Source organism: Rhinolophus hipposideros (genome assembly GCF_964194185.1).
Source record: "Rhinolophus hipposideros genome assembly, chromosome: 9".
Taxonomy (NCBI): Eukaryota; Metazoa; Chordata; class Mammalia; order Chiroptera; family Rhinolophidae; genus Rhinolophus; species Rhinolophus hipposideros.
The window spans coordinates 27,287,040-27,431,218 of record NC_138055.1 but is presented as its reverse complement, the minus strand read 5'-3'; the positions used below and the strand labels follow the sequence as shown (position 1 = coordinate 27,431,218).

The 144,179-nt window shown below is 40.2% G+C and overlaps 3 protein-coding genes across 7 annotated transcripts in view; 2 read left to right on the top strand and 1 right to left on the bottom strand.

Annotated features, from left to right (window-relative positions):
- The window catches only part of DUSP16 (dual specificity phosphatase 16), a 94,749-nt gene extending 50,119 nt beyond the window's left edge, over positions 1 to 44,630 (top strand). For all 4 annotated transcript variants that reach the window (XM_081059830.1, XM_081059828.1, XM_081059831.1 and 1 more), the window contains 6 exons: positions 3,347 to 3,940; positions 4,915 to 5,053; positions 20,966 to 21,129; positions 33,201 to 33,360; positions 38,718 to 38,841; positions 40,702 to 44,630. In XM_081059830.1, the coding sequence (XP_080915956.1) occupies positions 3,713 to 3,940; positions 4,915 to 5,053; positions 20,966 to 21,129; positions 33,201 to 33,360; positions 38,718 to 38,841; positions 40,702 to 41,878 (1,992 nt within the window). In that variant the 5' untranslated portion in view covers positions 3,347 to 3,712 and the 3' untranslated portion in view covers positions 41,879 to 44,630. The remainder of the gene's footprint in view (positions 1 to 3,346; positions 3,941 to 4,914; positions 5,054 to 20,965; positions 21,130 to 33,200; positions 33,361 to 38,717; positions 38,842 to 40,701) is intronic.
- A 5,621-nt stretch (positions 44,631 to 50,251) lies between these two features.
- On the bottom strand, positions 50,252 to 121,011 carry BORCS5 (BLOC-1 related complex subunit 5). Of its 2 annotated transcripts, none has more exons than XM_081059833.1 (4): positions 120,917 to 121,011; positions 118,841 to 118,984; positions 74,833 to 74,990; positions 50,252 to 50,955 (listed from the first exon to the last, which is right to left on the bottom strand). In XM_081059833.1, coding segments are annotated over exons 1-4 (534 nt in total). In that variant the 5' UTR covers positions 120,918 to 121,011; the 3' UTR covers positions 50,252 to 50,724. The 2 variants fall into 2 exon arrangements, with proteins under 2 accessions (XP_080915959.1, XP_080915958.1); XM_081059832.1 differs by having other exon boundaries at positions 120,542 to 120,918.
- A 4,022-nt stretch (positions 121,012 to 125,033) lies between these two features.
- On the top strand, positions 125,034 to 141,365 carry MANSC1 (MANSC domain containing 1). Its single transcript, XM_081059827.1, has 4 exons — positions 125,034 to 125,625; positions 129,480 to 129,806; positions 133,919 to 134,059; positions 139,963 to 141,365. Exons 2-4 carry the CDS (start codon positions 129,584 to 129,586, stop codon positions 140,898 to 140,900), a joined length of 1,302 nt encoding a protein of 433 aa, XP_080915953.1. The 5' UTR covers positions 125,034 to 125,625; positions 129,480 to 129,583; the 3' UTR covers positions 140,901 to 141,365.
- The last annotated feature ends 2,814 nt before the right edge of the window (positions 141,366 to 144,179 follow it).

The following is a 144,179-nucleotide window of genomic DNA, read 5'->3' as shown; positions in this document are numbered from 1 at the left end:
GACCAGCTGCCGTGGAGAATATAGTGGTGTGACTCCCCTACCTATGGCTCCGTGGGTGTTCCTTTTTGGCCTCACCATGTCCTGTGTTCTTATGTGGGGAGTGGGAGCTGAGTCCCTGCATGACAGGGGAGTTATCTTTTAAAGGTTAAGTGTTTCTACAAGTTTTATTTAGATTTCTAATAATGCATGTATGGAAGACCCAGAGATACACAGATTGTATCACATTCTAATTAAATATGGAAAATAATCACATTAGAGTATTAAAGTGAAGGAAAAGGCAAGATACACAACACTATATACTGTGTAGCCAGTTGAAAAAAGAAGGAAAATAATATACATTTATGTTTTATGCTGTTTTCATTTTAAAAAAAGTCTGGAAGAAATTAGAAGAAACTATTCACAGAGGTTACCAGTTAGGGCCAAGGGAGGACGAGAGTGGGAGAAGGATTTTCAGTATATTCATTTCATTCATTTACGTATATTTGTTGGAGTTTCCATATCATGGCAGTTTTTAACAGCTTTATTGAAGTACAACACACAATGAACTATATGTATTCATAGTACGTATATATTGTATACCTTTCTTTGAACCATGTGAATATATTACCTATTAAAAGTGGAAAGATTTTAATTAAAACTTTAAAAATCGGCTAAGTAAATAGGTAAATAGCAAAGCAGGCTTGCCCTGGGTTTTATCGTGTGCACCTGGACCTTTATGGTTCAGTCTAAGATTTTTTGTTTGTTTCGACTTATTGCAAAAATTTGGGTGAGGTCTAGCTTGTTGGTTGTGCCAACAGTATAATATTCTTTTTAAAATCCTACCTCATGGAAAAGATTATGAAAACGAAACTGTCACGTACGTGTCCCTGATGTCAGGCTATTGACATCCTTTGGAATGAACAGTGAATGCGGAGACATTTCTAAATTAAGATGAGGACTTAACCAAAATTCTCGAGCTGTAAATAAACGAGGTTTAGGGCCATTGTTACCCATCCTCCACGCCCCCTTGGCAGGGCTCTGCCTCTCACATAATCGATTTGGGACTCCAGAAAATCAGACGTTGGGCATAAAGGAGGAATAGGAGGGCTCCAGCTGGCCTCGGACAAGGTAAAAGAGTGTAACTTGATCCTTGTTTCACTTCCACTCCTTTGCTTCAGTTACATCCTCATATTAGGGTCACTTTGACCAGACCTTTCCTTGGTTAGGGAAAGCGTTGTTTTGTATCTGAAACTACTGACTGGTTCTCTGGGTAAGAATGACCATCTTCTGCCCAGTAAAACTGTTTGCCGTAACCTATGTTTGCTTTCAGTGATTTGGGCTTATGAGATTTGGCTGAAGGGAAGCAAAGATGAGAACTTTCTAATTCCACTTTTGCATGTTTGCTGTCTTCCTCCCATTGTCCCTCGATCTGCTAACCCAGATAACTGCTTTGTCCCATCCAGATTTTATCATTTCGAGGAGCCAATCAGACTCAGAGACTCAGTGCCATTGTTAGAGCCATCTTGCTTTCGTTCTCGGATTTCCACTTTCTGTGCCACCCGGGCACCCTCATGGACAAGTCGCGTCATTCTTTCTCAGTCCAGTTTCATTATGGGAATGGGTAACTTAGGGAAAACAGGGTAACCCAGTAGTAGGAGCCCTGGTTTGGGAATCAGACAGTCTGAGTACCGGACCTTACATTGCTGTGAACTGTGTCACCCAGTAGTCAGGACTTGATTCAGGGCCGTGTCCTTGGCAGGTGCTTTGCAAATGTGGTAGTTGATTGACTGACGTGAATTTTCTGCTGTAGTTTCTTCAGTTGAAGACAGAGACAACTTTTGTACGACATTGCCATTAAGCTATACTAAAAATAAATACAATTAATATAATGAAGACAAGAAATGGGCGAGTAATGTATTCTGTGGAGCTGATCTGTAAAATGTGGAGGTGGGTGAGGTGATGTACTCAGGTGCCTTCGAGGTCTGTGTGTGTGTCTGGCTCCATATAAAGGATGGAGCTCGGCTGCAGTGGGACTGGAGGATGGAACTGCTGCTGTTTTTATATGCTGAGTGGTGACTTAGATTCCAGATGCAGGGCTCTGGTCACCACTTCCCCTCCTTTCTGTGTATCATGTGTAGTTGCTTTTTTACTTACTCACTTTAGAGAACTTAGATAATTTTGTCCTCAAACTTTGTGAGGAGACAAGGCCAATTTTATGGAGACAAGGCCAATTTTATATCTACATTTTATAGATGAGGAAACTGGTTCAGAGAGGTTATACCATTTGTCCAAAGTTACATAATATGTAAATGGCAAGGCCACTTCTCTTTATATCCTGCTACCTCTTCTCTGTACTTCAGTTTCTAATTTGTAAGTTTGAAATTAGGAAATAAGACCCAGTGATGTTTGAGGGCTCTACGCTCCTGATCTGAAATCAGTTAATCAAATATTTATTCAGTATCTTACATTGTTTTGGAACAAGAAGGATTTTAATTATAACAGTGTAAATTGAGTATGTTATGTGCAAAGCACTGTGGAGGTAAGAAATATAAAACCTCTGCCATTAAAGAGTTTATTCTCTAGAAGTTGAGTGCCACATACTCCTATGTGAAGGGTCAGGGAACTCCAAGGGGGTGATGGTTTGGGGAGACTGGCCAGTCACGGCTGAAACTCCCTGGATGGAACTGGGGACATTACAGGCCCCATCAATGAGCTCAGCATTAGTATGACAAGAATAGCAGCCATTTTTGTCCTTTCTTCCTTAAAAGGCAGCTGAAATTTATAGAACCTTCTGTTTTCCCTGCCTCTTCTCTCCTCCCGGTGGATAGTTTAAAGGGGTGTGTGCTGTTTATCTTGATGTGTGTTCGTGTGCGCATACACAGGCACACCAGTATAGTAATTCTCAAGCCGTCAGAAAAGATTTTTTTTTCTTGGTCCCGATAATTGGGCATTGCTACCCTGGTCTTAGGCTATTGTTCTTTTGTGCTATTTTAAAGAAATAAGCAAAGAAAATGGAGGAAACCCATTTGGAATAATAATTCTTCAAGCAGCTTTTTATAGCTCTTTTAATTTCATGCTATAACTCATTTAGTTCTGGGCCCCCGGCAATTACAATTCATGACTATGTCTTGTTGTTTTGTTTTCTTTGAGTTTTTATATTTTGAGGTAAAACTGCAGTATTATTAGATGCTTTCCTGAAGCCATACCTAATTGTCCCTTTTGTTTGTTTGTTCAAATGAAACAGTGCATCAAGTATGGAATTAGATTAATGGGGTAAATATTATGAATCATATACTCTCCCTAATCAGATGCTCTTTCTTTTTTTGACCCCGTTTTGTTTTCTGTCTGTCTTTTTCTCTTCGTGTAGGCTTTTCAGTCCAGTGTCAAGCTGTTGGAGCGAGGGAGCAAAGGTAAAGAATGATGTAATGCACTGGCCGCCCCAAAGCATCTTTTGTTGTGGAATGGTTATTCCAGTCATCTCTTTATGAATCAAATGTGAGGGGCTGCTTTGTGGAAGGAGTCCTTTGCAAGAGCACATCAACAGGAAAGAGAAAGAGACATTCACTTGGAGGGCTCTTGCTGAAAATGGGTTTAACTCTCCTTTTGCCCGTCACCACCAGCCTGACCTCATACATTTTCAGTACAATGGAGGAGCTGAGCCTTTGAGCATACCACCATTACATCATCGTGGCAAATTAAAGAAGGAGGTGGGAAAACGGGACTGATTGTTGTCATGGCCCATGAGATGATTGGAACTCAAATGGTTACTGAGAGGTTGGTGGCTCTGCTGGAAAGTGGAACGGAAAAAGTGCTACTAATTGATAGCCGGCCTTTTGTGGAGTACAATACATCCCACATTTTGGAAGCCATTAATATCAACTGCTCCAAGCTTATGAAGCGGAGATTGCAACAGGACAAAGTGTTAATTACAGAACTCATCCAGCATTCAGCGAAACATAAGGTAAATACTTTCTTTTTTTTCCCCCCTTTTTAAAATATATAGACACACTGAATGGGAATAATTTTAAATGAAGCCTCATTTTTTAAGGGGAGAAAATAATTTGAGAAAGTTTGTTTGCTTTCAAACTTGGGTGTAACTTATGATACCTTAAAATAATTTACTCACCATATTGTCACATTAAAGAATATTTTTAAACTATACAGAGGGGTTAACTTGTTTTAAGTTGGTCATGTGCTGTTTTCCCATTAATGGCTTGCTAAAATTGTTCTATTAACTTAAACACTAATAAAAAGTTATAATTAATACACTATAATAATAATTATTAGCAATTATGTACTAGTATATGTATTGTTGACAATATATTAATGTATTATTTTGTATTATTTATATACTTACTGAAAGGAAATTATTCATTTCAGTGGCCTAAGAAAGAAAGTAGAAACTATATTAGAAGTGCTTTTGAGTTGTGGGAAGATAAGATAATATTGGTCAAGACTTAAGGATATTATCTTCAAGGAGTTATTCCTAGCAAAGCAAAATGTCATCTTTGGTAGATAAGGCTATTTCTTTTCTTCAGGAATGAAAATGAGTTCATGTTTTACTTTTATTAAACAACTGATTTCTTTGTTGTTATGTGGAAACCATTTTTTAAATGTTTCTTTTGTTCAAGTATCATTATGTTTATTTTGCCTATTATTTTGTTTTACATGGTTTACCATTTTATAGTGTTAAGGATTTAAAACCAAGGAGCTTTGAGCATCTCTACACAGAAATAGCATCAAATTGCCTTTTAAAAGTTGATTTTTACCAGCATTTAAACCATTTGTATGCTGTTTTTATCCAGTAGGTTGACTATCTCATTTTTATTCAAATTATTAATTGAAAACCGGAAGCAGTCGTTTGCTTCTGCACCAGTATTTTATGGGATTGTTTTTCTCACCTTCCTTCCTAATAACCTCACGCTTGCATTTTAGGTTGACGTTGATTGCAGCCAGAAGGTTGTAGTTTATGACCAGAGCTCCCAGGATGTGGCCTCTCTGTCTTCAGACTGTTTTCTCACTGTACTTCTGGGTAAACTGGAGAAGAGCTTCAGCTCTGTTCACCTGCTTGCAGGTAAGGCTCGTGTTGGAATTGAAAGGACTCAGAATCGCATTGAGCTCTATGAGTAAGCAGTATTTTACAGGGAGCTCAAAGTACAGTAGATCATCACAAGTATGACGTTATTGTGTACAATGATTAGTTTGTAGCTTTTTATTGACATAACTGTTCTGTTGAACTCGAATTCTGTCATCCTTCCCCAATGGCCAAAGTATTCTTGACTTAGCTCAAATGCCTCTACCCTTGGTATTAGCTAGAAGTGCACATAGATTTGTGTGCCTGAATAGATAGCTCAAAGCCAGCTGCTTCTGTCCAGGATTTTTCCATTCATCTGTGTTGCAAGAACACAAGACGCTCTACATCTCAGCTCCTGCTCTTAGTTCCCTACCCCTGTGGAAAGAAGCAGACCTGTATTCTGGTGTCAAACTCTTATTAAACATTTATATTTAAAGTGGACTCCAGTGATAAGATCATGATTCTTGGACATTGTGAAGAATGAGGAAGGAAGAGAATGTGTGTAGACTATTCTCATAATTAGGGAGAACATTTTAAAACTTATTTACTTGTATATTTTTGTTTGTTTTCACAACTGAAAAAAAGTCTCAACTTTCAAATGCTGAGCTACCAGATGAGTTTATAAAGTACATGGGAAGACTGAATAATATTTCACATCTGCCCTAAAAGGAGATGTGGGAGTTCCATCTCATCACATTTCAAAGCAGACTGTTGGCCCTTTGCTTCCCCTGTTTTGCAGACATTACTAAAGACCTTTTCACTCACACGGGCTCCCAGAGTTGGGAGTACAGTTTGACAATGCACAGGAACCCTGACCGCAGAGCTGCTTGTCCGGCAGACTCTACCACAGTGATAGGCAAGGGTGCTTTTAAAAATGTGACCTAAGAAAAATACTGATAGTTTCATTTTTACACCTTTAGTCTTTCGTTGTAAGGAGGGTACCGTGAGCTTAATGTTATTAGCAATTATTAGTATATGTATAAACATTTCAGTTTTAAGAGAGTAAGGTTAGTCAGTTGTTGGTGTGTGAACACTGTTAAGCTCAGTGCAGGTTTAGGTAAGTTTTCCATGTCTCCAGTTCTCTCTCATCAGTCAGCCTTTGCTTCAGTTCCCAAAGAACAAGGGTCGTTTCCTGTCTCAGATCATCCATTGCTACATCTTTAGTTTATGCCGTGATTCTGTCTGATTTCTCTATTAGTATCCTTGAACGAAGCCAGTTTACCTTAGAATGTTTTTCAGAATTCTGTAACTGAGAATGATAGTGTTAGATTCTGGCTCTTATTGATAGGTACGTTCCTTCACTGGGAGTATTAATGTGTTAAGTATGACAACTGTTATTAGAGTTCCAGTAAACTAGGTTGGTGAGTTGAGGAACTCATTTCATGTTTCTTGTAGCTACCGTGAGGGACTTTGCTTGGGAATCCTAGTAATGGGACTAGAATTTTTCCTGAAGAGGGTACAGCAAGACGTGCTTCATGGCCAAGGGATTATCCCACCTCCGACCTCACTCTCTATTGTGACACTGTTCCCTGTGGGGTGGCCTGACTTGACACTTGGCCAAGCTGACATTCCCGTGGCGGAATGAGCTCATGTTGAGTTTCTAGCTCAGGTGTTTGAGTTACTTATATACCCCTTTTTCCCCTTTACCAAAGAGCACACCTTTGTTACCTGGGAAGGTTCTTACCAGTCTCGTGCCCCTTTGGGAGGGGCACTCATTGGGCAAAGAAGAAAAAGGACTCAGTCTGATCACCTGGGTCAACCCTAGGGACACATGGAATGACATGCTGAGTCACAGCACCCCGACATTCCCCCTTCATGCAGGAAGTGTGTCCTAGGCCTAAACAGAAGTCCACTGAGGCAGCACCAAGAACCACAGTGAATATATCGATAGCACCATGTCATCACCCACACCCTAGAATCCTGTATTTCTTTTAGTTTCGGAGGTAGGTAGCTTCAGGAACCAGATTACCTGTTTGAGGAGTTTCTGAGCAGCCAGATGTCTTATGATACCTCAGACAGGGTTCTGGATGGTTAAAACCTCGCCAACCATCCGAAAGCCTCTGACCAGTTAGATGACAGTTCCCTTGGTTAGTGAGTCTGCTTCACAGAGGAGACAGAAAAGTGGGGTAAGTGGGAGAGGACTCTGGGAGAGGTATGGCCATCCATTCTTGGCAGACTATTTTTTTGCTAACATCCAGTTGGCGAGGATGTTCCAGGGATGTGAGAAAGGACAGATCCACACATGTTTCTTAAATATGTTGCTTTGTGGGCGTTGGGGGAATAACCGTTGAAAAGCATGCTAGCTTCTCACAGGTGCAACAGGAAATCACAAGGTCACTGGAGACAGTTTTCACTACAAACTACCCCTGTTGCTTTCAGCAGTTAGAGATGCTTGTCGGCCTCATGTGGATGTGATAATAGACAAAGTGGTTTCTTGGAGTAATTTTTCCATCAGTTTAGAGCTTTTAGCTACTCTGAGATTTTTCAGGAAGAGAACATCAGATATGTGATATGGTTTTTATGGTCATTATATGTGGAAGCGAAGAATTGTGACCCAAAGTCCACTCACATTCTCAGGGCTCCCTTACCCAGAGAAAAAAGACTGGAGAAGGAGAACAAGAGGACTTCCCCCAAGAAACTGATACAGGAAACATTATAATGATCTCTTGCCCTCACACATGAGGAGGCCCAAACTTACCTATGGGACATAGTGACATAGACATAAAAAAATGAAGGCTTATTGAAGGAAGGGGGCATTAGGTTAGGGCAGATTGTACTGAAATGCAGTGGGCTGAATTCATTAATATGGACCAGGCTTTGGGTATGGGGCTAGCCTCGTAAACTTCAGCTTCTACCCTGCAGGTGAAAGGGCTTCTTTTAAGCCATTTTGACAGCCGATTACCAATGAGACTGGATTCCCAAGCCTTCTAATCCTGAAACTTAGAACCTGGTTCTGCAATGAACTTTGCCTATACTGGCCACATCTGTGGGCCTACTCAGCCAGGACCTCGACCCCTGCCTGGCCAACTGTGCCTTTTTCTAAGCCCAGTCAGTATTCTGAACAAATGATTAATTGTATAGCCGTATACTATCCTGTGATGTCTTTCATTTTTATCTTAAAAATCTTATTTAACCTTATATTGTCACCCTTTTCATTTGTTAGTTTAACTCCCCTACTGGATTCTCTTTTTCAAGCTGAGGACTGTGTCTTGTTCCTCTTTGTGTTCCCCACGAAGCCTAGCACTTCCTATGTTTTAATAATTATTGGACATATAAGTTAGCTTACATGTAGGTTTATACCATTTATATTTCATAAGATTCATTTTATTAGTCTAGAATATAAATGATTGTGTTAAACAGTAATGAAACTAATCTGGAAGTGTAGCAAAGCTTGAGATTGTTTTGAAATAAACGATTTCCAAAGTGTATTTATTCAGTTCAGGTAGAGCAAACATATAACTGCTATGGTAAAAGTGTCTAAAATGAAAAGGTTTCCATGTGTTTAAGTAGATTTAAACACGATTTTAAGATTTAATAACTGCTGCAATTAAACAATGCTGAACTTTGTTAAAGAGTTTTTAGTTCTAGAAACCTAGCTCCACTCATAGAATATACAAGTTCTTAAATCCATATGAATTGAGAATGGCTGAAATAATGTGTGTGTGTGTGTGTGTGTGTATAAAACTGATTGTTGTATTTGGGCATCAGTCTCCCAATAACCAAGCCAGACCAAACCATAGCATTGTTTCACACCCCCCGCAACCCCAGGATTAAAAGGTTTAATCATCAGTAGCAGCCTCATTTTAGCCAAAAAGAATGAATTTGGATCCCTTTGGAAAGTTCCCCATCATCATTGATGGATAGGTAATGGCAAAACCATTTTTTCCCCACTTTTTTCTTCAATTTCAAAGTCAATTATAGTAAGCACAGTTAAAGATGTGTCTCATAATCATCTTTAAAACGAGTCTTAAGAATTCGAATTAATGGAATGACAGAATGGTGTGACATTAGGAAGATCATATTAGATAATGTATGTGAAATCTCTATATTAAGTCTTTTTTTTGTAAAAAAATTATTATGAGGTAGAAAACAAAATAAAGAGTTGCCAGCACTGACTTATTGATAACTTTTTTGGTTTTGTTAAACTTCAGAAAACTAGTTCTCTTTGTTTCTTGGCCTTTACTTATTCACTGTGTATCACTTTATTCTGCTTGCCTTTGTCTGTTATATTTCTAAGGGTGCCAGATTGCAAATAAATATAGAAGAAGAAAGAAAAACTACTAAATTTGGACTTTTGTGCTAACAGCGAAAGGAGAATAAATGTTAATTTAGGAAAAATAAAGACCGACCTACAGATGAACAGTACTGTTGTATTATTTCCCCCTCTTTCCCTACTATTACCTTGGAGTACCAGCAGAAGGGACCCACAGCAGTTGTTTTAATCCCACAGCACTCATTTCTATCCTGTGATGAGGCATAGGGTGACCCTACAGCAAAAAACCGTAAATGAATCACAGACTTCAGCCCTCTCATTTACAAATGAGGAAAATTACAGAGTCCTTGAGTGATTCTCCCACAGTTCTCACTGTGTGCCCAAGGCCCATAATCCACAATAATTTCACAGTCTTCTGGAATTTCATCAGAGGCTGGACTAGGGAATCAAGGGTGCCCGTTTCAGATCAGGCTTATCCTGAAAGGCTCTTTTTGTAGTAGCTCTCTTTCAGCCTCTGTGGATGTCAGGGTCATATTCTTACTTCACATTTTATGGAATGAGCCATGTATAAAAATATTCTGTATATAAAAAAATTTTAAAGCATTAAGTTATTTTAGCCAGAGGGGATCATCAAATAAAAATCTGACTACTCTGCGCTATGCTGAAGTCCAGCTCTGAATAATGAGAAGATACCATTTATTATGCACTTACTATTAGGTACAGTGCTAAGGGCTTTTATAAACATTTAGTCTCTGAACATAGCTAAGGTCTTAGATTAACGTTTGTTATAGTTAAAGGCCAAATATACATTTCTTTGTTTTGAGTTAGATTTGCTAGTGTAGTCAGAGCTAGGAGTGAATAAAAATGTATTTCGCTCTCTCCACATTTTCAGTTTAACAGGGATCTGGATTCAGTCAGCAGTTCTGTGTAATAAATGTATAGCTTTAGTGTAATGGCACCAATTACTGGCCTTCCTAGTGGAAGTATAGTAAAGCCTGATCTTTCTGGTTATAGATTTTGCCGTACGTGCTGTTGTTATCATCAGTTCTGTTACTAGTTTGGCATCTTTTGTCTTTTCGTCTAGAAAAGGGAACTCTTTAATCATTCCATTCCAAATCCTGGAGTGGTTGGTAAAAGAGAGTGATATTAATGAATTTCCGTAAAAGTACTACAGTTATTCAGGAATTGGCTGTTTTTGTGTTTAAAAGCCATAGTGATGGAGAACCACTGAAAACAGACTAAAAACAGGTGCTGTTGTGCTCACTGGTTGCCATGTATTTGCTGGCTCTGCTCTGAGCTTCCGTTTGCATGAGGCTGTCTGCATTGGATCATCTTGTTTCCAATTGCTACCTGCCAGTGTGTGGTAAGCCAGTTTATGTCACTTCCCAGCTACCAGTGGTTAAGACATAATGCCTGAGGCTGTGTCTTTTTAAAACATGGGACTGCACACCAGACTAAAGATAGTTCCTCAGTTCCTCATCCTGTTATTTTGCACAAGTCAGACAAAAGCTCCCTAGATGACAGCAGTGACATCAGCTTTCTCTTGCCCCAGTCGTGTCATCTGTGTGCTCTGAAGCAACACCAGGTCCAGACCTTTTCATTCAGTCAGCCTCTTCTCCCTGTGTTTGATAGGCATTTTGTGGTGGGGCCCAGGGCTGGGCTCTGCGGGGCGGGTACCGAAATGAGCAGGCCTGCCCTACTCAGTCCCCAGGTCTTTCTTCTGCCCCGTCTGCTTTTCTCCTCCTCTTCTGCTACCAACTAGGTATTGACTTGTCAATATCATCCCTCCCTCAGATTGCCCCTTTACAGGGTCTTCTCACATCCTCTGTCTTGCCACTTTCCAATCCCTTACACTATAGCCAAAGTTATATTTTTATTTTATATTTTTAATGTAATCCTGATTATATCACTCCAGTTTAGTATGCATCAGTGCTCTTAGGATAGATTCTAAAATCCTTAACAGACTCACAAGGCCCTGTAGTGGCTGGCTCCTGCCTACCTCTGTTACTCCATCTCAGACATCTTAAGCCCTCAGTTTGTTTTTCGTGTGTTCATTCTAGCGCTTTAGGCCTTAGCTGGGTGGTGCTAAGCCTGCCGCGTCAATCTGTCTGGGCCTGCACAGAGGGTCTCTTCTTTCTCCCCAACTCACTGAGGTGTCTCCTGCTGGATTCATTGAGGTTGGCAAGCCTCCAGGCAAAGTTAGTTTCCTCTGTTATATGTGCTCCTTCAGCTACCTGCCATAATTAGTTAATTATTCATCTAATTATTTGGTAAAAGTTTGTCCCACTAACCTGTCAATTCCGGTGAGGCCCTCTGTCTTGGTCACCACCGTCCCCATCACCTAGTGCTGTTCCAGCTCACAGTAGGTGCTCATTAAATGTCTCTTTGAACTTAGGTGTGTATCCCTGTGGTCTCTAGTGTAGTTCGGTTGACTGGACAGGTGTCAGTCAACCTCCTCACTGCTCTGTGACGTCTCCAGGACAGCTGTGCAGTAGGCCAAAAAGGAGCACTGTTGACAGAGCAGAACACACAAAGGTCCTCTGGGAGAGCCTGCTGCAGGGTAGATCAGAGAGCTTTGAGCGTCACACAGAAAGGCCTGAGAAATGACTTGTGTGGTGATTCATGGACAGTTTACAAGTCAGTCACATTTGATTCTTAAGAGTCATTCTCCAGAGATGAGACTCATATTCCTTTTTCCTCTTGACTCATAGCATTCTCTCTTCGATTGACAACCGCATTTCGTTGTGCCCTTTGATGATCACTGTACACATAACCAGCAGCCACTTCCTCCTCATCTGGGCTGTGATAATTGGTTGGCTTGGTTTCTTAAGGACTGTGCCCCTGAGTCCCTGAGCCATGGAGGTGTTGGTACACTCTCCAAACCGCTGTGGAGTCCTGAGCCACTTAGAGACATCAGAGAGTTTTCCCTCTTCGCCTTTCATGTGAAGTTCCTTGGATATGGCAGGAGCACACTGAGGAAAATGCATTGTTGCTTTTGGATGATCAAAGCAGCATTCACCAATTCTCTCTTGTTTCCTTTTGTAGGAGAAAAATGTTTTTCTTGCCCTGTGCCGCCTCTGTACCCTGAGAATCTAATAGGGCACTGTGGTCTAGGAATAGGAAGCAGATTCTGGGCCCTCACCCATGCCAACATAGCTTTCGGCTTTCAGTGGAATCAGGAAATCCTTCTGAACACCAAAAATATACAAGACTTGTGTCCATCAACAGCTATTCATTGTAACAAGGAAGGATTCAGTGAACGTTTATTGAATTCTGATTGTGTGCCAAGCGCTGTACTAAATGCTGAGGTGATGTACAAAGGAGTGTAAGTCATAATTCTTAGCCACAAGCAGTTCTCAGTGTATTATAGCTGGAGAAATAAGAGGTTAAACACACACACACAGTTAATTCACAGTTATCTGGTCATTGGTAAGCACTTATTGTCAGTTGATTGCTAAACATTTTTTCGAAGTTCTAAGTTGGCAAGACCATATCTACATACATTGGCCAGGGAAGGTTTTTGTTTGTTTGTTTTGTTTTAATGTAACAAAATAAAGTGGAAACTATCAGAGAGCAACTCACATAGTAAGGGAAGATTGTATCGGGAAACTTGTTTCAATGGTGAGTGGTCAGCAGGTTTTAATGTAAAATGTATTTTATTTGTCATGGTAAAAATGTTTGGAATATACTGCTGTAGGAAAGGTGTGACTTATGCTTGCCTGCAGTTTGGAAGGAAATGTAAAATGGATTGGAAGTACTGAATTGCCAAAGGCAGGAGAAAATTAGGTGGGACGATAGATTGGGATTAGACTATAAAGGGTTTTGAATGACTAGCTAAGAATTTTGGGGTTTATTCTATTTGGGAGCAGAAAACACCAGTTTAGTTTGGGATTCTTAATCTGGCAGCAAGTGGAAACAAGTTAGAAAAAGGACAAGTGGATCAGAGAGAGCTGTTACTGAATTTATCTAAGAATGAGATGCAAAAGTCATGGACTAGGGTGGTGGCAGGAAAATGGAAAGGCAGGACAGTTATAATAGAATGACATTATGAAGGCACATCACTGCGTTGGTGTACCACCTGAATATCGCTGAGATGACCCGGAGAATGGGGCTGATGGGAATGGGGCTGCAGAACAAAAGAGAGGCAGGTAATGGCTTTGAATTTATTTAAAGAGTGTCACTAAGTCCTTTGAATGAAAATGACCAAAGGGGGTTGAAAACGTTAGATTGGAGTTTGGGACATGAAGCTCAAAAACTCAAACTTGGAAATGTTTGGTGTTCAGGTGAAAATGAGCAAATAGGATCTCCTTAATGACCGCGCCTCACATGCCAGTGGAAGTAGAGGCCTTCTAAATCCCTCCTCCTCAGGAGGTCCGAGGATACTTTTCACTTGGCTGTTGTCTTCATATCGTAAAGCTACTAGAGGACCACTCAGGGTTGCCTCTGTGAATCTGGCTCTCCTATGTACTTACAGCACTTGTTGATTTTATTAGCCAAGTGGTGGGTTCTGGCCATATTCCTTTGGATTGGTTATTTTGGTTACATTCTTCAGACCAATCTTTGAGGGCATTTGTTAAGAGTCCTACATGTGTGGTTGTGTGTGTGTGTGTGTGGGGGGGGTGTATGTGTGTTTTAAGAGAAGGAATTTCTGTGCATAGTTTTCTATTGCCAATTTTGAAAGTCAGTAAAAGTGTAAAAATCTCACTCTGTATCTTCTGAATACTACTAAACAACACTTAAGGATTTTGCCAGTTGAATTGATCTAGGTAACATTATCTTGACTAATAAGATCTAGATATTATGAATCACAAAAAAATTATAAGTTGCATTATTTTAGTATTTAGTGATCTTTTTTATGCTGGTGCTTTGAAATTTTTAAATTAATGTATTATATCTATGGTAACTGTTATACCAAAAATTAGACTAGATATTAGTCTAGGATTTCCCATTCCCCAACTGTGCCGGGCGATAGAGTTGTTTAATATAGAGTGAGCTTCTTTTGAAGTGTCATTTATGCAACAAGTTTTATGAGATGTATAGCTACTTGTCGTGCTTCCTGGAAAGTCACTACAGATATGCTTATCTGTCCACTTTTCTCTCAGGTGGATAGAGTAAGAGTTTAAAATTAATGCTCTATGTCATTTGGGATCTTTGTCTTCAGTGCTGCTTATTGAGTCACTGCTGCTCAATGGAGAGTGGAGCAGCTAGGACATAGATGGGACGATGCTAATGTTATGAAGAAAAACATGCCATGCTTCTACCGTTCTGATTTATCAAACGTGTGTGGCTTGGCTTACCCAGACCAACCTATATGCTTTGGAATATCACAGTTACATATTTTTGTTTGCTTTCTTTGGGGGTACAAAATTATGTTGCCTTTATTTTTGTTTTCATTTTATTTAATTAGTTTCAACTCTCCATGTATACACTCTGCTGACCCTGAAAGACTTATAATCGTACTTGAGCCTGCTTTTAAGTTGCTGGAGAACAAAGTTGCCTAAATCAGTCACTTCAGATTAAAACGGAAAAATAATTACTGTTAATAGCAATTGAAACACTATTGTGAAATATACATTTATTGTGAAATATACATTTCAACATTTCATTTTAATATTAGGGTTGTCTCCTTTGTGCAATAGCAAAGCAGCAGATTTTATTTTTAGTCTAAAGACGACTGTACTTTTCTCTACAGGTACAGGTATACCCCCCATAAATCCTTCACATACATTCTAGAATAAGTAAATGAGTGGGTTATATTTATGTCACAAAAAGGGAGTCTTTGTTTTATGAATGGCTTAAACTACATGAGAGCTATATTTAAAAACTATGAAACTATATAAATTATGTCAAAATGGTTTAATATACAAAAATTAAGTTTGCATGTGACTTTTTAGAAAAATGTCTTTCATAAAGGAGAGCTTTGTGTAAATTCTGTTTGTGTACATAGCCATGGAACCCATTCACAGAATGGGAGGAAGTTTCCTTTAATTCTTCCTTCCCACTTTGGCCAGCGCTGCACACTTATTTGATCTGAAAAATAAGTGGAGAAGTTCTGGTTCTCCCTGTCGGGAACCATCTCTAAAGTAATGGAATTAACATTTATCTCTTGCTTGATGAAAAGCATAGGGATCCATTTTTAGAATTTGGGACTTAGAAATATTTTTTTAAGGTCGCTAAACTGTAGTAAAGGGCTACTTTTATTTATTATGTAAGCATTCTTGCATTTTAAGAAGAAACTGATTTGTAACTGATTGCAAGGGTCAGAGGGAAGAGAAAAGAGTGTCTAATTGGAATTGTGCACTAGAGTCACATGTATTTTACTTGGCAGATTTTTTCCCCCCTCTGAAAATTGAATGGTGGTTCACATTGGCTTTTACAGAAAATGGTATTTATGAATGGAATTGTGAAGGAGGTGACTTAAGGGAAGGAGTTTTTCTTGGCTGAATTAGAATAAAGTGATATATAAATTGCAAATGCCTTTAAGCTATACCAAATGTTTTCTCTGTCCAAAATAATATATATGTTTTTATTTATAAACATGCATGAACACTGGTTGGATTTGTGAAAGACTAACACGCAGAAATGTGAATGTTAGCAGTTCATATGCCTGTCTGTCCAAGTCTGTAGAGGCCGAATGTCCATCTGTCTGCCAGTCTCCAGTTCCCATGTCTTTCTACAGGCCAGGGGTGTCTGCAAATGTGTCTTTTTTCCTTGTACAGACAAATACTCTGAGTACAGGGTGGGTGGCAGCCACAGCCGTACCTAAAGTCAGGTCTATCTCTGGGGAGCACATACGGGTTATACGCTTTTTATTTTCTATATTCCCAGATGATACACTGTGTAACATCTAGGGACAGGAGAAACTTGACACGACTGGATGGCGAGTCAAATCCTTGAACAACTTTAAAAATATTTTAAAACTTTTCTCAAGAAGCTTTTCAGTTTTTCAGTGCTGCTTTTCACAGTAAACAAAGGAACATAATGAACTGATGTTAGGTGTTCATGTAATGTAATCTAACTTGGAGTCTGTGGGTAAGCCCAGAGCTATGACAAGGATGGATGAGATGACTCTTTATTTTGTGTGTCAGCCATTTGTAACAAAAAGTTTACATAAATGAATTATATTTTTCTTATTAGGTTTAATTTGTAAGAGGAAGGGAACATTTTAGACATATTTCAAAACTGAGTTGCTGATGAGGCCACAGATAGTTTTTCAAGGGTTCGGGGAAATCAGGCAGTGTCTCATCTGTTGTTAATTAATGAAATGAAACTGGGGTCACTGGAGTACAACAATGAATGAAAGGTCAGTGAATGGAAAAAACTGTCAATGAAGGAGGATGTCAGCAGAGTGGAAGATTGTCATAGATAAAGATCAGGGAAAATGTGCCCTTTGGCCGAGGTACTGTTTTCTGCAAGTGACTAGGAGCCTTGGTTTGGGACATTTCAAGCCAGACTGCACACTAAATGACTGCTCTGCTGTCAGTGAAATCTGTTAAATATTTTAAGGCTATTCGGGTTTGTGCTAGAGATTAGTTGAAAAAACTTATTAAAAAAACTGTGTGTATATATATATATATATATATATATATATTTTTTTTTTTTAACAATGTACTGCTGTTGTGTTTTTGCCTTTTAGGTTTTGTTTTGAGGATGAATACCGCTTCCCCCTCCCCCCCTCTCATTTATTTCTGTTCTCCATCTGAGAATTTTCTAGAACCACACTCACTTTTGAGGTCCACGGAAGTTAAAGTGATTTAGGATCACTGTACTAATGAATGATGGAGCTGGACCTGGAACAGCCCAGCCCAGGCTAGCCAACTCTCAGTTTACAATTGCTGCAGGATCCCCTTGAGATGTTCTGTAGAGGGTGGCCTAAAACTCATCAAGACATAGCTTCAGCTTCATTACCGGTTTGCAGCTGATCATGAACAAACCAGTGACTATAAATTTCAACTAGTTCATCATGCAGAGTACATTTAAAGAGTCTCTGTCTCTGCTCCTTTTTCTTCTTTCATTGAAACTTTTGAACCACATGGCTTTGGGGCAGCAAGGCTCTTCTGTCAGATTGGAAGAGGCCCATGGCCATTTTTAGCTTGGTATTGAGACCTGGCAGGTGAGGGGAGGGACCCATAGATATCAGCAAGGCTGTTCCCACATCCTAGAGAGTTCGTCCCGTAGTATTTAGAGAAGTGATACCACAGCGATTGAGGGTACAGTCTCAAGACAGACTGCTGGGGCCCATATTCAGGCTCTGCCAGTTAGTGCTTTGTCTTTCTGAACCTCTACTTTTTAAATCTGTAAAATGGGAATGATAATAGCATCTACCTTCATAGGGGAGTTGTAAAGATGAAATAAATACTTGTGAAGTGCTTAGAGCAGTGCTTTTCACATGGTTAATATTTGGCAATTCTCTGATTACTTGTGTTATTTATAAGTATGATTACTTATAAATTTAAAATGGAATTCAAGCAGTTTCCTTGGATTGGTTTCTTTTTTCTCTGAGAACATTTACTGGAATATTGTTTTGTTGGATTTAAATGAGACTGTCCCTTGAACTGTTTGGAGCCAGAATAGAAAACATATGAAAGCAGTTCTTTGGAGAAACACCAGAACCACAGAAGTTAATAGAAGTTAAAATTTAAACTCATGCAGTTAAATGATTATTAAAATAGTGCTTTTCAGTTATTTTGTTGGGTAGGTATAAGATAGGCAAAAAATGATGAGACTCTTTAACATTTGTTGTTACAAGAACTACTTTGGGGGGGAAAAAACCTCACCTTAAATAACTGTATTATGCAATTAGGGAGGCTGAAAAGGAACAAAACAGTAACAGAAACAAAGCTAGAAATCCTAAACAGTGACACTCATATACAGACACATATGCCAGTATTGGCTGGCCCCTTTTTTGAGATTGTCTGTGGGTTGGTTATACTTGTAGGTGTAGGAATTCTAATTCATTTCATTTTAGTGGTTGCCATGGCCCTAGTATAGCATTTCCTTAAGTGTGAGTTCCACTAGCTACTTAGAGATTTGGGGGAAATAGGAAGGGGAATTCCATGGTCAAATAAGTTTGGGAAACTTACTGAGCTCAGTGAAATTAAATTAGTTTCCTTGGAGATATTTTTTGGAGTCTTTAATATGCGTTATAACGTGTGCTGTGACTCTCCCAGGAGATATATGCTATATTTCTCTTACTTTTTGGATCAGTATCTCGTCTGTCAGCTTCCTGCAGGCCACCAGTGCCCTGGAGCACATTTTGGGAAATGTAACCTTAGAAGCATTGCTTTTTTCACTCTGTGTCAGGCAAATCCTAACGAAGTGTAGCTGAACAACTAGCCGCAGATCAGGGTGGAGGAAGGCCTCACAGATGAGCCTGGGTCCCAGATGTATGATCACCTTATTGAAAGAGCCATCACTGATACCTATCGAGTGCTTTCTATGTGCCAGATGAGGAAACTAGTAGCCAGAGGGCTTAAATAACTTGCCCAAATCAGACAACTAGAAAGTAGTGAAGCTGTTAGCGGACGGCACGGTGTCCAGGTCCTTAGCGTCTCGAGCAAAGAAATAAAGTGATGAAAGAGGAGTTTGTTGGAAGAGATAGCACACTTCAAAGAAATAGAAGTGGACCCAAGCAGTAAAGAATGGCTCAAGGGCCCAAGGTGGCACTATTAGGAGAAAAGTACACTCCAAAGGGTTTGGAGCAGGCCTCTGAGCAAAAGCGAGGCTCAAGAGACTCAAAGGGGCCCAGACTGGCAAGGACTTTATCCTTTTTTTCTCTAGAACGGGCTGTTCCTTTCCAGGTTTGAGACCATTTGATTGACACCTGTGATTGACAAGAGGCTATTACCTCATCTTTTTAAACTGCGCAGGTGTGAGTGGCCGGTTTAATCTAGTTGGGTATTTTGTACCTATTTGTTCCTTATAGGAGTAGATAATTACAATGGAAAAGGGGAAGTTTTGGGCAGAAAAGCGATGTCTCTTGGGCGGTTGAATACTATGGGTTATGCAGGAATGCAGAGACCCAGATGCCTATCTCTAAATGTCTGCCTTGTTTTCCCCTTGAGAAATGTGATCCCCATAAAATCTCTATGGGAAGTTGAGGGACCAGAAGGTCTGTTTTTCCTGTATCTGCTTCCTGCTGGGCAGGGGAATAAGCCTTGGCACCCTCCCCCTCTCAACTCCCTGCACATCTGCGTTTCTTTAAGGGCATATTTTGTGTGTTTCTGGAAGTGGGCTGAACACCGATAGAATGTAAATCAATGAGATAGATTTATGGATCTCATAAATATTATTGAGACTTTTAGGGTCTTGTTTAAAGCTTGACTAAACAGGTAAAACGGGGGCTGTCCTGTCTACTAGTAAGACAGTATGTTAATTGTTTTTAAATTAAATAGTATTTAAAATATATAAAGATTCTCTGTGATCCAAATCTCTTCAGTTCCTGAGTTTGAACTAAGTAGGGAGGCTTTGAGGCCTTGGCTAACAAGGGAATCAACTCAGTTCCTGGGTTTGGATAGCAAGGAATATTTATTTATTTTAAAACTTTCAAAAAAATTTTATTTAAGTGTGTTTTTCCAGGACCCATCAGCTCCAAGTCAAGTAGTTGTTTCAGTCTAGTTGTAGAGGGCGCAGCTCACAGTGGCCCATGTCGGGATAGAACCGGCAACCTTGTTGTTAAGAGCACGGCTCTCTAACCAACTGAGTCACCCTACAAGGAATATTTAGAGTGGAAAACCCAGTGAAAGCCTTATTCATTTGTTTCTCTTCCCAGAGGAGGTGAGAGTACCTCCTATGGCTAGATAGATTTCTCTTCATTAAGAAGTGGCAAGATTGTGACCTACTGAAGGTCGTGGAGCAGATCATTATAAGGATAGGACTAGAAAAAAAATTCTTCTGAGTCCAGGAATCTTGCCGCAAGGCTGTCATGTACCCTAACCAACTAGGGTCTGTCAGCACTTCTTGATAGTGTTCAGTGAAAGGAATGGACGACCCCAGCAATCACTGGTAATTATGGAAACCTTACGGAATCCCAAGGACTTGACATAGTGAATATTTGCAAGAGCAGAACTGAGTATGTTTCTGATAACTTTGCAATAAAAAAGCCTGTACAGTAGGAAGATTTAAACTTAATTCCAGAAAGAATTTTTAATTTGATCAATTTTACTTGGAAGAAATACCATGTTGGCCTCAGTTCATATTTTTTTTTCTTTTTTCTTTTTTTTTAAATTAGTTTCAAGTGTACAAAACAATGCACTTAGTTAGACATTTCACCCCTCACAAAGTGATAACCCCCCTCCTCCAATTTCTTATGTCCTCATTTTGTTTATGTGAATAATTGTCTTACCGTGGTCACTGGCTACTTACCTTAAATCCTCTTTACATTCCTCAAAAAAGCATTCACATGGGGGATGGCCAGTGGGGAGCAAATGTTGCAGGATAAGTGAAGATGAAGAGGGTGTGGAAGAGAGGCAGCATCTTAAGTGCCCTCAGGGCTTGGTATCCCTATTGTGGCCCCACAAGCCAAGCAGGGTTACCTGTCAGACCTAGCAGTCAGCACCTGTAGACAGGAATACGTGTGCAGTATTCCCACTTGCATCTATGGGATTTGATTTTTCTTTTCAAACAGTTTTATATGAGTAGTTCATAGAGGCTGATTTTTATCTTTGTGCATGGCATAATTTTATACTATTTATTCTTAGGTGGGTTTGCTGAGTTTTCCCGTTGTTTCCCTGGCCTCTGTGAAGGAAAATCCACGCTAGTCCCTACCTGCATTTCTCAGCCTTGCTTACCTGTTGCCAACATTGGGCCAACCCGAATTCTTCCCAATCTTTATCTTGGCTGCCAGCGAGATGTCCTCAACAAGGTGGGTGCTTTGAAAATATCCTTCATTGCAGGGTTTATTGTTAGCAGCTGGAGAAACAGCGCTTGCCCTTTACTGTCATGTCAGACACACCTGGCTCCCAGAGGCATGGCTCTGACTCCCCTTGTGAGCAGTGGCATCGTCCTTCAGAGTGCTGTTCTGTGTGATGTTAATGATTGCCATAGGAAACCTACACTGGTGTCATATTTTGTTCCTCATAGGTCCATGAGATCTGGATAGGACAGGATTCTTCAGAAGTTTAGCCTTATTTTCTTAGGGTATTCATTGTTCTATTATAATGATTGGGCACACTCGAGAATACTTCCTAACTTCACATTTAGAAATGTGTTTATTGACTACAGCACAGTAAGAAGGGACTCTGGGTGGGCTTGGATTGAGGAAGGATGACCGCTGGCTGGAGAGGTGGGAGGAGGTGGTGTCATGCAGGGTCTCAGCTCCTGCTTCCGGCACAAGAACGCAGGATATGGTGAGGCCAAAAAGGAACTCCCACGGAGCCATGGATGGGGTTTCATTCCACTATATACTTGATGGCGGCTGGTCGAGACACAAAAACAAACATCTGCCAGTACCCCAATGAAGGGTCTTCGCTGGCAGCCAGGCGAGACACAGGAAGTAGGATCCACACGCTCCGCAATCTGCCATCTGCTTCTCTGCCAACCAACCAACCCCGTTGCCAGTCTAGCCACGGCAGTTATATTAGTGGCTAATGGCTAACCAGTAACAGCTGATGGCCATCTGATTACAGCTGATGGCCACCTACTACCCGAGCCAGCACCTTTCCACGCCGAGAGCCTGGGAACTGCTCTCTGGGGCTCCGTCCCCACAGTGGTAAATGACAGGGAGGACCGCGCGGTAAGAGTGTGCCCTGCAGGCTGCACTGTCTGAGGCTGTGGAGCAATTTGATTGAGGAAGAAGAAGAGCATGGATTCTTGCTGGAAAGGACCTTGGCTGTACTGAACAAGCTGTGCCCATAGGAACCTTTGTTGACTGAGACATTTGTTATAGTGGTACAAGCATAACAACACAAGTACAACTAAAATGTGTCTGCCTCCACAGCTTATGTGCTTTTAACCAGAAGTGCTTGAAAACAGTGCTCTCACTGCCAACAGAAGTGACTTTTCTCTAAAACCTCTTATTTACACCACCTCTAATTGAAAAAGCAATCAAAGATACTAATTCAGCTGTTGGTGATTTACAAGTGCGGCTTTCCTATACGAAGGCAGTACCTTACCATTTTCTCCTTGAGTAACTGAAAGAATTGAGCGAGCTGAGTGTAAAATAAGCTTCCAGATCGGCTTGCTTTAGCAAGAGGAAAGCCAGGCTTTCCAGGAGGAAAACAATACCCTATCATTGGGAAGCAATGAGGCATTCATTTTTTTTTCTTTTTTGTTCTGAAAACCCCCACCTCTTCAAAATTATACCTCAACATTGTTGTTGATACATCAGTCAGCTCTTACTGTGAGATTTGCCTGTTTGAAATTTGATAGCTTGTGCTTCTTCTGAGCCTTTCTGGTGAGGTCACAATGCTTTTGAGCATGTGATGATGATTAATTCTCTTTTAGAGATAAGCGAACTATGTCACAGAAAGCAAAATTAATTTCCTAAAGTCACATGCCTCCCTGGGGCAAAGCTGGAGATACTTTATTTAATCCTCAGATCAGAAAATAAAATAAAATTCATAGATAGGGATCCTCTCCACAATTACCTCAGTAAAATACAACCAGTCAGCCAGCAAGTAATTTCACAAATAATTGTGTTACAGATCATTTTAGTTACTTTTGACATGAAATTAAATGACACACTCATTTTGCTAGCACATGACCTTTTCTGGGTTTAATAGATGTGTCAGTGAACAATTATGTGAGTGCCCGCAAGGTGAGAGCAGTTGACCTGGAACCTGGAGTTGAGGACAGCGGAACAGTTTTCTCATTTTAACTGGCTTCTAAATGTATACGAAACTGAATGCATATGCTTACATAGATGCACTGAGGAAATGGTTGTGGAGAGAAGAATGAGTTTGTGGGGGTTCGTGGGTAAAACAGCTTGGGCGTTAAGGAAGACTATCATAAAGTGTCTTTAAAGTGTAGACTAGGGGATGGTGAGAAATAAGAACGCGCTGATGGGCTGGAAACTTCGAAAGTGGTGATGAGAAATTTATACTTAACCTCCAGAGTCGTTGGGAAGAGTCTAGTGCTGAAGGGGATTTCAGAGATCATTTAGTCTTCCTCCTCCATTCGATACATGAGGACATCGATAGCAGCATGTCAGATGAAAGCCCCACCACCACCCCCAGACGGTGCGTTTAGAAGTAGATTTGCCCCTTCCACAGACAGCACAAGCTCATCTTTGTGCTCAACTCTCTGATTTAAACTTTCCGGGAGAAGTAATACGCTGCTTTTCTTCTTGAAGTTCTCTAGCAATGAAGATTTTATCGTCTTGCCAAACAGTTCATTCCTTTTGATTAAAATTTAGAAGCTGAAGTCTTTAAAAGAGTCATCCACAAGGCTACTAGTTTTATTAGTCTGTTTTAAAAAAATAAAGTGACACCAAAAAATGTTAAAAGCATGACACACCGGTTTTTTTAGGAGGATCATAATTATCGTTTAAAGTGCTGTGCTCTTCACATCATCGCATTTAACCCCCATCATAGCATTAGGAGGAGAGTGGCCCCGAGTTTTTAAGTCACGTACCCAGGATTTTCTCGCTAGGAAGTCATTGGCTTCAGAGCTGGTCAGTGGCAGAGATCAAACTGAAGCCCAGGCTCCTCTGGCTTTAAGTCCTCTGTTTATGTAACACCAGAAATACCCGTCTTCCAGAAAATGGAACTCTGTGTAGTAGGCGGTTATCAAGGACTGACAAATCTTAACAGTCTAGTGAATCACAACTGAGATTTTCTTTCCCTGCTTTTTCTATATCATATTCTATACCAGCTCTGTCCAACAGAAATATAATGCAAGCCACACACATGATGTCAAATTTTCCAGTAATTTATTTAAAAAGTAAAAAGAAACAGGCAAAATTAATAACATTTATCACAACATATCTAGAATATCATTTCAACAATACATATTGAGATAACATTTTTTTGTACTAAGTCTTGGGAATCTGGTGTGTACTCTGTAGTTACTGAGCATCTCCATGTGGACCATCCACGTTTCAGGTGCTTAGGAGCCACACGTGGCTGGTGCCTAAGCACCCTGCACAGTGCCGGTCAATCCTTTCAACAAATATAGTACTTTTTACTTATGCTGCAAAGGCTGTTCTGCAAAAGATCATAAGAAGACACTGGTAGCAAAAAGAATCCTTTTATTTTCCTTTTCCCTTACAACTATACTCTTGTGTCTCACAATCTGTCTTTATCCTCTAGGCTTTGGACTGGAGTTGGAACAGAAACAGCTTATTACACTAAGAGTAGTTTGCTGATGCCCCAGTCCACATCCGAAATGAGTGGGGTTTGAGCGAAAATCTCTAGTTATTATGTGAAAGACAAAAGTTCTTGATCGCTTTTCTCCCTTATCACTTAAAATTTTAAATAGGGACTTTTGTTTCACACTTAAGTACATGGACTGTATGACGGAATTTACCTGTTATGTTAAGAGGAGTTGCTAAGTCAGAGCTTTATCTGCCATGAATCACTTCAGCCTCTTCACCAAAGTTGTTCTGCTGTCCCCTCTTCCCGCATTTTGAACAGAAGGCTGCCAGCATTCTTTGTGTCGCTTCTGATTTCAGTCTTTTACTGCAGGACTGGCTTTGCTGTACGGCCTTACTGTTCTGCCTGCCATGCGCAGTACTGCTGCTTTCTGTTTTCTTGTGAGTTAGGCAATCACCTAGACACAGTATAGCCAAATACTGCTTTCAGGGGGTTCCCATATGACCTAGAAAGACAAAGGTCATCAAAATTATCAGTAAAAATGCAGCATGTATTCAGTGTCCACTATGTGTAGAACACCATGCAGAGTGCAAGTTGATTAGACAAGACGTATTCGCTAAATAATAATTCACAAGACAAAGTGATTGACAGTGTAACTGCTGATAATGAGGCAGCATGGCATATGGCTGGCAGCCAGCTTTGGAGGTGGGTGCTTTTGCATGCCAGGTCTCCACCTTATCAGCCATATTACGTTAGCTAAGTTACTGAACCTCGGTTTCTTCACCTATAAACTGGAATGATTCCTGCCTCCTGGTGATTTACAGGGACACTCAGTATTGTCATCAAGAGGGGGATTACACAAGTGGTAGATACAGTGGGTGTGGCTAATTGAGGAAGACTAGTTGGAGGGAATAGGACGTAAAGTCAACTTTGAAGGCAAAAGGAGTGGCAGATGCAAAGTTAGTCATTGAAGTGACTTCAGAAAGAGAAAGTAGAATTCCATTATCTAGAACCTCAGTGCCCATGGGATGATTGAACGAGATCGCTGTTTTCAGCCTAGCTGAACATGGGAAACTTGACCAAATAGAGCAATTTTATTAAGGCTGTATATTAATCTGTATTCTATATATTATTCCAAAGTCTACACCAACAGATCATAGAACCCATATTTAGAAATTAATCCAACTGCAGGCGAAAGTTTACTTCACGGTTTAGGAGAAACTTTTAAAAGGAAAATATAGTGAATGAAAATCATAATATAAAATTAAGGTTTATTTTTGACTCACAAATATTAGTTTTGAAAGCTTTCTTAATTGTGTATTGAAACTAGAATCCACTTTTTAAAATTCTTAGGGACGAATCTCTTCTACTTTGTCACATAAACCCTTTTTTATATCCAGCCTGGTACATTCAGTGTAATTTCCCTACTTAAGGCCAAGTAGGGTAAAGGACAGTTGGAATTAGTGAAAAATATACATTACAGGCTGTTTTTGGGGGGGTGGGGTGGCGTAAACAGCTTTATTTTGGAGAAGGGGCAAAAGGTTTGAGAGAAAATTCATATACTATATGATTTATGAGCTTTTTTATTACAATATGATTGACATATAACATTGTATTAGTTTTAGGTATACAACATAATGATTATATATTTGTATGTATTGTGAAATACCACCACAATAAGTCTAGTTAACATCCATTACGTAATTTTTTTTCTTGTGATGAGAAGTTTTAAGATCTGCTCAGCCACTTTCAAATATACGATATAGTATTGTTAACGCTAGTCACCATGGTGTACGTTATTTATTTTATAACTAGACATTTGTACCTTTTGGCCACCTTCATCCATCTGGCAGCCACCAATCTGTTCTCTGTATCTGTGAGTTCAATTTGTTTGTTCATTTTTTAGATTCCACATATAAGTGAGATCATATGGTATTTGTCTTTGTCTGTTTGACTTATTTCACTTAGCATAATGCCCTCTAGGTCCATCCATGTTATTGCAAGTGGCAAGATTTCTTCTTTTCTATGGCTGGTACTATTGCATTGTGTGTATATATATATATATATATATATATATATATGCACCACACTTTCTTTATCCATCCATTCATCGATGGACACTTAGATTGTTTCCATGTCCTAGCGTTTGTGAATAATGAATGAACATGGGGGTGTAGATATTTCTTAAAGATCCTAATTTCGCATCCTTCAATTATATGTCCACTAGTGTGATTGCCGGAGCGTTTGGTAGTTCTGTTTTTAATTTTTTGAGGAATTTCCATATTGTTCCCCATGATGGCTGCACCAATTTATATTCCCCTGAGCTATTCTTAAGATAAAGTAAGGGCACTGACATTAACAAAACTCATATTATGTGCCAGTTAGTTTATCCTCATAATAGCTTTATAAAATGCACACCATTAGCCCTATTTACAGGAGAGGAAACTAAAGCTGAGGGAGGTAAAGTAATCTACCCAAGACCATTCAGTAACGTGCTAAGCTGTGCTCTGGTTTTTCTGGGGCCAGCACCCACCTACTTTTCATTATTCCATGCCACGCTGAGTTCATCCGTAGCAACAGGAGGGAAAGGAGAGAATGTCAATGCATGTGCTCGTAGAAGTTTATCAAACTTTGCTCTGATTGTTCGTTTTTCAGTGTAGTAGGAAATAAGACCATCCATCAGCTGAGAGGGAAGATGGAAAGGGGACATACAGAGAGTTTGAAGAAAAAGGGAAATGGGTGGGATGGCATCTAGGAAAAAGGGAGAGTGAACAGACTAGGGAAATAGAATGAGTGCTGAGGAGCAATGAACTGAACGTGAGATACAGTAGCGTTGTTGTTTGTCTCTAGCTACGTTCAGCTGCATGGATGCAGATGCAGACCAGGTAGAGAATTAGATTTAACCAGAGTTGTAATTTTGCCAAGTGAATGAAGAAGCAATAGTGGGACAAGGGAATTGAGGGTGAAAGCAACAGAATGATTATAATGATTGACCACAGAATTTAAATTGGACAAGAAAGGAATATGGACATCATGAAGATGAAGGATAGAGAAAAGGGGTTAGGACCAACAGATAGTAGGTCCTGGGGGGATTGAAGGGTTCCAGGAGTAGTGGGGTAAGATAGAGCAAGCTGGAAGGACAGGAGTCCCAAAGCAGGTGTCTGAGGTGGGTTGGGGGGGGGGCGTTGTGGTCACTGGTAATGTCAGAGACCAGACTAGGTCTCATGGGCATGATTGGGTAAGGTGAGGAGTTCAAAGAACTAAGAGGCCACAGTGTTGGAAGTATATTTGAAGGCCAGAGAAGAAAGATTATTTTATTAGTAGAAAGCATGTATTAGCAGACTTAGCACAAAGTTGAGCTAAATATTAAATAGTCTGAGATGACTGCTCTCTGGAAGCTTAAAGATTATTATGTTTAACCATGGAACAGAGTAATACCCAGCTGTGTATGTTTCACACAACATATTGAAACAAAACTGAATGAATAACAGAAATATCTTAATAATTTAGCAAGGAGTCATTGACGTCCATCTTGAATAAGAGCAGTCATTCTTCTTAAAACAGAGCCATTCTTCATAATTGTAGTTCGATCACAGTTCCATTGACAGAAGATGCTCTTAGCCACTTGTATGTACATTCATAAAAATAAACAGGAAAGCAGGTTAATAGGATAGTTACAGGAAACTTCAGCCGAAACTGAACTGACTTCAGAGATGCACTGACATCTCTACCCCGACGCTCTCAGCCAAGTGAAACCTGCCTCGTACTGAGCAGTAGGCTCTTCATGTAGCACGTCTACTCCCACCACTACCAGGAGGCAGTTGTGTTGTTTCTGAAACCTGTTTAGACCAGTGTACTTGTTATTATAATTATGTACATTAATTAAAATATTACGTACGCCAATGAAATATGAATGAGGCGGAGAGTCGTTTTCTTGTGACCTAAGTTAAATATTTTCAAAAGATTCAGGAAAGACAAATTGCTTTATATATTTTTTTTTTCTGTCTGAATAAAGTGGGAGGAAGGAAACTGTAAAATACTTAGGGGACACTCATAATCTAGAAGAATTCTGATACTGTTTTCCAAGTTCTTGCCCTTTAAAGAAATGGAAACTATAGATGGTGAAAGCATTTGGTTGTCATTTGCTTAAGAACTCCAGTCAGCAAACCTATAAAAATAAAAGCCATGGTCCTGCATCAGGTCTGTTTTGAGTTGAAATAAGATGTTTCAAGTATGTATGTATCGTTTTTTAATGATTTCCTCTTTGACCTTTTTCACTGATTTTAGTAATTATCAGTCCAGATGAGAGGGTATTTATTTATGGTATTGAATTTAATAGCCAAATTATATTTAAATTTTACATGGTGACATTTTAGGATTTCTGTTTGCTTTTTTTTTTTTAATCGACCATGTTTTATTTATCAAGTCCCATCTTATTAAAAAAAAGAATTTCAATGGGAGGGGTATTGGGGGTTGGGGGAGAAGGTGAAGGGATTAGAAAGTACAAATTGATAGTCACAAAATAGTCATGAGGATGTGAGATACAGTATGGGGAATATAGTTAATAATGTAGTACAGATTATGTGGGGTGCCAGATCGGTGCTGGACTTACCAGGGGAATCAGCTCATAGACTGTGTGATGTCTGACCGCGGTGCTGTGCTCCTAAAGCTGATGTAGAATAATATTGAATGTCAACTATAATTAAATGTATTTATGTAGTCACGGGATGGGGAGTACACTATGGGGACTATAGTCAGTGGTGTTGCAACAGCTATATACGATGTCAGAGGGGTAGTAGATTGGGGGGTTATCACTTTGTGAGCTATGTAAATGTCTAGTCATTATGTTTTATGCACCTGAAATGAATATAAAGTTCTTTAAAAAAATAAAAAAATAAAAAATGTTAAGTACCAACTGGATAATCAATTTAATAGATGTTTTAAGTAAAATTTTTATAAAATCCAGTTATACCATTTCTATATATTCTATTTTTTTCACATTTTGTGTTTAAATTATTTTCTTATCTCTCAGTTTCAATACATTAATGTCTTTTTCTCCTCCGCCTTTTGCCAGTTATCCAAAATAAAGCTACTATATAAATGCATCCTTTTTTTTTTTTTTTTTTAAGATTTTATTGGGGAAAGGGAACAGGACTTTTTTGGGAAACTGTACTTTTTCCCAGGACCCATCAACTCCAAGTCAAGTTGCTGTCCTTTCAATCTTAGCTGTGGAGGGCGCACGCAGCTCAGCTCCAAGTCCAGTTGCCATTTTCAATTGTTGAGAGCACGTGCTCTAACCAACTGAGCCATCAGGCCACCTGGGAGCTCAGCGGCAGCTCATTGTCTTCACTCTACTTGTGGAGGGCGCAGCTCACCGGCCCACGTGGGAATCAAACGGGCAACCCTGTTGTTCAGAGTTCGTGCTCTAACCAGCCACCCCTAAATGCATCTTTTATGGCATATTTTTTTATAAGTGCAGAGTACTTTGCGATATAACAGCATTGTAAGCTTGGATTGCTGATGTTGCTTACAGGAGGTCAGAACTGCCCTTTTTCCTGTTTGCTCTCTGTGCAGCCATAGGAGTGCCGCTGCACTCTGGCTGGCAGCAGTCAGGTGAGGGCAGTGAACATGCCCACAGGTACCTAGTCCTCCACCTTCAGCAGCAGGCAGTGTAAACATGGCAGAAAGACCAGCACTTTGATGCCTAGGACTGCCCCTGAGGTGCCAACAGGGATAAAGAGGGCAAGCAACACTTGGCTAAGTCTCCTCAAATACGGAGCCATCTGTCATTCGGAAAGTCTTCTCAAAGAAGTCTTCAACCAGAGTGGTGCTCCTATACTTTCTAAGTTGTTATAGTTAAAAAGGGTGAAAAAGAAGAAGTTAAAACTTCTAATATTTCATTTAGTTTAAAAAAAAGTCTGTGTAGGCTAGTGACTTTACTGCATCTAATTTGCTTTAAAAAAAAAACACTTCAGTACAGTATGGCAATTAAGAGGACAGATTCTGGAAGTAAATATACTTGGATTTGAATTTTGACTGTACCACCTGATCGCTGTGTAACTTTGGGAACATTATATAACCTTAGCCTCGGTTTCCTCATTTCTAAAATGAGGATAATAATAGTACCCACATCCAAGGGCAGTTTTGAGGATTAAATGGGGTTAATTTAAATGCTAAGCACTGTATGTGGCACATAGTAGTCATTCATTAAATGTTAGAAATTGATATATTAGTATGTACTATGTGCCATAATGATATATTATTAATAGGCCTCTACCAAAGGTGCCCCAACAAATATATTTTTTATTGAAGTTAGGTTTATTAAGTGGGTTTGTAGGTTTATCATCCCTACAAACTGTAGGTTATTAGGCTACTTGTCAGAAGTGTACATTGTTGTTCTTTCTATGGGGAAATCAAATTTGGACAGTCATTGATGTGTAACGTTTTATCCTCAGAGTTGTCTTTTGATTGTGTGTACCAGCTGGTAACTCTGGTAGTGTCGGCCCCTTTTCTTCGAAGCTTTTAGGTCTTCATTATTGGGTTGAGTGGAAAATGATGTTACTGCTTCCTTTTAATTTAGTAAATCTTTGTCACATGGTTGGAGGAAAGGAGGAAGGTATATAAAATGCTTCCTTTCTTTAAGGATCATTGGTGAGAAACGGCCTGAAAGGCCTTTAACTCCTGACTGACCCACTGCCGTTCTTCTATGGGAGATACTGTTGTTGATCAGACGGTAGTAGGTGATCTCAGCGTAGGAAAACACATGTGACCTTTGCTACACGTACAGAAGTTTAAAAGCTGTGGTAGTAAACACCAGTAAGATCTCCACAGCCTGATTATTAACCTTAACAGAAGCATATGAGACCATCAGGAGACTGGCACGCAGCTGAAGGCTGGTCACTCTGAGAAGCTTGCCTAGTTCCAAAAGTGTTTTCTGACATAGTTGTCTCGCAGTTGATCTGGATTTATTAAGTCTACCTTTTATATGAAATAAAATACGTTTATTGTGCTAAATGTGGTAAATGAAGGGATTACGGAATTGGATTATTTCAGAGGGGTGAAATAGGAAGAAAATTACCAACTTTCTTTAAGGTAGTTGGAAAAGACTTGTGGAGGAGGTAGCATTCCAAGAAAAGGAAGAAGTGACCAGAGTTGCTTAGAAGAGAATTACCGTGTTTCCGCGAAAATAACACCTAACTGGAAAATAAGCTCTAGCATGATTTTTCAGGATGACATCCCTTGAACATAAGCCCTAATGCGTCTTTTGGAGTAAAAATTAATATAAGACCTGGTCTTATTTTGGGGAAACGCGGTACTTCAGGCTTAGAACATTTTCTGAGAGATGACAATGGATGACTAAATGAAGCGAGGTTGTATAGGCTGGTCTGGAAAATGGCAGACGGGGTGTCATTTGAACAAATGCTTGTTGAATGAAGCTATGAAGGTAGAAAAACAAGCAAGAATCAGTCCAAGATCTCATGACTTTACTAGTTAGTAGGAGAGACAGAATTTTCTCCTGACTATAACACAGTGTACTAGGTGCTTTACTAACAATATGAACAAAGAAAGTACTTTGGAAGGTCATGGTGATTATGCATCAGTGGGAATGTTAATTTAAACAAAGTAGGACGAGTAGGACGGGGCCTGGTAAGCACAGAACCGTGGGCATACATGATGTTGGGGGATTTGGAGGTTGTATGCGACAGGTGCAGGCGGTGAGATGTGATGAAATTAAAAGGGGATTAAAGCACTTATCCCATGCTAATTACAAGAAAGATTACTAGTTTTTGTTCAGTCTATGGTTTGGAGAGGAAAACACTGCAAACTTCACGAGCTCCCTGGTGGTGGTGGTGGTGGCTTTTATGTTGTCCTGAGGGCTGACCACTGAACAGCAATGGTTGGGAATAGAAAGAAGAGGATAAATGGGAAAGGTGATACCAAAAGGATTTGGCAACTATTTGTATGTGGGGGTCGTGAGAAATGTAACAGTCCTGTTTTCTAGCTCAAGTGTCTGGGTGGATGTCATTACCATGAAGCAATTTTGCATTGCAGAGAGGAAACAGGAATTTAGGGCAGAGTCGGAGAGAGATACCCGTAATGTGTTGAGCCTCTGACATTTTGAGTTTGAAAGGCCTGTGGAACATGCATAGAGACCCAGGAGGTAGCTGAAAATTTGGGTTAGAAATCGAAGAGGATATATATATAATTTAATCATCAGGATATAGAGTTGATAATTGAAGCCTTGGAAATAGACTCAGCCTTTAAAAACAGAAGAGTGTGAAGACTGCCTAGAACTGTATCTTAGAGAACAACCAGCATGTTCAGTTTGGGAAGAAAATATTCTTGTCGTGTGTACATATGTTCTAAAGTCATAGAAACTGTCGTTTTATTTTTTATTCTTTGTTCCACTTCTCTCTCTGGTAGTGAAGTTAATAGAGGGTTGACTATAGTAATGATATGTGATCTTCAAGCATACTATCTCAAACAGCCTTTTTTGCCCTTGAAAATTTCTATTTTTAACTTGTCTCTAAATGTCATTGTGCTAGGTTTTTGGATTTCAGTATTTGAACAAACTGATTATTTCAAGGAAACTAGTAATTTTTATCATTACATTAAACTTGACTCTTTCAAATGATTGTGCTAGTATGTTATTAGTCATTTTAATTGCTCTTTCCCTCCACAGGAGCTGATGCAACAGAATGGGATTGGTTATGTGTTAAACGCCAGCAATACCTGCCCAAAGCCAGACTTCATCCCCGAGTCGCACTTCCTGCGAGTACCTGTGAATGATAGCTTCTGTGAGAAAATTTTGCCGTGGTTGGACAAATCTGTAGATTTCATTGGTAAGTAGCTCAAGTCCTATTCCAAGTCCTTTGGGTTATAGTCTCATGTATAGGTATACCCCCTCCGTCTGTCCCCTTTCTGTTTCTTTAGAGAAAAGGAGCCTACTTCAGAGATTCCAAACATCTGAAAACAACACATGATGCTGTTTATCTCATTTAGTAGCCAAGGTGATGTATGTGTGCCTCGCTTTCCCTAAGGGACTGGCCTTGTGACAGTCTAGCTAACTTGACACTACCAAGGTTAAGCCTGATGGGATCTGTGATTATGTATTTGCAAGCATTTGAAAATCAGTTAAACTTTTGGGGTTAAATTTCTTACCTACTTTTTCAAATCCTGTGAAAGACTTGGAAACTTTGGTGACATTCCTTAAACTGTTTTTGCCTTGCTGGTTTTCCCCAGAGAAAAGTCAAATCCTGTGAAAACAAATCCCATTATATACATTTAAAGTCTTTGTGTCACAAGATTTCTAAGCCTCCGTCCATGTGCCAATCATTTCAAATAGTATTGGATCTAATAAAATTCCAACACACACACATACTCTTGCTCCTTTCCTTGGCCTTGGTTGTGACAGGATCTGATCGGTACCAGAATATCAGTCCTATGCCCCCCATGCCCCGACCCGACTCCTGGCTTCAGGGGCTGCTGTGCCATTCTGGTGCCGCAGGATCAGGTCTGCTGGTAGTGAGTGGGCGACAGAATTTGCAATGTGCTTCCAGTGGAGAGCGGTGAACAGAAGAGCAACACGGCTACTGGCTCCTGAGCCGCATCACAAGTTGACTGTTGATGTTCCATAGCAGTTTTTGTTGTTGTTTTTTCCCCTCAAAGACACATAAATTTGAGCAACTCTAATCCATAATGAAATACTCTGAATTGGTTACTGTAATTTATAAAAAGGAACTGGTTCCTTTTAAAAAGGGAAATTATGTAAATTAAGCCTCACTATATATACCTTCATCTATGAGAGAAATTTTTGAGATAATGCTTTGGGAACTTTGGGTAATTCTGAAAACAGTTCTTTTTTTTTAAGATTCTAGATTGCCAAGAGTTGTCATCTTTTATTAGGATTCATCTGTGAAGCGTCTGAACCTAAATGGCTTAATTTGCATTAAAATAATCACAAGCAAAACTCCCCAAATTAATCCCACCCATTGTACTTCGAGGAAATATTCAGCATATTATTTAGTTTTTGCCTCTTTAAAAGATAATAATTATAATTAATGATCTCATTTCTTGTCACATCAATTCAGAGACAGTTTGGCTCTAATTTCAGCTAAAAGTGCAACTTGAGAATTTATTTAAAGGAAATTGATTTCAACAAGTCATGACAATGTCTAAGCTTTTGGAGGGTTAATAGAACAGAGAGAATATGAATACCTTTGCCCCCAACTTATTTTCTTTCACGGGAGATATTGGGACCATCCTTCAATTCACTCCAAAGGAACTTTACTGTGTTCCAAGTTTAAGTACACATACACAAACACATTATCATAATTTATTTGTAATATCTGAAAATATTTTTACTTACAGTATTTCACTAGCTTGGCCCTATTTACTAGGGTTACCATCCTCGTCCCATCCAGTAATTCAGGGCAAAGTCTCCAGCCCACCTTTGGGATGCAGCCCTGTTCGCTATAGTTGCTAGCCTTCTCTTCCCGGGGCATTTTCAGCCATGGCCAATCACGGCGAAGTATGTAATTTGCAGGCGCACCCTCATACCAGGACTTAGGAACTTACAGGGTATCTTTTCTTTTTTATTATTTTGATTAAATTTCAGTAAGCTTCTCAGTTCATTGAGAACACTCAAGTTTTCATGGAGTTTGATCTTTATTTTTGGTTAATGTAGGCAGCAGTAAGGACGCTTTGCCTGCTGTGCTATGGGACTCTCATGAGGTGCCCCCAGTCCCAGCTGGCTGCTTATACGGGCTCCTGCCCCACCTCACCCGCCCCAAGCTCATAGGCAGTACAGGGAGGGAGGGAATTAAGAGCATCTATTCAGAGTTAAGCTGTATTTGAGTCCAGCCTCTCTTGGTTTATTAGTTAGGTGATTTGGGGTTAAGGTACTTAAAACGTCTTTGTTCCTCATTTTCTTGATCTGGAAACTGAAGAATGTATCTACCTCATAGGAATATTGTAAGGATTGAAATCGATAATGTATGTAGGATATCTTGCCAAGTGCCTGGCTCATAATTAGCTCTTAATAAATAGTAGCTGTTTAAAAAATTATTATCCGAGAAGTTTGGTTTTTTTCTCCTTCTTAAAACTGTATTCTGTAAACTCAGTAAACTCAGTTATTACCTCCTCTTTTTTAGCCTTTGGAAGTTCTCATCCTCACTGGCTTCTCCTAACCCTTTACATCTGTTATTCTCTCACCTTTTTTTTTTTTTTTTAAGATTTTATTGGGGAAGGGGAACAGGACTTTATTGGGGAACAGTGTGTACTTCCAGCACTTTTTCCAAGTCAAGTTGTTGTCCTTTCAGTCTTAGTTGTGGAGGGCGCAGCTCAGCTCCAGGTCCAGTTGCCGTTGCTAGTTGCAGGGGGTGCAGCCCACCATCCCTTGCGGGAGTCGAACCAGCAACCTTGTGGTTGAGAGCCTGTGCTCCAACCAACTGAGCTATTCGGGAGGCAGCTCAGCTCAAGGTGCCATGTTCAATTTTAGTTGCAGGGGGCGCAGCCCACCATCCCCTCTGGGACTTGAGATGTTGAACTGGCAACCTTGTGGTTGAGAGCCCACTGGCCCATGTGGGAATCGAACCGGTAGCCTTCGGAGTTAGGAGGACGGAGCTCCAACCTCCTGAGCCACTGGGCCGGCCCTTCTCACCCTTTTAAAACCTAGATTTTATCCCTGGATTACTGTGGTGGTAACCTGCTTCATTTTTTATTTCCAGTTTTCACCATCAGTGCTTTCTTGCCCCTTACTCAGGAAACTGCAGAGGCTCCTTAATTGCCTACGAGTCCTCAGCATAAAATGCCCAGACCCTCTGGCACCTGCTCCCCACCTATGGGTTACTTCTCTCCGGTTACTTCCTGCACAGTGCATGAGCGCCAGCCAAGGCAGACTATGTTCTGAGCACTTCGTCACCAGAGTTTTCTTGCACACATTTCCTTTCTCTCTGTCAGGTCTGTGTGTATTACTTCCTTTGCTTTAAGACTCAGTTTAATACTCATTTCTGCCAAGAAATATGTTCTAATGAACCCCACTCCAGTATAATCACTTTTTAATTAGATTTTTAAAATACATCATCAAAAGAGCCAAAATTGGAAGAACAGTGTAAGTAAAATGCAGAAAATTGGGAAAACAGTGAAAAGGAACCTTATAACCTCAACATCCTAACACATCTGTTATCATCGCTTTTTATTTCCTTCCACCCCTTTCTAAATGTTTTTATAAAAAAGATTGCTTTTTAAAATATGTATCAGCCAGCCAGCCAGTATTTACTAGATGCATACTGTGTGACCAGGGTTAAACCCTGTAAGGGGAATGTTAGAAGCAAGACCCTTCTAGGTCCTTACAGTCTCATTTTGTGATAATTTTTTCAATTAATGAGAGAATATTGTCAGTACTAAAAAAATTTTAAACACAGCCTACTTTTAATAAGAATTTGAAGCTTACAGTAAGATATTGAGATCAAAAGTACATGTATTCACACACATACACATTAAAATGGGACAAAAGGACCAAGTAAGAGGCTAGGCAAGGTACAATAAAATCTGAATTACAGTTACTTATTGAAATTGAGTGAAATGTTTAGCTTTGAGCTTCTTAGCAGCCAAGGTGAAAAGGGAAGTACTTAGTAGTATAGGCTAAAGACAGTGTACCTGAGAGACTGTGTAGGCCCAGGAAGGCATGGGGCTTTATGAATGTGGGTTTATATAACATTATGTATAGTACTTACTTGTTTCAGTGCTGCTTTGTATTCGTTTGCTTTATTGCATTTGATTTCTATATCTAAAGGGAAGCTGCCTGATTGTTCATATACTATCCAAAAGCTTTTGGTGGTTAGTACATAATGAATAATTAATCATATACATTAGAAATTTGTAATATTTATAACAGATGGTGAAATTGGAGTAGCCTTGTATTATTCAGCTGCCAAACTCAGATGCCCTGGATATCTGTTAATTATAAGAATATTAATATAAGGTTTGGTAAACTTTTGGTAGTGTCAGCCAAAACAAGAAGGAAAAGGGAAGACTTTAGCTCCGTGGTAGGAGCTCATGGTAAGCACACATGTAATCGTTTAGAACTGAGGTAGTCAAAGTATTGGTGATTTTAGTTGCTTCCAGGCTGTGTGGGATGGCTTCTTCCACTCCCACAAGAAAGCTTTTAAAGCTCCGCGACAGTGGGAGATGATGGCAGTGCTGTTTGTTGAATTTCCTTGGTTCTGGTTCTAACAGAGTGTCCATAAATCCTTCTACCATGTTATGGGGAATTAATAGGCTGTAATCAGAGGGTAACTCCTGCATATCAAGGAAGGGATAACATTCCCTTGGTCCTCACTAAAGAGACCTGCTAAACCTCATTTATAGTTTATACATGGTTTTCTTCTTAAATTGAGCAAATAAAGTTGAGTCACTTTATGACATACAGAAAAGTCTACAGAAAAACAGGGAAACTGTAGGTTCTGTGAGTCGACATGTTACAAGTAGTTTGGCCTGGCCACTTGTGATGTGATGTGATGTGATGTGATACCCTTGTGATTAAGTCTCTCCCCCTCCCTGCCTCTCTGCTGTGTAAATAGTAAAGTATGTCACATATGTTTGAAATGAAAAAAATTTTTAAATTTAATTATCTCACATATATCAAATTATTATGTGGTGCAACTAAAAGTAATACAGTGTTATGTCAGTTATATCTCAAAATTGGAAAAAAATTTAATATTGCTTATAGAATTAGAAAAAAGTTGAAGTGTCAGATAACATGGGTAAACAAAATGTTAGCTAAATCATAAGATTTTGGATATTTTCTATATACATTTCTGCATTTCTGAAATTTTCTACATTAAACAAGTAGAATCATGTGATGATCATGTAGGATTTATACTCAGGGAATGTTATTAAAATAATAAATAATGTGAAAAAGACATGGTGAAAAGTCCTTGAGTAAGAGTCAGGCATCCTGAGTTAGGGACAGATGGCTTATTAACACGTTTGGACCTTCATTGTCCTATAGGTAAATGGTGGGGAAATGATCTTCCCTTACTTCCTTAAAAGAATATTGAAAGGAACTACCTGTAAGTAGATGAGATGTATTACTTTGAGTTGTCAGATGAAAGACACTGAGTAGATAAATGCAAGCAAGGTGTCGTTGCTGAACAAAGCTGTTATCCGTGACCCTCCTTGAATTTGATTCCTGCAGAGAAAGCGAAGGCCTCCAACGGCTGTGTCCTGGTGCACTGTCTGGCCGGAATCTCTCGCTCTGCCACCATCGCGATTGCCTACATCATGAAGAGGATGGACATGTCCTTAGATGAAGCTTACAGGTGAGGACAAGGACGTGTCCTGTCTGATTGGCTTTTCATTTGACCCGGAACATGAAGAGTTCGGAGGGTGGGTAACCAAATTGAAGCAGATCATGATTATGTTAGTTACATTCTTTACAGTTGACTGGATTTTTAAATGGTCTTTCAAAGACTGGAGGAGAATGCATTTTTGTAATTCAGCATTAATTCTACCTTAACATGTGTCAGATTCATCGTCAGCTGTACTTTAGTTTAAGGAACAGCAAATCCAAACAGATCTCTCTCCTGTTACATGAATCTGTATCTTTCTCTAATTGAGGAAGTTATCACTTGTTCTAATTTACATGTAAGAAAAAGAGCTCCAAGAGAATACTCATAGAATTTCTATTCTGCTTCAAACTTTGTGTCTCTTTCACTGTGAGTAAAAAGCCTAATACGTGCAAGTATAAAACCTAATAATTATTTATTAAGTAAAATTTCCTATATTGTAGAGTTGCACAGATTTTGCAGTGTTTAATTTTGACTAGACCCTCCCACCCCAAACCAGAGGACAGACAAGTGACAAGAGCATAGCACTAAGGACTGGGGGTTTTGTTTAGTGATTAGAGAATCTGAGTCCTCTGTGTCTTGTTGGATAGAGGTGGGTAGTTTTCATGTGATTAGGAAATCGGTAACTATAGGTGCATGGAGCCAGCCTGGTTTTGGGCTTTTTTTTTCCAAATTAGAAAATTTGGAAAAAAGAAACGAGCTGCCTGAACAGCTTCCATTTGAAGAAGGAGACGGAGCAGATGGGTCCTCCGTTTGTACTATCTCCCTCATCCTCCATTCAGGCTTTTCTCCTTAAGGTCCTCGTGTGCCGTGTAAAAACCAGAAGAAAAGGTACCCATATATCATGTACGAAGTCTTATGAGCACCCTATGTTTATACTTGTTACAGTTGAGCCAAGTGTTTCTGGCTTTGTTAATTTACTTTAGGCTACTCGATTTCCAAGGAGTTTTTTTTCTTTTCTTATTAAAATATAATCTTTCAGCGTAGTTTTCTCATGCCTGCATCTCCTCTGAGGAGTGTCCATGAGGGGTTGGGGCCTCTAAAGAATTTATCTGCTCTCTCTTAAGAGTCTTTATTGCCACAATGAAACATAAAAGCTATTTATTACTAGTTTTGATCCCTTGATGAATCTTCGTTAACATGGTGGTGACAATAATGAACCTGAGATCTGGTTTTGCATCCCATCGCCATCACGTAGTGGCTGTGTGATTTTGGGCAAGTCCCTCAAGGACTTCATGTACTTGTATGATGGGGATCATTACACCCACATGACGTAGCACGGTTCTGAGGACTGAACCGAGATAATACTCGGTTAACTCGATTTAACGTGTTCGCATGTTCTAGGCACACAGAGCCCACTGTGTATGTAGGTGGTTATGCTATCGTGAGAGTACAAAGACAGGGCACTCAGAAGAGTGGGCTTTGATGTTCAGGCTGATACCCTCTCTTCTGGTTCATTAACGAAAACTGAACTGTCTTGAGGAAGTGATGTAGGGGACGTTGAGAGGCATGATATTGGGACCAGCGGGGGAGTCCCTGGTGGTGAGGAAGGAACCATCTCTTATCAGTTGCATTAGAAGCTTTGGGTCCTTGAAAATAAGGAGGCTAAAACTGGAGCTTTTGGGGACCTGGTACCCACCCCCCCTTCCTAGCATGCACCAAGTACACGCTATAAAGCAGAGGCCTTTCTGATCTCTACCTTAAGATGTCGCCTGATTAAAACAATTATCTTCCAAAGCTATTTGGGAGGGCGTGTCTAATCCCTGTCTCATTTATTTACTTAAGATAAACTGTAGTTGTAAAATTCAAGTTCCCCCCCCCCTCTCTTTATAGATTTGTGAAAGAAAAAAGACCTACTATATCCCCAAACTTCAATTTTCTGGGCCAACTCCTGGACTATGAGAAGAAGATTAAGAACCAGACTGGAGCATCAGGGCCAAAGAGCAAACTCAAGCTGCTGCACCTGGAGAAGCCAAACGAACCTGCCCCTGCAGTCTCAGAGGGTGGACAGAAAAGCGACGTGTCCCTCAGTCCACCCTGTGCCAACTCTGCTACCTCAGAAGCAGCAGGGCAGAGGCCTGTGTACCCTGCCAGTGTGCCCAGCGTACAGCCATCACTGTTAGAGGACAGTCCCCTGGAACAGGCACTCAACGGGCTCCACCTGTCCTCAGACAAGCTGGAAGACAGCAATAAGCTCAAGCGTTCCTTCTCCCTGGACATCAAGTCCGTTTCGTACTCAGCCAGTATGGCCGCATCTTTGCATGGTTTCTCCTCATCAGAAGAGGCCCTGGATTACTACAAACCTTCCACGACTCTGGATGGGCCCAATAAGCTATGCCAGTTCTCTCCAGTTGAGGAAGTATCGGAGCAGACTCCCGAAACCAGCCCAGACCAGGAGGAAGCCAATATCCCTAAGAAGCCTCAGGCTCCTCGGCCCACAGACAGCCAGAGCAAGCGGTTCCATCCAGGAAGAAGCAGCACCAGTGGTGCCAGCCAGAGGTCCCTCTTGTCGCCCCTGCATCGAAGTGGGAGCATGGAGGACAACTTCCGTACCAACTTCCTTTTTGGCCTTTCTGGCAGCCAGCAGCACCTTGCAAAGTCTGCCGCTGGCCTGGGGCTCAAGGGCTGGCACTCGGACATCTTGGCTCCCCAGACCTCCACCCCTTCCTTGACCAACAGCTGGTACTTTGCCACGGAGTCCTCTCACTTCTATTCCGCCTCAGCCATCTACGGAGGCAATGCCACTTACTCCGCCTACAGCTGCAGCCAGCTGCCCACGTGTAGCGACCAACTCTATTCCGTGCGCAGGCGGCAGAAACCAAGTGACCGAGCTGACTCTCGGCGGAGCTGGCATGAAGAGAGCCCCTTTGAAAAGCAGTTTAAACGCAGAAGCTGCCAGATGGAATTTGGAGAGAGCATCATGTCAGAGAACAGGTCACGGGAAGAACTGGGGAAAGTGGGCAGCCAGTCTAGCTTTTCAGGCAGCATGGAGATCATTGAGGTCTCCTGAGAAGAAAGACACGTGGGACTTCTGTTGACAGTTTTTCTCGTTCACAAAAAAATATTCCCTGTAAATCTGAAATATATATATGTACATACATATATATTTTTGGAAAATGGAGCTATGGTGTAAAAGCAAAAGGTGGATCAACACAATTGTTTTCAACATCTGCATTTGAGAGAGCAGCCAATATGTCTTTCAACAGAAGTGGAAGGGCAGATGCTAGATTTCCCCCTAGACAGCTAAAACAGTTTTATGCAATGAGTTGCACATCCCCTCGTTCTTACTAAATCAAGTTTTATTTGGTGTTGGAGGACAGAAATCCCCTACCGTCCTCATGTTGTGCTACAGCGATCTCCAATGCTAGTCTTCGTCCCGTCCTTCTGTATGCACCTTAGCGCGGAGACTGAGCCAGCCTGTGGGGGGGGTGGGGGGGTAGACCCTACTAGGGATGGAACCTAATGGTAAATCCAAGGGAAATGATCACCTCCAAAGCTGATGCACAAATCCAAGCTCACCGGACAGTCGAGCGATTCAAGCATCATTCTCCTGTTCAGACCATTAGGGGCCTTGCCGAGATCTACTTTAGAGCAAACCTAGTACCTCAGACAGAAAGTCGGGGTTTTACCACTACCACGTCTGGTAGCCCGTTTTCTCAGCATTGTGAATAGGAGGGTAACTAGTCACACTTTTCAGACCAATTCAAACTGTCTATGCACAAATTACCAGTTGCGCCTGGATGGAGGTAGTTGATTGCTTCTTCTCAGATTTATGAAGAAGGGAAACCATCTAGGATTCAGTGTAACAGCCACGAATCTGGCAGCATAATGATTGGGAGGCTAAACAGGTCTAGCCTCTATAAATCAAACAGTTGTTCAAATGGGATTGCTAATCCTTTAAATAAAGATGAACTTGGTTGAAAGCCAGATGTGAGTTTATTTGGGTTGGTAGCAGAGTAGCAGCACCTTCAAGTTCTCAGCCAAAGTAGATGTTTCCCATTTCCGTTTCATTGCAGATATGTTTTGTAAAAGTGTAACAGTAAGGTAGACTTTTATAGGAAACGACCAAGAGAGAGGAAAACTATGACAAGATTAAAGAAGTTTGTAAAATTTCTGAAGAGAAGCAGGAAACTTATTTCTCAGTGGTTTTCCCCCTTAGCATGTGATGAGGGTGGTATTTCTATAATTTCCTAATTACAGACTTTCAGATTTACTAATCAGGCTGAGAGAGGCTTCAGTAAGGAAGGAATGTTCGGAATGAAATAGTATAGGATGGTGAGAAGGGGGTTGGATTTTGTGTCGTCGTGAGCAGAGTGGAAAGCCACAGCCAACCTATGCTTAGAAAATAGCCGCAGCATTTTTTTTTTTTTTTTTTTTTTTTAGTAGAAGGGACATAACAAAACAGCAGGACCAAGGTGGCCTCTCAGTCCTTGACCTACAATCACTGTATGGAATCAGTCCTGGCAGCTGAAAATAGGAGGCGATCAGAACAAATACACAAGTGACAGTACATACCTGCTTCTAAACGTCCTGGCTTGGGTTTTGTCAACCACAGGATGGTCCTCTTTTGAAGCCTTAAATCACAAATTCACATCAGCAGCTTTGGGGGGGAGGAGGGGAGTTATTGTTCTTTACTGTAAGGGTAGCTAGTCGCCAACTCATATCTCAGGTTTTTGTGTTTGAGAAATGAACAGTCCTTTGACTAGGTTGTGACTTACTATTTCCTATGGTGACTGCTAAAACCAGCATGGAATGGCATGATTCAGACCTGACTTGATCAGGACGATTATCAGCTTCATGTAAGAACTGGTTACGCACAGATAACGTGCTATGACATGGGTTTAAGATGAAGGCAGAGAGTAAACTGCATAGGGAATGTGCATTGTTACCGTATGGAAAAAGTTCTGTTAAATGATCTGAATTAGTTTTTCTGTGTACATTGAAGTTTTGGATGTAATCAGACATTCTCAAGGTTTCACACAGTAATTTCTGATGTGTGATGTATACACACACCAAATGTGTGACAGCTCAGTGCTTTCAGAGTTTGGTCACAACTCTTGAACATTTTTAAGAAATGAAAGCAGTAGCGCCAATGTCCAATATGTTTCAGGAGGGTAGGGGGACTTTGTTTAGGCTGTTTGGGCAGACATTTGCCCTCCACCATTCGGGGTTTCCCTGGGCTGTGGTCCCCTTCCTTCCTGGGACTGCGCTGTAGTCATACACTACAACCTTTGGTCCTTGATCGGGAACGTCAGGTCACCAGCTCTTGTAATCCAGACCCTGCTGGAGGGCGGCCTCAGGCAAGCCCTCGCTGCCCGGGCACCTGCGGGGCGCATGGTGGCTGGTTCTCTTCGGCGTGGAATCGTGGGGGAGGCCGAGTCTACTAGGATGATACACAATGGTGATTTCAAAGCAAAACTCGACTTCTATGTGAGAAATGCTGGAAAAGGGTTCAGGATATTTGTCAAATTAGGTGGAAAGACTGTATAAATGTTTAATATGAACATAGTGTTCTTTTGGAGTAAGGCAAGCTGTTGAATGGTTAAATTGTGTATTTCTCATGTTGATGTGTCGTGTGTTAATATGATGAAATAAAATCAAAACTGGTACCTGTTTATACATAAATATGAGAAAGGACCTCTCTTTGATATACTTGGTGGGAACAGCAACGTCCAAGTTGTGAAAGGAGGCAGTAGTGGAGCCCGTCCTATTGTCATGTCGAAGAGGATTTAGCTCAAAATAAAATGGTGAGGTTGTCGCATAATCGTGCCTCTGTCATTCACATGAAACACTGGGTCACTGGCAGTTCTGTGCCAACCTTCATTCTTTAATATCTTCACCAGACGCACATTTGGTAAATGTCTGCTGATTGAATCCAGAACAAGTACAGGACAGGAAGAAAAAACACCAGATACACATTTGTGGGACATTTTAATGTATGTAAATGGTCTTCTAATTGTAGGAAAAACAGGAGGAATGGTTAGTAAAGATCTGTTCGCCATCATTGCCATGGACATCTCAGTGACCTCTCTGCTTAAAAATGACACTGGACATGATGACTTAGGGACGAGAAGCTTAGTCTCATCCATGTGTTAGTATCGAATTATGTATTAAAGAAATACAGCGTTTCTTTAATACTTGCAGTCCACGCAGATGGAGGAATGATGATAAAAATCATAGGTGATGTCATTTAAGTAGTTGTGAAAGGCTTCTGAGTTAAACTTAGATTTAAGAAAATGTAAAAGCAAGGGTTGGACTGGGTGAGTGACGACTAGAAGAGCTGTGTTGGCCAGGGACCTTGCAGAAAAATGGAGGTGTGACAGAATAAAGGGAGTATGGAATCTACCTCAAGATGGAAGGCGGCAGGAGGCAGCCGGTGTTTCAGTGAGAGGCTTCAGATGAGAAGGTGCAGATGTTGGGAAGACCTGAAAGTCCAGCCAGTTATTTAAACAGATTTGGGGGGCTTTTAGTTACCAGGCTCAGTAGGCTGGTGTTGGAGGACTTGTTTGGGTCTGACAACTGAGACCAGGGCTTAGATAAGGAAGGTAGATGTGAGAAGTAGGGCGCATAGTGGGACTAGTTGATGGAAACTTTTCACCCTGAAACTTTCACTGCCATTTTAAATAACTCCTGCCTGGTTTTGTTTTTCTGACATTAAGTAGTAATGTTTTAGGTCTAGTACAATTTGTCTAGGTGCTTTTCTCTGAATATTGCTCTTCTGCATCTATAAATGGAAGAGGGAAATAAGTTATTTCTAGTGTTCTGTGGGGCCCATTCATACTTGCACAGCATAATTATACTGACTATATCTTTAAAGTGTTGTGAAATAACTGGAAAATTACAGCATCTTCTTGGAAGATGTTTACAAGTCCATGATTGTTGCAGTTTATGTGCATGACATCAAATTGGGTTTATGTAAAAACAGAAGTTTTATTCCTTCGGTTCTAGCTAAAACACGAGTGTCTGAAATGCCATCCCGCAGGAAATACGGAATGGAGCCTTGTAGGAGCAGCGTCACAGGCACACTGGTAACTTACAGAGGGTTAGTGCAGCTGTGGTCTGTGAGTTCTCTCTGTTCAGGGGAATTACGACTGTCCAAGACTGAATTAAAGGCAGTTGGTTTCACAAAAGCTTTCAGCGCAAATTATGCCTCACTATATAATAAAAGGGAGCAGTCGGAATATGCCTTGATTGGTGAAAAAGTGAGGCATCAGTAAATGCCATCAGGTCTTACAGTGACACTGATGGCCCAGAACAAATCCCTAAGTAATGGAAGAACACGTACTCACCTGCATACCATATGAGATGCTGGTCAGGCTAGCAGCCAACTAGATTTAATTGCCAAAAGAGTTTTGATTTTGATTTGAAGCATGTGAATAATTTATCTGGTTACCCTTCTTGTAGCATTTGAAAGCCTTGTGTGTGTGCAAGAAATTAAATGTTATTTATGAGGGAACAATGACACCTCTGGGGCACTATGTAGCTCTTAACAGGAATGAAAGGGTAGGGAAAGACAAGCAAAATCACTTCTCTCATGATTAAAAGAAAACTTACACCTAACTAATCCACAAGATAAATTTCACTTCACTCTACAATCTTTAGTATCAACATTTAAAATAATTTCCTGAGTGCTATATATCTGGGTTTAGCTGAGGTCTGAACGAATTGGGAAGATTTTCAATCACTGTAGAATTGAAAACGTGCTTGCTCACAGTTCTCAATTTTGAGGATTCCTGGTTCTGCCTTGGGACTTGCTAGGGGAAAAGCCAAAGCTAAATACTACAAATCAACACAGAACCAGTGGCACACGTCAGTCCCCTGGGGCCATTAGTTTATGTAACCTTGGAAACGGCATGTTTGTAATACCTATAATGTACCTTTTTCATATGTCAGAAAAAAACAAAATACCTAGAGAATACTTAACCAAGAAAAGAAAAAACCTACCTCATTTCCTGAGTGCACTCCTGTATCACAAGGGTATGTGGAGTCCTCAAAATTCATTTCATCAAATATTTACTCTGGCAGAAAGTGCAAATTAAATTACTAATAATAAAACTTTGAGAGAAACAGACATGAAATCTATAATTATAAAGGTGCTCATGAAATCTACATTATCACTTGCTCTGAACCCCACAATTCATTTACTGTAAATTTATGTACACACAATACAATGGGTGAGGGCTGGTTTCCACTTCAACTAGTCAAACAAGGAGACTGAAAGATAGGGGCCTATTTGACGGTGTTTGTAAATATAGATGAATAAGTTGATGAGCAAAACAGGTTCTTAGGGAGCCACCAGACACCTAATTTATCAACAAAAAGGAGAGAAGCTCTCCCTTGGGAACTCAGAATAAAGTCACTACCAAGATCTGGGGCCACTGCTCAGTGACAGCAGGTAGCCACACTCCTTATCACTGCTCAATAGGGAAGTATCGGAATTGTAGCCTTGGAATGTTGGAGTTGGAAGGGGCTTGAGAGCCCATGCCGACCAGCTCATGCTGCAGGGAGGTGGATGAGGCTCAGGGGAATGGAAGTAACTTACCAAAGATCAAGGCTGCAAACTTCCAGCCAGGGCTCTTCGGACAACTCCAGCCTGCCTCTTCACTCCTGAAACATCCGGTAGTAGCCAGAGAGGTCATCGGGTATTAACTAACAGATCTAGTGTAACTTGCTCGAAATAACAAATCAGGTTCCCAGAATCCATTGGAGAAAGTAAAATACGGAGGAAGGAAAGGACAGGTAACGCCATGTTATCGGAGAACTAGGAATAATGTGGAATAAGGGAGGTTTTAAAGGGACTGACCTTAAGCAATTAATTACAGGAGCTGGTAGGGGTCCTGGTTCAGCTGTTTCTTTGTCTGAAGTCACTGGGCAGGCTGGGCAGGCATGAAGCTGGATAGGCAGGATGGGGAGAACTGGGACGACTAAAGCCTGTAAGCAGCACGATGGAACCAGCATCTGTCTCCACCAGAACCCTTACTGGCCTCTCCCGTAAGCCCACGACCTGAAGGAGAAGCTAAGTGTCGTACCTGGCCCAGGCTTTCACAGCTGCTAGCAGCGTTGTGTGGGAGCTGGGGAAGCTGTGAGCCCAGCTGCTGCCCAGACCAAAGGTGCAGCAGATCCATTAATGTGCGTAGACGCAACAGGGCCTGACCGATGGCGACTCGCAGAGAGTAAGCATGGTCATTCCTTTACTTCCACGAACAAAACTCCTGCACATTTCTCTTGCGGCCAAACCTAGCCAGAAATGAGGGGGGAAGGGAATTCTGGGAAACACAGTTCAAGTGGACATTGCAAAACCACTACCATAAATATTATTAACTAGAATTCTTTGAAAAGATACCAAATTCATGTATTCTTCTCTGCTTCTACCCAGTAATGTCGCCTACCTACTTAGGACCCAAATCTAAGTGAACTGTGTTAAGTGCAGTGAGGGTAATAGCACCTGAACCCTGTGCCATTTTCACTACCCCTTCCTTGAAAGCACCGAGCACATCCCCGAGTTCAAAACTGGGTTCTGTATACTCCAGGAACTCAAAAAAAGAATGATGATGATGGCTGAAAAATGCAACTTACTGTCAGTCTAGGTGAAGGGAATATGGGTATTCCTTGTACTATTTTTTTCAACTTTTCTGCCAGTACGAAATTTTTAAAAAATGGAGTTAGAAATAGTAATGAGAGTCGGTGGGACCTAGTCAAGCCATACCAGATACTGAATGTAGTATTGTGAAATCTTAAAACCGTGTGAAAAATGAACAAAAAACCCCGCATGAAACAGTATGCAGAGAAAGATCAGTGGATTAGAATATAATCCAGAACTAGATCCTTAATTATATGGAGATTTAATATATGAAAGAAGGGGTGCTTCAACGGAGGGACATTATTCAATAAATGTTGCTCTTTTCTCCTCCATGACATTTCCTAGAATGACCTTGGCCATTTCATACGTTTCTGAGTTACAGAACATCTTTCTTGATTTGTACTCTAATGAGGTGCTCTAGAAATCGTTTAAGGCCCCACTAAAATCCTGACCCTCAAAAGGCGTCATAAAGACAAACTTCTTTCAACAGTGTGGCCCAACAAAGGAGAAAGGTATAGCTCCCGACTCCCAGCTCACTGCTTCCAGTTCCTCCATGGCTTCCTCAGACCACGTAATCTCTTTAGTCAGATGTCTCTATCCCACCTTACTAACGGGGGTAGGGTGGGGGGGAATGGGGGGGAGGCATCAGCGCCCACCCAGGAAGGCAGAAATGGGAGCTGAAGGTTGCCCTCAGAAAAAGGCAGCTGCTGCCTTGGCCTCTTCCCTTGGCTCTGGTTTCCAACTTGTCTTTCCAGCTCAGAGGGAATGAACAATCTTAATATTTTTTTGGTCCTTAGAAAATCCTAGAAGCTGTTGGTTTTTTCCTATGTCTCATTTAAAAAAAAAAAAAAACTTCTTTCCATTCAACTTGGAATGTTCATGTTTCTCCTGTCATCCAGTTGCTTTATGTCCTACATTTTATTCTGGGTTGCACGAACCTTACAAGATAGTAGTATCTGATTAAAATCCAAGATTTAAAAAATGTAAAAATCCACGAAGCAGACAAAATTTACCTGAGATATGCTAAGTTAAATGGGATCGATTTTAATCTTACAAATATACCAAAGGCTCATTCTGACATAAAAAAAAAAAAAAACAAACAAAAACAGCCCTGAGCTTTGGAGAAATAATGGGTGCACGGTGGAGACCTGCACGATATTCTGCCCCAGTCAGTGACTTCCTTCATCCCCAGCTCTGTTTCAATTTCCCAGCCTGGATCTGTTCCTACATTCCATTTCGATGCTTCTTCAGTCTTTTCTTCCATTAGAACCTTTATGATGTGCAAAGTACTACATGTAATACTTTTGTGGTTACTCAAATTGCTTCATTTCCTAAACTCCCATAGAAATTCAGCAGCATTTTGAGTTTATTCTCTTTAGAAAAGAAGGCCAGGGACATTTCTGTATCCCCGGCACAATGTCTGGCATATCGCAGGGGTTCCATAAATGCCTGCAGAGTGAGTGCTCTCTGTGGTCTGCTGTCAAAGCCTGGCCGCACCACAAGTTTACCAGGCCAGTAAAATAAATGCTGGCTAAAAACCTCATTACAAGACTTGGAGCCCTGCCAGTGCCGATGTAATAAAAAGAAACCTAAACTATGCCATCAGGGACACCCGTTATCAGTGGGAGATGAACCCAATGGGGGTGTAGAAAGGAGTCTTGGGTTTCCGATGACAACATATGAGGGACAACATATCCTGGCACACAACAGAAATACCAGGGTTTCCCCAGGGCAGGAAGAGTGCCCCAGATAAAGAGCTGGAAGGATGGAAACAGGGTAGCAACAGTAACAACACAGAGACCTGGATTAAATTAGTTCTTTATGTTTACAACCTATAACCCAGAGAGCCTACTGAGTAGAATTTCATGAAGGCATCAAGGACACGGAGCTTAAAATATTTCTCCCCTTCTCTCCATATTTTCACTTCCAAAGCTAGACTAGATAATATACACTCCATATTTAAAAAAATCTAAACAAAACAAAAATAATTCCCAATGCAGAGTTCTTTAACGATTTCCTAATAATTCAACCATTCCAATTTCAGTGATCACTGAGAATTAGTTTGGTTAATTCTGCAAAGAGAAAATGCATCAGGCAGGGGGTAGACAGGCTAAGTCAGGTGTTCAGGCCAGCCGACTGCTTCACATCCCCTTCAACCAGCTGCGAGCCCCGGCGCATCGCATGACTTGAGTTCCCAACGTCCTCAGGGTACTGGTGGGGCCAGGCTGTCCCCACAGCACGACAGCCGACAGCCAGGCAGCAGGGGAGACGCACCACTAGAGAGCGAGCTCCCGCTCTGGTTTCATGCTGAAGGGCTCCAGCCTCTCGCCCTCGGGCAGCATGCTGTTGAGCCTGTCTAGCAGGGGCACCGTCTGGTCTATGCCCATCTGTATGCGGCGGAGGATGGCGGACATCTCGTTGACCTTCTGGATCTGCTCCGCGTATTTGGCGTATCTTTTCTGGCGCTCTTGCATGAAGCTGAAGAGAGTTTCTACAGACAAATCCATCTGCAGAAGGGAAAGAAGCGAAATGCAGTAAGTCTAGTGTGAACATCTCCTCTGAGGAGGATCAGGTGGTCAGCGCGATTCCCACGAGGCACAGAGTCCCACAGGTAACGTGGAAGCTGACCAGCTTTAGGGGTAGCACTGGGGGCATTAAACCCCAAAACAAAAATACCTGCATGAACACAACTTGATTAACTATGATTCCAGAACCATCTTTAGAGGGAGACTAAGAGATGACTGTCTCTGGCTGTGTTTTGGGAATGTCAGCCAGTTACACCTTGCTGAAACCCAGGGATTTCTCTCTCGATCTCTCTACATGAAAGAATCCTGGGCTTAAAAATCAGACAGACCAGAGTGTTTGAACCTGGCTCTGCCACTTGAGTGGAAAATACTTATGCTTTCTCTCTCAGGATCTTCATCTGCAGAAAAAGGGAACAAATTCCAGTTACAGCGTTGCGGTGAGGATGAAAGTTAACGCATGCAAACACATCTTAGCACAGCACGGGGCATGGCACAGCAGTGCTTTAAAATGTATTTTTCATTCTTTCCTCTTTCCCCTGAATGGCTGAGATGGGCAGTCCCTCGGGGGAAGCCTGCAGGAAAAGGGGGGGCTCTTCCAGCCAGGACCAAAAATGCCCACCAAGGCTCAAGTCCTGTGAGGCAAATTGTGAGGACTGTTTCACGCAGCCTCTCCCCCAGTTAAACTTTAGGCTCTAGGCTCCCCTCTGTGACCTCTTTTCTTCCCCTGGTGAAGTCTTTGGGACCTACCATCTTGATAAAATAGGGGGAGGGGACCTGTGGCGTGTCAGATGCCTGTACCCCTTCCTCTGCGGACCCCACGTCGGCTCCCTCCTCCTAGTTTCATATCTATTCCAGGAGCGCATGCCCAAACAGCATCATGCAAAGTGCTGGCACTCACGCAGGTTAGTTACTACAGAGCCTCTCAAAGCTTTGTGACCAAAACAAAAACAAAACAAACTATATGTTAATACAGGAGACTAAAGCCAGCCCTGAGAAAAATCACCAGTTCTATTTTAATACTATGTGTTGCGGGGAGAGGGATGAGAGGAGTGGAGATGTGTTAGAAGAATTCAGTGCTTGTTTTTTATATGTTTGTCGTTCTTTCCCTTGTTCTGAAATGCCCAGGGGACAAAAAGACAGCTAGTGGGAGGGGGGCGCAGGGAGGAACAAAACCCACCAGAATGGGAAACTCCAAATAACATGGAAACAATTTATACTTTCAGAGGGTTCTCTGCAACCCTGATCCATCATTCAGCACACTGGAGATAGTGACCCAGTAAATTACTGTTCGTAACAGTCAATCGCCAGGCCTTTTCAGGATGGCAATTCAACCCAGCATCTAGAAATACTCTGCCTTCTGAGAGATGGTGGGAGATGTGGGAGCTGCTTGGAATCCTCATAAGAACCAGCACGGCTCATTGAACAGCCCACTCCAGAATTCAGAACCTTCTCAGGCTATCACATTTCACTTGGCAGGAGCATTCCCGCCCTGCCTTTCACCAGACTAGATAGACACCCGGGGAGTTCATCTGAAATGGCCTCCAAGGCTCTAACTTATCCTAAGGCCCTTGGCAATCAACCCATCCCCTCCCTGATTTATACTTGATCAGATTTTACAACCATATTAGCAAGGTATTTGTTCAGATGGCACACAAGTCCCTACACATTTCCACATCCAGCCAGGGCCCATGTTTAATGTATCCAGAGCTTTTGTCCAAAACCACTTCATGTTTAATGCTTAGGTGAGCACATATAATTCAAGCATGCTGTTCATACGTGCTTATGTCTTTCAATAGTCAATTCCATAACAGTCCATGAAAGAAAAAAAACAACAGAAGAGGAAACAGAGTTGAATGACCTCCAAAGTGACAAAACCAAGACTACAATCGAGATCTCCTCAGTCCAGCATCATCCTTTTACACATATTTCCTTAATGAGCGAGTGTACCATTAGTGGTACATGAGATTTTAGTTGGTACATGACATGACATTTTAGAACATCAAATTACAATGATGAAAAAATCATTGCCTTTTAAATCTTTCCCCATTCTTTTTTTAATTGCTGCAAGCAAAGTCTCAATCTGGTGCAAGTAAGACTTTAATACCTGGAAAAGTGTAATAAAATTGGTGGTATCTATTTCTCATGTACCTGCCCTTTGCAGGTGATATCTATTTCTCATGTACCTATCTTGAGGTAACACTTCCTGATCCCTGATCCCTATATTTGTACGTACCATGAATCCCAGTACAGACTTATTCTAGCACATCTGACATGACTCTAAGCAGTAAGTCAGTTATCTGATGAAATTCTGGAGCTTACCATTTTGACAATCTGGGACATATCCTTATTTACCTTTCCTATTTCTATTTTTGGCACAAAGATTCTAGAAGCATAAATAGACACAGTCGACAGACATTTATTGAGTACTATAATGTGCCATGCATCATGCGAGGTCCTCGGGATGTAGAGACTAAGAGCCCAACCTATTTATACCCATACAGCTTATTGTGTACATCAATGTGACTTTTCTTTTCCATTGTCTTTGTTAACATGGCTTTAGTTTTCCAGGAAACTCAGGCCCAGGAAGAAAAAGGTTGCAAATAACTTTGTTTCAGGAACTTCCAGAAAAACCACTTCTATGAAAAACTGTTAGATTTTTCCAATAGACAGAGAATGACCGTTTATTCTCCACAACTCTTGCCTCGAAACCCCTGCCTTGCGGTGACCACGTGACTAAATTCTACTCAGTGGTATGTATATGTGGAAGTCTCTTGTGGCAGCTGTTAGCTGGCATACACTCTGTCCTCTTCCTCCCCCTCCTCCCTCTGCTGCTGCTGGAATGCAGCCCCCTTAGACCACTAGAATAACTAAGGGCACATCATTGGGTTAGCAGAGCAGTGAGCTAGTAGTCTGGGTCCATGCAGACTTTTTGGGTGAGAGTAATACCAGGCCTGGGAGAGAATAAATTTCCATTCTTCATAAGCCCCTGTAATTTTGGGTCTCTGTTGAATTTAATCTCATACTGATAGAAAAATGAATGAGATAAACTCCCTGCCCTCAAGGAACTAAATGTTTACTCTCAAACTCATACTTTAAATCTTGCCCTACATAGTCACATTATTTTTTGAAATATGGCAGTATATTTCAGAAGACAGGTGGAAAAGGGGACGAGATTATTTGTGGGTACATCTGCAGGCTTTTTAAAAACATTAGATATCCACAGAATGTGCTCAAACTTGTTCCAGATACCTGTTGCAGCCTATTTGCCCACCTGGTTAGTCCACTGCCAGATATGGCAGCTGGGTGAGGCAGGGTTTCAGGGCGTCACTACAGTGGGAAGAGTTGTGGTCAACAGGTTAACGTAGAATCTGGTTTGGTGCCAGTGCTGAGCCTGAAGCTACTCAGCAAGTCTCAGAGCACACCAAGGCCAGCTGTCGCCAGCCTGGGGCCTGTGGACTCTGATAATTTTTCAAGAAAGAGTGCAATGTGGGTGGGCTGGCTGCTATCAGAGAAAGTGCCTCTGGTCTTGGGCGAGTTGGGTGGGGCGGGGTCCCAGAGAAGCTCACCAGACCAATCAGATTCAGATTTGGCCGTGTGGGGGCGGGCTCGATACAGGAAAGATGGCGCCTACCCGCCAGCTGCATAGAAGGACCCCTCACAGGAAAAATGGTGACTGTCCTCCAGCCCTCACTCGGGAGCCACAAACCTCAGTCTGACCCCCGTATGCCTCCGATGCTCTACGCGTAACTGTCCCTCTGCCAGAGCCCAAGGTGAGTGCCTGCGAGCGAGTCTGTGTACGGGCCCTTTAAGAGGACACCTGGGCTTCCCGCAACCTTCTGTCCCTCCAAGTCAGTCAGAACCCCACTGTTTTTCACAGCCAGATGTTGTGGGGGCTCCTCTTCTTGGCACCAGTACTCTGGGCTGGTATAGGGCTGGGGTCTCTCGCACCTCTCGGGCGGTGTGGTGGGGGGAACCTCCACGGCCGAGATAGCCCTCCTGATTCTCAACCGTCACACTAAGGTTTGGGCTAGCCTGTTTCCGTCTTCGCCCCCTCCTACCAGTCTCATCGTGGCTTCTTTGTATCTTGTGGGGACACAGCCAGGAGTGCAGTTTCCAGGCTCTCGGCCTCATGTGGAAAGGTGCTCACTCGGGTAGTAAATGGCCATCAACTGTGATCGGATGGCCATCAGCTGTGGCTAGTTGGCCGTCAGCGGTAACCAGTGAGCCATTGGCCACTAATTCTGCATATGATTGATTACCTATGACCTTGAACCGGTTACTTAGCCAGTTACTGGCTACACAAGCAGCAAATGGGGGCTAACAAGAAGATGGTGGCTGAGCTAGCAAGCGTGGATTGCAGCTAGCAAGTGGGGTTGGTTGGCTGGCAGAGAAGTGGACAGTAGGTTGCAGATCGTGTGGATCCTATTCCCTGTGTCTCGAACCCAGCCGCCAGTGAGACTATAGTGGTGTGACTCCCCCATCTATGGCTCCGTGGGTGTTCCTTTTTGGTCTCACCATATCCTGCGTTCTTATGCGGGGAGCAGGACCAGAGACCTCGCATATGACACCCTGCATGACAATCTTTAATTATAAAACTTTTGTTCAGCCAGACTTCAGATGATTCGCCAGGTTGATAGTTCTATAATTTGGTTGTAATTTGAATGTGTTCACGGGAGGAAGCAGGCACAGTGTTTATCTACTCTGCCATCTGGGATCTCTTTTCTTCAATTGAGTTAATTAAAAACAAAAATAGGGAAGAGGGGGCCAGTGAAGAGTCACTGGAAATGAGCTAGAAGCTCAGGGAAAAGTCCTGCAGGTCACCTGGAAGTGGGATCTGGCCTTCTTGGGACCAAGGATCCAAGAAGAAGGTGTAAGACTGACACATGTCTGAAGGTTGTACCCATGGGCACTGTTAAGTCAACTGGACTATAAATCAGGAAGAAAAAAAAGAATAGTTAGATGTTAACCAGACAGTTGTCTCAATAGAGCTCCCTTGCTAAATGCCGGACACAGTGTGGAAGGGAAAAAATTCTGGTCAGTTCTCACATCACTTTGAGGATTCTGGAGGCTTCCAGCTCATGACCAAGATTATCCTGAATCCAATCTTGTTGTCTACTGCCAAAGGAATTGGCTATTCGTGACATCCATGCCCACACTGATGTTGCACTCCTAACCTCAGGAGGGACGGGCTTCGTGGAAGCTCCCATCCTAACTGAGCTGGAGTGGCAGAATAGAACTTAGTTGCTTTCAGACCCACTGGCTTAAGTTCTCAATAGTTCACCTTCCATGGTTTGGCCAGAGCTTTTACCACAGGTGTGAAGTGACCATCCCGACCCTGCAAATGACCTATTTAGACATCTGAAGGCATTGCTGAGCTCGAGCTGAGTGACAGAGTCACTCGGAAAGAATGGGGCTGGGGGCTTCTCTCACAAGAGGTGAGGGCTTCTCCAAAACACAACACAATAAGGAACACATGTGAGGCTGGGTAATTATTCCAGCTTTATGACCAACAGCTTGTGGATGAAGACAGTAGTGTCAGAACTGGGTCAAAATCAATTCTGCATATGATTGATTACCTATGACCTTGAACCAGTTACTTAATCTCTTTGCGCCTCAACTTTTCACCCTTAAATTGGGGTTAATAATTAGTACTGACCCTTAAATTAAATTGGGGATAATAATTAGTACTGACCTCCTAGGGTTGCTGTAAGGAGTAATGACATAACATTCACAAAACACCTAGAACAGACCCCGGAAAAACAGAACTCCATAAATTATAAAATAAACATAAACAAACAGAAACTAAGTATAGAAATCTCTTCTACATGAAGAATGGAAAAGCCAGATAAGAAATTCAATAAATAAGAGGGGGGAAATGGGGGGATGACATTTTGAGATATCCAAGTAGACACAATATATCTTTGTTACAAAGGCGGGGGAGCTTATTGTTATGTCTCATCTCTATTACATTAACTGTCTTCAAGGCTTTCACAATCACTCAGATGACAATTTACCATTGTCTGTTTTTGCTGACATGTTTTATTTTTGTTCTGAACTTCTGCTGAAAAATCTTACAACAGAGTCACATTACTCACCCCAAAGTTTCCTGACAGGAACATTTCACACTGTGTAATAACTGAAATCATTAATACCTACTACCCCTTCCATGTGTTTTGGTCTATATATTCAGCCATAGAATGATTCACTATTACCTCTCTCTGGTGCTACCCAACATGGTAAAATAAACATATGTAAGTGTACATGCATGTATATATACTTTTTCTCAAAAAAAATATTTTGAAAGCAAGCAGAAGAGCTTTTATAAATACCATCCCCCAATAAGAGTATAGTACTTAAAAATTTTTGTGAGATAAAACTTCCTGATAGACTAAGTTTGATGCTGGTTTGGGACAGGTAGATCATCCTATGAAAGACGTCTAAATGCTTGATGTAATTTCCTTTTCAAAGTAAAGGTAATCTTTTCCAAGTAGTGATACACATACTACAAGGTCCTATAGCTTTAAGTTAGAAAAGATGCATGATACAACAATAAGAGCTTCATATAGGAATTGTACCTCTTCTAAATTCTAAAACCTTAAGTTGCAGATATGTACAAGATGGCCAAAAACAAGTTTAATAACTTTTTCATGAGTCAAAAGAAAAATGAGGGCGGCTGGATGGCTCAGTTGGTTAGAGCGTGAGCTCTTAACAGCAAGGTTGCCGGTTCGATTTCCCCATGGGTCAGTGAACTGCGCCCTCCACAACTAGATTGAAAACAATGGCTTGAGATTGGAGCTGAGCCTCCGGTGGGTGGCCAGTTGGCTCAGTGGTTGGAACGCAATGCTCATGACACCAACGTCGCCAGTTAGAGGCCCACATGGGCCAGTGGGCCCCCCCACAACTAGATTGAAAAAAACGACTTTGACATCCTGGAAAAACACACTATTCTCCAATATTCCCCAATAATTAAAAAAACAAGAAAGAAAGAAAAATCGTGTTTCATAGTTAACAAAATTCAAGTCTACGGGATCGATACTGTTGCTTTTCCTGTGCCTAAATTACTTAGGTTCACAAGAAAAACAAAAAAGACTGCTTAAGGACTTAATAGAGACTACATTTAAAAAGTCACCCCTCTTTCCCATCCTTTAAAAGTAATGTTCAGCTTTTAATGAGATGCCTCTCAGTTAAGCCTCAAGATCAATTTTCATTTGGTCTCGATGGATAATTGACTCTTTGCAGTCCTTCTACATGTACATTCCTGTTTCCCAAGGTCAGGTTAGGAGTACGAAGGCGGGAAGGAGGAGGTCCTGGTATGCCCCGGCCAGTGAACCAAGGGGGCTGCCTGCCCTTCTCACATTCCAAGCCCAGCCCCAGCTTTGTCCTTCCTTTGCATGGACATCCTCTGTGCGCCCAAATGTAATGAATATACAGTGATATAGAATTCTACTCTTATTTTAAGGTTTTTCTAGCTAATGGGGCTAAAAGGGAAAAAGGACAATTCATCCTGTTGTACAGCTATCCAAATAATGAATTCTGAGGTCAGGAACAATCTGCGGGGACATGGCCGTACTTCAAATGTCTGTTTGGAGATGGGCATATTACTGATTTTTAGCAATGCAGGCTCATCTCCACCCCAAGTTCATTACCATAGAAAGACAGAAGGCTTGAAGTTATTAGGTTGGTGCAAAAGTAATTGTGGTTTAAAAGGTTAAAAATAATTGCAAGAACAGCACTAACTTTTGCACCAACCTAATAAATCCTACTAGTTGTGTGACAAATCGCAAACTGAGTCTCTCAGCTTCTACTTTTTAAAAGTGGTAATAATAATAGTTGTCATCTGTCCATCCTATCTCACAGAAGTGTTATAAGGATTATAAATGAGAGTATAGAGCTATAAATTGAAAGGTTATATTATTATAACAAATTCCACTGAATGGCCAAATATGCTCAGAGGTTTTTTCTAACACTAAAATAAAACTAAGATATTCTTAAATTATATGACCATATTCAAAGGAAAATGCTTCAATGTTTTACATACAGCTTCACCCTCTCACATGTTCTGAAGCTCAGAACTACCAATTCTCCTGATTAGAGAGAACAGTCAGCATAACGTAAATTAGTACTGTCCAAAGGGCCAACGCTGGTGTTGCAAATATACCTCCTCATTTCACCAAAAATATACAAATAGCTAACAAGTACATGAAAAGATGTTCAACGTCATTCAACATCAGGGAGATGAGAATCAAAACCACAAAGAGATGCTCCTTTACATTCACTAGGATGGCTAAAATAAAAAGAGAGACTATAACAAGGGTTAGTGAGGATGTGGAGAAACTGAAACCCTCATGCACTTCTAGTGTGAAATGTAAAATGGTGCATTGCAGCACTTTGAGAAACAGGCTGGCAGTTTCTCTAAAAGTTAAACATACAGTTACCATATGACCCAGCAATTTCACTCCTAGGTATATACCCAAGAGAACTGAAACATATATTCACACAAAAGCTTGTACACAAATGTTTATGGCAATATTATTCATGATAGCCCAAAGTGGAAACAACCCAAATGTCCTGAAGAATGGATAAACAAAATGTGGTATGTTCATACAACGGACTATTATTCAGCCATGAAAAGGAATGCAATACTGATATAAGCTACAACATAGATGAGCCTTGATAACATCATGTTAAGTGAAAGAAGCTAGACACAAAAGGCCACAAATGATTCCATTTATATGAAATGCCCAGAATAGGCAATCCATAGACACAGAAAGATTAGTGGTTGCCAGGGGATAGGAAAACAAAGGATGGGGGGTGATGAAAATGTTCTGGAATTAGATAGTGGTGTTGGCTGCATAACTTTGACTATACTAAGAACCACTAGAATTGTACACTATAAAAGGGTGAGAGGTACCTCAACATCGAGTTCTCTGCAATCTCTTAGAACCTTCTTTGCTTGTTTTTAAATTGACCCCACAATGGCCGCATTCTTAATCTCACTTCTGACTGGTGGTACCTTCTTCTTTAGATCTTTCTTCTACTCTAAGAACATGGTGCTTGGGCTCAGTTGCTCTAGTTTTCACATGTCAGCTACTTCCTGATTGTCTCTGACTCATATTATTAAACTGTCTCTACTTCAGCGAGTGGAATGCCCCCTTGCCACCAGAGTTTGGCATGACCTAGCCCACCCTCCTTCTTCTAGCCTCACCGTACTTTTCACTCGATCTCTATTGGGGATCCAGACAGATTATACAAATTGCTAGGCTGCAACACAAACGTTGCCGGATCAACTTTGTGTGTTCTAGCGCGCCAGCCCTCCTTCAGATCATCATGCTTACATGGATTTGGGGATTCTCTGGGAGTGTCTTCTCTGGGATGCCTCTTTTGCGCAATGGACACACAATGGCAGGTGTTTTCATTTATTACATCCCAGGCTAAATGTCACCAGTTATCACATACTGCACATGTTGAGGTGACCCCGTTTCTGAAGACAACAGTTTGCAATGACAGCTTAGAAGAGGAAACTCTTATTTGTTCTCATATCATTCTTTGGATCTACAAATCAGACAAGAAGAAAAACCTCTCTCTGGGAAACCTCAGTCTACATGGTCTACCAAAAACATCATTCTCCTGGTAGAGATGTGGACTTGGGGAATCAGAGATCACAAAACGTGCCCAGGGCCACACAGCTAACTAGCAATGAAACCAGAATTCAAACCCATGACTCTTCACCTATCTTTTCACAGAGCTCATTAATTCAAATGTCAATTCATTTCACGTAAATACATACCATGTTGAGCAATGTGTTCAATACGTTTTAAAAATCCTCAACAGATGAATCTAAATGGCAATTTTTATACTTTTCAAGTGCAGTGAAAGACTGTTTGTTTCTAATTTAACCAATATTTAATTTTTAATAACAAAAATAACAAAGCACCAGATAAAACATGGACATGTATAGAAACAAAAACTGAGAAGAGACCAAAGGAATAAACTATTTGTTAACAGATAAGCTTGAGTGACATTTTCACTGTCAGTCTGTTTGTACACTTGGTATGCTGACATTTCACTTGTGCAAGCCTTTCTCGATCCTTGACTTCACCAAGGGGGCTTAGAACAGAATTTTAGAGTGGCATGAGTCCTGCGAGATCATTTGATCCCATACCCCTCACTTTACTAGTCTACTCCAGAGTGGTTACGCTGGTACTGCCAGCACCTGGTCTAGATTCCAAATATCCTGATTCCAGGGGCCATTGATTCCAGGGGCCATGACAGGACATTACTGTCAATTGCCCCAAGCAACAAAGTTAGCCAGTGGCATTTCATTTCCCATAGTTTATCTTGTCAGATGAATTATAACTATGTGTGAAAACTGTGATCTAAAGCAAAGTTTTTCAAGACACCATTTCTGGCCACAAGGAAAACAAAAATCTAGCGTTAACTGATGTCCAAATCAAATGACAAGGTCAAACCAAAGAAATATCTCCAGGTCCATTAGGAATAGGAACCTGCACAGGTAGACCTAGCTCTGCAACTAGGAGGATATCAGTTAAAACTGTGCCCAGTTTCTGCTTCCTTCTGGAATTACGCAAGCCTTCTCCAGCTCCTTATTAGTCTGCCATTTCCTGTTGCTCAATGGTCAAACAATGAGCAGACTGTGGCCAGTGTTTTCATTAATTACACCACAGGGTGAATGGCATCTATTACCACATAGTGGGCATTTTGAAGTGACCCTGCTTCCTTTGTTCAAACTATGTAAATGTCTCAGTAAAGGAACAAATTTTATTGGGGTCTTCAACAGAATCAAGAGATACCAAGACCTCAGGAATTTGAATTGCATCACTTGCTCCAATAATTATTTTGTGACTTGCCCAACTTCGCCTTATGCCTTCTTACCCTCTGCGGGAAGGTAGGAGAGAAATAGCAAAACCTTTCAGCAGTTCCCAAAGCCAATATGTTAGTCAGGCAGATTACCTTCTCCTTCCCCACCCCCCAGAAAGGGGCTAGACAGCAATACTGAAAGGCAGGAAACGGTAAAGAACATCAGGGTAAAACTAAAAGCTGGAGGGCAGAAATCCCACTCCTCCCTATGACCTTGGGAGAGTTTTCCCTGGACTCTGAAAGACATTCCTTCAGGGCACACTGACATCTTAGAAGATTTTTTGCCTCCTTGAGAAGTCCGTTGTGCTTTTTGTCTGACTAATTAAAGACCCTTCCTCTCTCTGCAGTCCTTTCAGAGTGGGACAGGGCAGGCACGAAGCCTCGCAGCACGGATCCACTCTCACCTTCGTTACTTCCACAGTCCTCAGAGATCCTGGTAAAAGGCCCCTTTCATAAAAAAGGGATTGATGAGGAGTGTAGAAAAAGCAGGCCGAGTTGGCATTTTAAAGACATAAATGTGGGGTCTTCTGGGTTATTTTTAAAAGTGTGACTACGTCCTATAAGGATTGCTTTTGAAATAGAAAAGTATACTGTGAAACTATGAAGGGAATTATAAATATTGTTAGAATTAGGTACAAACAAGGGGAGGAGCTGGGAAGGAAAAAGCCTCACATCAAGAATTGAAAAGAAAGGAAAAAGGACCACAGAAAAAGCATTTGGAGTCTCAAATGTGGGTTTTAGATCTGGATTTGAGTCCCAGTTCCACTACTTAACAACTGTGCTTTACCACAGTTTACCTTTCAGGTCTCTGTACCTCAATTTCTTCAGCTGTCAGACACAAATGATAATGTATGTAAAATGCCTACTCCAGACCTGGCACATGGTAAATGTGTGAAACACGACAGCTGTGTTGTTAGTATTACTATTGCTACTTCCTTCAGAGAGGCATGGAGAAGCCAAGTTGGTAGGTGGAGAATATAGTCAGTGAAGAAAACCTGGATCCCCTTCCCAATGTCCAGGATTAAGAGAAATAAAAGTTTGTATGACCTACGTGACACATTAAATATTTTAAAATCTGAGCTAAAGTGACTAAACAATGTGAAACTGCATTAATTAGAATTCCCTCATTTAGGCACCCAAACTATCCATGAACGCAGCCCCTTTTTTGACTCATAGTAAAGAACAGACCTTGGAAGTGGTGTGGAGGTAAATATTTCACAGCCAAAACCCTCTACCACACGCCTGAAGAAAGAACAGGAGATACCCGATACGAAACGACGACGATGACACTAACACAGTATTTGGCGTATCTCAGTTGACGCCAGAGCCTGTGCTCCTAAACACTATGCAGGACGACCTCTCCTGATCTGCAGGAGCCTGATGTAGAGCCCAGAGGCCCATGTCAGCACCCATGCAGACAGCTGAGATAATGATTCATCTTCACCACATGTATTCATCCAGTAAACATTTCCTGAGCACTAGGGGAGAAATGGGGCAGGAGTTCACTTCTGACCAAGGAATGTTTTACGTGTAGGCTGTTGGTATATATTGATGGGAATGTAGGATTCATCAAGCAGAGAGAGGGAGCAGACGCTAGCAGGAAGGAGTCCAGTAGAAGGCACGGAGCTGGAGTAGACACCAGGGAGCAGCCTGAATGTAATGGGTTTTGGAGAATACGGCTATGACCTTTACAAGATGGAAAGGCAGGACAGTAACTGGTTACTGAGAATCTAGGTCTCATCAAGGGTGAAAGAGACAATGGCTGGGGTACTTTAGGATATAGGAAAAAATAATTGCTGAAACTGTGCTGTAATTCTGCCACTAGTATTTCCACAGAATAGTATCACCTCCTTCTTGGTCTCGCTCCATTTGAAATAAATGACTTCTACTCCCTAAAATTATCCTTTAATTTACATGTCCTTTAATTTACACCTCTTTAGGGTCCTGGAGAATACCTGCACACCCATTATCCCATTTGCTCTGGGCTGCACGTTGGCTGTCACCTTAACTTTCTGCGTGAGCAATTTCTAGTAATGGTTTGATATGACTTTAGACAACTGACAAGCTTACTATTCTTGTGTAGAATGAAAACTGGAGTAATGCCAGGGTGGCACCTAAAGTCTTATATATAATATTAAAGTAGAGTCTGTCAACATGGGCAGGAAAAAAGTTAGCTGTTGCCTCAAGCTCTAAGAACACATAGTAGAGAAATCCTTTCGAAATCCTTGAGACCTGATAGAATTAGAGATATTTTTTTAAAGGGGTATGAATCTGCAAGTGTCCTCCTACTAACAACTGAGATAGCAAGTAAGTCTCCAGTTCAGAACATCCAGATAAGTGTAAAGATGAATAGCTGGTTAATAATGCATAGAACCTTGGGTACTGTGATTGTCACTGGTCCAAAAATTTGATCAATTTTAGGTATAGACAGAGCTTGAAATGAGCTGGGGAGAGAGAGGGAAAGGGCGCTAGTACCTGGCAAATGCAGCCAGTATGAGGAAAGCCAGCAGAGCCACCTGTCTAGGGCAGGCAGACTGGGGGATGGGGCTGTGGGTTCCATGTGCTCACAAGTTGGTATCCAGCATCTGAATGGAGTTAACTCTTAAAGCAGCCAAATAACTGGGCTTTGCTCATGCCTCGCCAAAAAAACACCAGTCTTCATTTCCAAAAGGCAAGTAATGAACTTGATTGGGCCCTCTTCCAGGATTTCTGCCTTTTGGCAGGGCAGTGCTGGTGTAAAGGAAGTGTGGGGCCAGGCCGAAGGAAGTACTGTACGGCAGACCTTACAGCCCGACAAACCAGAATAGGCCAATCTCCCATCTCTATTTCCTGCTACCCAAGGGACCCGTTGTATTTCTTACCAAAAAGAAAGGTTGCCCAAAGGACAAGGGTGGGGGACACTATAACTATATTGTAAGGTCTCAACCTGAAATTTACACTGGTTACTTATAAGATAGAAAGGGAACACAAAACTTTCCTGAAATGCCTTGCCCTTGGTATTTCAGCAAAAAGAAGCCCAACATCTCAATGCTCTTACCAATATTTGTAGTTTTAAGTAAACACTCCCAACCCATTTTATAATTTTAAGTCAAGCTAGCAGCAACCAATGCCAGGATATGTTTAAAAGCAGCAACAGGAACCTAACAACGTTGTCATTTAAAGGACATTCACAGTTCTAGGTGGCAGGCAAAGAGTAACAGCCTCACCTGACCAGTGATTCACACGAAGCAGGCTTTGAATTAAAGGAGCTCAGCATGAATGCTAATGCAAGTTCACACACTGATTCTTTGTGCAACACTCGGAGCAACTCAGTTAACCTTGTTCAATCTCTCCCCCAGCCTCAGGGGAGGAGACATAGCACAGGAAGTCAGGTCAGATACTTGGAAAATGGCTCCAGCTAGGTCTTAAACATTACGGTACTGCCAACAGAAAGAATCCCTGCCCAGCTCAGTGTGCAGACCCCTGAGCAGTAGCTCACTCCTTCCAACACCAGTTGAGTGTCTACTGCATGAAAAAGGAATAACTGAAAAACAAAAGGAGAGATTCCAAAGAAGCAGAACATAAGTTATAAAGCAGAAACGAGGACTGGCAATTGGGAAAACTCATCTTCTATCATCTTAGTCATTAACTAGGAGAAAAACCTTGGGCAAGTCCCAAATAAACTCCAAGGACCTGATTTCTTTGTGCGATGAAAAGGGCTGCATCAGAGAAATTTCAGGGTCTCTTTATAATCCTGCGTAACCACACGGCTTTCTGAGGATTGTAACTCCTCCTTACCTATTCATCTGAACCTCCCATTCAACGCTTCACATTGCTTTACGCTAAGACAGCCTGCTTATCAACGCATCCAAGAATGAAAAACACAGCGACGACCAGAATCATAGTATGAATTTAGTTTCAAGGCCTTTAAGCAAGCATATAATAACAGTAACACTATAAACCTAGTGGCTGTATCTTAGTTTAGAAGCTATTCTAATCTATGTACACATTGAGAGCAACTGGAGTGAGGCAGAAGGTGGTGCAGGTCAGTGACAAGAAAGACTGCTCCAAACGGCTCACCTATGTCTTCCTGGGGCTGTGTGCTTGCCACCAGCCTTCTTCCCTCCTCCTTCCCTCCTCCTTCCCACCCCTAGGGAAAAGCACTACATTCGGAGGAAGCATGTTTCTTTACCTTTCTTTCATTTAACCCAAATTCCAATGACAGATATGACTTAAAACTGAAAGTGTCTGCCTGTCAACTCGAATCCTTAATGAGAAATGATGAGATGTCACAAAAAATCGCTGAAATAATAAGTGATGTATGCACAGCCAGAAGGCAGGACTAGTCATTTGCTGCCATCCAGTCTCATATTTCTCATGACCCATGTTCCCCAGGTACCAGCTTGCTATTCACAAAGCAGAATAACCAATTAAATTCACTAAAAATCCCCCAAATCACATATCTATGGCATAAAAAAAAAAATCATGCAGGGTTTGAAGGAAACCAGAATGGGCTAAAATTTTCTGTCTCACCTCTAGTTCTTTATCACACGTAGGTTGTTGAGGGTATTGCTTAAAATGAGCCAATATTTTGGCCGCTACTGGTATAATATCAAGAAACTTCACATGGCGCAATTCACGGCAATACGGTTAGGCTTTTCTCTGTTAGTCATTACTTATATTTAAACAGTAACAAGGGCTAACACGATAGTGTTTACCACATGGCAGACATGGTCCGAAGAACTTTACATAGTGTAACACATTTAACCCTCACAAAAATCTTTCTGAGGTGGATACTATTCTAGTCCCCATTTAACAGAAGAGGAAACCGAAGCTCAGAAGGATTAAGTAACTTGGCCAAGGTCACACAGCTGGTTAGAGGCAGAGCCAGGACTTAAACCCAGGTAATGAGGCTCTAGAGTTCGCACTCAGAACCATTATGCTAAATCACCCAGAAATACAAGGTAGAGATTTTCCCCCTTTGGCTGAGCCCTCAGTGACTCCCAGTGCTCACGAGGGTACTGCTCCCCAACAGTCACTGTCAACAAAGGACCTCTTCAGAGAGAATACACAGGCTCCTTGGGTGTGACTGATCTATGCCAGGTATCCTCTTTTTATAAACTTGTCTATATACTTCCTTTTCTCTCAAAATTAATAACTCCAGGGCTCTAAATCCTACCCTCTCTTGTCCCTTCTATGAATCTTGCTCTATGAATACCCTTTCTATTTTCATCTTTCCCTTCAGTCTGTAAACATGGTCAAGTGTACAACCTGGAAAACACGCACACACGCACACTCTCTTTTGATTTTCATCCACTTTTTAAAAAGAGTTTTATTAAAAAGTATAGCTAACATACAATTTTATATCAGTTTCAGGTGTACAGCACAGCTGTTTCACATTTATATACTTAAAGAAATGGCGACCATAAGTCCAGCAGCCATCTAGCACTGTGTTATGCTGCCATAACCCTATTGACTATGTTCCCCATGCTGTACGTTACATCCCCATCACTTAACTTGTTTTATACCTGGAACCTCTTATTCCCCTTCACCTTTTTCCCGCTTTTTTAATTTTTCAATTATAGTTAACATTTGATGTTGTTTTGTGTTAATTTCAGGTGAATAGCATAGTGGTTAGACATTTGTATAATTTAGGAAGTGATCCCCTGACTAGTCTAGTACGTACCTAGCACCATACATAGTTATTACCTTATCACTGACTATATTCCCTATGCTTTACTTTACACCCCCATGACTGTTTTGTAATTACCAATTTGTACTTCTTAATCCCTTCACCTTTTTCACCCTGTTCCCCAATCCCCCTCCCATCTATCACTCTGATAAATCTAGTACCCATCTGGCACCATAGTTAGTATAATTTTACTGATTATATTCCTTCTGCTATACCCTATATCCCCATGACTACTTTGTAACAGCCAATCTGTACTTCTTAATCCCTTCCCATTTTTCACCCACCCTCTCAACCCCTCATTCCATCTGGCAACCATCAAAATGTTCTTTGTATCTATGAGTGTGTTTCTGTTTTGTTTATTTTGTTCTTTAGATTCCACATATAAGTGAAATCACATTGTATCTGTCTTTTTCTGCCTGACATTCTCCACTCAGCACAGTATCCTCCAGGTCTACTCATGCCACTGCAGATGGCGAGAACCCATTCCCATCCATGGCCAAGCAATATTCATTGTATGTATGTACCACCTCCTCTTTATCCTTTCTTCCACCGATGGACACCAGGCTGCCTCCACATCTTGGCCACTGTACACAACGCTGCAATGAACATGTGGATGCCCACATCCCCTCGAAGTTGCATTTTGGATTTCTTTGGATAAATACCCAGAAGTGGGAATTTACTGGATCCTTTGTTTCTTGTTATAGCCTTTGTTTTAAAATCTATTTTGTCTGGTGTAAGTATTCCTACCCTAGATTTTTTTGTTTTTCTTTCCATTTTCATGAAATATCTTTTTTCATCCATTTACTTTCAATCTATGTGTGTCTTTCAATCTGAAGTGAGTCTCTTGTAGGCAGCATATGTAAGGGTTTTGTTTTCTTATCCATTCAGCCCTCCTATGTTTTTGATCAAAGCATTTAATCCATTGACATTGAAAGTAATTGTTGATACATATGTAACTATTGCCATTTTATTATTCGTATTTTTTATCTTTTCATTTTAAAGAATTTCCTCTAACATTCCTTGTAATATTGGTGTGGTGGTAAACTCCCTTAGCTTTTTCTTGTCTGGGAAGCTCTTAACCTGTCCTTCAATTTTAAATGATAGCTGTGCTGGGTAGAGTACGCTTGGTTATAGATTGTTGCTTTTCATCATGTTGAATATTTTGTGCCAGTCCCTTCTGGCCTGCCAAGTTTCTGTTGAGAAATCAGCTGACAATATTATGTGGCTTCCTTATAAGTTACTAGTTGCCTTTTTCTTGCTGCTTTTAGGATTCTCTCTTTGTGTTTAACCTTTGCCATTCTAATTATAATGTGTTTTGGTGTGGTTCTGTTTGGGTTCATCTTGTTTGGGACTCTCTGAACTTCCTGGGCTTGTATGTCTATTTCTTTTGGCAGGTTAGGAAAGTTTTCAGTCATTATTTCTTCAAATAGGTTCTCAATCCCTTGTTTTCTCTCTTCTCCTTCTGGTACCCCTATGATGCAAATGCTGTTATGCTTGATGTCCTAGAGGTCTCTTAAACTATCGTCATTTTCTTGGGATGTTTTTTCCTTTTGCTGTTCTGATTGGGTGTTTCCAAATTGCTGATTTGATCCTCTGCTTCATCTAGTCTGCTGGTGATTCCTTCTAGTGCATTCTTCATTCCAGTTGTCATATTTTTCACTTCTGACTAGTTCATTTTTATGGTTTCTATGTGTTTCTTTTTTATGCTTGCTATCTCTTTGTTGAAGTTCTCACTAAGCTCCTTGAGCATCCTTATAACCAGTGTTTTGAACTTTGTATTTGGTAAGTTGCTAGTCTCCATTTCATTTAGTTCTTTTTCTGGAGTTTTCTCCTGATTTTTTCATTTGGGATGTATTTCTTTGTTTCTTCATTTCAGCTGCCTCTCTGTTTGTTTCTATGTAATAGGTAGATCTGCTACATGCCTTGCTGGGTGGCCTTATGTAATAAGGGCCCTGTGGGGCCCAGTGGCACAGTCCCCCTGGTTACCTGAGCCGGGTGCTCCGGAAGTTTCCCTCTGTTGTGTGTGCCCTCCTGTTATCGTTGAGCCTTGATTGCCATTAGCACCTCATAGGGTGGGATCAATCCTCCTGCTGACCGGCTGTGGAGTTTGGCCACATCCAAAGCTTACCACACGGAGCGGGATTCGCCCAAGCAGGTTCTGGTACCTGTTGAGACCATCCTTTGGGTGTGCCACTTGTGGCGCTAACTGGGCAGTACTCTGCTGTCATCTGAAACCAACCTCAAAGTATGTTGGTTCTTGCCTCTTGCGAAGGGCTCAGATGCAGGCCCAGGTCACTCACTGCCTGTGACTGTTCAGGGACTACCTGGTAGGAGCTACCATGTGATCCACAGTTGGTCACTGCCTGTGCTGGACGTGGAGGCATGTGGGAGAGACCACACTGTGAATCAAGGATGGCTGTCACCACTATCAGGTCTGGGGTAACTCCACAAAAAACCAGGACACACTGAGGCCTCCTGCCACCTGCTGCCAGTTGCTCACTCCAGTAAGGTTCGGCAGCAGATAAAGCCTCCTGTGGCAAGGGGTTGGGTGTGGCGGGGTCTCAGTGAGTCAGCAGGGAGGAACTTCAGATTCACATTTGGCTGTAAGCGTAGGGGAAGGGCTCAACACAGGAAAGATGGCGACAGCCTGCCAGCTGTACAGGGTGAAGAACCAAACAGGGAAATTGCTGACTGTCCTTCAGGCCACTCTGCCGCCACCCAAGCCACACACCTCAGTCTGCTCCCCGTGTGCCTCTGATGACCCGCGAGTCACCGTCCCTCCGCTGGAGCCCAGGGTGAGTGCCTGTGAGCGAGCGAGTCTGAGCGTGGGGTCGTTTAAGAGGACATCTGGGTTTCCCACAGCTTTCTGTCCCACCTGGATGGTCAGAATTCCCACTGTCTTTTACAGCCAGATGTTGTGGTGGCTCTTTTCCTTGCACCAGTATTCCTGGATGGGAAGCCTGGTGTGGGCCTGGGGCCCATTGCTCCTCTGGGGGGAACCTCCACGGCTGAGTGTCCCTCACAATTTTCATCTGCCACACAGGCAGGTGTTTCAGACCGGCCCGTTCCGCATCTCTGCCCCTCCTACCAGCCTCAATGCAGCCTCTTATTTATATCCTTCGTTATAAAACTTCTGTTCAGCCAGACTTCAGATGGTTCTCCAAATTGACTGTTCTATAATTTAGTTATAATTTGATGTGTTCGCGGGATGAGGCAAGCACAGTGCGCATGTACTATGCCATCTTGGATCATTCCCTCAGTCTTCATCCACTTTTAATTCCATAATTTCGGCCACTATCTCACTCTGTGACCCTGGATAAATTGCTTACTTCTTCTAACAGGGCTTCAATTTCTGCATCTAAATAATGAGGGCCCTAGACCAGAAGGTCTCCAAGGTCCTTCCAACTCCAAAATTCTGTGGTTCTTAATGTAGATATTTCTTTGACCAAGTTTAATTTCTTCACTGTTCCCCAAAACCCGAAAGTTAATTTTCTTCTAAGACTATCAAGCTGTTCCCCAATCCAGCAATGCTCTCCTCTTTCTTTCCATTCATTTCCCAAATTCTGGTTTTCCTTTAAGACCTAGCTTAAACTTCACCTGCTCCAGGATATCCTTATCTTTAACTCTTCTAGAACTTCAATTATAAACGACAATTGAGCACTCTCCATACATAGTGCCTTACGCTTCATATTACTGTTCTGTATTTCTTTGTTCCCTCACCTAGACTGAGCTCTCAGTGAGCAAGGACTGTCACACTTCCCTGTAACCCCTAAAGGATCTCACACTAAGTAGGTTTGCAACGGTTACTCAGCAATGCTGGTTGGATGAGTGAGGGGTCACTCTGTAGCCACTAAAGAATCTAGTGATCAGTGCACATTACAAGATTCCCTGATTGTGAAGACAGGGTCTCACCCCTATCTTTTACTCCTCTGTCATATACACATTTATAAAGCGTAAACTTGTCATTCAAGAGCATCATCCAAATTTAGCAACAGGAAAGCTTAGCTAACTCCTTGATTTCCTTTTCTCTGGATCAGACAGTTATAGCCATGTTTCCCTTTGACCCACACTTAAGTGACCATAAGCACTGTAACTTTATGGGCCTCAGCTTGTGCAGGTCCTGCACTTCCACTAACACATATTCTCCACGGTTACTAAGTTCCCTTACTTCTCAAAACATATAGCATTATGTTACTTCCTCATTCTTGCAACCAAATTTCCAGGAAACATCTGGAATAATATCAGAGATTTAGCGTTTAAGCAAAACTACATCCTCTGCTTTATTCATTTGGAAATGACTAATTTCAACTCTTAGGTTTGAAATGAACACAGATGGATGTGTATGTTTCCAGGAGTTTGCTAGCACTTTCCAACAGAGACCAGTCACCAGTGAAAACCCTGAAACAGTGCTCACCTCCTCCTCAACTCTTAGAGGACTAGGGAGGTACTGCTCAGTACTGTGAGTGTTGTTCTGGGCTTCCCAACAATCCTGTATAACTACTGACCATTCAAAGTGAACCCCAAAGTTCCTCACACAGAATTTTAAACTCAGCTTAATTGTTTTAAATGAATGCCCCAGAACACTGGTTCTCAACGCTGATTACAGATTCTACAACACTCTCAAAAATACCAATGTTCAGCTTCCTCCCTTCCTCACCCACTACCCTTCAAAGATTTTGATCTAACTGGTTCAGAGTGAGACCGACAAATCCGTATTTTCTTAAAAAGCACCTCAGCTATACTGCATGGATTAAGGTATTATTGCTAAATGTTTTGGGCGTGATAACTGTAATGTGGCTGTGTTTTTGAAAAGGAGTTTCTTCATTAGTGGAAAAACTGGCAAAATTCAAATAAGGTCTTTGTTTAGTCAACAGTATGGTATATGGTACTAATGTTAATTTTTGGTTTTGATCATTGTACTTAAGGTTTGTAAGACATTCACTTTAGAGGAAGCTGTGTGAGGGTTATATAGGAACTGTGTTATTTTTGTGGCTTTTCTCTAAGTCTAAAATTGAAATTAAAAAGGTTTTAAAAAGAGTCCTTTACTTTTAAAAATATACACTTAAATATTTATGAATGAAATGATATACTTGAGATTTACTACAAAATAGATGAGCTGAGGCGGTGGCAGAGAGTGACGGGGAGGATGGATGGGGCAGGGTGTTCACACGTTGATGCCTGTAGTAGCCGGGCACTGAGTACATGAAGGGTCACAGTACTTGTCTACTCCACTGTGTGTGTGTAAAATTTTCCATCATATATATTAGAGGGGAAAAAATCCCAGGTGATTCTAACATGTATTCAGGGCCAAGAAATACTGCTCTGGAGCCTTGAAAATGTGGAGCTCTGTTTGGGTATGAAAAAATACTTTACCTTTGGAAATGATTTGGTCAGTCTTTCTATACCACACTTTGCTAAACTATAAAACTACAAATATGGATTAGAAGACCTTTCAAAAAGAAAACAAAAAGCATTAAAAAGTTGATTCATTCTAAAATCTTCTGAGAGTTAATGTCATGCTTAATTTCTAGCACAATAGTCAAAATGGTAAGGTGTTTCTTACATCTACAAGAGCATTTCCCAAAGAATGTTCTAAAAAAAAAATTGCTACTTCTATAAGATGTTAATAGGTGTTACCCAATATAAGGGTTCTGAGGTCGAAAAGTTTGAAAAGTGCTGATTTTCTTTACTGTAAGATTCCTAAGAACTTTTTTTTTAGAAGTTTTGATTGATTGATTGATTTTTTATTTTTTTAATATCATAATTTTTTTTTAATTTATTGGGGTCTAAGAACTTTTAATAAGATAATGTGCACTGTGACTTTCCAAGGGAAAGTTTCAGGAATATGCAAAATATGCAAAATGTTTCAGGAATACACAAAAAGTTTGATCTTCTTTCCATGGACTAGTTTTGTAGAACTTATTTTGGATAATAGCGCTCTAGGCCAGTGGTCCCCAAATCCCAGGCAATGGAGAACGGCATCAGAATCATTTGGTAACGTTATTAAGATAACGATCACAGACTGCATCCCAGGCAACTGGGGGCAGAGGAGAACTCAGTGTTACACAAAAACCCAAGAAATTCTAATCCATAAGTCGTGTTTGGGACTCATCATGTAGTAAAATAGTTTATACTATTTGAAAGGCCACACCAGTGCCAGCAAGTGTGAAAGGTCATGTTTAACTGTCTTCCAAATAAAAGCCTTCCATAAGGGAAGTGTATAGGGATATAACACTTTATGAAAGTTAAGTACTAACATGTTGGAGGTATTGGTCATTTAAATCTCTCAGTATTACTATCAACTACTTTGTAATCTCAAGGATGACCTATGTCCATTACTAATAGGTAATTAATTTGCTGTGATTCTCACGCCTTTACTTGTGTGTTCCCTCATGTCCACCTTCTTCTCTTGCCTGAGTCATGACCCGAAACAACTCTACGGGGTCCCATTCACCTAAGTGGTTTCTCCCAGATAGAGGTCCTGACCCTCTCTTGATATGACACCACTTCAAGGTATCAGGAATATAAATCCCTTCTTGATTGAAAACTTGGGAAAAATGTACTTACTGATATCTTGGTGCTCCCAGAGGTGTGCCATGTAGTGGCCCATGAATGATACATTTAAGTGCTTAAAAGAAGTACCCACGTACTGTTATCAATAATTACTCAACATTTGTACTATGCTCTTCAGTTTACTAAGAACTTTCAGATGAAATTATCTTGCTTCTTTCCTTATGAGTTAAGTAGGCATAATTGTTTCATCCAACCAGTAAGAATCACTGCTTTTCAGGTGCTAACACAGTGAAAAATGCAATTTTTAGGGATATGTCAAGGCTTCTACTCTCAAAGAACCGACGCCCTATTCGAAAATAGAATATAAATTACATAGGAAATAGCTAAAGTCAATTTGAAGATGTAATGTTAGCTAGAGCAAATTGGTACATCAGGACATTACCCGTACTAATAACAGCTAATACTTACTGAGCAATTTATTCTTCACTCCACCCTTACTACTATTAGCCCCATTTTTCTGATGAGGAAACTGAGACCAAGAGAAGTTGAATAACTTGCCCATGCAAACAAATGGTGAACCAGGATTCAAACTCCAGATTGGTCTAGCTGTATGGACCACCCTTTTTTTCACCATCACATTTTACTGCTAGGAAAGATGATTCCCCAAAGCATAGACAGAAAATGACTGCTTTCCACCAAGTTGGGGTCACTGGCTCTACTGCCCAATAGAAAAGGACTCAGGGGTCACAGGGAATCACAATAATGAGTCAGCAATATTATCTTCCCATAATACTTACCTCTTTGATTCGTTTAACCAAAGCATTCTGATCAAAAGCAACGGCCTCTGCACATTGATGAAGGTGATCCTGATACCGGAGGCAGAGCTGTAATACCTGCTGGGAATCCAGTTTCTCCAGTTTGGTATTTGTGAGGGAAGTCTGGCCACTCAGTAGTCCTTCAAAGCAGAAAAAAAGAATGAAATTAAGTGAAATGAAAATCAGTGCTAATAAACTTGTGAATAAAGTAGCTTAATAATAAGTTAACTGAAGACTGGGTGGGAGACCTAAATTTAATCTTGCATCTTGTGTTGTATGCTAAAGGCAATCACTGCAACTATCATTTATGGAGCATCCATTATGTGCCAAGCACTTGGCACAGTGCTTCCCGTGTGTTCTTTTTCATACTCGTAGTCACCCTGGAAAGTAAGGTATCAGTAGCCCCATTTTACAGATGAGGAACCCAATACACAGAAAGGTTAACTTCCCTAAAGTCACAGAGCTAGTAAGTGGTTTTGCCAAGTTAGAGCTCCTGGCCTTATGACACTACTTTATGGTATTAAGAATATAAATCTCTTCTTGATTGTAAACTTTGGGAGATGCATTACTTAATTCTTTTTAATACTTAAAATGGTTATCTGAGAAACTGAGAAAAAGAAATAAAATGTATTAGGAAACTGTTAGGAGGAGACTCAAAAATGAAAAAATATAAAGAGTGAACAGAATGTCAGCTGACACATTATGAACCTTGTTCTTTACATTTGGTTACATCAGTTTAGTTGTATAACTATTAAATTTCCTTACACGTGCAAAGGACATTATATTTTCAAAGCCTTTCAGCTGGAGTTCTCTTACTGTTCTTCCAGATGTATAGACCAGGATCACTGTTAGCATTTACAGAGGAAGAAATTAATTACAGAAGCTAAATGGCTTGCCCATGGGTCGCACAGCAGAGCCCTGACCATAACCCACGCCTTCCGACTTCTGGCCAGGTACTCTCTGCCCAGCCGAGGGTCACACACTTTTTGGTGTTAGACCCCCTACCCTCTCAAATATTATGGAGGACCCCAAAGAGCTTTGGTTCATGTAGTTTATATCAATACTCACCTACTAAAAATTAAACTGAGAAAATTCTTCAATATTTATTAAATTATTTAAAAACAGAAGTAATAACCCTATTACATGTTAACATAAATAACATATTTTAAGGAAAATTATATTTTCCAAAACAAAAAAGTGAGAAGAGTGGCATTAGTTTACATTTTTGTAAGTCTTTTTAATGTCTGGGTGAATATAAAACAGCTGGAGTCTCATATCTGCTTCTGCATTTAATCTGTTGCTATTTCACCCCATGGAGCCTCTGGAAAACTCCATTGTACTCTTGTAAGAAAATGAGAGTAATTAGCCAATGTCTAAGTAGAACTGTGAAAATGGTTTTGACCTCAGAGAATCCCTAGCAGGTTCCTGGGGATCTCAGAGATTCCCCTGCCACACAGTGAGAAGCACCGTGCTAAGCCATGTTCTGTCTCATCTCAGAGCTATCAACACAGCACAAGGTACCTGAAAAAACATGACAGTGAGGTGTATGCTGGGCGTGATCGAGGTGGACCCACCCACATCAAAGCTCTTCTTGGGAACCCTTCCCTATTCCTGCCCCCCAAACACCAATGTCAAACCCTCTGGCTCTGAGATATTGGAGCCTAAGCCAGTGTTCTTTTCCCCCCAAAACAGACTGAGAGATGAGCTACCCAGTTGGGCTGCCCCAGAGAATCTTTGGACCTGCCAGTTACCGCTCCACTCCCCACATCCCACTGCCAACACTAGGTCCCCAGCTGTGCCACTGCTGATCCCTACACAGAAAACACTAGTCACTCCAGCTGAACCTGCCTCTACATGGTAGCTTTCGGTGCGGCTGGTATTTGCAGAAACGGGGATTCATTTTTCAATTGAAATTTTTATTGAGATTCTGTGTACAGGATCTTGTGTATCCCTTTATCCAGTTTCCCCCAAAGGTAATATCTTGCAAAACTACAATACAATATCACAGCCAAGATACTGACATTGATACAATCCACTGATCTTATTCAGAGGTCCCATTTTACTTGCACTCACGTGTCTGTGTCTGTGTATTTAGTTCTGTACGATTTTTTCACATACAGAGGTTCATGTACCCACCACCACAATCAGATACTGAGCCATTCCATCATACAAGGATCTCTTGTGTTGCTTCTTCTAACCACATCCACCTCGCTCATGCTTCTGTATCCCTCCCCATCCGTAACCCCTGACAAACACTAATCTGTTCACCATTCCTACAGCTTTGTCATTTCAAAAATGTTCTATAAATGGGATAACGCAATATGTAACCTTTGGGGACTGAATTTTTTCACCCAACATAATACATTAGAGACTCATCTAAGTTGTTGCACACATCAATAGTTCATTCCTTTTTATCTCTGAGTAGTATTCCACTGCATATATATCCTGGAGTATTCACCCAGTGAACGACATCTGAGTTATTTCCAGTTTGGGGCTATTACAAACGAAGCTGCTATGAACAGTTGTGTACAGGTTTTTGTGTAAGCATTTCTCTGGAATAAATGCCCAAGAGAGAAACTGCTGAGTTGTATGGCAATTGTTTAGTTTTATAAGAAACTGCTAGTTTTCTAGAGTACCTCCAAACAAGGAAGTGGGAGATTTTAAGACCACTGAAATCTCCTAACAAAATTATCGAGGGCTATCCTATCACTGACAAAGAATGCAGTCCCAGGTACAGACTTGGGGAGGAAGTTACCAAAAGGTTTTTGCTGTCAATCCAAGATAGAAGTAGGAAAAGAGTGAGCAACCACTGTGGAAGGAGGAATGAATGATTTTGTGCCATCAGTATGGGGCAGGATAATGCAAAGGTCATAAAGAAAACAACGATAAACTCAACAATATAAAAATCAAGATTCAGGCCGGACCGGTGGCTCAGGCGGTTAGAGCTCCATGCTCCTAACTTCGAAGGCTGCTGGTTCGATTCCCACATGGGCCTGTGGGCTCTCAACCACAAGGTTGCCAGTTCAATTCCTCGAGTCCCGCAAGGGATGGTGGGCAGCGCCCCCTGCAACTAAGATTGAACACGGCACCTTGATCTGAGCTGCCGCTGAGCTCCCGGATGGTTCAGTTGGTTCGAGTGCATCCTCTCAACCACAAGGTTGTTGGTTAAACTCCCGCTAGGGATGGTGGGCTGTGCCCCCTGCAACTAGAAAATGGCAACTGGATCTGGAGCTGAGCTGCGTCCTCCACAACTAAGACTGAAAGGACAACAACTTGAAGCTGAACCCTCCACATTGAAAGGACATTGAATACATTGAAAGGACAACCACTTGACTTGGAAAAAAGGCCTGGAAGTACACACTGTTCCCCAATAAAGTCCTGTTCCCCTTCCCCAATGAAATCTTTAAAAAAAAATCAAGATTCAAGGGTAAAAGGGATCAAATACATGGTGATGGAAAGAGAACTGACTCTGGGTGGTGAATATACAATGTAATATATAGAGGGTGTATTACATAACTGTACACCTGAAACCTATATAACTTTACTAACAATTGTCACCCCAATAAACTTTAATTAAAAACAAAATCAAGATTCCTCAGGACAAAAAAAAACCCATAAGTTAAAAAAAAAAAAAAAAAAAAAACCCTTGGAAAAATATTTGCAACTCATATCAAAAAGGGTAAGCTTCCTATTATATAAAGAGCGTCTCGTAATTGGCAAGTAAAAAATCAGCAAAAGAAAGATAAGACAAAAGATATGAAAAAGCATTTCAAAGAAAAGGAAATACCAATGCCTCAACTCTAAGAAAAGATGCACAACCTCACTCATCATAAAAAAAAAAAAGGAAATTAAAACTTCACTGCTAGCCCATTTTTTCACCTATTAAATTGGTAAAAATCCAAAGTATGATAAAACCACCGTAGGTGGAACCATGAAGAAACAGGCATAGCTGATAGGTGTGTAAGTTGTTAACATCTCCATAGAGGGCAATTTGGCATGGATATAAAAATTACAAATGTATAAAGCTTTTGATGCAACAATTTCACTACTAGGAATTTGCATGTATATTAGTACACATGCTAAATGACGTACAATGTATACATAAGATTATTCATTGCATCAGTGATCACAATAGTAAGATACGAGCAAACACCTCAATGTCCATCAATAAGACGCTTGTTAATTAAATCTAAATAATATATGAACATAGAAAAGAATAAACTCTGTATGTATTCACATTAAAAAGTCTCCATAAGATATTAAATGATAAAAGAAAATATATACTGTATTTCCCCGAGAATAAGACCTAACCGGACAATCAGCTCTAATGAGTCTTTTGGAGCAAAAATTAATATAAGACCCGGTATTATATTCTATTATATGTTATATTATATTAGACCTGGTCTTATAGTAAAATAAGACCGGGTCTTATATTAATTTTTGCTCCAAAAGATGCATTAGAGCTGATGGGCTAGGTCTTATTTTCGGGAAAACACGGTAGGATAATGTACAGAGTGTGCTGATAACCCTTATATAAAAAGAGGGGACAAGTAAATGAAACATATATTCATATTTGCTTATATTTACACAAAGAAACCCTGAAATAAGAATTAGACAGATGGAGAAGAAGCATATGGAGGGAGACTTTGATAATATACTTTGTATTTTTTAACCTATGAATGTATTTCCCTTTCGGAATTTTTAAAATAAACTCATTTGAACAAAAAGTGGCCAAGGTCTTTCCCACCTATTCATAATGTCTTCTTGGGCAGTTTTCTCTTCTTCCCTCACGCCAGTGTCCCCAACTCTAGAAATCAAAACCAGTTTCTAGCTTTCATTCTCACTGTGGCTCGTATGGCTGAATACACCTTAAAATAGCATCTTCTCCAAGGCAATTAACAGCTCATAACAAACTGTGAGCTGGTAGAGCAGGGACCACATTTTATTTATTTTTATCTCTTGCGTCTAACATATAGCAGTGGGACATAAAAGGGTCTCAAATTAGGTTAAGAGGATGCAGCTCTAGTGCCAGAACTCCAAGGAAAGAGTGAGTTGATGAAGACTTTAGGAGGAAAACAGGCTCTTCAGGTTCTCTACTCTGTATTCTCCACACACACTTAAGAGTGAGGCCTGGTCTCAGTCTGAATCTGTTCTTCCCAAGTCAATGAGGAAGATCTCCAGTGCTTGAGACGACCACTGGGAGCCCGCATTGAAGAATGGGAGGAGGAAAGCTGCAGGGCCAGCCCAAGCTTCCAGGGTGCTGAAGCAGGTGAATCAGAACCCAACCTTAACTCAAAAAACAAACGCTTGCTTTTCCTCTTAAAAAAAAAAAAAAAAAAAGAGTGGTGGTGGATTTCAAGAAAGCTGCCAAGTCTAGAAAAACACACTAATTATTCAAATTAAGTTGCCCAGCCAACCTCAAAGTCAAAGACATTACACTTTCAATCACCCTTATAAATCACAATTGTATTCTTTAAATCATCTAAAAACAAAGCGCACGTACATGGGTCTATTATAGGAATATGTTTCTCTGACTCACAGGCATCTCTAAAAATATGCCACAAATCCTGCTCCAGATAATAGAAGGAGCAAGACAGAAAAAAAACATGGGCCACTTTTTCTACTCCTGAAGTTACAAAGCTGTGGCAACCCAAGCAAATTCAAGAAGCAATGATTGCAAAGCACTGCCATCACTCACAAGTGCTAGGAATCCCCCATCTCCTCACTTTGATGACTTAACCATCCCTGTATCTTCTGATAAAAGGAGGAGGAGGGAGGATAGAAAGCTGGATAAATTTAGAGATGGTAAATTTTATCCTTTTTAGGAGAACAAACTATCAGCCCTCAGAACTGTTTTATTTCTGAATACACATTAAAGATTAAAGATAAAATTTTTTATTAAAGATAAAAATAGTGGATGCTTTAAATGAGGTGTGTACTCTTTTGTTCTCTCAATGCCCCCACTTCCTATTGTCTTACACCCAGCCATCTTCACTCATTCACATTACCTGCCTGGCTTCTGAGGGACTCTAGGTCCACAGCATTGTTTTAATTCTTACTGACCAACTCTAATAGTAACCTAAGCCTGCAGGTAAAAGAGAATGAACCATACAAGGTCAAACAATTAAGTTTGTGAACTTGCTGCAACGATGTTGCTAACGTTTTTTGACATCAGAGGGATTATTCATTATGAATTTGTACCAACTGGACAGACAGTTAACCAAGTTTACTATTTGGAAGTGCTGAAAAAGCTGCATTAAAAAGTTAGATGACCTAAACTTTTCCCCAACAATTCATGGCTCTTGCATCACGACAATGCACCAGCTCACCCAGCACTGTCTGTGAGGGAGTTTTTAGCCAGTAAACAAATAACTGTATTGGAACACCTCCCTACTGACTTAATTTGGCCCCCAGTGACTTCTGTCTTTACCCAAAGATAAAAGAAATATTGAAAGGAAGACATATTGATGACGTTCAGGACATCAAAAGTAATATGACAACAGGTCTGATGGCCATTCTAGAAAAAGAGTTCCAAAATTGCTTTGAAATGTGTACTAGACACTGGCATCAGTGCATAGCTTCCCAAGGGGAGTACTTCAGAGGTGACTGTAGTGATATTCAGAAGGAGGTATGTAGCACTTTTTCTAGGACGGGTTCGTGAACTTAATTGTCCAACCTCATATATCATCTTGAAATTATTTTTTGTATAAGTGCTCTTTATAGCTAAGATTTTTTCTTTTTTACTTATTATATAAATTTTCAAACGTATAAAAAAGTAGGAAAAAGTTTAGACCCAAACATTCACCATCTAGATTCAATAACTTATACTTTATCATATGTAGTTCATCTTTCTATATATATTTTTTCTTTTCTATACTAAAAAGTATAGACGTCATGACACTTCACTCCTAATACACTGTTCTACATATTTATGATTAGTTTTTCATCCTAAAAAGAAGTTTCTAAATTATGTCTTCCTTACTGTGCTAAGGAATAAGGCCATTACCCTCAGTTTTCCTTAAACAGTGATGCACATAAAGTAGATGTTCATTGAATTAAAAACCTGATCTAATAGATTCACATATTAAAGGTTCGTTTTGCAAATGATAAAAACTGGAGACATTTCCTAAGACCCTGCTGAAACCACTTTGTTTATACTGTAATGGAGAGTGGGCTCCAGGGAATGGGTAAGGACCAAGACAGACTATTACACCGACAAGCTAACTGCCATCGGTACCTATTTCTTTCTGTAAAATGGAAAATGGAAAAATCATCAGGGTTAGAAATTTGGAAAATATTTTGCTGAGCAATCTTTTTCTTTCTGAAATGTCAGGTAGAGGAAAAAAAGTTTTTCTAAAGTATAGTCAAGAGCCATGTGGGTATTAACCTAGGCTATTACCACGCTGAATTCTTTGACTTTTAGAGCCTTAGCCATTTACCGGACTAGAAATGAGTATTATGAGAAGTGGGGCTCATGACTGAGAAACAGTATAACAAGCTCCATTTCCTACCACAGAATCCAGAAAACAGAATTTATGCAACGTTGACAAAAGTTATTGTGAAGGTACACTTAAGCAACAACAGATTATGAAAAAAGAAATTATCCCTAAAACTAATAGGGGATTTTTGACTCTATTGGTCACAATATATTTCAAAGACAAAAGCACAGAAGTCATGTGTATTCTTTACTTGAACAAACTCTAGTTCTCAAAGGTACTCCCTACCCTTTTCTGAAAGAAAAGGAAAAGTCTAAAAACATGTGCCCAACTTGGACAGGATCTTATGATGTGTGTTAGTGATCAATTTCTTTGGGACATTTGGAAAAAGGGTACCCTGCATGACTGGTTCCCTTAGGAACTTTTATCTCCATTCAGTCACCTCAGAGGAGTGCCAATCTCACCAAGGAGAAGGAGCCACTCACCAAGGAGAAGGGCTACTGTCATTGTTTTGGTTAAACTATGTAGCAGAAGAGACTGCAAGTACAGACAAGCCCAATATAACATGCCAACCCACCACGATGTTGGATGTCCATAGAAACAATGCTCCCAGGATTTCCTTCCTAACAGTTTTCAATAATCACCAGAGGACCAAAAAAGAACTGTTTCTTTGAGGTAGTGCTATGGACTGAATGTTTGTGTCCCCCCTCCCAAAATTCGTATGTTGAAACCTAATCTGCAATGGCATAGTAGGAGACAGGGCCTTTGGGAGGTGATTAGGTAATGAGGGTGGAGCCCTGAATTAGTGCTATTATGAAAGAGACCCCAGAGAGATCACTTGCCCCTTCTAGCATCTGAGGACACAGCAAAAAGACAGCTGTCTATGAACCAGGAAGCAAGTCCTCACAGACACTGAATCAGCCAGCACCTTGATCTTGGACTTCCCAGCCTCCAGAACTGTGAGAAACAAATTTCTGTTGTTTATAAGGCACCCAGCCTATGGTATTTTGTCATAGCAGCCTGAATGCACTAAGGCAGGGAGAATGAGTAAAGCTGAATTCAGCCTCATTATTTACTAGTTGTGTGAATTTGGACAGTTTACCTTGTATCTCTGAGCCTCAATTTTTCCAAAATTAGAATCTGTACAATGAAAACTCCAAAACACTGCTAAAAGAAATTGAAGTAGACATAAATAAATGGAAAGACAACTCATGTTTCATGAATTGGAAGACTTAATATTGTTAAGATGTGAATATACTCAGAGTGATCTACAGATTCAGTGCAGTCCCTATAAAAATTCTAATGATGGGTTTTTTTTTTGCAGAAGTAGAAAAACCCATTGTAAAATTCATATGTAATCTCAATGCCAAAATAATCTTGAAGAAGAATAAAGCTAGAAGACTCACGCTTCTGATTTCAAAACGTATTACAAAGCTACAGTAATCAAAACAGTGTGGTACTGGCATAAAGAAAGACATAGATCAATGGAATATAATAGAGAGTCCAGAAATATACCCTCACATATATGCTCAAATGATTTTCTACAAGAGATCGTTCAATGGGAGAAAGGACAGTGTTTTCAACAAATGGTGCTAAGAAAAGTGGATATCCACATTGAAAAGAATGAAGTTGAATTCTTATCTAACACCATATACAAAAATTAACTAAAAATGGACCAAAGGCCTAAAACAATAAATCTCTTAGAAGAAAATATAGGGCAAAAGCATCATGACATTGGAATTGGCAATGATTCTTAGATATGACACCAAAGATACAGGCCAACAAAAGAAAAAAATAGACAAATTGGACTTCATGAAAACTTAAAGTTTGTACATCAAAAGGCACTATCAACAGAGTAAAAAATAGGCAACCCATAGAATGGGAGAAAATATTTGCAAATCATATATCTAATAAGGATTAATATACAGAATAATATATAGAGAACTCCTAAAACTCAACATAAAAAAAACAAACAACCCAATTCAAAAGTAGTCAAAAGATTTGAATAGACATTTCTCCAAAGAAGATATAAAATGGCCAATAAGCACATAAGAAGACGCTCAATATCACTAATCTTAAGGGAAACGTAAATCAAAATTACAATGAGATACCACCTCACACTCAATAATGGCTACTATTAAAAAAAAAAAAACAGAAAATAAGAGATGGAGAGGATGTTGAGAAATTGGAACCCTTGTGCTCTGTTGATGGGAATGAATAATGGTACAGTCACTGGAAAACAGCATGGCAGTTCCTCAAAAAATTAAACATAGAATTATCTTATGATTACCAGAAATTCCACTTCTGGGTATAGACCCAAAAGAACTGAAAGCACGGTCTTGAAGAGATATTTGTAATAATGTTCATAGCAGCCTTGTTCACAACATTTAAGATATGGAGACAACCCAAACATCCATCAATGGGAGAATGGATAAGCAAAATGTAATATATACAGTATTAACATTATTCAGCCTTAAAAAGTAAAAGAAATTCTGATAATGCTACAATATGGATGAACCTTGAGAACATTATGCAAAGTGAAATAAACCATATACAAAAGGAAAAATATTGCATAATTCCGCTTACATGAGGTACATAAAATAATCAAATCCACAGAGGAAAAAAATGAGAATAATGGTTGCCACGGGCTAAGGGGAAAAGGGAAAAGGAAGTTACTATTTAATAGATGTAGAATTTCAATTTAGGATGATGAAAAGTTCTGGAAATGAATGGTGGTGATGTTGTACAACAATTTGAATGTAATTAATTCCACTGAATTGTACACTTGAAAAAGGGTTAAAATGGTAAATTTTATGTTTATTTTACCACAACAAAAAAAGTCAAGTAGATTGATTCTAATTTTTGCTAAGCAAAAATATTTCATAATACTCTTCTAATAAAGCAGCCAAGGAAAAAAAAGTGTGGCCAATAGGGAATGAAATGAAATATAAAAGGATAAACCGAGGAAAAAATAAGTCTCATTTCCTTCTATGAAAACTGAGTTGAGCCATGTTTCCTTTCAAGTCTAAAATTTGAAAAATCCAAGTTTCTATGAGGAGAGAAAGTATTATTCTCTACAGCTATACCATATATCTTTATTACAGAATCAAGACTAACAAAATTATTTGCAGAAAGGAACATATTTAAATTTAGAAGACCCTTACTTTGAGTATGAAAATAAAAGAAATGCAGTCTACTACAAACACTCAGTTCGGATACTACAACCTTTCAACCTCTCTCACTGAATGAATACAGAAAGCCCATTTTGTCTCACTATTTTGTAAGAATGAATGCCAGCTTCTAATGGGGCACCTCGGTCCTCCCTGCAACTTGGCAGCTAGTGTTCAGCAAACCCAGGTGGTCTCCACTTGCTGAAACATCCATGCCCCCAAGTTGTAGCTTTCCAGACAATGTGAGGATGGCGTTTTGGGGGCACCAAACAATTCTTCCCTTTCTAATGGAGTTTGCTTTAGGAACTGAAAGTGTTCTTTTAAAAACTGGCATTTAACACAATTCTACTGACAGTAGTTTGAAGTATACACAACTTCTTAGAAATACAGACTTTGCAAGGCACACCAAGACTGAGTTTAAAAGAGGTCAGGGTATCTTTAGAGAGTCAACAGCAATCACGTTGCGGAGCTGAACATTTTTTTTTTTGAGGTTTCAGAAACATGAATCACAGATTCACTTTAAATGAAAACAAATGAAGTGTTGTTTTCAAAACTAAGGGAAAAAGAAGCAACAAAAGAGAAATCTGAAATTTTGGGGGTCACTCTTCTTATAGGTGTTAACTCTTGGCCTCCTTGAAGGATTATATAGCCTACATTCCGTTGGAAAAAAGAAAACACAGGATTGTTTACACACTGTAGAAAACGTCCCGATCAGATGGAAGTTCTCACTTATCCGTAGCTTAAAATGCTGAGGCAATACTATTAATTTATAAGTTAGTTTCTAAGAACAAGATCAATTTTAGAGAAAAATTGATTTTTCCACTCATGAAGTCTACTAATAAAAATAATTAGACTTTGGGTGGTGAATATATTATGTCATATATAGATGATGTATAAATACGAATTGTATACTTGAAACCTATATAATTTTACTAACCAGTGTTACCCCAATAAATTTAGTAAAAAATTAAAGCATCACATATATGAAAAAAAAAAGAAAAAACATCTCATTTTCTGCTCAGCTTAAATAAAACCAACAGGAAATATAAAATCTTTCTTCTACAGAGAGTTAAGACCCAAGGAACTAACAAGAAAGCAAAGGGTTACCTAGGAGAGCCTATTGGGCTGTTATACTGAGAAACTGAAGAACAGAGAGACTTTTTCCCCCATCTGCCCTGCAGCTAGCATATAAGCACGGAATAAGTGCTGGAATTAACAAAAATAAAAAAATACAATAAATTCAAGATTTTTGGTGACAGAAATATTGCTGTAATTTAAGGGAGATACAGTAGCCAAAACACGAGTGCTCTGGAGTTGCCAATTCTTGAAACTGTAGTGTACATAATTTGGCAATTTACTTGAGGAATTAATTTAAAATACCACTTTCCCCTTCATTTATGCTTAAGATAGTTTTGCTTATTTGGGATTTACTTATTTTGGAATCAAAATGTTTTCAGTAGCGATATAGCTCATGTGTAACTAAATCCCAATCTTTATGGGCTGTATCTCTGGAACACACTTGGTTAAAGGGTCATTTTTGGCCTTTACCAAAACCTCCTTTTTGTCTTTTATTATTGACATTCTTGCTTTCTCTCCAGTTGCCTGGTAAGGCCCTTGAGGGAAGGGATCATGTATTTTTATGACTGACAGACCCAAGACACATAAGTGCTTTATAGACATATACTAGAAGTTCTCCACAGATGTTTGCTGTTCCACATACTGAGGAATGCTTGTATTTAGATGAGTTCTGAAAACACACAATTGGTACCCCCTTGGGCCTTGGCTAAAGATCCCTCACTTCTGAAGGCTCAAGTGCCCAATAACTCCATTCCATTTCCTCCAAGCAAAGTCCTGATTTGAATTTATTTCTCATCCGAGCAAGAGACACACATTCTATTCATATCTCTCCAAAGAAATGAACTCACTCCTGCCTCTAAAGTAAACTTACGTCACCCATATTTGAAGATAAGGTCTCATTCACTAATTGCACAAGAAGAGCCCATATCTACAAAATCACTTGACTTCGGCCTTTTGAAAATTCAGCAGAGGCAGTTATGTGGAACTACAAGATAAAAGTGATACAAAGGTCAACAAAACCAAAGATTAACCTTTTTCCTTTCCCCTAGCAACTACGTAAAAATACACACACTATATATTCCATCATCACTCAGTCAAAGCTTGATTGATCTAGGGTAATTAAATCATATATTCAGCAAGTCTACTCCTTGGTTCTCTGACCCTTGGTCTCAAGTTCACCGAGATAACATATCTGAATCCCAGTGTGACCATAAACACAAAGATTCCTATCACAGGGCTGAGAGAACTGGTTTCCACATTCCAAGTCCATTAAGCATGTGCGTCACTGCTTTTGTTGTAGAAGATACCCAAGTTATAAAAATCAAACTTTTCCCACTATCCCTAAAGCACACAGCTGTGAAAACATCCTCCTGTATGAAACGTATCAGCTGATAGTATTCAGAAAAATATGATGTCATTATTTGTTACTCTTTTCTCATTTTATGCTTCAGTTTCCCCCAGAAACAGGAAGGCATTACACAGGGGACTAGGGAGAGATGGGCAATGAGAGAAAGGAAATCCTTGGTGTCCCAAACCAAGGCCGAGAAGCTGGGATTATTAAAGAGAAGCAAGCAGAAGCAACAGACCCCCAATAATGACACACACACTACCACTGGGGTATACTAACGAGTAACCCAAAGACACGAACATCTTTACAACAGAAATACATCTGATTTTATGATGAAATTAATGTAAGTTAGGGAGACAGACTCACAAAATGGTTAAATTTTCAGGTTTTAGAATCAGACCTGGTTTAAATCCTGGCTCTACCTTTAGAAGCTGTGTGACAGGAAAGGCCTGTAAACGTCTCTGAGCCTCAGGTTCCTCATCTGCCAAGTGAGGAAAACGCCTACCCTAAGAGGTTGGACAGGGGTTAAAGGAGATAATAAATGTAACACCTTTGTGTAAAACGAACAAAAAAAAGACAGTAAAAGAGAAAGAAAGATAAAGGCGGCTGCCTGTTATTTATCATTAGTGGAAAAGCGGGGCTGTGTATACCCAAACCACTGCTCATAATGTAACTTCTAAGAAATAATCAAATGAACAGGACATATAAACACTTTGAAATTTTTCTGTCCAAGAAGTATAAAAATATGTGCAAAGATTTTCTATCCTACCTATGTTCATATATATGATTTTCACTATAAAGATAAGAGAAAGCTAAATTATACCTTGGAAGGAAACAAAGACTAAAAGGAGGTCAAACGTATGTTTGTTTTCATATTGATTCTAGTAGAAGGTAACAGAGAAATACTGGGGGTGCCAAAAAAATGTATATACATGACTTGTATTCATTTTTTTGCTATCAGTATATACTGAATACCACAATTTTAATACAATTTTTTCCTCTCTTAAAATGTGTATACATATTTTTGGCACTCTCTGTATATATAGGTGAAATATTTCAGAATTATTTTTAGGGATCTTTCATTTAAAAACAAAGTAAACTACAAGTGAAAGTTACAGGAAATCAAATTTGGATTTAAGTGAAAGAATCACACTCAACTACTCCAAGCTGTCCAATAAAGGAGCGGGTTTCCCTGTATGACAATGAACTGCCTGAGATGAAATAGTGAGCAAGTCAAGGCCCGATGTCTACTTTGACGAGCTATTCTACAAAATACACTCAATTCAGGGACTCTGCAAGAAATAGACTGGATGATAAGACTTTAAAAGTCCCTTCCAATTCTAAGATTCTACAATCTTTGAATACTACAATGCATAGCCAACTCTGGTGTCCATGGTAGGGTAGAGTTCACCTCTAATATTGTCCCTAACAAGGGAAAGGTGTCCAAATTTAGGTAAGAGACAGCTTTGCCACTCAATTCAAATACGAGAGAAACTGAGTTAATAGATCTCATGACCCCCCAAACCATAGTCTGTTTTCCTTTCTTGACTGCTTTGTTTTTCTCCCTAGATGCCTTGCTTATAATCTGTTCAATCTAATTCCATAAATATCTACTGACCCCCTTCTAGAAATCTATCCAAAAGAAACAAAATGAAATTCAGAAGATTTATATACCAAAATTGTTTACTACAGTATTTAATATCAAAAATGTCCTCCCAGAGGAGAACCATTATGCAACTATATAACACATTTATACAAAGAAATGTTATACAGCTATTAAAAGGGTGTTTTTAAATAATATTCAGTGATATGGGAAATGCCACAATACAATTTTAAATAAAAATGTGATATAAAATGACAAATTCAGTATGATTCTAATTGTAAAGTCAACATATTTCACATACATGTTTACATTAGAAGGAAATACACAGCAAAATGTTAACAATGGCTATACGCATCTAGGTGGTGGAATTTTTACTTTTCTTTTTGGAAACTGTTTTCCAAGTTATCTAAAATAATCATATATTCACTTTGTGATCACAGAAAAGAAACATTATTTAAAAAAATAAATATAAGCCAAAAAAAGCTGTATTATAGTTATCTTGGATTTGTAACTCTGAAAGTGAAACTAATTCCTTTAAAAGGAGGAAGCCTGGTATAAAAAAATAAGTTGGCATCTGACCTGATGTTTGAGATGGTTGCTAAGCACAGTGCTGTCTTTAAATTAATCAGTAAACAAGGAACAGCTGGGACAATATCCAGTTTTATTGAGGATGTGGGACAACAGGAACTCTCTTACACAGCGAGTAAGGGTATAAAACCAGCACGATCTCTCTGAAGAGTCATTTGACTATATCTAGTAAAACTGAAAGTGAGTGTGCCCACTAGACAGTAATGTATTCCTACTTACATACCCAAGAGAAAACTCTCATAAATGTGCACAGGGAGACATGTATAACGATGCCCACTGCAAAATTGTTTAATAGTGAAAAAATTTGAAAACAATTCAAACATTAACAGGACACTGATTAAATAAACTGCGAGATAGTCATTCAGTGGAATACTATACAGCAGTGAAAAATGAGCCATATATCTCCATGGATAAATCTCAAAAATATAAGCTAAAAGAAAAGTTTCAGAAGTATATGAAAGACACACAGTAGAATGCAATTTATATAAAGTCAAAATGTATAAAAGAATATTAGATATTGTTTAGAGATACATAAATATGTAGTAAAAAGTAAAGCTATGAAAATAATGCACGGGTATGATGAACACCAGTCAGATCAATGGTTCTCTGCCGAGAGGAAGGGTGAAGCAATATTAGAAGAGTTTACAAAAGGGTGGTGAGAGGGCAGTAAGTTTATTTGAAGTGCTTTTCCTCTGGGGACAAAAAATAAAAAATAAAAATCTGAAGCTAATATGGCAAAGTACTAAAATTTGACAAAGTTGGTAAATGAAGATCCAGGTGTTTGTTCTTTTTGCTTTATGCTGAGATATTCCCAATGAAAAAAGAAATTTTAGGTAGCAGCTGGCAATCTCTGTTGAGGGCAAGGTTCTCTCCATACCAGTAATTCTTAAACTCTTTTGGGTTGGAGACCCCTTTGCAAACCTTATGGAAGCTATGGTTCTGCTTCCCACAGAGGTTTGTGACACCACTGTCACCCACCCTCAGCCACCTTAGCAGACATTTGGGAAAACGTATGCTCTCTCTTCAGCCATGTGGTTGACCAGGTAATTTCTACTCATGTTAAGAGTTAGCAAGACTAGACAATTAGGAAGGGAGTGACACAATTAGGAAGGGAGTGGCTGCTAAGAAAGACAGCCTGTGACAAAAATGAGACTTTCATTGAGGAAAGACTGCCAGAGTATTTGACCACTAGTGAGGCTAAAAACCCAGTGATATGCATGCAACTGAATGTCTTCAAAACTAATTTAAAGATTTGGGGAATATTAAAGAAGTATTCTTAAACTTAATTAAGCCTTGGTGCAAAACCAAGATTATAAATTAAGTCATGACTGATAATGAAGATGAGTGAGATTTTTGTTCCTATTTCTCAAAACTTTCCTCTATTTGCACATCTTATTTAATAACATTTAATTTGGCTAATATTTATGCTGATGTTTGGCTAATGTTTATGCTTAGCTTTTCCAATAAAGCACTGTATTATTTTCAGAAAGTCCAGCTGAATAGAAAAATATGACACTTGGTTAGTGACTCAGTTAATGATGTCTAAGGAAAATGGCTGTTGAGACCGAGAAGCCATAATGAAAGCAACAGCTGACACTATACCTAAACTGCTGGCTAAGGATCTAGAGGGACACAGAGCCTTTTGAAGGTGAGGCTTAAAGAAATCAAATCTACAAAGAGACAGTAAATACTGTAATTCAGCATTCCGTGGGAAGGTTTTTAATTGACTTAATTATCTCAGACAAGTTTTTCCACTAGAAGTTCTAAATCTGTGATACACTAAATTGTCCCAGAAATACGAACACTGTAAGCTTAACAACACCATGCAAAATCTCCAATTTCTTTGTTATCGCCATCTATACACCAAATCTTTTTTTCACACATGCTTCTTCCCCCCCACCATCTCTCTGTCCTGTCATATCCCTATGTTACCTCCTACCCCTCCCTGCCTTACTCCTGGGCTATACTTTGCTGCCTCTCAGAAAAAGCGGAACCACCCACGGAGCTGCAGATTTGGGGAGATAAGAATGAGCTAGTTAAGAAGCCATTTCCACCTCATTTGTTCTTATTCTTTTCTTTCCTGGCAATGTCCTTCCCTGCCATCCATCCTTCCAAACTGCTTTTCCCAATAGTGTTTTCTATGAAATCTATTCTGAATGAAATCTAGAAATGCACAGCTTCCTAAGACTTTTATGCAAAACAAACAATAAAGAAAACTGTGTTGCTTAATAATACTGTAAAGCACATACCGGTTTTAGTTCTGCCCCCTCTTTGGGGAAGGGGAGTTTGGAAAAATGAGGGCCTCTCTAGCTGTAAGAGATACTGGGGGCACTGGTGGTGTTTAGTGGAAAGGGAAGCTAATCCTCCTCCAACATGCAGGACAGTCCCATGCAATGAAGACTGGTCCATCCAAAATGCCAATAGTGCTCCCAACCCACTCCCCCACTCGTTATGTAACATGGGACCGTAGACATTCACCGAGACAGATAACTCCAGCTCATTTCCATAAATATTTGGCTCACCTTGACCTTTCCTGGCTTTTAGAAATATGTAAAATTGGCCAACAGGTTGCCCAAATTCCCAATGTTGCATAGAATTCTGGGAAGGGGGAGGCAGGTGGTGGCACACACCCTACACAGTCTGCAGTGTTACCTTCTGGTGTTTGGAACTCCTCAAATAAACTGGCTATGTTCTGAGTTTGATGTCACTATGTTTCAGAGACCTCTTCACTCATACTTGATGCAGCACTGTGCTGAGCCAAAACAGCTACAGGGGCTCGTCTCCCCTGAAAATGAGGCAAGGCGGTTACATAACCCTCCACAGGGATGAGTGCACAGCGGCCTGGGAGGGAGTGTGGGAGGGCCCGGTAAACATTGCTCCCCTTCATCACTTCACGTTCCAACTCAGATTCCTCCTGACAAAACAAACATGGCTTTTATATCATAGTAATTCTTTTGTAGCAAGCAACTCATTCTCACATTCTTTCTCCTGCTGCCCCTCCCCCACCGCTCCTCCCCACCATTTTGTACTATTTGTATGGAAAACAATTTGTTTGAGTTGCTTCTTGCCAAGTGTGACATCAACTCATTCTTATTTAGTGACGTCCAGCAAGAACTTGGTCTCCAAAAACGCTTGCTGGTTTTGAAGCAACAAGATTCCTAACTGCATTTTGTTTTCCCTGTCTCTTGTTTTTGATGCATTAGTGTATCTTCTGAAACAAGTGACGTAACACCTCATGTCTATGACCCAAGGCATGTGTATATGCATATGTGGACAAGATCTTTTCCAACACCTTCAGGAAGACAAAGTACTGCCTCAGTTACTATAAGGAAAAAGATAACGTGATAATGAATTAACTTTATAATTTAAACCTTGAAAAAGATACCTCTGCTTTCAGTAACAAGAAAGAGCTATGAATATTAAAGAAAATGAAAATGCAAGCCTAAAATTCTATTCTAGGTGAAGAATTACTGTTACTTGGCGGGGGAGGGGAAGGAGGGGGACGGGTAGAAGAAATATGAGCGACCCATATAACAGCAAGACAGACATATTACACCACTCATGCTTAACATCACTTTGGCAAAGTACCTTGTGAATAATTTTAGAAAGCCAACAATTTTATTTTGCACATAAAATAAGCTAAAATTCAGAATTATTTTCAGTTAGCTTATTGGAAAAATTGGTGCTGGTGTTCTTAATATGTGTCCAACTATGATGGAACCATTGAACTATGTCAGGTACTAATCCTTCCTCATGAAGTCGTCTTTAAAACCCTTTCCATTCTATTCCTCTGTTAATTAAAATGCACAATTGGAAACAACATTATTCCCTAGTTATCCTTCCTTCAGGGAATATTACCAGCAAACCACAGTTAATTATCAGAATGCGTTAGTTAGTGCCCAGTGTGGGTTGGTCCTAGGTATGAGTGCCAATTCTGTCACATTCCAGTATTTGCTGAGCAGGATGACACCGCGGAACCTAATCCACATAGAAAATATTGTGTGATGACTAACATTTCCCTGGTTCACGTTCTAGGATGCCAAGGCATCTGGTGCCACCCTAGTGGAGTCAGGTTAGGTGCAAAGCACCTAGACATAGTTTCAGAGGTGTCACTTACAGCTCAGAAGTCTTTAGGAATATAGCTAGTTCTGTTTTGAGGGTTCCGAAGTCCTCAGAGACCCATGGTTTCAGATAGATTAGAAGAGGAAAAAGAAAACATGTACCTTCCTGGGGAGCTGCAACTATTTAACAAAAAGGAGTACAAAAAGTCTACATAGAAAAATTTTAAAAACCTTAAGTTTGTGCTTGAGTGAGTGTGCACGTGAAGTCAGTCTGAAAAAGAGAAAGGAAAAGGCCTTGAAAGTTGTAATTATAGCAAATTGCTCAGGTGACTCCATCCCACCCACATGCTTTTGATTTTCAAAAAGTATGATGAACACTTTTTAAGTTCGTATTCCAGAAAGGTTGCAGCTGTTCAGCACAGATTTCACATGCTCAGTTAAGAACACTATTTTATCAACATAAAGGTTAACGGCTTCTAAATGGGGGTAGCAATTTCCAACATGAGTGCTGTAAATTCACATTAGCATTCACTCTGCTTAAAGATACAGACACAGAAGGTCCTTGGCATGACGAGTAAAATAATAACACGAAGTTTCATAATTCCCCCCAACTCCCACCCAAGATTTTTAGCTTGCCTTTTAGAAAAGATTACATCCGTGTTTAAGCGCATCAGCATAGCGGTGTTTGCCATGACTGTAATACTGCATTCAGTGGACTCAGAGCAAATCAAATCAGGAAAACATGGAAAGACACCTGCCCCTCCCATTCCATACCATACTCCCCACCCCAACCTCACAAGCACCTTAAGTGTTGTCCTCCCTGACCAGAAGGGGCACTGTCACAGTGCTAGGCCATGTTCAGTGTGCAGCAGCAAAATGACTCCTACTAGCTGTGGGTTTGCAGGGTCAATTTAAAAAACTACTTTCTCTTCCCAACTCTCCCCAAGCAAGCCATCCTATAGCTGTTTTCCATTTCCTTCATTTCCTACACCCAATCCCTCAAGTCCTGTCATCTCTTCCTTGAAAATGTCTCCCTCATTTGCTCTTCCTTCCACTGTCCCCACCCCCGCTCACACTTTCACCAGCTTATCACTAGAAAACTGTAACAGTCTCCTAACTGGTATGCCCATCTCTGGCTGCTGCGCTACTAATCATCCAAGAACCACAGCTTTCAACATCTCGATACCCTGCTCCCTACTGCAACAAACGAAACACTGCGATTGCTTCTTGTAGCATCACCTCCGAATTCCCTTCCCTGGGGTTCTGACCTTACTTTTTACTCCTCCTAGAGACGTACCCTTCTCTTTCGTCAAGCAGTCATATCAGCGTCACCATCACCACCTCCCCACCTCAGGCCCACTTTGCTTATACTATCCTCCTGCTCAGGAACTCCTTCCTCCACCCCTCCTGACCCAAACCAACACATCCCATCAAAATCCTACCTGTTCTTTTAGGCTTAGCTCAATTCATGATCCCTCTATACAGTCGTTTTCTATGACTACGGGCCACCTCTTCCAGTGTGATGGAAAGAACTGGGTCTTTGGAATAGGACAGGCCTGAGTTTAAATCTGTGGAAGTTGAATAAGTTGTCTAATCTCTCTCATTCTCGTAGCTGGCATTCTTACCTACAAAATGAGGGTGGTGTTAATACCTCCTTCATAGAATTGTTCTGAAGATTAAAACAGATTCTGCATGGAGAGCAACTAGTGTAGCACATGGCACTCCACAAATGGTAGGTATTATAACATCATATAATATTATACGGCCACTGTGCTTCTAAAAATCCTATGCTTTAAGTCAATCAATTGTTTTTTTTTTCAAGTAGGTTGTAAAACTCAAGAGCAAAAAGTGTCACATGCAGTTGTAGCTCATTTATTTAATAATTTCAACTCCCGGGACAGCCAAGAAATAGGGAAAAATAAATAAAATGGCCTATAGGTCACTCAAATAGTTTATTATAAACTCCATGCATTAATGCCTATGTATTTTAGTAACAGGAAGCCCTCTGACCGACCCTAAAGGCCTACTGATTATTATTTTGGTTTCTAAGCCAACAGTAACGAATCATGAGGTGGCTGAAGCTCGCTATCAGCTACGGAGACAACAGGATAACTATAAAAAAGTAAACACACACCTGACCTGTACAAAATTGTAAATGAAATCAAGTCTAACCACCAAAGCTTCTGTTCTAATTGGAATATTAGCAAGTATAGTTTCAGAGATAAAGTAAGTCTAATGTTAATAGTACCGAGAGAGACATACAAAGTTACAATGATGATGATCTAAGACCAATGATCATAATTGCTAAAGTTAGAAGGGATTTTGCACAATTACAGCAATTATTTGTTGAGCCCCTAATAGGTACCAAACACATACTACACATAAGCCATGCTGCTTCTGTAAATGATTCCTCCCATTAACTCCCTGAGGTAGCTATTAGTATCCCTGTTTTACAGACAAGGAAAACAGGGCTCAGAAAGGTTTTCAATAACTTGCCCATGATCAAGAGGCCAGCGTGTGACAGTTTCCACGCCTGAACTAACTCCAAAGTCTGTGCTCTTTTCCCGTTATGCCACACTGCCCCTCCGTACATACTCGCGGGAAATGCAAAACCTGATGGTAAGTTATGAAAGAGGATGATTCCAGTTCTGCTTACACGTATCTAGTAATGGCGAGGTCATTGCTTTATAGTGATTCTGAGCACAGGTTTCTGAGACCAGTCAGATCCAGGTTAAGAACAGCTGTTTGGCTACTTTCTAGCTGCACGACACTGAACAAATCGATTTCTCTGAACAACAGTTTCCTTATCTATAAAATGGGCCCCAAAATTACCCATGTGACAAGGCTGCTGTGAGGATTAAATGTGAAATGCGGCATGAAAAGCGCTTGGCTCATTGCCTGACATGTTGTAATTCATCAGTAAATATTACCATTAGAACGATTATTGTAGAAAGTTCTTTATGTGAAACTAAACTCTACCTCCTAATAACATCTCCCCACTGGCCCCAGTTCTGATCACTGGACTTCACAAAAGTAAATCTAAGCCTATATCTACTCAGTAGCCATTTCATATCAAAAGAGAGCCGTGTTCCCCTACGTCATCTCTTCTCCAACCTTAACATCCACTTCACAACTGATTCTGTACAGGACAAGGTTTCCAGACAAGGACCTTCCAGTCATTCTGTTCAGCACATACCCTAGTTATAAATACATTCTGAAGCAGAACACCAAGAATACTCTCACAGGTACTGAGAGACCAGTGCCAAGTACTGTGCCTGAGACTACTGCTCTTCCACCTGGTATCAGTAAGAGCCCCCAATAAACTGCTGTGGAGCCAGTTTTCTCACATCCTGTCCTTAAGTAACTGATTGTTTTGAATCTAAATGTAGGACTTGACATTTATTGCTTTGAAATGTCACTGTGGTTTCAGCCCACTTCCAATCTACTGAGATCACTTTGAACCTTGGATCTGTCACCCCTCACATTAGATAGTCCTTCTAACATTGCATTACCTGCAAATTTGATTAATATGCTTGTAACCTCTTTATTTAAGGTCAATCGACAAATCTTTCATGAATATCAAGTATGGTCCGGGTCCTTTGGTAGGAGCTAAGTCAATGGACATAGTGTTGAATAAGACAAAGGTCAAGCTCAGAACACGGTAACATCTTACTTGTGGTCTTCTTGTGGGTTTATCTTGAAAAACGTTAGTTTGCAAAAGGATAAGGGGGAGCACAAGGAGTTGGAACCAATGGATGGAAGTTGCAGTAATGCACATTTTGGAATCATCTCCTCTCTTTCAGTTGCCCCTTCTCCCCCCATCACTCCCTTTTTTATGGGGATACTTTTCTCTATGTCTAAGCTTCTGGAACCTCTTGTTCTCCATAATTCGTTAAAGACGGCAGTCCAGTAACTTCATCTACAAGTCCTTCCCTTTCCCTGGCTGGTGGGATAGAGTGACGGTCAGGAGACAATGTGTTGTGATCAGCTAATTGCACCTACAACATCATCTATCTGGGATTTAGTTATTCCTTGGTTCTAGCATTTCCAGGTTAATTGTCTTTCTTCTGGACAGAAAATAGAGAAGCAAAAGAGGTGTGCAATAGTTCTGCCCTGTCATACATACACTAACATGTATGTAACATGTAACATGACCTCAGCTCGCACAAGAGGCTTACGTCTACTTATTGCTACCTTTGTTCTGAACACAATTTTTTATATTTCTAGTTATCCTTTATGCCCCTCAACTCAGAAGCCTCTGTTTATCTTAGCTTATTTATATATTCTGACACTATTCACTCAAGTCCATACCACTCTTTCATACCTGTCTTTGGTTACATTTGTGCCTTTCTACATTTAGGACACATACTTCAAAAACTAAGGCATTTTGAAACGTTTTCTACTCAGCCACAGTAATCACTTCAAATATCTTACCTTTTTCTTTCTCTCATAATGATCTGTGTAAAGATGTATCATATCAATTTAGAGAAAATAAAAAAGATGATGAGGAGATGGCTTAAGACAAACTTAAGTTCCAATGGGGTGAACTATTAAAAAGTAAGCTCTACCAGGGCAAAGATTTTACATTTTGCTAGAGACTCACCTACCAGAACAGTGCCTAGAGCTCACAGTAGCCACTCGAACATTCGTTAAACAAATGAACAATCAAAATCTTAAAGGAAGGTAAAATTTTAGCAGGCCACAATAGCGAAGACAGCTTTCAGATAGAACAGCAGGAGCAGGGTGGGGGGAGGGGGATAAGGGTAAGCGGGATCAATTATATGGTGATGGAAGGAGAACTGACTCTGGGTGGTGAACACACAGTGGGATTTATAGATGATGTAATACAGAATTGTACACCTGAAATCTATGTAAATTTACTAACAATTGTCACCCCAATAAATTAAAAAAAAAAAAAAGAACAGCATGAGCAACGGCTCGGAGGTGGTAAAACAAGGGGAGCAGTCCAACTTGGCCTGGAGCTCAAGACACATGCAAGCAGTGGGAGATGGGGATGTAAAGACTTCTTGAGATCTTCATGTCAAGCTGAATGTGGCAGGCAGTATGCAGCACGCAAACATTCTGAGCAGGAATCGTATCATTTGAGCTAGGCTTAAGAAAGATTCTGGCAGAGGTGTGCAAAATTAATTAGAAAGAATGATCAATGTTTACTAAAAATGTATTTATTTGTACACGCCTAGAAAAAATTCTGGCTAGGAACAGTTAATATCTTTCTACATACTTTCTATTTGAACCCAGAGCATTTGTCTCAGCAACCTGTGGCCAGTCACCACGTTGGAAAGAGTAAGAGTTAGTGTTACCAAAGCAAAAAGTAGGACTAAACCAAAGCCAAAAATAAAGAGGCCCCAGAACTGTAGCTTCTTGCCAGAATGTACTGCAAGTCAGAGGAGGATTGGCTCCAACTAGCGAAAAGAATGGCTTGGTTGTCTAACCAAAGGGAATTATGCTCATATCTGGGAATATTTTTTTCATTTCCATCTAGCACTTCTAATGTGCGGGGCTGTCTTGATACTGTTTCACTCTCTTCCAGCACATTGGCAGGAAATGGAAAGCACAGCAGAGAGATAAAGCCCATCTGGCCACAGTGTTCATGTTAGCCTTCCTCTGGTCCAAGGACCAGACTTCCAAATGACTTTCCTTACACGTCCCCTGATGAGTCTGATTTCCTTTCCATAATTATTCATGCCTTGTCCTATTTTTTCTTATTGCACTACTATGCAACATTGCCTGACACAGTGGTTTTACAAATATGCTTATCTACTACTGCTCAATGACTACATCTAAAGAAAGGAAGAGATCATGATAAAATTTATGTTACCTTCTTTATTTACAGATATATTTCTTTTGCTTCTGAATATTACCTATCTCTGACTATGGATTTCATGCAGTCTAAACCAGCAGCAGCCATGACACTGCTACCCTATGTACATTTGGAGCAGGTCTTAAAATGGAAATTTTATTCTCCCTTCAGTGGTGTGATTTTTATCTTTCTGGTCACAGTCACCATATGTTTGAAAAGTGTGGTCCACAATGTGGTTTCAGTCTCAGAAAAGAAAAACCCTCAATATTTTAAATAAGTACAGTAGTAATAATAAATATACATAGGGGTAATACATAGCATACCATAATAAATACTGCATTAATTATCTTTACATATATATAATAAAACATAGTGCTAATAAAAAGACATCAAAAGGAGTCTCAATAAATTTTACAATATTGAACGTTACCTCTCACTAATTACACATAAGATGGCAATCTCCTTATCTCAAAAAATACTAAATAGAAATTAGAAATATAAAAACATTCTTAACACATAGCAAGAGTTCTCTGTCTGCTGACTGTAATATGGCATGAGCTCTCCTCTGGCTCTCTGATCTGGGTTCTGTCCTGTTCAACATTCTTCAATGACCTCATCAGAGGTCACTCATAGTATGTTCACAAAAAACCTCAACAAGCTGAAAACACAGGCTACATCTGACACTGAATTACAGATGATTGTACAGTGTTGCACTGAAGGTCCAAAAATCTATCTGGAGAAATACGGAATGAAGGAGGTGTGGTACATGTGAAAAAGACTTGAGGGTTTTAGATGATTCAGTATGACTCAACCACATGTAGCTGCCAAAAAAGCTACTTCAAACTTAGGCTGTCTTGAAAGAAATACAGCGTAGAGAGAAAGGCAGAAAATCCAGCTCACACCTGGCCCACTCTATTCAGCGCTAGGGGTCATACTCTAAAAGGGCCAAAATGGAGTATGTCAGGTTTTGGATCAGAGGGCTGAGTGATACAAAATCATGTTATACAAGGAACTGAAACTGTTAGCTTTGAGAAGAGTCAGTTCTACAAATTTTAAATGAGCACATATTGTTTTATGATCAGAACAACAGACATTTCCATTTTGGAGAAAAAACATTTAAATAATGCTCAGTGTTGAAGAGGATATTATGAAACTGGTATGTTCAGACACTGTTGGTTTTATTATAAATTGGTTTGTTAAACCTTTTGGAAAACAATCCTGCCATGCACTGTTATAGCCACAAAACTGTTTTGTTACAGTGGCTTTATAGACAAACTATGGTAGATTCATAAGATAGAATACTGATCAGCAATAAAAAAGAATAAACTACTAATATAAGCACATGACATACTGGGAAAGGTAATACTGTAAACAGAAAACAGATCAATAGTAGTCAGAAGCCGAGGTGAGGAGTGAAATTGACTACAAAGGGACATAGGAAGAGTTTGGGGGAGTGATGGACCTAGTTTACATCTTGATTGGTAGAGTGGTTAAACAACTGTGCAGACACCTCATTACTCACAGAACTGTACAAAAAAATGGGTAAATATTACTGTATTTAAATTATATCTTAATTTTTAAAAAGAAAAAGGGGGAAAAAAAGAAAAAATCTTTAAGGCAGCCAGAGAAAATATCTATAGTACATACAGAGAAACATAGATAAGAATTATCTTAAAAATTAAAGAGAAATAAAGAATTTTCACAGCAACAAAAACTGAGAGAATTCATTACCAACAGATCCTTACTACAAGAAATGTCAAAGGAAGTTCTCCAGGCAAAAGGAATATGATATAAAATAGAAACTTGGACCTACTGGGATGCCAAAAAAATGTATACATTTTAAGAGATGTTACCTATGTATTACTTTTTGAAGTTGAATTGAATTATGATAGCAACGTGTAGTATGACATTCACTCAAAAGATGGAGTTAATCAAATGAATGCTAGCATCATTCATTGTATTACAATTTTAATACAGTTTTTTCCTTTTTTAAAATGTATATACATTTTTTTGGCACCCTCTGTAATTAAAAAATTAAGATCTCCAGAAGTGGCTAAAGTGCAGGTAAACACGAAATTATCTTTTTTCTTATTTTTAATGGCTCTAAATAAGTCTAAAGCAGGGGTCAACAAAGTATGTCTCAAGGGCCACATTTTACCCACTTCCTGTTTTTGTTGAGGAAAGTTATATTAGAACACAGTAACACCCATTCTTTTATGTATTGTCTATGGCTGCTTTCACACTCAATAACCAAGTTGAGTAGTTGAGACAAAGACCAAATGGCCTGCAATGCCTAAAATACTTACTATCAGGCCTTTTACAGAAAAAACATTGCCGCCCCTGGTCTAAAGCAAAAATAGCAATGTATTGTGGGTTTATAGCATATGTAAAAGAAAAATGTATAATAACAATAACACAAAATATGACAAGGAAATTGAAGTATAAAAACCTTCCTATGATTAAAAACCCTACACTATCAGTGAAGTGGTAGTTAATTAAATATATGTACTATAGACCCTAAGGCAACTACACACAAAAAAAAATTTTAAGATTTAAATAATAAGCCAATAGTAGAGATAAAGTTGGATCATAAAAAGATTTGATTAATATTTAACAGGTTAAAAATAATTGCAAAAACCACAATTACTTTTGCACCAACCTATACTAAAGTAGACAGAAAAAGAGGGGAACAGGAATAAAGAACAAATGGAACAAACAGAAAACAGTAAGTTGGAAGAGTTTTATCCAATCACACTGAAATTACATTAAATATAAGGCTAAAGATATTGTTTAAAAGACAAATTCAACATGAATAAGAAAAGCAAGATTCAACTTTATGCTGGCTACAAGAAACTCACTTTAAAAATATACACATAGCTACATTAAAAGCAAATGGATGGGGCAGGTATGACTTCTTGCTATAGATAAGTGACGCAATAAACAAATCCTCTCCACAAAAGCAACTAAAACTGGACAAAATTCACAAAAACAACCAATCTGAGGCTTGAGAAATCATCTAAAGACATACAATAATCTGAGAAGCATTTATGCCTACAAAACACATGAACTTGGATGAGAACAATGGCGATCTGTGGCACTCTGACCTAAGGCTTCTCCTATCCCTTCTGCCTCAGCTGAAGCAGATGTGGGCAGAATGGGGCAGGTTATGAGAATAAGCAGTTTTGTTTTTGGTTTGTTTTTTGTTTGTTTTGTTTCGTTTTTGCTGCAGTAGGAAGAGGCTCACTTAATTTGGAGCAGTGGGTACCACTCATGCCCAGAGGTGGTGTTGGTGGAACTGACTATCCCTGAGATGGCCAAGTGGGAAGGCCCCAAAGCTCTGCTAGCACAAAGCTGTGGTCATGGTTGGGGCAAGTTTGTTCCTGGTTGAGGCTACATGCTTTCACAGCAATACCTGAGAGGGTCCAACTGAGGCTGTATGCATGCCAAGAGAAGAGGCTAAAGGACCCAGCAGAATGTAAAAGACGGGAGAGACTTGAAACCAGCCTGAACTTTGAATGTGTTACTTACTCACACACGGATCCACTGACAGATGACAGAAACTTTACTGTATCGAGGTGGTTGAGTATAACTTATATTCATTCACTGGCTGACAGTAGTAAGTCATGTAGATATAGGGACAACCTCTGGGAAAACAGACTAAAAAATAAAAACAAGTTTTAAAAATGAACAGAGACATCAATTACAGGGAAAGAGATTTCACAGGTTTAGCAAGCATGTTACCAAACAAAGAAACAACAAACAAATAACAACAAGATATGTTAATAATGTGATTATTACATAAAGCGTATGTATACCAAATCATTAAGTTGTACACCTTAAATATATATAATTTTTAATTGTCAAATACTCCTCCATAAAAGAAAATAAAACAACAAAAATATTGGGGAGATCAGAATCCAGAGCTGCTATATTACTTAAAATGTCCAGTTCTCAACAAAAAATTAAAAGACATACAAAGAAGCAGGGAAGTGTGATTCATATTTAAGGCAAAAAGTAGCCCAGATACTGGATATAGGAGACAAAAACTTCAAAGCAGTTATTACATATAAGTTCACAGAACTAAAGAAAATCATAATGAAAGAAAAGTGTGGGAACAATGAATCTACAAATAGAGATTCTCCATAAGGAAAAAGAAATCCTGGAGTTGCAAAGTACAATAACTGAAAAATTGACTAGAGCAGGAGAAAGAGTCAGTGAACCTGAAAATAGAAATTATCCAATCTTAATAACAGAGAATGAAGACTGAAGAAAAATGAACAGAGCTTCAGCAATCTATACAACAACATCAAATACACCAACACATACACAATGGAAATCCCAGGAGAGAAGAGAGAAGCTTACCAAATTTGATGAAAAATATTAATCCACACATTCAAGAAGCTCAATAACTCAAAGTAGGACAAATACAAAGAGATCGATACCTAGACATACAACTGTTGAAAGCCAGAGTCGAAGACAGGATCTTGAAAATAGCAGGAGAAAAGAGGCTTATCTAAAACAATGGGGGCTAGAGGAGAGTTGAATGACATACACAAAGTATGAGGATAAAACTTTTGTCAACCAAAAAGTCCATATCCAGCAAATTTATCCTTCAGAAATGTAAATAAAGACATTTCCAGATAAACAAAAACCGAGTAAATTCATTATTAGTAAGCCTATATTACAAGAAATACTGAAGGAAGTCTCTTCAGGCTGAAAACGACACCAGTTAGTGACTTCAAGTCACTAGAAAAAATAAAAAACACCAAAATAAGTAAATAAGTGGGTTAATATAAAAGATTATATAAATATGTTTTAACTCATTTCTTCTCTTAACATCATTGAAAGATAAACATTTCTACAGCAGTAACCAAGACACTGTATTTTGGGGTTTACAGTATATATAAATATATGTGAATATATTTAAAATAAATGTAAATATATTTATACTTTTAATTTTTCATATATATGATAATAGCACAAAGGAAGGAGAAAGCATGTAGCTGTATTGGAGCAAAACTTATATATTTTACCAGCATTAAGTTAGTATTAATCTGAAGTATTTTCTGATAACGATGCATATTGTACTCCCTAGAGCAACCAATAAGAAAACAACTCCAAAAAACATATAATTTTTAAAAAATCAACAGAATAGTTGATCTGAACAGAAACCTCACCAAAGATGATATATAGATAGCAAATAACCATATGAAAAGATGTTCAACATCATAGGTCATTAGGGAATTGCAAACTAAAACAATAAGATACCACTACAAACTTATTAGAATGGCAAACATCAAAATAATGACACTACCAAATATTGGTGAGGATGTGTAGTAACAGGAACTCTCATTCATTGCTGGTGGGAATGTAAAATGGTGTAGCCGCTTTGGAAGACAGTCCAGCAATTTCTTACAAAACTAAACATACTCTTGCCATATGATCATCAATCACGTGCCTTGGTATGTACCCAAATGAATTAAAAACTTAACGTTCACACAAAAACCTGCATATGTGTTTACAGCAGTTTATTATAACTGCCCAAACTTAAAACCAACCAAGACGGTCTTCAATAGGTGAATGGATGAACAAACTGTGGTATATCCAGGCAATGAAATATTATTCAGCAATAAAAAGAAATAAGCTATCAAGTCACAAAAGATATGGAGAAACCACTCATGTATATTGCTAAATGAAAGAAGTTAATCTAAAAAGCCAACATACTATGATTCCAACTATACGACATTCTGAAAAGGAAAAGCTATGAACATGGTGAAAAGATTAGTGGTTGCCAAGGGTTCGGGAAGTAGAGAGGGAGGGAAGAACAGGTAGAGAACAAGGGATTTTTAGAGCAATGAAGCTATTCTGTATGATACAAATGTATTGGTGAATACATGTCATTTTACATTTGTCAAAACCTATAGAATGTACAACACAGAGAACCCTAATGTAAACTATGGACTTTAGTTAATAATGTATTAAATTTGGCTTATCAATTGTAATAAATGTATCACACTAATAGAAAAATGTTAATAATAGGGAAAACTGGAGGAGGAGTGGGTACAGGAGAATATGAGAACTCTTGTACTTCCCACTCAATTTTTTTTGTAAACCTAAAACTGCTTTAAAAAATAAAATATATTATTTCTAAAAGCACACATGGAGCATTTTCCAGGATAGATCATATACCAAGCCGTAAAGCAAATCTCATAAATAAATAGGATTTAAGTCCTACAAAGTATATTCCCTGACCACAATGGAATTAAATTATAAATCAACAACCAAAATAAATCTGTGAAATCCCCAAATATTTTGAACTTCAGCAACATACTTTTAAATTACCTGTTGGTCAAAGAAGAAATCAAAATGGAAACTAGAAAGAATTTTGAACTAAATGAAAATGAAAACACATCAAAATTTAAGATACAACTAAAGCAGTGCTTAGAAGAAAATTTATAGCTTTTAAATGCCTATTACAGAAAAAAAGATGTCAAATCAATAAACTAAACTTATACCTCAAGAAACTAAAAAGGTAAGTGTAAATTAAACCTAAACCAAGCAGAAGAAAGGAAAATAATAAAGATTAGAACAGAAAACAATGAAATAGAAAAACAACAGCGAAAACCAATGACACCAAAAGTTGGTTTACTGAACAGATTGACAAAACTGACAAATCTGTAGCCAGATTGACCAAGAAAAAAATGAAAAAAAAACTAAAATGGTCAAAATCAGGACTAGAAGAGGGACATCACTATTGACTTTACTGAAATTCAGAGGATTAAAAGGGAATATTATGAAAACTTTATGCCAACAAATTAGATAAATAAACAAATTCCTAGAAAGACAAAAATTTCCAAAACTGACTCAAGAAGAAATAGAAAATCTGAATAGACCTATACCAAGTAACGAAAATCTCAGGCAGTGGCTTCACTGTGAATTATATCAAATATTTAAAGAAGAAAAAAATACCAATTCTTCACGAACTCCTTCAGAAAATAGAGGAAATATATCCCAACTGATTTTATGAATCCAACATGTGTTACCCTCATACCAAAGGGATCACAAGAAAAACAAAACAAAACCTACAAACTTACCTTGTTTATGGTAAGTCAAAATGATCTGAATATCCAGGTATGTGCATGCAGACTTTCCTTTTATTCTAAATATATAAAGAAAGTACAGGAGTATATGTATATTTTTGAAGTATGCTTTATTGAGGATTTTGAAAATTTTCCAAGGTTATAAGTATATATAAAATTCATACACTGATTATAGAACCTAATTATACCCAACACTTCTACAAATATGAGATGTTCTTCCACTGTTGTTCTGGGTCCACAGGGTTATATAATCTAAGTAAAGTTGATGAAATATAGTAAAGCTCTGGGAAGACTCATTAGATTACTGTGAACATCCTGAAAAGGAGGGTGGGGGTATTTAAATAACAGTTTGAAGAGCCAACATTCAGGTGACACGGACTCCAGGGTCCTCAGAAGTTTTACTTCCCCATCTTCAAAGGAACTCACTTTTGCCTTAAGCCATCCTAGTAGATGTCTATCCTAACAATTCTACAAGGTAGGAGATTCTAAAACCTTCCTTCGAACATCTGACTTCTCAGTAGAAAACTTAGTCCAAGTATAACTGTGATCTTTTCTAAGACAATATTATATTTTTGAACTTTTTAATTTCTAAAATAATTTAACTTTGAGAAAAGCTGCATAAAGTATAGGGTTCCCATAATCCCTTTACTAGCCTCCCCTAGTATTAACATAGTAAATAACTAGACTATAATTATCAAAAGCAAGAAATTAACATGGGTACAATACAATCAACTAAAACTACACCTTATTCAAATTACCATGTTTTCCACCAATGTCCTTTTCGGTTCTAGGATCCAATTCAGGACCCCACATTGCATGTCTCCTTAGTCTCCTCCAATCTATGACAATTCTTCGGTCACTCCGTGTCTTTCATGACTTTGACTCTTACAAAAAACAGTGGTCAGTTATTTTATAGAATGTTCCTAATATTTTTTTCTGGTTTAATAATATTATCAACAACAATCATTTATTGAGGGTTTACTAAGTGCCAGGCGCTATGCTAAGCTCTCCATCTACTTAATCTGTTTTAACTAGAAGTGTTTTTAATAGACTTTAGAGCAGAAGCATTTTAAAATCAAAGAGTAATCATCTTTAATTCACCCTTCTTCAAGAGCTAGTGTTTTGTAAATTACAAAGCATTACCAAACATATTATTATTCACCCACCCCAATATCCTTTAATGTCTTCTTCCCCTAATAAATATTAAGTCCAAGTATAAGCCTTTAAATTCAGGGTCTAAAGATCCTCTCTGGATCTTTACTGCTCATATTTTCCTACCCTTAAATCTTGGTTCATTAGTTTTCTCACTTGTGCTTGCCCTCCCTCTTCGTCTCTAAATACCCTTCCTTGAGGACATCTCCAATCACTGCCCTTAGCTCCCAGCAGCTACTGATCCTCTGAAATCCGACAGAATTTAATGAGTGCAGTCCTAATCTGGTACAGACACTACGCTGAACTATGGGCACATGTTTTTGTAGGTTTTTGTCTCCCAGGTGAAACTTTGAGAGGATTTGTGGCCTTTTGCCCTTATGACATCTAGTATACTACTCATATACATTGACTGCATATCTACCGAGTGCCAAGCTTTATGCTAGGCCCTGAGAAATTAAGAGATGATTAAGATACATTCCCAAGTCTTGAGAAATTTTTGGTGTAATAAAATTTGAGTACAGTGATAGATAGGCTGAAAATAGTTTTCTCTTAAAAAAAATAAGATCTCTAGAAATTTCTTGTGGCAGTAAAGATTTTCTTTTTCTGTAATTATAGATTACTAATGTGTCACAGAACATGTATATTTTCCAACTAGCTTGTGCTTGAAGTAAGCTGTGACCTGGTTTTATGAGAAATCCAGATGCTACAGAGTAAACCTAATTAGCTAAAGGCCTTTGCAAGTACTGCCACAGGTTGCTGCCGGTTCAACCAGTTTGCTAATAGTTTTAGTCTAGTGACATCTAGTGGCAAAAGTGTTGTTAAAAACATAACTGCTGTAAAACTGCATTCAACAGAGGCCATTTTATGAAAAAAAATGGCAAAATATGAATGAACTATGATATTTATTAACATTAAAGAATGTTTCACTGTCTCTGGCCTATATAACTGTTAAGTGCTCTCAGTGAGATTTATCATTTTTGTCCTTTTCTTGTAGCTGGTAAATATTAATCTTGATACAATATAAGATTTACTGAAATAAAAGATACTAACATTTTAACTGTAAGGTAGAGAAAAACCCTCAGTTCAAAAGACTGAATGAAGAACAAAGCAGTACCTGTGAAATATGGCTGCTCCCAAAATCTTGCAGTTCAAAACTTCATTTTTGTTTACATGTATTTGCTTACTAACACTTTATATTTTGGTAAACATGTTTAGAAACTTTTGTTAATGATATTTATCAGCTCATATGAGGCAAATAATGATCTATCCAAACTCATTCTTTAAAGTATCATTTTCTATTTCATTGGCTTTCTGTGAAATTGAATTTTGGTGGAAAAAATATTTAAACATTATCAAAACTGGTGACTTTTAACAGATTTGTCTACAAATATGAATTCTCAATTAATCCAAAATTTAATATACAGACATTCAATATGAATCAGTTTTAATAATGGAGTCATCCAAAAATAGTAAAAACCTAATAACATATTCCAAAGTACTCTTTTGCTAACCACAACTCTTTTTAAAAAATATCTTAAAAAGTTGTCTTAAAAATCATTTAGTTGAATGACCTAATAGTTCTGTGATCTCAAGTAGGAGATTCAAGTTCATAAAATTCTAACTCAATGTTTTCAATGTGTGATCCTTGGAACCATTTCAGAATCACCTAGTTTAACATACAGATGCCTTACATTTGAACCTACTAAATCAGACTCAGTGTGGGATTCTACAATCAGCATTTTTTAAAAAGTTTCTCTGGTGGCTTATGCATAATAGTTTTGAAAATAATTACTATCAAGACTATGAATATAAATTCTTCTAAGTTTCTCTGATTCTAGCCAACATTTCCTGCTTCTCTCACACAGAGTAATTTGTTCTATCCTTTAGGTTCTCTAAAGGGTTACACTTATTTATAGCACTTACCATGTTGAATGACAATTTATCTGTTAACCTAGTTTTTCCCTCACTAGACTGTGAAGCTTCATGGGAAGTAACAATGTTTTTATTTTTGTATCTCTAGCGTAACAATATCTGATGAATAGCAAGAGCTCAATGAATTTGGTTAAATGAATAATGGATATATGAAACATATCCCTTCTAAAAAGATGATGTGAGTTTCTATCAGCAATTCCAAATACTCTACAATTAGCATCAAATTAACCTCTCTAATACTCCATTACAATTTGGGGATTGGGAGAATGGAATTTTTTTTTAAATTCTGGGAACACCTTTCAAACCTCAGTTTTCCTAAATAAATATTTCAGTCTCAAATGCTAGTGTGTATAAAAATAGAAGAATTTTTATATGATTTTCGAAAAAGAAGAAAAATTGAAGATGACTACCAGAACTTTATACTATTCGGCCTTAGTGTTTCTAGGCTGTCAACAGAAACTACTGACAAACCAGATCCATAAAAAGAAATATATACATCTTTATTGTCACATTCCAGGAGTAATCGGCTAGCTCAGAGAGGAAATGATATTGCTTAGGAAGATATATCCTTGGATACCACCTAAAAGAAACCAGGTAGATTTTGTTTAAATTCATAATATAACACAAATTAAAAGTTTAAAGAAACGAAAAAGAATAGCTAATCACTACACAAACTACCTGACAGTTAATTATTCCAGTAAGTTAGTGTTTCATATGGCTTGAAATTAAAATCAGAATTTAACCTGCATACTTATGGGTATCTAGACTAAGACACGAAAATCAATGCAGTATATTACTAGATACAATTTTGGTCAAAAAATTCTTTTGGCATCTTTCAATTCTATTTATTTATATGGAACACTCTTTAAACCATGAATACCCTCCCTGACCCTCTCTTTTCTATATGGCTACTTCCTATTCATTCCTCAAATCCCAGCTCACATGTTCCTTCCTCTGTGAAGCTTGCCCCAAATTCCCAGGTCAAATTAATGATTCTCTCTTCCATGCACGTCTAGGATTTTGAACACATGACCATTATTACTCATACTATATTATTATGAGTTATTTACCTGTCTAAAACACACAAAACTATAAGCTCCGAAAAGGCAGCATCTGTATTACATTCTTTGTATCTCCACTACCTGGAACACTAGCAGACTCTTGGCAGGCGTTTACCAATATATTGAGAAATGAATGACCAATGTTGTAATAAAAGACTGTTGGCATGAAGCTCTCCAATAAAATGGAAGAAATGGCAGTGGACATAAAAATATGGACTAAAAAGCATTTTTCTAAGAGGATTTCTGCTTCTGCCCACGAAAGATTAACTACTATAATGGGTTCTGGTCAAGCACAACTGGAAAACCAGACAAAATTTTTGGCACACTCTCTTCAAATCGTGTCTAACAGTCAGTGAAGGGCTTTGTTCCCTGAGAGAAGGAAACAAGTGAGCCCTATCGTTTCCCCAGACCAGAGAGGAACATCCATGAAGAACCCAGCGGTCTCGGTGAGTTGAAGACAACGCTCCAGGCAGTGGAGCTTGGGGAGACTCAGGCGTGCGTCTAGGATTTACACGACACAACGTGGGAGAGGAGGGAGCTCCACGCAGAGGGCCCTGGAGATCTGCACAGGGCACCCTCAAATACCTGGCTGCACACGACGCTGAAAACTTACGAAGTGAGTTTCCACAAAGCTGGAGAATAGCTACAGGAAAGCAGTAGGCCAAACAATTTCTGACACTCAGGCAGGGCTAAGAGCACCCACCGTCCGGAGCGGAGAGACTTCGTAATACATGGGGCATCGGCAGAGCGTGCAGAACAGTAGTGCCTTAGCAGCGAGGCTTAATTAAACTAGACTAAAGGCTGCCCGGATGAGCCCTAACAAAACTTAAAAGCCAGCTGAGAAAGGGCAAAAATGATAACTTAACCTTAGAACAGAACAAAGTCCAGTATCCTTTAAAGGAATAAAACTAAATCCAGCACCCAAAAATATAAAATACACAGTGTTTGGCATACAATAAAAAATCTCCAAGCATGCAAAGCAGCAGGAAAATAGGATTTGTAGCAAGGAGAAAGTTCATTCAATAAAAAAGTAGATCCAGAAATGATGGACTAGTAGACAAGAAAGTTAAAAGTTATTATAAATATACTCTTTCAAAAAGTAGAGGAAAACATAAGCATGATAAGCAGAGAAATGAAAACCTTTTTTTAAAGGGGGGAGGGGCATCTTTAGCTGAAAAATATAATTATCTGAAATTTAAAATACACTACATAGGATTAAGAGCAGTATAGCTACATGACTGAAATAAAGACCACTGAACCTTACACAGCAATAAAAATTATCCAAAGTAAGGACAGAAAGGAAAAAGATTTTTTTTAAATTGAAAAGTGAGTGACCTGTGAAAAAATATCAAGTGGTCTAACATAGAAACTGGGAGTCCCACCAAAGGGGGAGGGAGGAAAATCATGAAATTAAAAGGAAGGTAGATTTAATAAATGGGATGGAAACCTATGTTAAAGAAAAGAGAAGAGTGGGGTGTGGACTGAGAAAAATTTCAGGCATGACAAGACACCACGAGTAGCCCTCCAAAGAAGCAAACGTTGACGAAATGATGTCAGAGCCTGACCTTAGAACTTCAAGAATGAAAGACAAGAAGAAAGAACACAGGGGCAGTATGTAGTGGCCATGCAGTCAAGAAATTTGGCAGCAGAGAGAGAAAGAGAAAGCATGGTAGCCAGGAGAGGCACTGTAGTCAAAGAAGGTAATTTTGTCTTTTTTCTATTTAAAAGATGGAAAAATCTATATATCTAAACAAGAAGAAAGCAGTTAAGCTAGATGCTGGGGACAAGGAAAGTATGGAAGCAAAGTCCCAGCAAATGCAGGAAAAAGTTAAACGGAGAAGCATTAAGTTTCAGAGAAAAGCAGAGACACCTTCTCTAAGGCTTAATGCAAGGAAACGAGAATGGATGCAGGCACAGAGATTTAAGGGGGTGAAGGAAAAAGTGAGGCTGCTCTCACAAAAAGTCTTCATCTTCTCAATCAGTTTAAAGGGTCTATTTGGCTGGGGCTTCCCACTCTTCTGAGTAAGGTTCCCTTGCTGTTTAACAGCCATGTTTAAAAGGTTAGAAATGCCCATCGGTAGATGACTGGATTAAGAAGCTGTGGTACATTTATACAATGGAGTATTACGCAGCCATAAAGAAGAAAGAAATCTTATCATTTGCAACAACATGGATGGATCTAGAGAACATTATGTTAAGTGAAATAAGTCAGAAAGAGAAAGACAAGTACCATATGATCTCACTTATATGCAGAATCTAAAGAAAAGAATATGTGAATGAACTAATCAGAAACAGTTTTGGGGACACAAAGAAAAAACCGAGAGTGGTTAGATGGGTGTGTGTGGGGGGGTTGGGCATAAGGGGAAAGGTGAAGGGATTAGGAAGCAGCTGGTAACCACAAGATGGCCTCAGGGTTTTTTGAAAATTAATTTGGGGAACGTATTCAATAATGTTGTAAAGATTTTGTTGGGTATCCGATGGACATGCGTCCTATTTGGGAGACCACCTCAGGGATACTGTGGATGCCTGATCATGGCATTGTACACCAGAAGCTAAACATTAATGAATGCCAACTATAATTTTATATATATAATGTGATGTCTCGGTGCGAGGTCGGAGGGATAGTGGATGGGGGGAGGGGGGTTCACAGTGTGAGGGATATAAATGATGAACGTCTAAGTATTACCTTGTCTTGTACACCTGAAACGAATAAATTAAAATTAAAAAAAGGTTAACTGAACAGCTGTTACACATACAAATAAATCTACAAGATCATCAGGAATAAATTATCAACTTTTCAAATATGGTGCCTGGGGGAAACTATTCCCTTAGGATCAACCCTGGGCTTAGAAGTTACCTTTGAGACATTCATAGAGGACTGCTCTGATTAAGATCCACTTTCTCATCCCCTCCTTCAGCGCTCCATTTTCCAATGCAGAGAGAGGTAAGGCCTGGCACCTGGCAGAAACAGGTGGCTGACAAATGCAAAGACTTTCTACCTTTATTTTACTTGTTTGGCTAATCGATGAGTGGGTGAAAAAGATGTGAAGAAACTGGTCACTGGAAATCTTGCTCCCTCATGTTCTCCTTATCACTCTTTTCCATCCAGTCATTCCTCCCTAGCTTCAACCTCAAGCACTAATTCTCGATGTTCCGCACAATTCGAGAGCCTTCACTGCTGTTCCATGAGATCTGGCTCCATTAAGAAAAGCCCCTAGCTCTTTATAATTGTCAACATCTCCTTCACATACATCATGTTCGTTACAAGCAAACGCAGAGCTCCCAACAGCGCTGCTTAGTATCACTGAAGCATCTATACTGTCTGACTTTCCTCCTTGGTAACAAGGACAGTCCCTTCCTTAGGCCGCAAGACAATCTTTTTTTTAATTAAAGTTTATTGGAGTGACAATTGTTAGTGAAATTACATAGATTTCAGGTGTACAATTCTGTATTACACCATCTATAAATCCCATTGTGCGTTCACCACCCAGAGTCAGTTCTCCTTCCAACACCATATATTTGATCCCCCTTACCCTCATCTCCCTCCCCCCACCCCCTTTACCCTCTGACAACCACTAAACTATTGTCTGTGTCTATGAGTTTTTGTTTCTCATTTGTTTGTCTTGTTCTTTTGTTGTTTTTGGTTTATATACCACATATCAGTGAAATCGTATGGTTCTCTGCTTTTTCTGAGCAAGACAATCTTATGTTGTATCCAAGGTCAGTAACAAAAATGATAGGTCAGTTGCAAAGAATGTCATATGTATGCCTGTGCGTGAGTGTATATGTAGGCACATATTCACTGCCTGGAGTAAATAGAATAATTATTTTTATAACTTATACATATAACATCAATATTGCATTTATCTTATGAATATTTCATTACTATAGAATGACATAAAACAATGGGATTCATTAAAAATTATGAGGGGTTAAGTTTTAAGAAATCTACAGAGCTTGTTTAACCCCTGGGAATCCAACTAATTTGTATCAAATCTACATTTTGACGTTGTGTTCTGTGTCGTGCGGGGTGTCACGCGGGAGACCCTGCTCGCTGCGCCATGTGTCATACAGGGCGGCCTGAGGGGTCTCTGCTCCCGCTCCCCACATAAGAACACAGGATATGGTGAGGCCAAAAGGGAACACCCACGGAGCCATAGGTAGGGGAGTCACACCACTATAGTCGCACTGGCGGCTGGGCTGGAGACACAGGAAGCAGGAGCCACAGGATCCGCTACTTGCTGTCCGCCTCTCTGCAATCTGCAATCCACACTCTGCCACCATCTTCTTGCTAGGCCCCATTTTCCTGCTAGTGTAGCCACGGCAGTTATATTAGTGGCCAGTGGGTCACTGTACAGCTGACGGCCAACTAGACACAGCTGATGGCCATCCAATCACAGTTGATGGCCATTTACTACCTGAGCCAGCACCTTTCCACATGAGGGCGAGAGCCTGGAAACTGCTCTCTGGGACTCTGTCCCCATATTCTGTGTGGCCATTTAGTGCTACTTTCTAATCTTTTAATTTTAATTTTCTATTAAATGCTTTACATTTCAAAATAAATTGCTAATTCAGGGACTGCCGTGAAAAACAAATTCTGTGGACTTGAAAAAAAAAGGAAAAGATATTTAGCCTTAGGATGGAACATAAATTATACTCTGGTATATTTATCCAAAAGAGTTAAGACCAAAGAAAGAATCTGCTTGCTTATTAAAAATGCAAACATTACCTCAGTCATACAAATAGCCTCAAACTCGCCCAGCCAACTGCCTCTGCAGATCACCCACCAGCATTAGCATTTCATCATGTGACATTATGGAACAATAGTGAACTCTGTGTAATACTTGAATATATTGTTTTGAAAGAATAAACTGTCATTAACTTGAATAAAAGCTTTCTGAAATCAAACCTGGTGGGTAGAGCCCTCACTGTGTGGCCCTTTTACTACTTTGAGAAATAGCCTCATCCTGAAAGCAGTAAAGGGGGAAAAAGAGATCAGAGTATAAAGGCAACAGTGACGAGTAGCCCTCGCAGCCGCTCAGCGGGCAGCCAGCAGGGCTTTAAATTACCAGGCAGAACAATGTCAAAGCAGGAGGCGCTGCAACAAATGCTGTACCTAAAACCCCAAACTCACACCCATCACTCGATTTCCTATTGCAGCCTAGTCTAGTGATTTGGATAATGGGCTTTGCTAGAATTGGAAACTGAGTTGTAGTCTATGTACAAAATCGTCAAACACTCGATGTCCTGATGCCATCTCAAGATGGGCTATCACTTATAGCCATGTGACTTTAGGCAATGAATTTAAGCTCTGAGCACCAATGTTTTCATCTACAAAAAGGAAAGAATAATAGCTATCATGCAGAGGTATGGGAGAGGGGATTAGCTACTCTAATTATCATAATTATACTTATTATTTCCACCCACTTGTCCTCTTTGCCTATCTTTACTAATCACTGTCCAAATGTTTCTACTTTACAAGTCAAACATGAGCATCAACTTAAATGCTCAGTTTTTTTATTTGTTTGTTTCCTTCAGTTTGGTCATTGCCACATGCTGCCATTTCTATTTCCATGCCACTCTTATCAAGTGATTTCTCTACTTCCCAAATCCTAGATCACCTCTTAATTGCAGCATGCTACTTTCCTGCTTTCCTCTCTCCCGCATCTATTCTCAACATTCTCAACAACCAAGGTTCAAAGAGGTGAAAAACAAAGCCCACCTAGCATAGCAAGTTGGTGGCCAAGTTCCAGTTAAAACCTAGGTATCAACGCAACCAAGTTCAGCTGCATTGCATTAACTGAACCATATTAATTGTTCACCTTTAGGGTTCCCAGTGATGAGGTTAGCTTCCCTTAACACCAAGTATTTTTCTAGATGCTTCCCCTACTCATCAATTTATTATCAAAATATGAATTATTTCAAATGCTTAAAAAAGAAATACTGGGGTGGCCAGTTAGCTCAGTTGGTTAGAGCATGGTGCTAGTAACACCAAGGTTGCCGGTTTGATCCCCACATGGGCCACAGTGAGCTGCACCCTCCTTAAAAAATAATAATAATAAAATACTAATCACAGAAAATTATTAACTATATCTCAAAGTTCTGGGGGGTTTTTTTGGTTTTTGTTTTTGTTTTTAGTATTTCCGTAAAGTGGGGACCAACACTAGCCACACAAGACCTCACCCAGACTAGAAGACTTTGGGAGGCGCGAGCACGCAGTTACCAGGAAGCAGAGCCATGAAAATCGTGACTGTAGGCAGTACAACAGGCCATTCCAGAAGGGAAGGCGCATAGAATCCCACTGCCACCTCTAAGTAGCTAAAGACAACGGCTGTATTTCTGAATCCGATTTTACAAGGTTTATGTGGAGATGGAAATTTCATTAATGTTGGCTTCTTTGGAGAATCACATTATTCCTCCAAATCATGAAAACTAATAAGAAGATGAGTAATAGTACGTAATGTGTTGTTTTATGCAAGAACCAGAAGAGTTTCCCAAAGTGTAACCCTGAGGACTGTGGGGAACAGACTGAAAGCTTGTATCTTCTCATTTGTAAAACAGATGAAGTGCTAGGAAGAATGGGATGATATATGGATCATCTATAAAGCCCTGGTTGTTTCTATATTTTTGTTTTTTAAGTACAGGGTGGAATAGTGTAACTAGTAAAGGATTTGACATCAGTGATGAAGGTTCAAGTTCAACCTCTCTATCGGCCAACTGTCTGATCTGGCACAAATGAGCTAAACATGTTTAATGATATAAGAATTAAAGGAATGATATATGTGTGAGGGGTTTTAAAATAGCTATATAAATGTATGATGTTTTATATGACTGTATGTTGTACCATGTTAATATACTAGAACCTTATGTTCATTTATATATCCTAATCTTTTGGGGAAAGAGGGAGACAGAAAAAGAAGGCCTTAACAGCAGAAACCATTAATAGAAAATAATCACCACTATTTAAGTAGTTTATATTTACTATTATAAAATTAACAAATATAAAATAAAATTAGTAATGAATGATAAAATCCATATTGAAAGGTAACGACTTCAGTATACACTAGTCAGGAGGGCTGATGGTTTGTACATACTCTCTCCCCTCAATACACACACTCTCCTCCCATATAAAATGGTTGCGAAAATTAATTACAAGTGTATATCAGTAGTCATGGAGATTTCCTCTATAGATCTGAACTAATCAACCCATACTCCAGACTGCAAATAAGAATAAAAATCTTTTTGTGGAAATATAACACGAGAGGGCCAACTCCGACACCATTCATTCATTCCCTCATTCATTTATTCAGTCCCTACTTTATACCAGGCTCTATTCCAAGTGCTGAGGATTCAACAGTAAACAAAACAAAGAACTACCATGGAGCACACATTCTAGAAAAAAAATACAGATAATAACCCACTAAACTATGCTGTAGGTCAATGACAATTAAGTGCTACAGAGAAAAACAGGCAGGGAAAAGGCTTGCAGTTCTAAACAGGGCAGTTAAGGAAGGCTTCACAGAGAAGATGCCATTTAAGTACAGACCTAAAGGAGATAAAACACATGGCTATCTGGGGAGAGCAGTGGGACTATGCAAACCTTTCCAGCAAGTCCCGATAAGTCAGAATGTAAGACCTTACCTTTCAAAAGTGGTTGGAAGGTTGGAATCTCTTGCAATTTGATGACATCAGGATCGTTGCTGACGTTCCGTGAGGCCTGGGAGCCCTGAGCTACGACCACAATGTCATCCATCTTGGCTCTATGCTTAGCTGGAGAAGGGGTCACTGAAAATAGAGTTACACTGGTCAGGAGTTTCATGTTAGTCAGCCACCTGTCTCACCAACGCTGTTTTCACTGTAGTCATTAAAAAGTCCTAAGTTAAAAAAAACTACAAACGCTAACTGGATTTATCATGAGGTGGAAGCTTAGGTAAGGGAAATGAATTATGGAGAACCTCTATTTCCTATAGTATTTTTAAAAACTCAGACATTACAGGGATATACATATATATATATATATATATATGTGTGTATATATATATGTATATATATATATATACATATATATATGAAACTATTTTTGTGATTAAAACTATTTTGTGACTCAGCACACAAAAAATAGGCAGATTGTGTTTTTTGTTTTTTTTTTCAGATTGTGTTTTAAGTTTTTACTTCTTAGATCTTCCTGATGTTTGTCTGTATTTTACCAATGAGGAAATAAGGATACAAAATTTGGCTGTGACTTGCCCAAGGTCAACAATGCTAAAAACAGAGCTGGGAAAAGAGTTGGAGGTATATGGGCTGTTGGTATACATGGCCCATTACCGTGACAGTGCGCTTGCAAAACTGTCTAGCCACCTATCACAGCAAACCAAGTATATTTAATGTGGATCCCACTCATGGGGGAAAAAACTCTGAAACTCAACCCTAGATGATGGGTCTATTCCTAAAGCACCACTCCCTTCACCCTTAAAGTTACAGGCATTAGTCCAACAAGGTCAGAAATAATCAGTAGGTCCCTTCTAGGCTGATGCAAAATTCACCAACTTGGAAGACTGCTAGAGAGGCAGGTCAATTTCAGGTCTCTTAGGAAGATGTAATCCATTTGGGGGGAACTGATTCAAGCCATCAAGGGCTCTTTGGCCCCAGACATCCTCCTCTCCCCAAATATCTTCCTGGTTGGATGAACCTTTAACATATTTTTACACTCCAGACGGTAGTATTTGCAGGCTCATCAGTCAAGTCTTAAAGGCTGATCCAAGGAAGCCACAGCACTGCCCTGCCTCCTAGAGGCTAGAGTCTCCTACGGCACGACATTCACTCTTCTACAATCTCTGCTACTTTTATTGCTCTTCAAGAAAATGTCTCTTAACCTTTCTTGGTAATTTACCTAACGCACCCAAGGGTTGAAAGAGATCGTACACCTGTCACACATCCCTTCTGAAAAAAAGCTCTAAGATCGGTTTTAAGAAAGACCTGATCCATCCACTGTGAGAGCTATTAATAAACCTCACTGTCAGTCCTGAGCACTAACGCCAGTAATTAATTAGGCCATCTTTTACATAGGCTGTAGCTGGAAGAAACAAGCTGTTTTTGAAAGTAATGGGCACGGGCACCCCATCCATGCTGGCTCGGCTTGCCGTCGCAGGCGCTCACTTCCATCAGAAGAATCAAGGTTAGGACAGAGGATTACTTTTTTTTTTTTTTTTTTGTAGGACAAAAGCACGGGGAGGGCTTTCTGTGCGCTCCGGTCCGCCGGTCCCGGATCCCCCTAGGCTGGGAGGCAGCCCGCTCCAAGGCAGGCAGGGCTGGCTGCAGGAGGATGGAAGTCAGGGCACCGACCTGAGGAGTTCAGATCGTTGGCTCGGCTCTCGGCCTCGGAGCTCTGCTCACTGCCCATGGTGCCGGCAGCGGGGGCAGCGGAGGAACGGCGGGACCGGCGGTCACCGCTCCAGCGGTGGGGACACAGGGCAGGGGCCGGGACCGGGACGGGATGCTACGCCCAGGCGGGGCGCCGCAGGGGGACCGCGGTGTGCGGATGGTGCGTCCGGCCCGCGCAGGGAACACGATCGGGGGGGATGGGGATGCCTTATTTGGGGAACGGCCCGGCTGCGCGCTAGTCGCCCGCCTTCTTTAGGGGAAACCCAAAGAGAGGAGGCGGCGAACGCCGGGCATCAGCAGTGCCTGCGACCGGCGGGCGGCGCCGCTCTCACTCACTCGCGCAGACGCCGCAGGCTGGCTCCTTCCGGGACGCCGATTGGTGGCGCGGGCTGCGAGCGGCCGTCAGTTCCGGGTTAGAGGGCCACCGCCTCTCGCCTGAGGGTGGGCGGGTAGACGCTAGCCGGCTACTGGGACAACGCCCCCTTAAAGGGCCCGACCGCCTGAAAACTAGACCCGCCCCAAAGGGTTGGCCCTTCCCTATTGTAATGATGCGTCCCCTTTAAGCACCACCCACCCATTAGGTACTTTATCTCTGTCTTTAGAACGTTACAAAATAAGTGTTTATAACTTTGTTTTACAGATAGAGAGAAGTGCTAGATAGACTTAGGATCCGAATCCACAAATGTGCATGCACAGCTCCTGTTTCAGATCTGAAAGGTGGGGGTGTCTCAGTGGACAACCATACAAAAAATACCAGATGGTGAAAGGAGCTGGAAATGAGACAAAAATGAAGAAACAGAAAATGCTGGTTCACGTGTTAGAGTGTGTGTGCATCTTCAAAGGAAAGTGGATGCTACTATAGTCCAGCCACTTTCTGGACACCGTGACAATTACTGGCAAGGCGCCGTTCTGAAACAAGCAGAGAGAAAGGAGTACCGTTAGTACAAACGGAAACGGCCAGTGTGAGCAGGTCAAGGACGTGGACCTAGCAATGCAATGCCATCAAGGAGTTGGGTGGCTCTGGGATTCTCAGAACTTCGCAACTCATTTTATATCATTTGCTTCACGAAATATCAAGCAAATCCCCTGAGATCTTATATATGGAAAGATAATCTCAAAAGGAGTGCCCAATTCACTAAATGATTAAGTCCCTTGTATTCTATATCACAGACATGTCCCCTATATTACCTTCTTTAATTTTCACAACCCTGATGGCCACAAACAGGTAACTTCCTCACGGTCACCAGGTAGTAAGTGGTGGAACTAGGATTTAGTATCATCTGATTTAAAACCTCTTGCTCTTCCTCTACTCAGTATTACAATACTGCGAAATAAGCGCAAATGAATGCAAGTTCAGTATTCTTTGGGAGTATGAAGATAGAACTAAAAAGTGCGGAAGAGATCAAAGTAAGCTCCTAGGAGATGGTGGTTGGCTATAGTTACCAGGTTGATGAGACTGGGAAGGGCCCACTAAGCAATGTGACTGTGTTCTACTGCACAGCCCTCCCCTTCTCTCGCAGATCTGCCCTCCTTTGAGGCAGGGTGAGAGGAGGTGAAAGGCGGAAGTATAGCTCATATTCTGCTCTTGTTCTCTCTCCCTTTTCCACATCAAAGTATACTTATCCTGTATCCCAGGCCCTAGCACATGGTGATGTGATTATTTTTTTCATGCTTCCCTTTGGATGAACAATTGATTCTAAAAGTGATATTCTGTTCATCAACTGATGAATGGATAAATATATCATCACATTCTCTGCAGTTTGTAAGGTCTCTGTGGTTTGCAAGGTCTTTAATGAGAAATCCACTGATAGCCTTATGGGGGTTCCCTTGGATGAGAGAATTTCTTTTCTTGCTGCATTTAAAATGCATTCTTTGTCTTTGATTTTAGACAATTTTATTATAATTTGTCTTGGAGAAAAATGTTTTGGGTTGAAATTTTGGCTTTGTGGACTTGGATGTCCAAATCTTTCCCCGGCACTTTGGGAAGTTCTCAGTCATTATTCCTTTATATTAGCTTTCTACCCTATCTTCCTGATTTCTCCTTCAGTCATATCATCAATGTATGACTCCAATGATGCATACGTTGTTTCTCTTAATGGTGTCCCATAGGGTTTCTTCTTTCCTTCTCATTCTTTTTTCTCTTTGTTCCTCTGATGGGTAATTTCAACTGTTCTGTCTTCTAGCTCACTGATTTTTTTTCTGCTTAGTTATCTGCCATTGAAGCTCTCTGTTGAATTCTTCAGTTCAGTCATTGTATTCTTCTGCTTCAAAATTACATAGTTCCTTTTTATGGTTTCTTTCTCTTTGTTGAACTTCTCATTTTATTCTTGTATTGTTTTCCAGGTATTGTTAAATTATTTATCTGTGTTCTCTTGTAGCTCTCTGAGCATCTTTGGAACATTTATCTTGAATTCTTTGTCAGGCAATTCCTGGATCTCCATTTCTGTGGGGCCAGTTACTGGAGGTTTACTGTATTTCTTTGGTGGAAACATGTTTCCCTGAATCTTCAGGATGCCTGTAGCCTTGTGTAGGTGTCTGTATGCTTGAATAAGCAGTAACCTCCTCCAGACTTTATGGACTGACTTAAGGGAAAATTCTCACCTGCAGGTAGAGACACATTGGAGCAGACTGTGACCCTTGGTGGTGCAGAGCACCAAGTACAGGAATGTGTGGTGGCACAGAGCCCAGGGGAGCATGATGTCCTTTTGGTTCAGGTCACTAGGGTCCACAGAGTCAACAACTGTGGTCCTTGGTGAGCACTGTAGGGTGTCTACAGCGACTGGAAAGGCTTTTGGAGTCTTTAGTGGCATCTCCAGGTCCAATGGCTAGGGACCAGGCAGGCAGCAGTGGTGGCTAGAGCCAGTGGTATTCCTATACTTGGCTGCAGAGGGCCAGCAATAGGTGCCTAAGTAGAGGCAGGAGCTGGTTGCAGACACGCATAGTGGAGAGGGTCAGGAAAGGCAGCAAGGGCTAGAGCCAACTCCATGGTCACTGGCAGCTGCAGGATCTCCAGCTGTTGGTATGCACTACCATGGATGCTGGCTCTCTCCAAGGGCAAAATGGAGGCCAGTCACAGGGGTCTCTCCAGAGGTATGCAGGTGCACAGTTGGAAGGGCTAGCTGCAAGTGTCCTTTCTCATTGCTGCCCAATCTCCCCCACATGTATGCATTACAGTGGAGGCCGGTGATGGGCCTCAGGCCTGCGGCATGCAAGTGCAGTGCTGAAGGGCTAACCCCAAGTGTATGCACAGCAATGTGACTGTGTTCTACTGCAGGAGTCTAGGCTGGTGTCTTGCACCCTTGCGGCCACAGAAGCCTAATTGACTGCCAGTGTCGTTTCAGGTATTGGAGTAGTGGAGGCAGCAGGGAAGGAATCAGGTACCAGTCATCTGCTAACAGGAATACTTGTGGAGTGAAAGCTGGTGAAATCTGCAGGATATTTACAGCAGCTCTGCTCACCATTGGTTTCTTCAGTGGTGCAAGCTGCTGGGCTTGTCTGCAGAACAGGTCCCTGGGAACCGCAATCATTCCTGCTGCATGGCTGATACTAATCACCCCTGCTTTTCTTCCTTATTCCTACCCAGCTCTATATGTCTCAGATTTGCCAGTCTGGGTGAGTGAAACCAAGTGGGCCCTGTGTGCGGTGCCCTGAAAGGTGCCCAACCACCTGAAAGGCTGGTGGCTCACCTGTCTCTTCCTCTCCCAGCAAGGGGAACTCTCTCTAGTTGGGAAGTTTCCTCTTGGCATTAAGCAGTGTTGATTTGGGGTGTTGCAGACAAAATTAGGCTTTCTTCTCTTCTTGTGCTGTTATTATCTTGTTTTATATTCTACTGTGTTGCTTAAGTTTCTTAAGTGGACACCAGCACTCTCCCAGAACTGTTTTTGTTCATAGATAGCTGTCTAATTGTTGATCTTTGTAGAGGGACAGAGGATGGGGACTCCTATGCCACCATTATTATATTTTGATAAATAGATAAAATGTGTTCTATCCATATAATAGAGTTGGCAAAAAAAAGGAATGAAATATGAATACGTGCTACAACATGGATAAACCTTGAAAACATTATACAATGTGAAAAAAAGCCCATCACAAAAGACTACATATTGTAGATTCCATTTCCATGAAATATCCAGAAGTGCCTTATAAGTTCTCTTCCACTCATTCAATCCACAAATATACATTAAATATTTGCCGAGTACCTATTACATACCAGGTACTAAGCTAAATGTTAGGGTTACAATTTTAATAACTATAATAGACACCATTGTGTTTATTATTACCCATATCTATAAACAATAAATCCTGCAGAACCCCAAATGTCTTCCCTGAGGCTTGACTTGCACATAAGATTTAACTCAAGAATTGCCAACTCTAATTGAAGACTCTCCAGGCCTCCAGTTGTCGAAATCGATTCTCATAACTATGTCCCAGATAGCACGCACTGTAAACTCTTGAAGGTGGAGAAACTGCGCTCAGTGGCTGCCTGTGGAGAGGGCAACTGTGGCTAGGACACGGGGTGAGAACCAGACTTTTCACTGTATGTCCATTTTTGTACTGTTTGCCTTTCATCCTGCGTGTCTGCGTGTTCTCTCGTCTCGGGGAAGCGAGAAGGCGCAGCTGCAGATTCTCAGGCAACCACGCGGGTCGCGCCCACGACCCCCTCGCCGGGCCCTCGGCCTTCCGGCGCGCGCGGGGTTGGGTGGAGCCGGGACCGCGGGGGTCGCAGGCTCTCCCTGGGCTCAGCGCCGCTGCTGGGCGCCGGAGCCATCGACAGGAGGGGCTCGCGTCTGTCGCCGGTGCCCGGAGGACCGCACTCGCTGTGGCTGGGAAGCAGCTCCGGGTTGTAGGCCAGGAATGTGCCCTTCCCCCCGGCCAACTTTCGGTGGCTGCAACGGAAGCAGGAACTTGCGAACCACAAACCCGCCAGGCACGGAGGTCCCAGCGGAGCATCCCCGCACGGAGTCGCCTCTGCTCCCCGGCGAGCGCATCGGAGCTGTCCTCGCACGGGGTGGACCCCAGGGGCCCCAGGGGCCTCTCGCCGCCAGGTAAAGGCGTCCCCACCCTCCCCTCCGCCCCCACTGCTGGCAGCGTCTGCGCCTGCAGAGAGAGCAGCGCCCCTCCTTGCTCCTCCACCCACCCCGGAGCCCGCGAAGGGCCAGGCTGGGGCGAAGGACCTGTGGGCGCTGCGGTGTCCCAGAGGGGCTCTCCAGGCCGGCCAGGGGCACCTGTCATGCATGGCACTGGCTCCGCGTCGTCATCAGGACGGGCAGATGAATAGTTTAGTGAGCGACAGACATTTCTTCAAAGGAAGGGAAATTTTCCCATTGTGTGTGGGTGTGATTTGTCTCCTCTATTCATCATTGAACCTGCTAATTGTCCAATACTCTGTAGGGTACGCGTGTGTGGTTATAAACCTCTTGATATAGTAGGTCAGGTTCTGTATGCTGTGAGTAAAATGATTTCCAATATTTGACACAGTTAAGTACACATACGTTTCACTATATAGTCAGCAGGCGTTAAAGCTCAGGTGCTTCCTCTCCCTCTCACCTGTACCCTTTTCCCTCGATCTTTCAACAGAATTCAACTTGATTTTGAACCTTTCAGGCCTAAATAATAATGGATTCGAAGAAAATTATCTAATAATTGTTGAGGATCTTTAATAAGATAAACTCTTGCCGTTCAGGCAAGGTCCAGATGCTGCTTACTGAAAACACAGCTCCTACTCCATCTTCGTGCCAATTCAGATTTCTTTCCATGAGCTTCAGGAGTGATTCTGTCCGAATCCATTCAAAGTAAAATATTGGCCTGGTTTTTCTCTTTTGTTCCTGTTTTGATTTACTTAAGGGCTAGAAAAAAGCCTTGCAAAATGTGGCAGCATGAAAGGGTAACTTGTGCCAGGATTTTTGACCTGGGGAGACATTTTACTAATCTCTAACTGAAAGGTAGCATTTCCTTTCAGAGGCATGCAGGCAAAAGCCATCCTAGTATTAGAGATAACTGTTTTGCCACCAGTAGAAATCACGGATATTTTCATATCAAATTACATATTGTACATATCTCAAAATATCATTTACATTCAACAGTACTTCAAAATTATGGCAGTTATTAAATGTACCACTTGTTTAATAAGTTAATAAGCACACATAACAGTTGTTTTTATTTTAAGTGAAAATGGGGATACTAATGGAATCTATCTCATTAGGATTTTTATAAGGATTAAATGATATATATGTAAAGTGCTTAGTATAGGAACTGGCATGGGAGAAATAAAAATGAGAAATGTTACTTATTATTTTATTGTTTCAAAAGTTGGACATAATTGTTAGCAAGGTAGCTATTAGACTTGTGCTCTACTACCATTTACTGGTTGTTTTTTGGGGGGAGTTAAACTATTTTGTTGTTTTTTTACTAGCTAACGTCTATCAGTTTACATTAGAGTTCACTCTTTGTGTTGTACATTCTACAGATTTTGACAAACATAATGACATGTACCCACCATTAGAGTATCATATAGAAGTTTCACTGCCCTAAAAATCTCCTGTGTTCCACTGATTTTTTACTGTCAATGTAGGTTTGCCTTTTCCAGAATGTCATATACATAGTTAGAATTATACCTTTCAGACTGTCTTCTTTCACTTAGCAATATGCAATTAAGATTTCTCTGTCTTTTTGTGACTTGATAGTTCATTTTCTTTTATTGTTGAATGTTATTCCTTTGTGTGGATGTACCACATTTTGTTTATCCATCCATCTATTGAGGGACATCTTGGTTGCTTCCAGTTTGGGCAATTATGACTAAAGTTACTATAAACATTTGTATGCAAGTTTTTATCAGGATTTGGTATTGTCGGGTTTTTTGGATTTTAGCTGTTCTATCAGGTGAGTGGTGGTATCTTGTTTTAAGTTGCAAATCCCTAATGACAATGTTGAGTGCCTTTTATGTGCTTGTCATCTCTATATCTTCTTTGGTGAAGTGTCTTTCAGATCTTTTGCCCATTTTTAATTGGGTTATTTTCTTACTGTTAAGCATTAAGAGCTCTTTGTATATTTTGGCTACCAGTCCTTTATCAGATATGTGTTCTGCAAATATTTTCTCCCATCCGTGGCTTCTCTTTTTTGTTCTCTTAACAGTGTCTTGCACAGATCAGTTTTCAATTTTAGTGAAATCCAAGCTATCATTATTTTTCTTTCATGGACTGTGCTTTTGGCATTGTGTCTAAAAACATACTGCCTAATATAAGTTCATAGAGATATTCTCCTAAGTTATACTCTAGGAGTTTGATAGTTTTGCATTTTACACTTAGGTTTATGATCCATTTTGTGTTAATTTTTGTGAAGGAAGGAAGGTCTGTGACTAGATTTATTTTTTTGCATGTGGGTCTCCAGTTATTCCAGCACCATTTTTGAGAAGACTATCCTTTCCCCATTGAATTGCCTTTGCTCCTTTGTCAAAGATCAGTTGACTATATTTGTGTGGGTCTATTTCTAGGCTCTCTATTCTGTTCCACTGATCTAGTTGTCTATTCTTTCACCAATACCACACTGTCTTGATAACTGTAGCTGTATAGTAAGTATTGAAGTTGGGTGATGTCAGTCCTCCAACTTTGTTCTTCTTCAGTATTGTGTTGACTATTCTGGGTCTTTTTGCATTTCCACGTAAACTGTAAAATCGGTTTGTTTAAATCCAAAAAATAACTTGCTGGGATTTTGGTTGGGATTGCCTTGAATCCATAGATCAAGTTGGGAAGAACTGACATCTTAACAGTTTTGATGAACATGGAAAATCTCTCCATTTATTTAGATCTTCTTTGATTTCTTTCATCAGAGTTTTGTAGGCTTCTTTTAAAAACTACTTTGAAAAATTAAATAAATAAAAACTACCTTGATAATTATATTTCAGTATAACTGGCTTCCTTTGTAATCCCATGTGTTTCATTTTATGAATTTTAAAACATGTCTCTCAGAAGAGATCCTAAGCTTTACCAGGTTACCAAATGGTTCATTAAAAAAAAAAAAAATTAAGAAGTAGTAATTCTGCTGTAGGCTATCACTCAGTGAATCATTTTCATTCTGGACATGTGGAGGTGAGTGGGTAAGGGGGTGAGGATAGTTTTTTGGTGTTGCCTTGCCAGGTTAACATTTATTTTTATTTTTCCTAAAAGAACCAGCTTACCAATGGGGTTGGCATTATACATAGTGTGACTTTTGTGTTTTCAGAAGTGTCAAAAAAAAAACCCTGCCCCTAAGCTTCCCTTCAGCTAAGCCATAATATTCCCCCTGTTGACAGGTTAATTCCTGGAATTAGATTATTAGGGTTACTTGCCTCTGGTCTGATACTTAAAGAGAAGAAGCAACCAGAGAGTCTGCCTCAGTTTCCTCACATATAAAATAAGAAAATAATAGCTTTTATGCAGCATTAGTATAAGGATTAAGTAGGACAATATATGTACATTTCTTAGCACACTGCCTACCACCCAGTTGGTGATTTAAAAATGCTAATTGTTATGACTGAGAAAGGAAATATGCCCAAACCTATTATCACTGTTTCATCAGTGACTAGAGATTTTTTGTCCTCACCCCTTCTGGTTAGGAGAGGCAAGAAGAGGAAGGAGTCTAAAACTCAGAGGCAGGCCTACTGTTTATATGTCTTTCTTCATAGACACGTCAGCTTTTAAGCATTTATAAAGTAGTATACCTGTTTGTGCTTATTAGTTCTTTGCCAAGTTTTTAATGAAAGGTTGTCTCAAATCTATTACAAGTGAAATGAATAAAAAATAGTTGTCTATTTCTGTCCTTCTATAGATTGTGAATCATTTACATTGACTTGAAGGAAATGAAATATATCTTCCCAAGATTTGTGGAAAGAAACAAAATTCATTCATGATTTTCTATTTTCTAGAGAGAAATTAATTCCATCATCTGCGCAATCTTCTAAAGAAGCAAACGAAGACCAGAGGAGGGTTCTCCTTGATCTTGAAGACTAAAACTACACTGGAATTTAAAATGTTCTTCAGGGAAGAACGGAGCTTGACATACATTTTTGTAATTGTTTGTTTCCTGACAGTAAGACTGTCCACCAGTCAGGATTGTCCCACCCAGAGTCTAGAAGATGTTGTCATTGACATCCAGTCATCTCTTTCTAAGGGAATCAGAGGCAATGAGCCCATTCATACATTAACTCAAACAGACTGCATTAATTCTTGCTGTTCAACAAAAAACATATCAGGTAAGTAATAGCCCCTTGGCAACCCCTCATTCTATGTGTTTTGTGACATAAGTAGTTGGTTGATGTGGCTGAATAGTTTATACTAATGATTCTCAATGGGATAGAAAGTTGGGTGACAGAATTGCTGGGGGAATGTTCCACAAGGTGCCCCACTCCCCTAAGCTGAGACAAAGTTACTGATGAGTGTGTGTGTGTGTGTGTGTGTGTGTGTGTGTCTCTCAGGTGTTTGGGTAGAAAAAAGGTTGAGAACCACCAGTGTTATGTTCTAACAGGCATCCAAGATATTGAAAACAAAAATCCTATTTAAATGCTTAGCTGCCACCATCATGGAGCATTGCAAACACTGTGTGATATTACAAAGAACATTTAAACAGAGAAAGGGAATTGAGACAAAACATTCTTAACTCATCCCATAGGAAAATCAGCGTTTGATTGTTTTTAAGTGGAAGTATAAAACTTCCATTTTGTCTGCCTTCCCTGGAGCTGTTGTCATAAGGTGAGTCAGGAGCCACAGGCCACTTATTACTGCTTCTAGGACTCTAAGGGGCATGGGAAGTCATTTTGTCTGACTCGGTCTTATGACTCAGAAGGAACCCAAGGCCCACAGGTTTAAACCATGCCTTTGCACATTTCAGGCTCGAAATCTATGACCTGAAAAGAGTAGTATGTATCTAAGTGAAACAATGGTTATTTTTCAGTTGTTTATGACCCTGTCTTAATTTCCTAAATGAAAAAAAAAAAAAACCCAGCTAAATTTATTGGGCACCTAATGCCTTGCTACATGCTGGACATTAAACAATAAGATGGACAAGACTTTGCCATCAGAGCCTAGAAGAGCTAGTGAATGCTGGACTAGTGAGTCTTACTTTACTTATTAGCCAACCAAATCATGTTTCTCTTAAATCTTACTTCCTATTCTTTCTGTAAGGGTTGTGGTATAGGAAAGAAGGAAGGCAAGAAGGAAGGAAGGATGGAGGGAGGAAAGGAGGGAGGGAGGGAGGGAAGGAAGGAAAGAAAGAAGGAAGGAAGGAAAGAAGGAAGGAATATCTATATCATCTATATCTATATCTACATCTCTATCTATCTCTATCTCTGTGTCTATCTCTAGCTCTCTATCTCTCTATCTCTGTATCTGTATCTGTATCTGTATCTGTATCTGTATCTGTATCTGTATCTGTATCTGTATCTATTTGGTCTTTGTCCCTGGTTCCTGGCACAGAACTCCTAAAACCCTTAGAATTTCTTCAGCAAAGGAGCTTCTTTTGTTATTCATAATGAACCCCTTTCAATCATTCCTGAGTTTATGCCAATAGGGATTCTTGGTGGGGGCCCTAGATAGCTTCAGGATGGGTGCTAGTCACCAGAAAAACCAAGCCTTAGTTAGAATGTTGGAATTTTCAGCCTCACTTCATCCCCTACCTCTTGGGAAGGGAGAAGGGCTGGAGATTGAATTCTGTCCCCAGTAGCCAATGATTTGGTCAATTATGTCTATGTTGAAACCTCCATTAAAAAACCCCAAAACAGTGGGTTCTGGGAGCTTCCAAGTTGGTGAACACATCCAGGTGCCAGAAGGTGGCACACCCCAGCTCCATAGGGACAGAGGCTCCTGTACTTGGAACCCCTTCTGGACTTCACCCTATGTATCTCTTTTTCTGGCTGTTCATTTGTATCCTTTATAATAAACTATAATAGTAAATGTAGCATTTTCCTGAGTTTTGTAAGTAGTTTTAGCAGTTTTTGAATTGAGTATGGGGAGTTGAAGGAACCTGAATTTGTAGCCAAGTTGGCAGAAGTGTGAGTAACCTGGGGACCTGAGGGGACCTGATACTTGTCACTGGCATCTAAAGTGAGGGCAATCTTAATGGGCTAAGCCCTTAACCTTGCTGCTAACTCCAGGTAGTGTCAGAATTGAATTGTAGGACACCCAGTTGGTGTTGGAGAGTCAAAGAATTAGAGAGCTAGTGTGGAAAAGATACCACATATTTGCTCTCAGGAGGAAGAAACCCTTCAGTGGTCTTCTCAAACCAATCAACATGCTTTTAGACACTCTTTAGAAATGATTTATGGAAGTTACAGAAATTTCATTTAAATTTCTAGTTTTTCTTTAAATGTTGATATCAATATTTATGTGAAATAGAAACTTCACCAGAAAACAAGACTGAATACTGTGGGTATTTCCTGGCAACACAAGAAACCTTGCATTTCTCTTCAGTTCCATGATGGGCATTTAGTAAGAAATGAGGGTTTACTGCTTTATTCTGCAAGTAAAAGTACTGTTACTGCTTTACTGTAAGCAGAGGTAATTGTAGTTCGCAGTTAACAGATCTCACACTTTGTCCTCATTAATTGAGCAATGGTTTTTAACTGTTTATGGTTCAAGAAGCTCTTTGAAAATTTAATTTGCTTATAACCATGGACTCTAGAAAAATACTCATACATACAAAGGACACAACATTTTGCACACAACTGGGGGGACTATGGACCCTCGCCTTTACCTAAGTGCCCCCCAAAAGTGGTATTACAGAAGTGTCACAGTGCAGAGGAAGGAAACGCTAGAGTAGTACCTTTCTTGTTACCTGGTTAGTGGAGAGGTGACATGATAAAACCCCTGCAGAAGCCAACGAAGTCCTGTCAAGGTTGTTTGCTCACCACTATCTGACTTGAAGAAGCGGCAGTGATAATTGGCAGGCCATGTGGTTTATATTCCCCATCTTTATTGAGTTATGTTTGGCATACAACATCGTATACATTTAAGATATAAAACACGAAGATTTGAAACATGTATATATTGCAAAATGATTACCACAATAAAGTTAGTTAACACAAGTTATCGTGTGTGTGTGTGTGTGTGTGTGTGTGGTAAGTACTTGTGCAGTTTTTTAAAAAATTAAATTGATTCGGGTAACATTGGTTAATAACATTATATAAGTTTCAGATATGCAACATAATAGATTATACGGATATCAAGTTATACAACATTCAGATGTATAAGAGGACATCTGTATACTGTATTGTGTGCTTATCCCCTGAAGTCTAATCTCCTTCCATCACCATATATTTGACCCTGTTGTTCTTCTCCCCCTCCCCCCGCCCCCCCGACCCCTTCCCCCTTTGGTAACTACCATTCTGTTGTCTGTATCTGTAAGTTTGTTTTGGGGGGATTGTTTGTTTGTTCTGTTTGTTCATTTGTTGCTTTTTAAAAAATATCCCTCATGTGAGTGATATATGCTTCTTGTCCTCTTCCGTCTGACTTATTTCACTTAGCATGATATTCTTAAGATCCATTCATGTTGTCAGAACATCATTTTTAGTAATTAGCCTATATGACTCTTAACCTTCAACTTGACCCAGGGTATACTGATCCCTCAAGGGTCACAAGCCAAGATGTGAGACTGCACCAGAATGAGGCCAAAAGCAATTTAGGCCATGAGGCTTGGAGAGAATAATTTCTATTGGACGCAAGAAGAAGAGAAAGAAAAGCCAGAAATGAAAGTTAAGAGTGAAAAGTGAAGAAGGAAGGAAAATAAAAAGTGATAAGGAAGAGGGGAAATGTAAAGAAAGAACCAAAAGAAGAATGGTACTGATAAAAATAAAAAATAGACTTTGTATTTCATACGCTACTGAGATTCTTTGTGGAAGGAGGCAGATGTGTATGATGTTGAATTTACTGACTCCACCCAAGAAAGCCAGGCTCATGGCTTCATAGGTTTCTGAGATGCCTCCGGGTTGTAAGAGATGCATGCAATTATTAGGGTTAGATACATTTCTTAAGGCCCCACTCAACAGTGACTTGTGGAAAGATTGTAAAATTAGTATTTCTACGTATATTTTGGTAGATATTTTAGTATATGCGAGGCTTATTTCTAAAGAATTAAGTGTACTACTAAAAATTGGTTTTGCCAAAATTACCTTAATTCAGCTTTTTAAATCCAGTATGTCTTTAAACATGGCTGCAAGTGACTAAAGAAAAAGAAATGATTCAGCAGTCAGCAAGCAAGTGAATAAAATGACCAAAAGTGTCTGTGTCACCAGAATAAGTGAAATTCTTCATGCTTGCCGTACTCTTAGAAAACCCCATTTCAAAATAATGCTTATGAAACCTTTTATTGCAGGGGACAAAGCATGTAACTTGATGATTTTCGACACTCGAAAAACAACTAGACAACCCAACTGCTACCTGTTTTTCTGTCCCAGTGAGGAGGCCTGTCCGCTGAAACCAGCAAAGGGACTTATGAGTTACAGGATAATCAGAGGTAATAAGAGCATTGTTCTTTTTCTTTTGTGATTGCAATTATTTAAGGATGCGGTTCATGTGAAAGATTTTCTACAAAAGAATCCAAGTAGAACTGCCAAAAGGGGTCACAAATATAGAGGCACATCAGAAAAATCTCGGAATTTAAAATTAAACTTATTAAACCAAACACCTTTTTTTCCAGTGGAAGACCCCCTGAACAATAGTATTTTGTTTTGTTTTTATCTTTATACTATAAAAGGTGCACAGACCTTTCATGAAAACCTTTTGAAATACCTCTTTAGAACAGTGTTAGCAACACTGGAATAAGTATACAGGTGTTCTGTTTTGAAAGGGTTAAGACTTAGGTGAATACACAAAATTCTAGTATGTTTGTCATAGGTTAGAATTATTGTACAGTCACTTTATCTGAAATCTAAATTCTGGATTTTATTGTCTAGACCTGGAGAGAAGTTCATTAAAAGTATTCATTGAGCATCTACCGTGTGTCAAATTCTGTTCAAGGCATTGGAAATACAATTTCCATGCTCATGGAACTTACATATTTGTTCAGAATACAGAAAATAAACAACTGAAAAATTATATAATTATTTGGATATGTCTTGGGTGAGATTTTGACTTGTTAATTTTTCAGGATGAAATCCTTTCAGTATCAAATTTCCTTTTATTTAAGTTTTAGAAAGTTTTTGTCATTATACCCTTGATTATTAACATTATTTTATTTGGTCATTTATTCAACAAACTACAAATATTATTTAGTATCTCCTATGTGCCAAGCACTCTTCTTTTAAAAAATAAATTTTATTGGGGAATACTGGGGCATAGTGTGTTTCTCCAGGGCCCATCAGCTCCAAATCGTTGTCTTCAATCTAGTTGTGGAGGGCGCAGCTCACTGGCCCATATGGGAATCGAACCGGTAACGCTGTTGTTCAGAGCTCGCACTTTAACCAACTGAGCCATCCGGCCGCCCGCCAAGCACTCTTTACATCCTGGGGAATACTACATGAAACATGAAAAACGAGGTTGTCACTTCTGAAACATATGTTTTAGAGGCAAGAGACAATAACCATAATAAATAAATAAATAATCAAGAAAAACAAAGTCACAAGTGCTATGCAGATAATTGAACTAAGGCAGTGTCATCCCTGAGTGGACCCTCTAGATGAGGTGATCAGAGGAAGCATCCGTGAAAAAGTAACTCCTACACTGAGATGTGAGCAGTCAAGAGCCAGAGGTGAGATGATCATGGGAAGCTCTTCCAGGCAGAGGAAATAGCTTGTTCCACTATCTGGAGGCAGAATGGTTTTGGAGTGTTCCAACACTGCTGTCCCAGCTGGCTGCCTTATAGTGAACAATGGACATAAAGAGCAATATGCCAGAAGTGAGAAGGATAGGGGATCACAGAAAATTTTGTAAGCTAGGGTAGGGTAGGACATTTTTATTTTAGGTGGGTAATGGGAAGCTGTTGGAAGTTTTAAGCAGGCATGTAACGTAGTGTTTTAAAGGTGATTTCTCAAAGCTCACTGTGACCGCTCTATTGGGAATGGACAGTGACAGAGCAGCAAGAGGGGATGTGGGAAGACTGGGTAGGAGGTGGGGAGAGATCCACATGAAAGGCCATGGCATGGCGGGGCAGGGCGGTGGAAGAAGAGATGGAGAGAAGGAAACATATGGGCTGTTTCTGAGGTAGAGTTGACAGGCCTTGCTGCTGGCGTGGATGTCGCAGACAAGGAAAAGAGAAGCACTGAAACTGAGTCCTAGTTTTTGGCTTGAGCACCTGGATGGATGGTGGCACCATCTACTGAGCCAAGGAAGATTTGAGAAGTGGCTTTTAGGTGGGAATGGGTGTGCCGCCAAGGGTTCCCTCTTAACTAGATCGCACCATCGGAGAGGTGCTTTGGGGAATGAGACTGCTCAGTACTGGGCACTGACTCGCTTTGTCCCCTGGGTGAGTCTGAGTTTTGTTCATCAACCAGGAAAACCCAATGTATCAAACATTCCCTTAAACAGAATGTGTAAATTCTTCCTAAATAGTGACGTGAGCCTCAGTGTAAAAAGACTGGCACATAAGGTTTCAGTTTTGCAAGATGAAAAAAGTTCTGGAGGTGGAGGATGGTGATGGTTGCACACAACTGTGAATATACTCAGTGCCAATGAACTGTACACTTAAAAAGGGTTAAAGTGGTAAATTGTATATATATTCTACCACACGTTTTAAAAGACTATGCCAGAGGACAAATTAGGCTTCTCAAAACACTCAAAACGTTATCCTGCGTGGACAGTGTCTTGTCCTTCTCCCCTTTTGAGGCTTTAGTGGCCAGGGTGGCTGCCCGGGATCTCTGTGTCTCCTTCACTTCTCCTTCCTGAATGTATATAATCTTGGCTAAAAACACTGGGGACTTGCATTGTGGTGTGGATATAGCTTTTTGCTGTTTTTCTTTGATCACCTGGAATATTGCAGAGCCTGTTAGACCCCCGAGTGTGTGTCCAGCAGGAACTGGATATGCCAGTCTGAGTTTCCAAAGAGGTCAGGGGCAAGACACCTATTGGGACCTTTGTTTTTCTCCTTCAGGAGCTCCCATCACGTGGAAGTTGAACCATCACATTCCACTTCTGTTCTTCATTCACCCTACCCGTTCTTCATTCTGTCCTTCCTTCTACTATCATTGTCTATTCCCTGCGTCTGTCGTCTATTTCATAAGTAAAGCATAGTATTAAAGAAATTATGGATGATTTTAATAGAGCAATTCTTCCACAAAATCTACACTAAAACAATTGGTCTGAAGCTGTTTATTGTCTGATTAGTTTAAAAAGTGAAAAACTAGACTCAGCATACTTGTAAATGTCCAATTGCTAGGGCATGGTTGGGTGTAAAATATGATGGGTCCACTTGAGGGAATACGATGCAGATACTAAAAAATAAGCTTGAGGTGTAGAAATAAACAAATTCACCCAAATTTCTGGTGAAAAACACCCAGCTGTTTTTCAATTACATGAAAAAAATATTTTCAACTTTAAGGTATACAGACATGTTAATAGTTGCTGGGCATGATGATAGAAATTATAGCTGAATTTGTTTTATAATTTTCTTAATACTTCTGTGATATTGTTGCTTTTGTAATGCATGTATAACAAAGAAAGTATGCAGATTCTTTCCAACGGAAATGAGAGGAAAGGAAACTTGGCCTGTGCATAAACCTTTTAAGGACGAGTGTAAAGGTAATGAAGTGGAATTAGAATCCAACAGTTCTTCTGGCAGCCACCAGGGGGTGTCATCAGCCCAGAGCAGGTTGATTGATAGCTAGGTGCAAAGTGGCACCAACCCGGGATATAGTGTGCAGCGGATTGTTTATATCTATGGGATGTTTACAAGTTGTGTGTGTAATTCTGTTTATGAATCTGCCCAGGTTGATGGATTGAGATTACCCCATAAAAGTAAATTATGTGCCTCCTGTTTGGAGTGAAATTAAATATGTGGGGGGGGGTGTTTCCGAATGAACTCTGTATTTCCTATAACTGATTGACTGATATTTACAGGTTGAAAGGTTGAAGGATGACAGTGTAGTCTGTTCATTCTATAAAACCATTGCTGCTTGGAATTATTAAAAAAAAATTTCAGCTTGTGGGATATCCTTTTTACCAAGGACTACAATAGGGGAATTCCAAAGTAGAATACATTGGGAGTCTGCTTGCTCAGCTGGTTTCCAAGTAATAGTCAGTCCCTAAGTTTTTTACACAGTGAAGTCATTTGCCATGAAACTCAAAAAAGGGGTTGAGGACACAGGGCTGTTTCCCAGCAACCTCTGTGGCTCATGTCTGCGTGACTGAGAGAAAATAATCACGCCCCAATGGCAAACATCAGTGGGTGAGGTCAATGGAGCAGGTGTGCAGGAACCCTGTGTGGTTCTAGGATCTTTGCCAGTGGATGAAACTTATCAGGAATGGGACTAGCCCTTTCTTTGCTTTATTTATGAGCTTGCATTCTTGAAAAAGAAAACAGCTGTTTTGGTCATTCTTGTCGATGGCCTTATTTAAGTTCTGAGTTCACACACATCACAGAGCATTTACTTAAATTGTCTTTTTATAACTTTAAAGTGAAATATGCTGTGTCCTGCTCTTTAAAAAAAAAAAAAAAAGAATCTGATCTTACCTAAAAATAAAGATGCAGTTTATCTCATGGGGATGTCGTGTCCATGAATGCGATACCACCTGCAGCAGAAACTATTGAGTATCATTGGAGGAAAGAGGAAGTTCAGACGTCTAAATTCTATTTTAGAGCACAGTACTACATCCTAGAGCAGGTGTCCGCAAACTTTCTCAGTCAAGGGCCAAATAATAAATATCTCAGGCTTTTCAGGCCAGTATCTTTGGGTTTTGTGGGTCATACACCATCTGTTGTACTTTTACCTCTGTCCTTGTAGTCCCCAAGCAGTGATAAGCGTGTTTGTGTGCCAATAAAATTTTATGGACACTGAAATTTGAATTTCATGTAATTTTCATGTGTCAGAAAATGTTCTTTTTTATTCGTTTTAACCACTTAAAAATGTAGAAACTGTTCTCATCACACATGCCATACAAAGGCAGGTGGCAGGCCAAATTCGGCCCTTAGACCGTAGTTTGCGGACCCCTGTCTTAGATGGATTAGTAAGTGACAGTTCTACAGGACCTCTTAGAGGTGTGAAGCTTAGAGAGTAGTCAAAGATATTACAAATCTGAAGTTGCCTCTGCATCTGTTTGTTAGGAGAGAGGAGAGGGAGATCTCATTTAGGAACTGGCATTGAGGGGAGTTGAAGAAAAGGGGAAAGAGAACAGAGGAAAGTTAATCAGTAAATGCTAGGAAATGCTTTTGCTTCTTTCTTTGTATTTTCTGTATTTCTCTTCTAAGTGAAATGGTAAAGTAGCACAGTAGTTCAATCATTCCCCGCCCCTGATTGCTTTAACAAACCTTTACAGTTTGAGCGGCGATAAATGGTGTGTGTGACTCAGAGCAAAATTCTAAACATTGTCATGCCCGGGGAGGAGAGGAGGCTGGTTCCTCCTCAGCAGGAATCAGGACTGCGGGATGTTCTGCTCTGCATGTCAGCGTTATGGTCATCATGATTTCAAATATTGGTCCCATTGTCCTTAGCACCTAAGACATTGGCTCTAAAACATTAATCTTTGAGAGTCAAAATTAAATCTCCCAAGTTGCCTCCTTCCCTGGACTGTGGCACTGAAAATTTTTTTTTTTTTCAATTAAAAAATGGCATCAGCCTTCTGCTGCTGCCTTGGCTTCAGTGACGTGGGAGAAGACCAGACCCTCCTGGCCTCCTCTTCTTTCCTCCTTGTTAAAGCCAATCACCTGGGTTCTGGCTCTTCTCCTCATTGCCCCATGGCCTCCACATCCCTTTCTCACCGGCCTCCTGCCCCCTGTTAATCTCTCATAGGGATTGCTTGCTGCCCAGTTGTCATCACACCCCAGATGGCACAGCCTGCAGGAGCTCCGGCCTCACACGATGTTCCCTCTCCCAGTCCTGTTCTGCCGCATCACGCTGGACCAGCTCTCTTCCCTGGCCTTGGGCCCTTCAGTGGGTCCCTCTTCCTAAACCTCTGGCTGCCAATGCTGAGCTCCTTCCTTTTAGTGTCGCTGCTCCTCCCACCTCTTCTTTAATTTGCCTGATTCTCCTCCACACATTTCTCTTCTCTTCTGTCCCATCACTCTAGAAATAAACCACAGCATCTGGTGGAGAGGCAGAGTCATCAGGTTCTGATTTAGCAACTTGTATTTTTCCTTTTCGTAAACGTTTCGATGCAATGTCAACAGTGTGCGGACTTATTGAACAAGCTGCTATGTTTGTCTTTTTTTAAACTATCTTTTATATTTAAGTCTCCCTTTTATTGTGTTTTATTTTTTTGCATTTTCAGATTTTCCATCATTGGCTGAACCTAATTTGCAAACCCAAGAAGAGTTAGCTAAAGAAGATTCTCTCTTCCATGGCCAATCTTCACAAACAGTCACTCCCATACCCCGTCGTCTGACAGGTTATTCAAAGCACCCTGATAGCTCACGGACAGGTACATTTTCTCAGAACTTTGGATCCTCAAATCACTTGGAGAAACTATTCAAGATTGATCCAGAGAGTACACGGTTCCCTGTTTATAAAGAAAAAGACCATTCTCAGAGTTCACAGGTTTCTGCAGAACGAAAAACAGCTCATCTGCCCCCCGAAAATGTGACCACATTCCATACTACAGTGACTGCAGCTTCTCTACATACCACCTCTGTCACTCCAGAGCCCACGTTTCTCGTCCCCACCAACGCTCCAGCCATCCCGTTTATGACTTCTCAACCACAGATGGCCACCACAGCGCGGCCTGCGATGACAGTCCCTTCTCAGCCTCCAATAGTCATTTCTACAGTTTTGACACATGTGGTGGTAACACCCCAAGCCAGCATGACGACAACGGCAGTTCCAACTACCATCTTTCAGGCAGCTATAGACCTCAACGGCTCACCAGAAACGGCACACTTGAGAAAAACTTTCAACCTAACTTTGAACACAGAAGATGCCCGTAACGCGGCGACAGCCCTTTGGCCAAATGTGGATTCTTCTGCTACGAATAAGACTGCTTCCCAGGACAACGGGAACGCCAGTTCAGGCGGCCCCGCCCAGCGCAGTCTTCCAGAGACTCAACACAGCCTTCCATTTGAAAAGTGGCTCCTCATTGGCACCCTGCTCTTCGGTGTTCTGTTCCTCGCTATAGGGCTTGTCCTCTTGGGTAGAATGCTCTCGGAATCTCTGCGCAGGAAACGTTACTCGAGGCTGGATTATTTGATCAATGGGATCTATGTGGACATCTAAGGACGAAACTAGATGTCTCTTAATTCATGTAGTTACTAGTAGCCCAAACGTAATGAGTGGCTGCTGATTCGCTGGTCTTAAGAGTGTTGAATTATTTGGAAGACAGGCAAATGCCCCTTACTACTTTCTTGTTGCTTTTGCCTTGAAGAGAAGGAGGGCAAGGAAACAATTTAGGTGATTTGAGTGATCTGTCTTGAAATTGTTACCTGAAAATGAAGCTCTACCTAAAGTAATAAAGTGTAATTGCCATATAAATTGGAAAATGACTGGCTTTTTGCAAAAAAAAAAAAAAAAAAAAAAAATGGTTAGGACTTCTAGGCTCCAATTTGTTAGTATGTCTAGTTCCAAATAAAGTCAACTATTTATGATATTAATTCTAATGGATTTACTTTCCTTTTTATGTGAATTCCAATAAAACTTATTCCAGATGTATTTCCTTCCAATTAAATATTTGAATAAATCTTTTGTTAGTAATGTTCTTGTAAGTCATACGTCTAGCTGGATAACTTTCAATTTATTCCCACCAGTAAAATGATTAAATGATGAAAATATGTTTCCTAAGTTAAAATGACAACCCCCCTGTGTGGACAAAACCCCAAAAAACAGTTTCCAGGCTCTCGGCCTCACATAGAAAGGTGCTGGCTCGGGTAGTAAATGGCCATCAACTGTGATCAGATGCCAGCAGCTGTGGCTAGTTGGCCGTCAGCTGTAACCCGTAGGCCATTGGCCACTAATATAACGGCTGTGGCTACGCTAGCAGAGAAGGAAAGAGAATGGGGGCTAGCAAGAAGATGGTGGCTGGCAAGCACGGACTGCTGTTAGGCAGATTATGTAGATCCTGCTTCCTGTGTCTCCAGCCCAGACGCCAGCGAGAATATATTGGTTTGACTCCCCTATCTATGGCTCCGTGGGTGTTCCTTTTTGGCCTCACCGTGTCCTGCGTTCTTGGGCGGGGAGTGGGAGCTGAGACCCTGCACGACACCCCCTTACTCCCCCCCCCACTTTTCCATCAATGAGCAAAGAGGTCCTTTGGGAGAATTCTAAATTATTAGAATTAGCCTACATGAAGACGTGACAAGTCAATTCTGATAAATGGCCAAATCTACTTTGGATTTGTTCTAGTTAACTTAAAAAAAAAACAGTAATGTAGGTGTGTGGGGACAGAGTCCCAGAGAGAGGTTTCCAGGCTCTTGGCCTCATGTGGTAAGGTGGTGGCTCGGATAGTAGATGGCCCTCAGCTGTGACTAGTTGGCCATCAGCTGTTACCAGTTAGCCATTAGCAACTAATATAACTGCTGTGGCTACGTGGGTTGGTTGGCAGAGAAGTGGGTGGCAGATTGCGCGTCATGCGGAGCCTGCTTCCTGTGTCTTCACCCCAGCCGCCAGTGAGAATATAGTGGTATGAACCCCCTATCCATGGCTCCGTGGGTGTTCCTTTTTGGCCTCTATATATCTTGTGTTCTTATGCAAGGAGCGGGACCAGAAACCCCGCATGACAATGCGTTTTCTAAACTTTACTAAGTTTAAAATGTAATAATATTTATAAATCCTTACCTCAACTTGACAAATAGTCAGTTTTGGCTTTATTTAGAATAACATTGGTAATAATAGATAGCACTTAAAATTATTATTGAATGAGTCTGCTGTAACTTATTGATTAGTTATTGAAACGTCTCAGAAATGCTTTTCATATTCAGAGTGTGCCAGGCAAGTTATAGTGGGTCACTGAACATCCAGGAGGCCACCTGGGTCAGTCTGACACCTCACTTGTCTGGACTTCAGTTGCTTATCTGCAAAACAAGAGGTGTGGTCTCTTCCTGGTGATAAAATGGAATTCAGGTGAGAAGGTTATGCAGTGAGCACTAGAGGGCAGTAGCTGGTTAATAAGTACAACAAAGAAGACCAATGTAGGAAATGATAGAAACAGGCTTTTCTTCTCTTTCTTCCTCACCTCTTCTTTCCCCATCTCCTCTCCTGGAACCTCTCCCTATTCCGTATGGTATATAATAAGCTCATAAAGTTCATTTAAGAGGAAGCTGGTCGATTGAGAAGATTACTTTTCATATATTTTTCCAACGTAATAGCGTGACACAAATCTCCAAGGGGTTTACATAAGCTTTAAGTAGGTTGAATAAATAAAACCTTGAATAAATTTAATTGAACAAGTATTTATTGACGAGCCACATGTAGACTAGAATTAGATTAGTAACTAAGTGCCTCAGAACTTTAAAATTTCTCACCTCTTTGTTAAAAGAATTGGTTCGTGAAAATAAGGCTTTCTGTCGATGTTTATAAAAGTTTTCTCCTGGTTCTCTTGTAGCTCTCTCTCTGTCCACCTTGCTGCATGCAGTCTTTCTGTGATGGAGAACTTGATGGGGAGCCCAGGTCAGAGGCTGTAGCAGTAGTCCCGATGAGAGATGGTGTGCGCCCCAAATCTGGCCGTGACTATGGGGACGGATGTAGATTGTAGGGAACCATTGGATTTAAGACCTGCTTCTAAGGAGAAGAGTAGCTCTTCTCACACTGCCCTTTTGCTTATTACCCCTGTCACAGGGGTGAGACTGCTGCAAGGGGCATGTGGGGGGGCAAAATGTGAGGGGGGAGCCTGCGTTTGCTTTCGTTTAAATAACTTTAACAGCAACTAGCCTAGCCAACCTTTTAGACAAGGTGCTCTGAATTATGGGTCCCCTCCTTTGGTTTGTGGGAAGGGAAGGTGACAGCCAGAACAAGTGAGAAGACTACTGTGGTCCCCTGTTCTCAAAAATATCTTCTTTCCATATTTCGCCAAGATACTCACGTGGGTTAAAAAGCTATCCTTATGATGATGGCCTCTGAAGAATTGAGCCTATGGCTTATACCTCTGGATGAATAATACTGCTGCATTCTTTTTCTCAATTACCTCTGGCCTGAGTGAGGCATCCTTGAAACTCTTTGGTTCTCAGATTGTGGTGGACCCTAAGGTTATCCATGTAACAGCTCCAGTTTTGCCTCATGTTATAAGTTAGAAGAGTCCGATTCCTTCCCAGCCCTCTTGCAGTTAGTGATGGGCCTGTGACCCATTTCTAGCTGAAAGGAAACCTACTGGGGGTTTCTAGGAGAGATTCTTGATGAGGGAGGGCTGCAGAGGGAAGAAAGCCCTTTTTGTCCCCAACCCATTATTTCTTGCTTAGTATGCTGGTCAGGTAAGGACTAGATAACTTGGAGCTACTGCAGCCTTCCTACCACCCTAGAAATCACTAACAAGCTGAGTCTGGCAAGGTGGGATATGGGGAGATTCTG

Coding starts and splice junctions, on each gene's coding strand:
- BORCS5 (XM_081059832.1), bottom strand. CDS start 120,599: ATGGGCAGTGAGCAGAGCTCCGAGGCCGAGAGCCGAGCCAACGATCTG. Junction 118,985..120,541: donor CAACGATCTGAACTCCTCAG/GTCGGTGCCCTG, acceptor CTCTATTTTCAG/TGACCCCTTCTCCAGCTAAG. Junction 74,991..118,840: donor CTTCCAACCACTTTTGAAAG/GTAAGGTCTTAC, acceptor TCTGCTTTGAAG/GACTACTGAGTGGCCAGACT.
- MANSC1 (XM_081059827.1), top strand. CDS start 129,584: ATGTTCTTCAGGGAAGAACGGAGCTTGACATACATTTTTGTAATTGTT. Junction 129,807..133,918: donor TTCAACAAAAAACATATCAG/GTAAGTAATAGC, acceptor CTTTTATTGCAG/GGGACAAAGCATGTAACTTG. Junction 134,060..139,962: donor GAGTTACAGGATAATCAGAG/GTAATAAGAGCA, acceptor TTGCATTTTCAG/ATTTTCCATCATTGGCTGAA.